Source organism: Centrocercus urophasianus, unplaced genomic scaffold (assembly GCF_019232065.1).
Source record: "Centrocercus urophasianus isolate 14NV4802_14NV808 unplaced genomic scaffold, USGS_Curo_1.0 seq_11, whole genome shotgun sequence".
Lineage (NCBI taxonomy): Eukaryota > Metazoa > Chordata > Aves > Galliformes > Phasianidae > Centrocercus > Centrocercus urophasianus.
In genome coordinates, this window is record NW_024884253.1 from 37,634,066 (window position 1) to 37,778,244 (window position 144,179).

General features: G+C 37.1%; 1 protein-coding gene across 4 annotated transcripts; it reads left to right on the top strand.

Moving 5' to 3' along the window:
- Positions 1 to 47,919: 47,919 nt before the first annotated feature.
- RB1CC1 (RB1 inducible coiled-coil 1) lies at positions 47,920 to 118,644 on the top strand. Of its 4 annotated transcripts, none has more exons than XM_042837148.1 (24): positions 47,920 to 47,995; positions 60,869 to 60,981; positions 62,848 to 62,975; positions 64,440 to 64,566; positions 64,821 to 64,991; positions 74,420 to 74,622; positions 75,658 to 76,093; positions 79,322 to 79,492; positions 83,631 to 83,815; positions 86,525 to 86,711; positions 86,792 to 86,873; positions 87,559 to 87,620; positions 88,473 to 88,576; positions 90,607 to 90,733; positions 96,901 to 98,816; positions 102,000 to 102,159; positions 104,312 to 104,420; positions 104,539 to 104,779; positions 107,461 to 107,512; positions 108,529 to 108,576; positions 111,512 to 111,570; positions 113,324 to 113,460; positions 116,999 to 117,069; positions 117,642 to 118,644. In XM_042837148.1, exons 3-24 carry the CDS (start codon positions 62,905 to 62,907, stop codon positions 117,717 to 117,719), a joined length of 4,797 nt encoding a protein of 1,598 aa, XP_042693082.1. In that variant the 5' UTR covers positions 47,920 to 47,995; positions 60,869 to 60,981; positions 62,848 to 62,904; the 3' UTR covers positions 117,720 to 118,644. The 4 variants fall into 4 exon arrangements, with proteins under 4 accessions (XP_042693082.1, XP_042693074.1, XP_042693089.1 ...); XM_042837140.1 differs by lacking the exon at positions 47,920 to 47,995 and adding an exon at positions 48,363 to 48,429; XM_042837155.1 differs by lacking the exon at positions 47,920 to 47,995 and adding an exon at positions 48,363 to 48,429 and having other exon boundaries at positions 113,324 to 113,451.
- The last annotated feature ends 25,535 nt before the right edge of the window (positions 118,645 to 144,179 follow it).

A 144,179-nucleotide genomic window follows, 5' to 3' on the forward strand; every position in this document is an offset into this window, starting at 1 on the left:
ATATGTCATGGTGAAATTGCAACAGATTTGGAAAATTCTCCGTGTCCTGAACTTTAAGGAGCAAGTGCTCCTAATAAGATATACTGAGGGGGATTGTACAAGTTGTTCATTTGCCCTCTTTTTGTACATACCAAAGAGGCTACTCCCCCTGTTTTCTAGCTATAGCGAGTGTCTGGCTAACTATCTCCCAGAGGCTAATGGCCATAGATGAAGGCTGTTTTCCATGCTGAAAGGGCCTCTAGTCTGACCCCATACAGGAGGCTAAGCTGGTTCTTTTATTCTTTAATGCTTAAATATTCAGCTATATAAGCAAAACAGCTTCAGCAAATCAGTGGATCTCAAATATTCTGCAGAATCATGTAACCATGTTCATAATTTATTAATCATAGGTCACTGTTTAATCACTGATTCATAACTTTATGATTTAAATGCATAGACGACATTCATGTACTGTCAAGGAAAAGGGAGCTTCCATATTTTAAGTTTTCTCACTCGTTATGTGTAAAGCACTTATGCTGTGCTTTTGTACTAAGTATAGGTAAGATTTGAGGAAGATTTGTTCTTGGCTTACTCTGGACTGGACAAAAAGCCACAAGGAGGTGTTGCTTTAACAGCTTGAGGAAACATTTGGATTTAATATATATAATTGTCTGTCTTGATATTTAAAACACTTCGCTTGCTTCCTGTCATCTGCAAGATATTATATTTTTACTCTGTATCCATAGTATTGTTTTGAATTTCTGTGTTTGTTTTACCCTTGCTCAAAAGAAAAATGTTAACATAGCTCTCTGCATAAACTATTGCATAGTCCTAAACCCTGATGAAAATTGAAACTGATGTACCACAACTTTGAAGATTTTTAAAAGAGAACTTAGGTTATATAATTATTATTCTTCCCACAAAAACAAACAGTGTTGATAACACTTGATGAAAATTTATCACTTTCATATCAGTGGATGCAGAGAAAATAAAGTCATGGAGAGCTTCAGATTGAACATTAGCAAATACTACTTATCAGAAAAAGTAGTCAGGCACTGGAATGGGCTGCCCAGGGAGGTGGTGGAGTCACCGACCCTGGAGGTGTTCAAGGACAGTTTAGATTTTGTACTGAGAGACATGGTTTGGTGGGAAACATTGGAGATAGGTGAATGTTTGGACTGGATGATCTTGAAGGTCTTTTCCCTCCTTGGTAAATTTATTACTCTGATTTTTAGTATTTCAGCACTGAAGAAGACATTACAGTGAAATAAAACAGCTGCCAATAGCAATTATGATTTTTTTTTTTTTAATTTGCATTATTCATCCTCAAGAATTTAAAGAAACTTTTCTGTAAACTGAAAATGAAAAAGTGAGGAGCAAATACTGCTGTCCTTGGCAGAGTTTAGAGATAGGCCTGTGTGTTGAAGTGCTATTAGTCTTGCAGTCTGACCACATCAATCAATTTAAACTGCAGAAGGTAGATCGCTGGCAAACAAACATTGCTAAGACTGCACTGACTGGCTACCTGTCTAATGACTTTGAAGTCAATGCCTACCTTTACATAAATAGGGATATTAGAACTATTTGTCACCTCACAGACATAGCTTTCTAGCAAGGCATATTGCTAAATAAAACCCTCTCAAATTGCTTTTCAAGTAAAACAAGTGCTTTTAAAATCTACAAAAGCTAGACAAAAAAACTTGGAATACAGGTCTGTTAAAATCCGTACACCAATCTTTTAACATAGGATTTCCCTCTCTGCACTTCCCTTATTATTTTCAGAAGCCTCTTATTATGGGACATTTCAATCTCATTTTGATTGTAAGTAATTTAATCCCCTGCATATTCCAGTTGCACAGAAAATGGGTGGTCGTCTTAAGTTTTTCATTAGCTCTACAGCAAAGTATTTGCAGATATTTTCTCCTACTTCTCAAGTAACTTTTCATGGAGAATTGTGAGGCTGGTAACAATGGTACATCAGACTTTCAGAGCTCTCCTATCAGATACTCTAGTATCATATTATTTTACAGGAAACCATTTGTCATAACTGTGTTCTCTGTGCATTATTTATAGTTGGATTTTACTCAAAGTAGGTGAAAAGCAAGGAAAGAGATTATTTGCTAAGCATTGTTTTATGGGCTGAAAGTTATCAATATCATTATGGAGCTGCATGGAAAAAAAAATTCTTCTTTATGTCTTCAGAGAACAACTGCTTGGCAACAATGAACAGTAAATACTGAAAATGAAATACTGGAAAACAGAAAGGAGTTTAAAAGTCCAATGCACAAACTGGTCCGTGGAAAAATAAAAATGAAGACACGTTTCTTCTCCCAGTCTACTGTGATGTGATGTGGATTTAAAGACAGGAGACTTTTTCATGAGACGTCAATACTTCAGCTTTTTTTTTTTTTCCCACACATATGATATGTCCAGAATCTGAGTATCAGCACCTAGCAGTCATTGATGCAGTCTCCTGTTCCATACACCTACCTCCACTCTGATGGACTGGTTTGGTGTTTGAGAGATGTTGGAGATGGCTCCAGGTTGATCCAGTGTAATAGTATTCTTGCCCTTTCTTGTCCTTGTCATGCCCCAGAGATAAAACAAAAGCCTGCAACATGTATGTCATAGTTTATATATGTATAAACAACAAATTTGCACGATGATGTTTCCTCGGAACATGTTAACAATGAAAAAACCCACAAAACTTGTTACTTATAATGAAAGGGAGAATGTTGAGATACCTGAAGTGAATGAATAGCATACTTTTGTCATCAGGCCTAGGAGTCAGAATCCTAGGACAGTGATTTATTCTTAGAACATCAGTTTGTCAGATCTAATCTTCCAATTGATGAAATAAAATACTGTTTTTTAAAATCCAATTAAGTCCAAAAAATGAAAAACACTTGACAGGAAGGATCATTAGTTTATTGTACTAAATGCCAGAGCTTTAAGAACGAAGAAATACGTCTCTTTGTATAATGGAGGAGCTGAACTCTATTCTGGAATTGCTCTGAGCCCTGTGGGAAGGTTGGTAGCAGGTGTATGCTGGCAGAGCAATGCTGAGTTTTTCCTTTAGCTTCAACACATTAGTAACCTAAATGTTTTATCCAGGGAGCATCATACTGATAGTTAGGCTATAGCACTCTGTGTTTGGAGTGAGAGTAGAAAAGACTGATGATCTGGATTGTCCATTAATAATGTGACTTAAAACAGACCAGTAAATCTGATTGGTTTCAGAAGAGCAGTGGGAATTAAGACTTGCAGCCAACTTGGCACTGGGTGGCCTCTTTCATTAGAATGAATGCTGCTCCTCAGGGAACACCTGGTTTACTGCAATTAAGCTGTACAGGGTTTATTAGCAGCATTATTTAGTTGTGGCTTGAATTATTATGCTCTACAATGATCCTCATTAATCTATTTACGTGTCTTTCCATTCCATTTATCCTTTGGTTGTCAACCTTTATAATCACACTTTTCCTTTGTGTCAAAGATGATGTTTGAAGGGACTTGCATTAAGATAAACGCTCCAGTCAGTGTACCTGGAGCTTTCACATATTTTTTTAGGCATTGGCTTTTGTGTGGAAAAGTTAGGATAAACAGATTTTTCATCCTGACTTGCAGAAGGAGGTGGTACTGCATAGGTTGAGGAAAAAAATCTCTAAATTAGAAGCAGAAGTAATTCACAAGCTGGAATTAAAGCTTCTGGTGAAAAATATCACCAATTGTAGCGCTGAAATCTATTGCATTCTTCACAGATGACGTGGAAGAGATCAAAGAACTCTCATCTTAGCACTCAAAATGCAAACACAAAAGAGTATTTTCATTAATTCCACAAGAGAGCCTATCTGCCATGGCTTTAGCCTTAAAGTTATCCCTGTTTTGAGCTGGGAATTTGTCAAGATTATCTCTGGTATTTTGGACAGAGCAGCATGCAGCTCTTGTTCATCACTTGTGAAAGTGCACAGCTGTTAGCAGTGACTATGTTGAAAAATAATTTTTTGTAGCTCAGAATTTGCTCCATCAAATGGCATTATTGAGCTCTTTGTATCTGTTGTAGTTTCTGTGGAAATAAATAGGATGTATTACTTTTGAAGCTACACACACACATATAAGTAATTTTTTTCTGCAATAAACCTTTTTTGATATTGTTTCTTAGACCTGTAATTCACGGTTAATGATTTCTGATTCACTTATAATCTTTCTGTAATGACTGCTTTGACATTTCCTTCATCAGATTTTTTTTTTTTCTCTTTTTCTGGGATAATGTCATCAAAACAAACAGCTTAGGCATATGGTGGCACAAAAACTGAAGAACTGAAGAATTTAGAAAATAAAAACATATCTTAATGCTGATGTTCTCAGAGTACAGGTTGTCATTCTTTTTATATGATGGAAAGTATTACAAGAATTGAAGAAAAGATGTATGGGTGACAGTCATGTATGAGTTAAAGGAAGTGTTAAATTCCAAATGGAGTTTTTTCCAAAAACATTTTGTTGCCTACTGTTTTTATTGATCAGTTATTGAATCTCTTGAGGCCTAAATCCTAACTGAAAAATAAAAGTCCAAACAACTTATTAAGCTCTTTGGTGTTGCTTGCGATTTTAACATCACACAACTTTTGGTAAACAAGTTTTTTGTAGGAACTTTTGGTAAACAAGTTTTTGTAGGAACAAAACCTGACGGTTTTGGAGCATTTCCTGCATCTGCAACAATCTGCTTCTTACAGACTACTTTTCATCTGTGCATCAAAGGTTTTTTTTTCCTCCCAGTCCTTTCTCCAAAGTCTGGAGGTATCAAGCCCAGACTGGTCAGTCAAAACATCAAAAGTATTTGGATTTATACTGCTGTATTAGTGTTAGTTTGTCTGACAGATGGTAGCTTTGTACTGAGTGGTGAGGAGGGACAGTGGACGTTCCAACAAGTCACGTGTGATCTGGGCCCTGCTTTCCTGGAAGTGAACATCTACTTTGCAATAGGAAGTAGTGAATTAATTCCTTATTTTGCTTAGCTTGTATGCACAGCTTCTGCTTTAGTAGAAGATTGTCTTTATCTTAATCCATGAGTTCTGGAACTTTTACAGTTCTGATTCTTTCTCCAATCCCATTTGGGGAGAGTAAGCGAGTAGCTGAGAAATGCTGAACTGCTGCCAGTTGCACCACTTTATCTTAATTCTTGCATAAGCTCAAGGCTATCTGCTACGCTAAACAAATGTAGTCTTAAGCACATGTGACTTTTTTTTTTTTTGTGGTCTGATTTTGCTGGAGGGGAAACAGTGTAAAAGTCATGAACTACAGTATTTATGACAAATCTTGAATAGCTCCAGAAGTTAAAGAGAAGTTTTGCATGAAGTCCAAGATGTTTTATCATTTTTGTTTGTTTGTTTTTTGGATGAAACATTTTCCCCATAGAATCACAATTTTCACATTTCTGGTAGAAAATCTTTGTTTCCAAGAAAGCACACTGGTTAACGACCTCTCTGCTAGATGGTATCATTATATGTACATATAAAAGTATTCCCTTGCTTGCTGCTGCTGCTTTGGAGACTCCTAATCTTTTCGGTGATTAAATGATGTAAAAAATTTCACTTTCCATCATTCCTAAACTGGTATTTTAAAACTGAGGGCAATTGTTAAGAAATGACAGTTTTGATTTTGCAGTCCCATTTTTTTTCCAATTACTTCTGTAGTGGTTTTTGCCATCATTTTAGATGTTCTTTTATGCAGTTCTCCAGCTGCACTGACAAGGCTTCTAACAAGGTTAAAAGAAAGTGATTTTTCATCATTCAAAAGATCTCCAGAATTTCTCTGCCTGTCTCAGCAATCAGAAAGCTGGTCAGAAGTGATGCTGCTATTGTATACAAAGAAAAGCTTACACTTGTAAAAGCGATTCCAGAATACATACTGCTCAGATTTCCAAAGGAGGAATAAGGATTGAGAATTCCATTTTAATTATGTCTTTGTGGTCTTTTTAGTCTCCATAACACTTTTTATCCTATTGAAATAACACTTCAATTATTTACTATTTCGTTTCTCACGATGGAAAAAATACCCAGTTGTAATACATTTACAATTACATGTAATTACATTTTCTATATGCCCTGAATGCCTCAGAAAGTAGCTACTGAGTAAAGTCTTCACTCATATAAAGACCATATTCTTGAGAAGGGAGAAGCCAAAAAGAACTCCAAGAGTTTGCAGTCTTCTTCATTATCACCACGAACACTTCCCTCTGCCATAGTTGCTTTCAGGTCAGAGTGAAAAACCTGAAAAAAGCTTTGCAGTATGGACCTCTAGGCTGAGCAGAACTTTGAAGCACAGGAGGAAAAAAAAAAAAACACAAAAAAATCCAACTTATTTCAAGGAAGATTCAAAACTCATTTCTTAGAGAACCTAATTCCTCATGAATTATGAAGCTGGCGCATCATTGTGCAGCCAGCTTAAACACAAACCAGCACTATCAGTGAGGTTCTTCTTAGGGTCACAAAGCAGCCGCAAATAAAACAAGGACAAAATTCATCTTGCAGGAAGAAGCTGGCATAAAGGGAATTATAGGTTTATAATTCATCTTATCTGCCACTTTGATGGGCCTAGTGTATTTTGCCCTTTCTTATAAGTGAGCTTCGCTCTCATCCTGGAAAAATCGGATTTCTGTGATGCCTGATCCTTTGCAAAACTTCTATAAGCACTAATCTGGATTATAAAGTCTCCAGTTTCTGTTAGATATCTCCTACAACACTGAGTGTAGACATTCTAGCTGAAGGAGTCAGAGGGCTGGTACCAGATCTGCTTGGTATAGTTTATTGGTAATGTCCCCTGTATGGAATCTACCTAATCTTCTCTCTTGAATGGCTATCCAGCTTTCAAGAATACTCTGGACAATATTCTGCTCTGCCCTTCAGTAAAAGGATATGGGCAGAGGTGGGAAAATGAGGTATTGGGAGTTTTTTTTCTATTCATTCCTGTAGAGGAGTGAATAATATGGAGTTAATTAATGTCTTGACAGCAGAATTAATTAGTGTTGACATTTAGTTACAAAAAATTAGATTCAAAATCTTAAAAACGCATCCTGAGGTAAGATCAGCCTGCAATGGAAGTGTGCAATGAACCTGCAATTTAAAGGGTATCCTGCTAGGAGAAGTAAGCTGTTACATACTTAAGTCTTACTAAAGCACTTTGCTGATGCTAGGTGGAGAAAGAGACAGTTGCTAAAGCTTGTTGAGTTGTTCCTATGCTCAAAGCAAGAATTTTCAGTTCTGCAAAATTTAATTTAAAAAAAATTATTTCAGCTGTGTTTTGTCAACCATAAATACTCAGGATGTGCAATGAGTCCTCCTGTTTCCAGAGCTGTTGTGTCTTCTCTCCAAATCTCTCTTCAGTGGGAGCATCTGAACCTCAGAACTATCAGAACACAGCTGAAATTTCATGTGCATTTGTATGGGAACTATTGATCCTGGCCTGCATCTGTGATTGACCACCTGAGGCAAGCAGCAAGTCAGCCACAACCAGAAGGGATGAAGCCTGGCTGTACCTCTCTAAGACCCTGTTTAAGGGCTGACTGCCACTGAGGAAGGATCTCTCTGGAGATCCTTGTGGAGTTTACCACAAACCTACAACATTGGTGAGCATTTCCATTTATTTTTATTATCTTTCCACAGTTATAATCTTACTAAGCCTAACATCTGTGTACTTATTGATCTTACATCTTACCAAGCCTAGCCTCTGTGTACTTATTGATTGCACATTTGGTGAGCCAGGCAGGCTTAATGGACTAAAATAGATATAATGCCTTTTCTTTGGAAAATCTATAAATGGGTTGGGGGGAGAACATCACCCCCCTAGATAAAACAATCCCTGGACAGATCCCAAGGTTTCTGGGTTCTCCTTATTATCAATTGGCAAACGTAATTGAAAAATGGAGTCCCCTGTGTTTTATGGGGAATGTTTCTCCATTCTGCATAACAGAATATCAAGGATTAGGTAAAGACATCCTAATTACAAAAGAACAGCAGTTAGCTGTTTCTACAGTGGCATGGCCACTGTTGAATGCCTTAAACCAAGCTGAAATAAGAGCTGACACTTTGGAAAGTGAAAACAAGTTATTGAAAGATTGCATTGAGAAATTGGAACAGGGACTTAGTGTATTAATGGGGAAAAGACCAACTTTGCATCTTCTGATAAGCTAGGTCCATAATATTTCAATAGATAATAACCGCGTTTCCGAAACAACGGACCTGGTTGAGCAGGAAAATATAAATTCTAAATCAGATCTGGAGGTTCCACTTACAACGGATTCCCTGGAGTAACTAAATCCAAGAAGCCACTTGTACAGAATCCTCAATTGGAGCCCATAAGGGTCTTGTGAAAGCAAATGTTCAACGATCTTATCCGGGCTGGGGTTCAATTCACAAAAATCACCAGCCCAATCACATCCTCCTTCAGCTTTGGAGACAGCTGAAGGATAATTAAGAAATAAGAAATTTCAAAATTACCCTAAAAAAAACAAGGGTAAGAGTTATAGAAAGAGTACCAACAACATGGAACCTAGAGGATTTCATTATTCATATAGAAAAAAGAAGCCCCCCCAGGTGTCTCAGGTGACAGTGCCCAAGAAACAAAAGACTCCAGCACAGTTCATGGCATGACAAGGGATGTTAGTTCATCTAGGGCCTCCAGAAGAGACCAGAGGCCCTAGGTGGAATTGACATTTTTCTGGTTCTGAAAAAACATTCAGAGAGTTATGGTTCTAGTTGATACAGGGGTGGAAACATTGATAATCTATGGAGATCCGACTAGATACTGGTGATAGAGTGATAATTGGAGATTTTGGGGGACAGACCATACCATTCCCCCAGACCTGTTTGAAACTGGGGGTTGGGCATCTCCCACTCCAGAAGTATCAGGCATCTATTACCTTGGTCCAAGAATATATTCTGGGCATAGATATTCTATGGGGTCTGCTCTCCAGACGACCGGGGGAAGTTCAGACTCTGACAAAGGTGTATTAGTGCCTGAGTGGTGCAAGCAATATTGAGAGGCCAGGCAAAGCATGAGCCTATTTGTCTGCCAAAACAGTGCCAGATTACTAATGTAAGGCAGTATAGACTTCCAGGTAGGCAAGATGAAATATCAGGAACAATGCAGGAATTAGAAAATGTAGGCATAAGACCTGCGTATAGCCCGTATAAGTCCCCCATATGGCCAGTGTGGAAGTCAGATGGAACATGGAGAATGACAGTGAACTACAGAGAGTTAAACAAGGTCACGCCGCCTATTCGTGTAGACATACCCAATATTGCCTCCCTAGTGGACATATTGAGTAGAGAAATAAAAACATACCACTGTGTCCTAGATTTGGCGAATGCGTTCTTCAGTATTTTAATTACTGAAGAATTGCAAGATCAGGTTGTGTTTATGTGGGGAAGCAGGCAGTGGACCTTTCCAGTCCTGCCACAAGGGTACGTGCATTCACTGACATACAGTCATAATCTAGTGGACCGTGACCTGGCTAATTGGAAGAAACCTGATAATGTCAACTAGTACCATTATATTGTTGATCACCTATTGCATCCAACTCAATGGAGGCAGTAGGACAAACTTTTCTTGTGTAAAACTAGAGCTAGTTTTTGCCTTATCTGTTTTTCATCACATGGACAATAACAAACTTTGTTTGCTCTGAGGCCAAATAGCAGTCAATATGTAGTGTTTAGTCAACATCCAATTCATTCAAAGATGATAGCTGTTGCCTATAAAAACCAGACACATTATCAGATAGAAATGATTTAAATATGTAGACAAAAAATACAGGATTCGTTGAATCTAGAAGAAAATTGTTGTTGTTATAGGTGGATAATTCGAAAAGAAATGAAGGTCAAGGGAAAATCTTTTACATAATGAACATTGAAATAGATCTGAGAAACATTTTATTACAAAGGCCATGTGAAATATAGTTTGATGGTTTCACAGTATAGCTCTGTGTAATAGCTCAGACTGGTTCCTGCCTCTGTAGTTCTGTAAACCATCCTGATACTAATGGATATTAGAAAACCTTTCTGACACAAACTTCAGGTTTCTCAAAGGCATCAAGCTCCTATAAAATACCACTCTTCATAAGATGTGCACTACTTTTTTTTTTCTTTTCTTATACAACTCACTATCAGTTAATATATCCCAGGGAATCAAATTTCCTAATGCTATAGGCAATAATAAAATCTCAAGATGTAATTCTGAATAAAGACCGATTTGAGTGACTGTTTCTTAGCTATCTACTATAAACTTTGAATACTTTTCTTCTAGAGATCTCAGCATAAAGAAAATAAACAACCGCAATAAAAGCAAACCAAACAACAAAAATAGTGTTTTCAAACTCTTCTGGGGGAGATACAGAAAGGAGAGGGCTGATTATCTGTTTAGTCAATTTGTAATCGTTTTCAGAGGGAATGCCAACACATTGAAAATCTTGATTATTTTTTTTTCTTTTTTTTCCTCAGTTGTAGGAAAAACTGAGGAATAGTATTTTCATGCAAGTTAGATCCTCACTCCAAAAGTCCACCTTTTCTGTAGTGTAATAAAATGAAATGAACAATGGTGTCTAACAATTTGGTCTGCATTTTACAGAGATCCGTTGGAAAACCTGATATTTATTTGACAGAAATGATGAGCAGTTGTAGTTAAAATGGAAGTCAACAAGAACTGTGCAACAGATCACCAACTATCAACATGAGGAGTGGTACTACGTAAAGGTTAGTTCTTAGTTGTTATAAACAGGCCAAGCTAGTCAGAAGTTTCTGAAGCTTTGGCTACATAGCACTGTAATTCTTAATCTCTCTTAATATCGATTAACACTTTTGCATTGCATTTGGTCATTCAAATGCATGTTATATTTTGCTCTTGGTATTAACCCTCTGGTATTAACCCTCTTTGGTATTAACTCTTTGATTCTGAAGTAGCAACTTGGGGTAATGTCTGCCTTTCTTTATAAATTGATTATGGTCAAGTCTTGGGTTACAGATTACCTGACACACCTAAGTCCTTGTCTTTTTCAGTTTTTCAAACTGATTGGCATTTAGTGCATCAACAAATATGTAATTATATATCAACTGTCATCCATATTCCTACGGAATGTTTCTGTTTTAGTCTCTGTTGACAGCGCTCCTTGCCTAATGTTATTAGCAGATATCACTAACATTTAATCACTTAGTACACTTTCCATGCGAGGATTCTGATGAAAGTACTGAGATCCCATCTAACTCCTATCCCTCAAAAATTTTGCTAGAGAATTCTCTTCGAGCAAATACCTTTTCTTTCATCTGTCTTTTCCACCCTACAAAATAATTCCCTTTTCTTCACTAGTCAATCCACAGCTTTCCGTTTCCCTCCTTATTTTGCATCTCTTTCACATATCATCATCTTCCTTTCTTTCTGTGAAAGCTTTTCTTCATGTGAAGTATGAATTTTAAACACAAATAAAAGAAACACTTCACATTGAAAAGAAAAATAGTTTTCCAATTGGCTCCTGTTCTTTCTACTGAGTTGCCATATCTTGCTGGAAACTGAAAATGCAAATGATCCTTTGCAAAAGCTTAAATCAGAGTAGGTGTTCAATGAGAAATATTTGTTTATTTTTTTCTACGTATTTATTTTCATTGATAACCTATCCTGAAGATTCTGAGTTGGTATATGTCGTATTTGTTGCCTGTAAAGCTAAGATCTTAAATAAGTACTGGGAAATTTGAATGATGATACTGGTAACTTCTAAAGAGCAAAAAATAGACTTAAAAAACAGTGTATTCAATAGAATACTAATGAGTTTAAAACTAGACTTGGTTGAGCAACTTACTTGATGAGAGACAAAATTTTCAGCAGCTACGATGGGAAAATTTGCCTGTTCACTGAAGAGCTGCCCTCTCAATATTTGAGAGAGACAGAATCTATACTTGACCAAATCACTGTTAAAATGTTGAAGTTAAAGGATAGGTAAATTAGAGTAAATGCGAAGAAAATGGTTTTCAAGCACAGCTGTGTGGAAAATATGGGTGTACATGAGACAGAGTAGAGAGATACTGCAGTTTTTCATTCTTGGATGACATAATGCATCCAAATATTTTATCCGATTTTCATTTTTATGCTTCCTACTGTAGGAGACTTTAAAAGCACTATCTGTAATATGAAAATTTGTAACATCTTTTGCTTTTACTGACCAAAGTTGAAAAGCCATGAAAAAATTTGTGATGCTATTTAATATTTGTTGAAAAATGTACCAGAAGGAAGATTTTCTCATATGTCTGCTTTGAAATGCGAATTCATTTCCAGAGGAATTAAGTTTCAATAAAGACTACATAGTAATGTCGGCTACAGAAATTTGTAGGAGATATGAAAATAAACAAGTGTTAAGTGGAAAATCTATGTCAGGTTCTCTCTAATTATACGATAACAAAACTCTCTAGATACTTTCCTAATAGGCAGCTTTCTTTTTTTTTTTTTTTTTTATTTCCACGATAAATAAACTTTTGTAAAGTTTTGAGTTGCTGAAGATTCAAATGAAGTAATGTCTTAGTTCAGCTGTAATTATTAAACTATTAAAGCTACACTCTTATGCTGAAACCACCTATTTTCTGATAATCTGAATCTCTCAGTTGCATACATAATGTTTCTTGTCATCTAGGTCTGTTCCAAAGCTATAAAGATAGTACTTTATGTATGACATACTAATGCGGGTCCATATCAGTCTTGAACTTAAAAATCAAGCCTTTCTTGCAGAGTGCAGTGCAGATAAATGAATGCCTCTGCTGAGGAGTTGTGTTGTTAAAGATTTTTGAATAAAGGTTAAATAACAGTATCTGAGAAGTGTGAAGTGGGAAGAAGTGCCTTTTTCCCTCCTATCTAACAGCCTTTATAATACAGAAATAATGGATGGGGACACTGTTTTCCTGGGCAACCACTGAGACCTCAAGCTAGAAATCTATTACTTGAAGAAGTGTTCTGCAAGACAGAAAGTTCAATTGGAAAGTGTGACATCAGTATGTTCATATTAGATCATATCTAATTGTTTGCTTCTTTGAGTAATAGAAGTAGAGTTATTGGAATATCTGCTTGTGAAGACTACCCCTGTTGTGTTCTGCTGCCTTGGGAGTGTGATTGCTCCTTAGATACTAAATAGAAATGATTTGTCCGGAAATTCAGTTTGACTTTGGCCTACAGCACAGAAAGAGAACAGCAACAACGAAACAGCAATATTTAAGGTTAATAGCGATCAAGTTCTGGTTTTGAGAATTTCTCAATTGCTATTTTATTAGATGGAAGTGTAATTTCTGTGCTGTAGAAAGGACACCACTTGTATGTAATTTCAGCCTATGGGTTTACTGCTCTCCTGATTCAAATACCATCATTCCAGATAGATGAAATGTATTACTATGTGAAGCTTTTCCCAGGAAACAGGGACAAAAATAATATATGGTGCCCTTATACCTTTTAGATGCATTCTAAATTCCAGCTTCCTCTTTGTATACATGATGATTCAGACCTTACAGCACTTTACAAGTGAAGAATGACAACAGGCTTAGCACCATGACGACTTCCAGGGGATCCTATTTCAGTGCCTGACCAGCCTCTCAGTGAGGAACCTTTTCCTCGTGTACTATTTGAACTTCTGCTGATGCAGCTTTAAGCTACTTCCTTGCATTCTGTCACAAATACTCAGCACCTCTGTCTTCCCTTCCTTGAGCAAGAAAGTTGTGGACAGCAATGCGTCACCCTTTATGTCCTCTTTTCAAATCAAAACAAGCCTTGTATCCTCACCTCATCTTAAGTCACACCCTCTAGTTGTTTCACTACCTTTGTAGGACACATTCTCATGTCTATATATCATTCTAATATTTTTGCTACTGAAAACTGTACACCATACTTGGAATGGGGCTACACCAATGCTGAGTACCTCAGAGTTAACTTCTTTTGTGTTTAAAATTCTTAATCTGGTGTCCACTCTTACTATAGATAATATTGCTACAACACTTTCCAATATTTGTTGAAAAAGATTCCTGTATCTCAGCTAAACCACAGACCTTGGAATGTTTTGTTAACGTCCATTCACTGCTTGCCTGAATAACCATTGAGCCAAGGTCACATCAGTGTGACAGTGTGCTGATGGTGCTGCAAGAAAACTTCTGACAGCTTCCAAAGAACATCTATTCACTGCATCTACAAGGAAGGTAGTACTGAGCTAAACTGAGACAAGTTTGGAAATCTCCATCTAAAGAATGCGGAAACAGTCCTTAATAAAAATTACAGCAAGACAGTGCATGTTACAGCAGATCAGATGTACCCATGTCCAGCTGGGTCCTACTTGTATGCAGTGGCTCTTTATCAAGGACTTCTGAATGTCAAGCTGTTTACTTAGGATTTGCTAGATGAACACTGCAGGTCTTTCTTACTCAGTTCTTACTCTCTTCTCTTCTTCTCTGTTTGGTAAAGCTGCATTCAACTGCAATAAGGTAAAAGATACACAGACTTGCTCTCAAAATGTGACATTCTAAGTTAATTTTCATTATTTAAATGCGTTTCCTTAACTTTTCTCCATGAAAAGTGAATTCCACAAAGGGAGATTTGGCTCAGTAATTACAGTCTGTTGAAGTTGGTGGAAATTCTGGTGAAGGAAAGCGTTACTGAGCAGAATGTAAGTGATTGAGAATCGGTATACAGTTATTAAATGACTACATGTACCATTAAAGGGAAAAACTGTTGGTGATTATAAAGGCTTATAATTATCACTGCTGAGAGAAAAAAAATGGAGTAAAGTGCATTTTAAGCTAAATGTTAGAAAACTGCATAATGGTAAGATCAATCAAACTCTACAATAGTTCACTAAATAACGGAAGCAACTTTCAGTAGATACACTGGACCGATAAAGCACTGAAATATGCTTTAGAAGATTATTCTGGAAAAGTGATCTGAATCGGTGATAGAGCTTTTCAGAATCTCTGATCTTTATCTTGTTAATCAGACTCTGGATTTGGATAAATTTTTATGGATGGATTTTTGGCTAAATATTTCGTATTATGTCTTTTATGTCTTGAGGTGAAGGGAAACGTGTAACTAAAAAAAATATTATCCTAGATATGTGAAAGGTTCCGATTTTCTTTCAAAAGTAAAAAGAAACAAAGGAGCTCAAAAGTTACAGAGGAAATCTAAACTAAAACTGCTGCAGCACTGGACAACTGCTTAGGTCAAATGCAACTTGACCAGAGATGGACAAGGTCAGACCTGGCAGCCTCCCGGCATGTGCACAGTAGAATTCAGGACAGGAACCATGACACCACATAGCAGGTCAGTGAAGAATGGCTCATGGATGAGCAGAGAAGGAAACAGCTGCTTTGCAAAAGGTGTACAAGTCTTGCAAAACTTGGAGATTATATTTGAAAGCTTGACTCTGAAAATGATTTTGACTGTACAGCCATAGTACAGCAGCATGCTTATTATGGCTTATTATCTGGAGAGTTCAAAATCTTTAAAAGAATTTTTAAGAATGATAGTATCAACTAAAGATTGGTGTGGTGAATAAAATAAAAGTAAAACAGATGCCTGTATAAATAATCACAAATTGCAACTAATATATATTACATTTATTAGGGAAAATCAGGGGCTGGAGCACCTCTCCTATGAAGGCAGGCTGAAGGAGCTAGGTTTGTTCAGTCTGGATAAGAGAAGACTGAGGGGGGTCCTCATTATGGCCATCCAATATTTAAAGAGAGATTATAAACAGGAGGGAAATCAGCTATTTACGCAGGTAGATAGTGATAGAACAAAGGAGAATGGCTTGAACTCTAAAGGAAGGGAGGTTTAGTTTACATGTTAGGGGGAAGTTTTTAACTGAGATGGTGGTGAGATGTTGGCACACGCTGCCTAAAGAAGTTGTGAATGCCCCATCCCTGAAGGTGTTTAAGGCCAGGTTGGATGGGGCCTGGAAAATCTGATCAAGCACATGATCTAGTGATTAGCAACCCTGCTTGTGGTAGGAGGTTGGAACCTGATGGATCCTTGAGGTCCATTCCAACCCAAGCAATTCTATGAAAGTAAGTAGCCAAACATATATTCTCATAAACATATCATGTCTTAACTCCATTGTTTAAAACAATATCAATTCATGTCCAATTCTCTTTTATGGTAAGCAAAGTTTTGTATATGAGATTAATCTTTCCATGTGAACTAAAGCCTTTGATGTTATTAAAAGTGTACACAGTGCGATTGAGATCCACTCCTCACACAGCTGAGGTGCTACAAATGGTCTGAGCCTCTTTTCTGAACCTATTCTGTGGTAAAGAAATAAAAAGTTCTCTGCAGGGTAGGAAGAAAACATGAAAAAGACAGAGAGCATTTTTGTTGGCTGGGAGCTGAATGAGGTAGACTCATTTCTCTTTCTTAAGGCTTTGTAATTCAGGATGTGTTCTTTTGTTTTGATACAAATCTCTCAACAATGCTTGAACAGTGAAGGAGAATCAAACAGACGCACCTATTGAGAAGGATGTGGTGGTGTGCTGTTGCCATGCAACCTGCAGCAGGAGCGTTTTGATAATCTGCCTGTCTCTTTGGGCATGCTGATCTGGGCTTGGAATGAGAAGGTTAGAAATAGGCTTTAAAAGAAGGTCCGTGATTACAATATGCAGTGATTTGCAAGTAACTTTATTGGAGTTGGCTGAAATGCTTTGGAGAAATTCTGTGCATGTCCTAGCTGTACTTTGGAAAGTTATAAAAATTCTTTGCTGCTAAGAGCACCAGCTTCATTTTCTCTACTCAAAGAAAAATTAGATAAGGATGACTGGAAGTCTGAAAACTGAAACATTTGCACTATCTCACAGAAAAAAAAAAAAAAAAAAAAAAGCTCTATTTTGTTGTCTGTCTGAGAGCCAGTGAAATTCAGTGTATTTGTTTCCCTTTGCTGATGAGAATCTACCAGAGAAATATCTTGAAGAGTTCAATAATCAATACTTAAATTATAATAGTTTTATATATAATACATTGATCTGTGTTTCTTCTTAAATGTGTTTGAAAAAATATGCATAAACAGCTTCATACATTTACGACTTATTATCTGCAATAAATGGTAACACTTGAAAATAAGCCAAATACAGACTTACAGATTTTTCTAAATCTGTAGCAGGTAATTTTTAGCTTGTGGTGATATAAAATATTACAACATAACTTTGATCCCTTGTAGCCAACATGTTGTTAGGTAGCTTCTTGGATGCCTTTCCAATGATTTGCAAAGCCTGAAGTATTTCACAGTGATTACCTTGTACCTGGATCATGGCATCCCCCACTACCAACACAAGCTGGTGGATGAGAGAATAGAGTACAGCCCTGCTGAAAAGGACATGGAGTTACCGATGGATGGCAAGCAGGACATGAGACAGCAATGTACCCTCACAACCTAGATAGTTAACTGTGTTCTGAACTGCATCAGAAGGAGGATTGCTTGTGTTGCTGAGGCCTCACCTGGAGTACTGCATCCAGATGCGGAGTCCCCAGTATAGGAAAGACAAGGACCTGTTGGATCATGTCTAGAGGAGGGCCACAAAAATGATGCAAGGGATGGCACACCTCCCCTACAAGGATAGCCTTAGAGAGCTGGGGCTGTTCAGTCTGGAGGAGTCTGGGGAGACCTAAGGGTGGCCTTTCTGTATCTGAAGGGGAGCTGTAAGAAAGAAGGAGACAGATTCTTTAGCAGGGGAAATGGTTTCACATGGAAAGAGGAGTGATTTAGGCTAAATAGAAGAATAAATTTTTTTACAGCAAGGGTGGTGAGGCACTGGAACTGATTGACCGAAGATGTGGTGGATGCCCTGTTCTTGAGACATTTCAGGTTGGGCTGAGGTGGCTCTGAGAAACCTGATATAGCTTTAGTTATTCCTGTTCATTGCAGTGAAGTTGGACTAGATGACCTGTAAGGGTCCGCTTATGATTGAAATGATACTACGATTCTAACTCTAGCCTGTGTCTTTTTTGAAAGGCCAATTTTGCCATGCCATCAGTTCATATACAGATTAAACTGGCAAGTATGCGGAAACTTTTGGAATGATTTAAAGAGAAAAAAAGAATAATGCAGATTTCTAACCTCACAGAGATTTGGGGGCCTGGAAATGGTCAGAAAGAGGCAGGAATTAATAGACTTGTCAACACTGAGCTAGTAAGGATGATAGAGAAAGGTTCCTTATGCAGCAGCTGACTGTCTGGCAATACTGAAAAGATGTCTTGATGCTCTGACCACAGCCAGTGTAGTCAAACAGAACGCATAACCACAGGAAAATGTGAGGTGTCTGTCATAGTGGACTTCAAGGATAAGAAGTCCTCGTGTATCAAAAGAAAGGCTTATGTAAGAGCAGACACACAGCTGAGTGCACCCTCTGCAAGTTTGCTGATGACACCAAGCTGAGTAGTGCTGTTGACACGGTAGAAGGGATGCCATTCAGAGGGACCTTGAGAGGCTGGAAAGGTGGGCCCAGGTGAACCTGATGAGTTTCAACATGGCAAAGTACAGAGTTTTGGACTTGGGCCGGAGGAATCCCAGGCATCCATACAGCCTGGAAGGAGCGGTCCTTGAGAGCAGCCCTGTGGAGAAGGACCTGGGGGTCTTGATAGATGAAAAACTTAACATGAGCCAGAAGTGTGCTCTTGCAGCTCGGAAGGCAAATGCTATCCTAGGCTCCATCAAAAAGGGGTGGCCAGCAGGGACAGGGAGGTGATTGTCCTCCTCTGCAATGCTCTTGTGAGGCCTCATCTGGAGTGCTGTGTCCAGGTCTGGAGCCCCCAGTGCAAGAAAGACAGAGAGCTGTTGGAGAGGGTCCAGAGGAGAGCCACGAAGACGATCAGGAGCACCTCCCCTACAAAGACAGGCTGAGGGAGCTGGGCTTGTTCAGCCTGGAGAAAAGAAGGCTGTGGGGGTGGCCTCATTGCAGCCTTTCAATACCTAAAGGGAGCCTACAAACAGGAGGGGAATCAACTCTTTGAAAAGGTTGATAAGACAAGGGAAAATGGTTATAAGTTGAGGGAGGGGAGATTTAGGTTGGATGTCTGGGGGAAGTTCTTTACAGAGAGAGTGGTGAGATGCTGGAACAGGTTGCCCAAAGAGGTTGTGGATGCCCCATCCCGGAGGTGTTCAAGGCCAGGTTGGATGGAGCCCTGAGCACCCTGAGCACCTAATATTAAATGGGGAGGTTGTTGGCCCTGCGTGTGGCAGGGGGATGGAGATTGATGATCTTTGAGGTCCCTTCCAACCCTGGCCATTCTGTGATTTTGTGAATTTGTTAGACAGGTGAACAGTGAGGTGGACTGAGAATTGACTAACTGACAGAACTCAGAGGGTTGAGATCAGTGGTGTGGAGTCTTGTTGAAGGCCTGTTCCTAGCTGAAGCTTGCGGATGATACAAAGCTGGGAGGAATGGCTGACATACCAGAAGATTGAGAGGGATTCTTATCAATGCTGATAAATATCTGAAAGGCAGAAGTCAAGTGGATGAAGCCAATGGGTACAAACTGGAAGACAGGAATTTTTGTCTGAACACAAGAAATAGCTTCTTTGTGTAGGTGACAAAGCACTGGAACAGGCTGCTTAGAAAGTTGTGCAGTCTTTTATCTGGATATTCAAAGTCCTCCTGGACACTTTCCTGTGTAACATACTTCAGCAAACCTGCTTCAGCAGGGAGATTGGACTAGATGTATCCAAAGGTCCCTTCCAGCCCCAAAGTGATTCTGTGGCAGAGATGAAGAGACAGTACATTATGACTGAAGAAAGTTTGCAGCTTTCTTAAAATATCTGTGAACATATCCATAAAACCTTTTGACTGCATTGCCCACATGCAGAGTATGAAATGAATTAATAATATTTACTTATCCTGAATTAAGAAAGAAGACAATGCTGACAGGCTGAATAAACAGGAGGTGTTATATCTCATTAAAAAGCAAGAGTAGGAGTACTTGGAAAGACTGTGAACATGCTGACATACACCTTTTGAGGTAATATACCCTTCCTGTGATACTGGAAAATGAAATTCAATAGCACTGAAAAATCATTAAACATAGGAAAAGTATAAGATGAACAAGACGTTTTCTGACTATGGATAGATGCTTGCAGTATTTCATTTGCATATATTCATTATCTGAAAAGACAAAATATTGCTGTGGTAGCATTTCTTTTTATTATTATTAGTTATTTGCATTTCTGTTATATTTTCCTCGTGACGTGAGTGAGAGGATTTGTAAGAAGGCAAGTGAAGGTCACGTAGTAAAATCAAATTTTGTTCTGCACCATTGCTGATTGTCATCTTTTAAAAAGAATGTTTTATTTTATAGATACTGTAGGTATATCTTTTTATAACTTTTTGAATATTGGCATATAGTTTTTCTATTACATGCAATGGATTTTTCCCATAGATAAAGTTTCTTCAGAATTCTGTGTGATTCTGTGTGTGATACTTAGTGCTTACGGGTGTGGAAAGAACAAATAAAATGCACAAAAAGGCTTTTCAAATATAAAATCAAGGTGAATGCTAAAATGAGAATAAGGCAGGTATCAGCCCATGGTTAGAGCTGCTTATCATGTTGTTATAGTAATGTATAGAATTTGTATTCCGTTAGCAAAATACATTTCCAAATTTGAGGAGTTTGACCAGTTAAAATATACAATATGATACATAAAATTACATAAAGTACATACCAGATAAAATGCTTCTAAAATACTTCTAACTAAATATTGGTACCCATAAAAGTAGGCATCTCAATTAAATCTAGTTTGAATCCTCTGTTTTCATTGGTAGAGAGGAATAAGCCCTGGGAGAAGCTGATTTGCTGACCTCTAGGATTTCTGTGCTACCTGCGCTATCAAGGAAAACTGCAGATTTCTAAATCCCTTGGATAATTATTTCTTTTCTCAACTATACATGCACATGTATGCAGAGACAGAAGATATGACATTTGAAAATAGAGTAGCAAGGATTAAAGGAAAAAAGAGAATGAAAATGGCAATAGAGAAAAAAAAGAACAAAAAATAGGATGTCTTGGCTATCAGACCTATAAAGAAATAACTAGCTGGTATATTTCAGTCATTGCATAATGATAGCTGCTGGAATAGAAGTGTAGCTGTTATGGATGTAACGGACTTAAAGGCTTGTTTCCTTCTAATCTTCTGAAAAAGGATTAGCAAATGGTCTTTGTTTTTTTTTCATGATTTCCTACCACCATTTAAAGTCTGTTTCTCTAAAAGGCTAGTCAGCATTCCACTTTTATTTACAAAGACACTCATTACAGTTTCTTAAAATTCTGTCCATTCTATCCAAATTATTGCTTACAATTTTCTTTGCAGAGGAATATTTTTAGTTATGAATATTAAGTGTTGTATCTAATTTCTTTTTTGTTCTCGGATATGTTATATTTGGACTGAAAAATAATTGGAATTCTTGTTGTTGCATTTTTAACTTTGATATTTTAATTTACGATTTTTTTTTTTCAACTGTCTCCCTTTCTCTTTTTATTTCCATTCCTGTTTCAGTTCTGAATCCATAAAAGTGAAACTCTTTTAATGCTGAAGATAAAGAACCTCAGATAAAGGATCTGGAGTTGTTCATCCTGGAGAAGAGAAGGCTCCAGAGAGACCCCATGTGGCCCATCAGTACCTGAAGAGGCCTACAGAATAGATGGGTGGTGACTTCGTACCAGGGTGTGCAATGACACAACAAGGTTTTAAACTAAAAGAAGGCAGATTGAGATTAGATATAAGGAACAAATTCTTTGCTGTGAGAGAGAGCCTACAGGACAGGGAGGTGATTGTCCCTCTCTACTCGGCTCTTGTGAGGCCCCATCTGGAGTACTGTGTCCAGGTGTGGAGCCCTCAGTACAAGAAAGACATTGAGATTTTGGAAAGGGTCCAGAGGAGGGCAACTAAGATGATCAGGGGGCTGGAGCACCTCCCCTATGAGGACAGGCTGAGGGAGTTGGGCTTGTTCAGCCTGGAGAAGAGAAGGCTGCGGGGTGACCTCATTGCAGCCTATCAATACCTGAAGGGAACCTACACCCAGGAGGGGAGTAAACTCTTCAAAAGGGCTGACAACAGCAGGACTAGGGGAAATGGATCCAAGTTGAAGGAGGGAAGATTTAGGTTGGATGTTAGGGGGAAGTTCTATACAAGGAGAGTGGTTAGGCCCTGGAACGGGCTGCCCAGGGAGGTTGTGGATGCCCCGTCCTTGGATGTGTTTAAGGCCAGGTTGGACGGGGTCCTGGGCAACCTGATCTGAATGTGTGTGTTTGGTGGCCCTGCTAGGCAGGGGGGTTGGAACTACATGATCCTTGAGGTCCCTTCCAACCCGGGTGATTCTGTGATTCTGTGATTCTGTGAAGGCTGATCCCTTCTAGGAATACAGTCCTTGGATCTCCAGTGTGCTTGAATGTTAGATATTTGTCCAGCAATGCTATGGCTGGGTAATTCTGCACATATTTCAGATAAGAATCTGAGGAACTTCAGAGTCAGAAAACTGTTAAAGCTAATATCTATGGAAGCAGAGATCCCTGGGGTGACATAGCAGCTGGAAAGAGGTTTCTGAGTTGACTTTGTACTGAGGGGGAAAGTTAAGTCATTCAATCTCACTTTAAGCACAGTTTTTATTTGAGCTGTCTGCTTGAATGAGGTTATGTAGATGGCAATATAATCAGCTGTAATCGTTCCTTTTGCCCTTTTAAATTAAACTGAAAATAGCAAACCAATTTAGTTTGTAAGTAATTACAGTGGATTCTTAATTGCCTCGGTGCAGGTTGCTATTCCAGCGGATGTGCTGACAGTATCAGCAGTAATCCACTGACAGTTCTAAGGGCCCCAGGAGATGTCTGACATGACTGGTGGCAGCAGCTGAGCACCCAGCTGGCCTCCCCACTGCACTGTGCCACCTGCATGATGTCTGAATGCCCTGCGAGCCCATGTCTCATGGCACCATTTAGCCACCCACTGGGTTCGTTGCTGGTAGAGTGCCACAAAAATGCTGCAAAGGATGGAACACCTCCCCTACAAGGATAGGCTGGGAGAGCTGGGGATGTTCAGTCTGGAGAGGAGAAGTCTGTGGGGAGACCTGAGAGCAACTTTTCAGTATCTAAAGGAGGGGCTATAAGAAAGAAGGGGACAGACACTTTAGCAAGGTCTGCTGTGACAGAACAAGGGGAAATGGTTTCAAATAGAAAGAGGAGAGATCTTGACTGGATAGAAGAAAACAGTTTTTTATAAGCATAGCGAGACAGTGGAACAGGTTGCCCAAAGATGTGGTGGATGCCCAGTTCTTGAGACATTTCAGGTTGGGCTGAGGAGCTCTGAGCAACCTGATATAGCTTTAGTTGTCCCTGTTCTTTGCAGTGAAGTTGGACTAGATGACCTGTAAGGTCCATTCTGACTTAAATGATTCTTTGATTCTATGAAAGCTCAATGAGAATGAGCAGTGCATTATTTCATGCATTATTGAATCAGATAATCACAGAATTGCTCAGGTTGGAAAAGACCTCGAAGATCATTGATTTCACTCATGACCTAATGATACTACCCTAACGACCTTCTGCTAAATCATGTCCCTGAGCACCACATCCAAACGGTTTTTAAACACATCCAGGGATGGTGACTCAACCACCTCCCTGGGGAGCCTATTCCAGTGCTTAACAACTCTTTCTGGAAAGAAGTTTTTCCTGACATCCAACCTAAACTTACCCTGGTGCAACTTGAGGCCATTTCCCCTTGTCCTGTCACCTGCCTCCACTGAGATGAGACCAACCCCATCTTGCTGTAAGCACCTCTCAGATATTGTAAGAGAGCAATGAGGTCTCCCCTCGGCCTCCTTTTTCCCAGACTGAACATCCCCAGTTCCTTCAGTTTCTCCTCATTGGGCATATACTCCAAGCCCTTCATAATGGCCTGCAAGGGAGGTAAGATTAAGAGTTGACTGATATGATTGTCTGGAAATCTTAGTCTTCATATAAAGAAATGCACAAGAAATTTCTTTTATCATATATCTTTGAATATGTAATTGAAATTGAACATTTCTTTTTTTTTTGTTCTCCATTTTGCCGTTGTTATAGGGTGATGGAAATAGAAATTAATGAACACTAATCAAATTAAAAAGAATACAATATTTGGTTTCAGGCTGAACATGAAGTAAAATAAATTTAAATGAGATAGGAAGAGGAAGGAGGGAAAAGGAAAACATCAATATTGGATATATTTTAGTATCAAGTTTTTTGTTTTGGTTGAGGTAATTGAACCTTCTATGTATTTAACTTTCCAATTTGAACAAGAATTTCCCCAAATATTTTTGAGTAACCAATACAGAAAACAGGAATTATGATTGAATTAAAAATATATATATATATGTATTCTGACTCATAGTTTTCTTCCAGTTATATTAAAACGAAAATGAGTTTTCAAAATGGAAAAAGAAAAAACTAGAATAAACTTTATTCAAAAATAGACAAATGCCTGTTGTTTGGATGCAAGCTGAAAGACTTACTTCCACAGTAAGTCTTTTTAGAAATTTCATTTTTTTAAGTCTTCCTGTAGTTGTTTGTCAAATAAGTGTCATTAAAAAGAAGCATATGCTTTATTTGAAATCCTAAGTATGCTGGACACATATGGGAAGTCCATTGTCTGTTTTATTGAGCTTATCCTTTCATATGTTCATGCCATATTTCTGAACGCAGCAGGACTACATAAAATACAAGGGCTGAGTACGGGCTAATATTGAAGGCTATCATTAGTGAAAATGAAATTAATTGGGTTATGCATTATGTGCTGTTGTCTCTTACAGAAACACCGGAATGAAACAGCAGGCTTTCTTGAGAAAGGACAAAATCATGTAAACAAAGCATCAAAAACCTCACCGGGAAGCATTAAACTTCTGAAAACTAGAAAGAAATTAGCTGTAATTGCCAGCCTACTGGGGAGGTTATCAGAGCCTCTTAAATACTGCCTGTACTTTTGCAAGAAAACACACTTCTTTCCCTTTGGAGATGAAGTCTACAGTACTGGCCACCTATGCCTATGCTTATCTATTGCTGGAGAATTCCTGTAGTCAGGTATTATACAGAGAGAGAAACTATAGTACTGACTGCATTTAACCCAATGTAAGATGAATGTGTGATCACCAACTCGTGGCAGGAAAAGCACGGACATAGTACTGTGCTAAGCCAGGGGCTCACTGCCTTGAGACATGTGACTTCTTGTGTAATGGCTGCTCTGCTGTGGCTTAGGACTGCCTCCACATCACAGTGATAGCAAAGTCCAACATGCTGGGCATTCGCACGCACTTTGAGATCTACTGCTTCAGCTGTGCCGTGTAAACTTGATGCTTTCACTTCTATGCATTGGCTACAGACTCTCTTTTTGTTTTTTAAGCTTTAAGATTTTTAAATCCATCTTTCCTTGGGCATATTCTAATGCTTTTTGCATTGCAGCTATAATTATCCCAAGTACAGACCAATATTTTCAGTTGCTTATGTATGTGTACGATTTTTAACAAACAACTTGAGGCACATCCTTAATCTTCTCCCTCCAGAAGGGTTTTGTTTTATGCAGTCTTTGCAAGAAAGAGCCAAGTACTGAAACACAGCAAGTGATAATCTGCGCTGGGTCTATGTCTAAACAAAATGAGCTATGCTGGCTTGGACAATGCTAATGGGAGGTAGAGATCATTAAACATACCAAGAGTCCAATCATAGCTGTACAAAGGTAATTGTCACAATTTTTCTGTTGCGTTTCTATGTCTGCATAAAGGTAATTCTGTAACAATTTCAATTACACGGAAATGTAATTTCATTTTGAAATTATGTTTTCTTTTCATTTCAATTCATTAAAATTCAAATGAAGCTCCATTCATTTTCCTTTTTCTCTTCTGTAGATTTGAAAACTCATTTTGCCGTTCCCAGTTCCTTAATGTTAGCTTTCTCCCCGTACTCGCAGTGCTGCTATTACATTTGTTCGCAGGTGCTTTATCAGATGGATTAAAGCAGATAGATGAGCTTTCTTTCTTTCTCCCCCCTCTTAGTCTCTAAATAAGGATAAATTTCTTGCATGTAGTGAATTTCTTGTACTTCTGTATGGGGAAAACAAATAAAAATCTTTCATAAAGTAATTATTTAGTAATACTTAGTAATTTGCACCTGAAAAATTAAGGTTCTAGACTTTTGAAATAGAAGGTAACTTGGAAAATTCATAAATCAATACAGGATGGAGTTTTCTTCCACTGAACAATAGAAAACAATTGAAATGCAAAACTAATTTTTTTTTAAGAAACACTTTATGTCAACTTTTAGTATTGCCAGCACATTTCAAAACTTGACACTAATATTTATTCCATTTAACAATACTGTTAATGAAGTTGGTTGTATAAAGCTGTGTAAAACCTGATACTTTTGTTGCCTGTAAATTCAGGCACATACCTCTGAAAAGATCCCAGTGGTGTTCATTCTACTACATAGAGAGAAGCAATAAAGCCAACAACTTCTTTGTCCAAGGCACTTCAGACACTACTGAGAGACAGCCATGCATGTGAGGTACATTTTCAAATATCTCAGCTGCTTTTTTTCACTGAAAGCATATTATTCCAAGCTGAAACAGATGTGACTGATTTTCTGCTCCAGCCAGTTGAAGAGTTTTGTATGGGGAAGCCTGGGATGAAGCTGCAGGAGGCTGGGCTTTGCCACATTGCCAGAGGCTGCCTTTTCAATGGGCTCTGGCAGGAAAAGCAGCTCGGTTGAGCTACTTCCAAATCTGCTAAAGGAAACAGCAGTGTAAGCAAAAACTTTTAGTAGAGGCTGAAGATTGATGCAAATGAGTTGGTCTTGTTGTTGTCATTTGTTTGTTTGTTTTAGCAAAGTTCTGCAAAAGAAAATGAAGAAAGTGTTTGCAGCCAGAAAGATGCCTTGACAGGTGATAACAAAGGTCTTTGGGAAGGGCCCCACCTAGAGGGGCTTGAAATGAAACAGGTCTTTCTCAGTTCTTGCTCTGTGTGAAGAAAAAAGGTGTTCATTTTTTTTTTTTTTTTTGACAATAATAATAAAAAAGGTAACTTAATTTCTTGTTTTTTTTTTTTTTTATTTGTTTGTTTTGGGGGGAGGGGGTATTTATTTATTTATTTATTTTCTCATTTTGAGAAATTCAGAAGACCTCCAATCTGGCTTAATGAAAGGATTTGAAAGGTGGATACTACAGATGAATTTCACGTATAAATGAACACTCCTTAGAATAGAGCACTTAGCCAATAAAAACTGCCTTTTTAATGAAAACTTGAATGCATCTCCTCTACTACACTGAAAGACTTCAGTTCTGTGACTTCACTGCGACCTTTCCTTAAAAATGTGTTTAAATTAATGACTGTTAGGTTTTTGTTGTTTTTCTTTATGTTCCTTTGCTTGTTTTTACTGCAGATTTGGTACTTGAGTATCAGAGACTGATCTCCTATGTACTATTTGGCTGTTAGGAAATCTTTTTAATCTTGCTGGGAATAAATTAATAATTCAATCTTTTATGAGCCAACTTTAAGGGGTATTTTTCTGACATCGCAACTTCCTTCTGAATTCTCTCCAACTGGTAAATCTCCTTCTTGTACTGTAGTTACAAAGATGGGCACTATCGTGTTACAGTTAGACTGTAGTGCTTCTAATACTTTAAAATGTCTTTTTTCTAATCTTCCTGGGCATAATTTTCATATATTTCATATATTCTTTATCCCTTTCACCTTCATTTGCATTTCACTTGCTGTCGATTTATTGTATTTCCCATTTGTTATGATTTGGGAAGAAGGATTTGTTTTCTTACAGTACTCACTTACACTCATTGTAAACTTAAATAGTACTCTTTCTCTTGCATATTTAAAATGTTTTCAGATAATTCCCCTTTATCATTCACATTTATATATCTGTATTTCTGGGGCTAGAAGATCTTTAAGGTGTCTTTCAATCTGAACCATGCTATGCTTTTCCTCCTCTAGCCTTTTACTATACTCTTTCATGGTAAAGGTTTTCCTCCTGTTTTCCACTTTGAACACCTTGAGTTGTTTCTCATCCTTCTAAACTTAAGACCAACCATCATCTTTATTTTCTACTGACTATATTACAAGCTAATTTTTAGTCCCTAGATTACATTTGTAAACATATGAGGACTGAAGTAATTATTTAACAGCAAGTGATTACTAAACATGTGCAGGAAAATGCAATAGCAATAATTTGTTAAAAATGCAAAACAGAGGGGACAATTAAAGGTTCAGTCTGCTTGTCTACAAATGTTAATAAAATTGCCAACGTGATGCCTGTTCAGAAAACAAAATCTAGGGTTGGTTGTAAGTCATTTTCATCCCCATCATTTTCAGTGACAGAAAAAAGCCTACAACAGTCCAAATTTGGTTTAGCACATACAATTTATCTCTCTACTCACACTTAATTAAACAGCATACTTTGAGGCTTGTCTAATTTTCCTGTTCCAAAACAGAGACACCCACCATTGAAGTTAATGGTTTTTATTTTATTTTGCAAAGCTATTCCAGCTATGCTAAATTATCGGGAACACTATAATCAAAGCTTGCAATGGATCATCCCCTGCCAGTCTGGGGGGGCATTACAGCTTGGTGCATGCAGAGGGTGTGTTTGCTTGAACACATCTATGCACAGACCAACTGGTCAGCTCATCGCATGAACATAGACTGGTTGAACCATATTTTCTGATCATAACTGTAACAAGCTTAAATTAGTATCTCAGCGTTAACTTTATTGCTTTTGTGCAGCTCACAGAATGGAATTACAACCCGAATATTTGCAAAACCATGCAGATGGCTGGCATTTGGAGAACTATAGAGTGAGCATGGGTAAAACAAAGCTTGAAATCATGGCAGCTTCTTGCCTCACAGTAGTTCCTGAACCAGAGAAACATAATTTAGATCTCAATGCATTGGACTGCTTGTATATCATGAAACTTTACTTTATGATAATGCATTGGAATAAATTCCCTCAGTAAAATATCTAATTTTAATACTTAATATGTTGGTTGGTTTTTTTGTGAGGCTTATTATGTATTTTCCAATATTGCTTTTCAGTGATGAGTAGAAAAGATACAATAGCATTCCTTACTATAAATAAAATTGGCTTTGGTTAAGGTTTTAGTAAATTAACCAAACAGCACTAAAAATCTAGCACTCTGATATTTTGGCTCTCTGGAGATGCCAGACTTACTCTTTGATATTTTTGTCATCTTTGTAAACATTGCAGCCAATTGGAAAACTGATTACATCAACACTATGAAAAAATGCATGTTTTTACACGATCCCCAGGCTTTGATGCACATGCATAATGCCTCAGATACCACTATGAAGAAGACAGAGCCAGGAATGCATAGGAGCACAGCGCAGTATGAGAGGCCATAGGCATGATTCAAAAAAGGAGAGTTGCCAATTGGATGTAAGGAAAATCTTTTCTCTCAGGATGACTTTAGCAATCACTTATGCAGGTTTGATAATGCATGCTCTCTTCAACACCACTTAGTGGAATAGGAATCTATACAATTGGCCTTTAATATAAAATCAGGATAGATAAAAGTTGCTGAAGTCCTTTGGATCGTCTCAGATCTTCCTCAAGAACTCTTTAAGAATGTTTCCTATTGCAACTCTTTCCTGAGAGCTAGTCTGATTTTTTTTATTATTATTTATCCTTAAAATCCTACTTTTTACACTTAATTATGCTTTTCCTGCTTTTAACAGAAGCTTTTAACAGTGGAAATTTTCAGTAATTATAACATGCTAGAAAAAAATTCCAGGTAAAATGAGATTCTATATTCTGTACTGCATGCTTTCATTGAAAAAATTTGCATTGGATGAAAATAAAACACTAGCTTAAAATTATTTTATTTTTATCTGCTTTTTACCACATTTTATTTTCACTACTGTCTTTATTCAGTGTTAAAAGCATTGTTTGTTATATTTTCAGTAATGTTTTCTGTACAAAAGTATTTCTCTGGGGTGAGATTATGTTCTCTGAGCAAAAACTAACAAGATTTATTCTGCCCAGGGACTTCTGATAGTGTCTTTCCTTGACCTGTCTTTTGATTTCTACATAATCAGCAGCAACAAAGGCCAGGAGCCCTCTCTTGTTCCTTGTGTGGTTCTGAGTGCTCAGCCCTCATCTTATTCATGGCAGTGACTGCTCATTGTTACAGGTCAATCATCCCTAAGAACAACAACAAAATCTCATTCAAAGGTGATGGATCAGACACTGTAAGAGCAGAAATCTATCCTGACCTTGTAGCAGACTTGTATGCTGCACAGCTAATGACAGCAAACTTCACAACGTAGGTGAACAGGGTATGCAGTCCTTAGCTCAGAACTGTAGGATTCCTCATTGTGGTGCTGTTTGGAACAGCTGCTTCTTGTCTTCATTTATGCTGTCAAAATGGGGTTATCAAAGACTGTTTTTACACACACACTGAAGTGTCTGTGCTGGGTCTGACTGGGCTAGAGCAGTAGACACAGCCAGATAAACAAAACAGACCAAGGGGTCAGTTTTGATGCCAAACAGCATGATGTTCAGCAATAAAAACTGCATTAGAAGAAAAAGGGGGTGTCGACTTGGGGTATCTAAGGTGACTTGCTTGCTGGCTGGGCACTGATCTGCCTGTTGGAGCTGCTGTGTTGGCCTTTGCATCATTTATTTTTTTGCCCTCTGTCACTTATTAAATGGTCTTTGTCTTGACACATGAGTTTTGGTACTTGTTCTTCCCATTCTCTCTCTTCTGACCTTTTGTGGGGAGAGAGGAAGTAGCTGCAAGCTTAGGTTACATTTTGATTAATTTTTAAGAAATATTCTGAAAGAAAACTAATCAGAAGTGGTTACTATCACAGATCTAATCACTTTTCCACTACAAGGTGAATTTATTTGATCTCAATTTCCCTAATATAATGAATACTATACCACATGCTTCCTTTCTTTCTATAATGCAAAGGAGAGCATAATACTTTTTCTTACAAAACAAGAAATGCTTTGTGCCTGTTACAGACATAATGCCAGAAGACAAGATGATCCTGTAAACAATAAAGGATTTGTACTCACCACAGTATGATTTTGAGGCATCTACCTTAAGTATTGTGAGGTATTCTCTATGAGACACATGCTCACCTCTGCCTTTGTACTCGGGCACGGTTACAGGACTTGTATTCAGGTCTGTAGAAATATCAGACATTAAATATTCTACTACCTAATGTATGGGAGTTGGGGAGAAAAATATGCTTAATAGTTTTAGTCCTTTCATTTATCACTACTCTTCTGTGATAAGAGCTGAGAATTAACTCAGTGTTTACTAGACACGTTATGTAAGAGAACAGTGCAAAACATTGTATGCAAAACAAGATTTGTAGTGTAGGCGTTTGTGATACAATATCACACAATTTCCAGTAACAGAGCTACACAGAAAATTAATGAATGCTGATTAATTTTTTTTTCTAACATCATTCTCCAAACACCAGTTTTGGCTTCCCAAGTAAATAATAACAGCTGTGAGTCTGTCTGGGAGCCCAGTTGGCTTGGATGAGATTGTTAGATGCCAAAATGAAGGGTATGTTTTGTTCCCAGTGATCTTGGGTCTTTTCTTTGCTCTTTGCCAGTTGCTAATAGGGAAAAAGCTGAAAATGTGGGATGATTTTGGATCTAATACAATGCTATGTTTCAATCATGTTTTTCTGGTAAGAAGAGAGACAATTTCTCCTCTCTGCCCTAAGATCTCTGATAAGTTATTCTCTTAAAATGCAGGGGAGAGTTTAATTGTAAACAGTTTCACGGGAAAAGAAGCATTTCAGTGGAATTCCTCTGAAAAAATGATGTTGCAATATATTTACTCAAAATGTGCTTCAAATTAAGGTTGTATCAATATTAATCAATATGACTAAGTCAACTTCGGTAGTTCACTCACACTGTCTCCCAAAAGGTCGATTAGATTCATCTAGCCAACTATCCAACACAGCTGGCTTCTTAGTGCCGTAGTCTTACCTTCTGGTTGAGCTACAGAAGGATATGATGTGGAATGAAAATAAAGGTAGTTAGTATTGGAAATTTCTGTGAAATTGAACTTCCATTTCTTCAGTCACTCATGGATTTCCCTCTGATCACGTTCTGAGAGAGTGAATAAGTTGATCAAATTACATAGCTGAATCTCAAGCAGTGAAAAAAACGAAGTGAAAATCAGCAGATTGAAAATAAGGTACCAGAACTGAGTCTGTTCTTACATGCAGGATTTCCAATTCCTTGAAACTTCAGATGCCGAATTGTGCTCTGACTTCTAAGTACAGCTATTTGCTTGTTTCTTTCAATGACAAGACTAGAGTGAGCTGCTTCCCAGTGTGATCCTTGCTCCTGTCCTGCAGTCTTATTTATATACGGTGAACTGGAAGGGGAAATTAATGGCTGATAAGTAAACCACTCATGAAAAAAAGGCTATTTTTAACATGTCTCTTTTCCCTGTTTAACACACCATTCCACAATCCATTGTAGTTGTGAAGCTGAAGCAGTAATACTGGAGCAGTAACTGATAGGGCTTTTCAAAGCAATGTAAGTCTAAACATATGACTTTTTTTTTTTTCCTGTCATGATGATCTGGGTACCAGTGCTTGTGAGGCTGCTTAACCTTTCTGAAACAGTCCTTGAGGGCTGTGAGCTATTTAATAAGATGTTAGTGTGAAAGTTACAAGTGCAAATTACTTCATCATTTCTTATCCCAGTAGAAGCAGCCAGCATAAACTATCCCCTGATCTGAGCATTTGGAAATCACATTAAATGTTCCACATAATTATCAAAAATTTCCTAGGTATCTGTTCCCTTACTCTACTTCTACCCACATTTCTCATACACAACTTTCTTTTTTAGAAAAAAAAAAAAAAAAAAAAAAAGGAAAAAGAGAAAAGATATCTCAGTAGTTTGCTTTCCATATCTTTAGTAAAAAAGATGTTAATATTGTTGACATTGGTTTCTCTACTAAGCATGTTTTTGGACAAATATTATGGTTGAATAGATACTGTTCCACCCTTTTACAGAAATAAATAATAACCCCATGAGATGTTTTTAACGCCTTAATTTTCTGTTGCTTGATACAATATTTTGCCTTTGTTTAGTTTTGGCAGCTTCTCTGTAGGTTTTGTTTTTCCTACTGTTTGATACAATTATTGAAATGTCTCTAAGACTGCATATTTCAAGCTACCAGCAACATCCTGGTATTGTAGCAACACCAAGTAAAAGATGGAGAAAGAAGCTAAGCTAGTTCCTTTCTGCCTCTACTAACTTGAAGCTATACAATCCCCACAAGCTCACCAGACATATGAGTGGACACCCAGAAAACATATGAATATGTCACTAGTTAGCTCATTGTTATGACGACATATTTCTTATTAAAAATGTAGAAGCTCTTTTTAATCAACTACTCTTAATCAACTGCTCCCTCTTTTGACATCTCTAAACAATTTGAGCATGGCTTTCAGCACTAAGAAGTTGTTCTCCACTGATCTGAGCCTTGTCTACATTTAGCAATAGCAGAATGAATATCTGGAGTGAAGACAAAGCATGCTTGTAAAAGGATTTTGCATGGAATATAAAAAATGAAGTTCCCCATCATTCTAGGCATTCCACTAGCTCAAGCAATTTTTTCAACTTTTATTCATAAATCCCATTAGCTTTCTATATCAAGACTTTGGCTCTAATTCGAGAACCTGCCTTTACTTCATATACCCACATGATATTTTTTTGTTTTTCCATTACTGTGGTCTCATCCCCCACAGGACTGCTACTTTCAGAAGCCTGAGCTGTTCTTAGCTGCTACTGTTTTGTTATAGGGTTGTTTGGGTTAACAACCACTTATTGCTAATATAAATCTAGCTTGTGGTGTAGCTTCATTGCTGAGCACCTGGCTTGGAACAAGGGTTTTATATGCTAGACCACAAGCAGCTGTCTTGGTTTAAATAGATGTTTTACATGCTAATTCACAGATCCTGAAATTTGCTTTACCACGTTTGCTAAACTATAATGCAAGTGGTTAGAACTGTGGATGTAGTTTGTCTCTAAATCTAGAAATAGTCTTTCATTTTAATGGTGTAATCTTCAATAATCTCTATTTATGAAAACCAACTAAACAAACACTGGTGTTCTATGATCAGACATCCCACTTCCATTGATCTTCATGATCTGGTCAGATTCTGTTTTTTATACACAAGTTGGAGAGAAGCCTGATTTCTTTTTGCACAGTTTACTTTTCTTCCACCACCCAGAATATGATTTGAGAATGAGACAGCATTTCCTATTTTCAGAGCAAATTTATTTAAACAAATGCAGACATTTTCTGCTGCTTAATTCCTTAATAAATGATTTGGCTTTATTACTGCTATCTAGTAAAGGATGTGCAATGACCAACACAAATGCTACTCTTTAATGTGATTTATTTTGTATATGCTTAGATTTTTTTATCACCTAGATTTTCTTTTTAGCTAATTCAAATGAGTAGTTTTATAAATTCTGCCATCACCAACACAATCATAACAATTAAAACCTTTATTTGAGAATACTGGAGGGCTGCGAAAGACTTTCATATTTTTTTCTAGGTTACACAGTACTGAAAGAATATTTAATTGCAAACAGCAAATCCTACAGAAGGAGCAAAGTAGTCATATGGTTTTAAAAGTAATCTGTAAATTGAATTTTGAGGAAGCAGGAAGATCGCTATTTTTCTAGCTTTCAATGTGGACAGCTGGAGAGGGTACACTGGTGTAATGGAAGTGTTAGGTCACAGCTTGAACTGGTGATTGAGCAACTGGTGAAGGGGTGTGGATGGCCCAGGAGCACAGGTAAACTGTTTGCACCTGTGCTCCTCAGATGACCAGAAGGGATGGACACAGGGTGGAACCACACTGGGCTCACATAAGGGCCAGCCACTAAGGAGAGAGTATTTCCTGAGCCTAGGCAGCTCCCTGAGAGGGGATGCTGCAGGGCTTGTGAGCACTTCTAACCAGGTGGGTGAGTTTTTCTGTATATGATTGGTCTATCTGTGAATACTTTACCTGGTATCACTAAGAAACTACCAGAAATAGTTCAGCTTCTTCATAAGCAGAACAGCTGATAAGACTCAAATTCTGAGAGCATTTTTGAGCAACAGAACCAGCCAGCATAACTTTATAACTTGACAGAGCATAGCATTGCTGGTCAAACTTCTCTTCCATGGAGAAATGACTGGCTCTGTGAATAAAGAAAAAACAGTGAATTTATCTTATGCTGACTTTGGCAGGGCTTTCAAAAATCCTCTGGTATGGTAACCTTATAGACAAGCTGCAGGGAGAGTGTGTAGACGGATGTATGTTAAGACTGATGAAAAATTAACTGGGTTAGAAGGCTCAAAATATAGTTTTTGGCTTGCAGCCCAGTTGTGGCTTGTGACAAATTCCTTCCCCCAGAATTCTGGAGTAGGCAAAGCGGATCTCCACTTATGACCTGAATGATGAGATGTATACAGTGAGCTTGCAGGTTATACCAAATTGAAGGGAGCAGGCAATATGCTGGCAGAAGCATCTGCCTGTCAGAGGAACTTTGTCAGTCTTAAGGAACAGGCTAGGAGAAATCATGGGAAGGTCAGCAATGATAAAAGGGAGTTCAAACTTGTGGGATAAAATAATTGCATGTGGCAGTAAAGGCTGGGCCCTGACTGATGCAGCAGCCCTAGAGAAACTACCCTGTGATTCTGGTTGAGAACAAGTTAGGTGAGGTTGCAGTACCCCTGTGTTACTGATATAAATTCATCAGCAAGAGTCTATTGAAAGGTCAAGAGAATGATGATTCCCTTCCAGTAAGCATCTCAGAGTGAGTTTGACCTATCATGTCTTTGTCTGGACTCTCTCACTTTCCAGTGTGAAAGAAAGATCAAGAAACTGGAGGACATCCAGCAGAAAGGCTCTGAGATGGTTAGGGGGCTTTAGTATAAAATATGAGGAGGTACTAGAGAAAGTAGCTTAGTTCAGCATGGAAAAGAAGAGATTAACAATGAAGGAAAAAAGCTCTGTAGACTCCTTTTGTGTGTAAAAGTAGGCTATAAAAGACTTACTCAAGCTTCTCTGCAAGGTCTATACAATGAGAAACAAAAGGAATAAGCTGCAGCAAGGGAAATGTTGACTGTTTAAAATAAATATCAAAACTAGAGTGGTTAAGCTCTGAGACATACTGACCAAAGGTGTTTTGAAATCCATCCTTGAAGGCTTCAAACATTGACAAGACAAGGCATTGAGCAACCTTGTACAACACTAAAATGGATCCTGTAAGAGGTAGGCTAGGGAAGTGGGAACTGTTTGGTCTCCTGAAATCCCTTCTAAGCTAAGTTATCCTGTAAATCTATGATCAGTTTAAGCAGAGACGACTTCTGTTTTATCCCAGGAGAATAATAAATGGCTACACACGGTCAAACTGATAAGGTCAATGAAAGCAATAAGTGCCTTCTCAGAACTACTGAAAATGGATTCAACACTGCCTTCAGCTAAGGTATGACTTAACTACTTGATGCCAATCATTGACAAGTGACGTGTTTTGGCAGTGTTGATTTATCAGCTAAATATATCAGTCACAGAAGTGATGCTTGTTCGGTTTGAGTGATGCTTGCCTGAGCACCTGTACCATCCCTTTAGGCATGCCTTACTGCTAACCCACATACTATGCTTATAGTTAGTCTATCTCAGACTTAAGCAGTTTTGTGCATGGGTTATGTGCACAGAATGTTCAAAATAGGCTGTTTGTGTATTTCCATATCTTGTGAACCTTCCATCTTCTGTAAATTTTAACAAGACAGAGAAAAGAGAGGAGAGCTGGAATGGTATCTCAGAATTGATCCTCAGTTCATTTAACTGAAAGAGGACTGGTAGGCTATTCCAACCATCAAAAATACAGCATCCTGGAATCCATTTCTATGCACTTATATAACTTCACAATTTATTTTTTTTTTTTTGAACAGTTTCTTTTATATCTACTCTATTTCTTTTTCTTCCCTTTGACACATGAATGTTTTGCCACTTTGTTGGTTGCTTTTTTTTTTTTTTTTTTTTTTTAAACTATTGACTGTTTTTATTTTGCTCCTCTGCAGAAATCTACTTTTACTCACCTATTATTATTGCTTGCTTTATTGCTGGTAACAGGAATTTGCCAATCAAAATATCTTGAGAGAGACTACAGAGATTTGCTATATGTTAATTCATAAGTGAAGTACCTATTTTAATCTAGCTTTCTAAGTCTTTTATGGTGAGACTGCCATTAAGGCAAATATTAGGTTTTCTTTCCTTACATACACAATGAAACATGGATGAAAAACTACACGACAAGAACTTAAAAGCAGATATCTTACTAGCATAGGCTCACTCTACTCAAAAGTAGTGTCTTTCATAAATACCCAGAGTTTAAGCAAAAACTCTACTGTCAGTGTAGAATTCAGACTCAGGATAATATTTCACCATATGTGACAGGTGAAGGCTAAGCTTCTGTAGATTCTGTAATAGAAACTTCTGTACTGCAAAGTATCTAACTCCATAAATATTATCAGTGGCTTATCAACAGTGATAACACAATCTTACTGAATAAATTTCCAGTTATGCTTTACTTTAAAAAGAGATCTGCTGCAATCTTTCGCTGTCATCTAGTGTCCAAAGAAACTTTCTGCACTGTTGGGTGTTTACACAGAAGAATGAAATGCTATTTTTTCCTAATCTAATTTTTCCCAAACACAAGCAACAAAAAAAAAAAAAAAAAAAAAAAAAAAATCAAACTACCAATAATCCCTGGACTAATTCCTGAAGTTATATCTAAAATCTGAATATTTTCTTCTCTCTCCATAGTTAATCAGATATGAAATTATCAGCTAAACATTGGCGAGTGAGGAAACAAGAAATGGAGAAGAAACCCACAGCTTTGAAAAATGCAGTATTGCAAATGATGGTTGAAGGAAAGGATACTTACTGCAAAGGTCCCATTTGTATCTGAGCTTGAAGGGAAATGGAAAAATGTGGGCTAGAAAAAGGCACCATCAAAGTATCTCAATACAATCAAGCAGGAGAGATAAGTAAATCTAGTGGGGAAAAATACTAAGGCATTATTAAAAATCAAACAAAATTTAACAACAAAGAACTGAAAGCTCATATAAAACTCTTATTTTTACTTAAATGCGTACTTGCCACAACCATGTGATCAAACTCAGGTTTCATTTCACAACACTCACATAGCACACAAGATATTCTGAGAAAAGTGTAGGGTTGTGCTTACTTGTCCATAAGGAAACAGGATTAAAATAAGCTTTGATACCCTGAGATGTCGTTAATGTATTTATCTCCTTTGGAATTAGCCTCTAGTTATGGCACCAGACTGTGAAATGACAGACTTAACTCAGGGCATTCAAAGCCAAGATATCTATTCTTGAATGTAAGGTTGCTGCCAAATGCATATTGCCTATTTACTTTGTAAATATAGCAAAATATATTGTAGTTAAATAACCTCTAGTGACATAAGGGTAATTAATTAACAAAAATATATATTAATAGAAGGCAGATGAAAAAAAAAAAAGTAAGGATTTTCCTTTTTTAAAAAAATACCTTTTATGTATGCAAATATATAACTCAGATATGTAATCAATCTTAATTGTGCCATTTTATAATCTTGTAAGGATATAAAGTTGTTAAACTAAACTTTTGATGTTTACAAATCAGATTCAAGTCGCTTCAGAATGCAAAATAAATAAATCAGCATCTTACATTTGATCTACACTAGAGTGGATACATGTTGCAATGACTTAAATGTTTATGATGAGCAGATCCATATTCATCTGCTCATCCTCATAACATCGCTGCAGTATTCTCAGTTGAAGAGATTTCAGTGTTCATAAAATTTAAAAGTTAAAAAAAATAAGCCTCTTAAGAACATACTTTTAAGTATTTATTTGGAAGTTAGTGCAAGCAAAAATAAACTTGCTGTTCTCAGATAAGGCAGATGCAGATTTTCAGCAGGTAAGGGAAATAAAAGCTTTAACCTGCTCAACAGCACTTTTCTCAACCTTTAACCACTCTTCCTGAATTTATCAAGATGTAAATAACCAGCAGTGTTTATAGATTTCTGGCTAATGAATAAGATGAATATAAAAGACTAAAAGTCTCACCATGCCCTTCAGAGAGGTCCATATGGCAAATGCAAACAACATTTGGAACCCGACAAAATCACACATCCGTGTGCCTTATTTATTATCCTGTCTATTGCCTTATCAAGTAACTAGTGAAATTCAAATAGCTTGGAGTTCTGAAAGTGTTTTAATGCATTTTCTATAAAGAAAACAAGTAATTCTATAAATCTGAATAGCAGTTTATTTGCTCTAAAATACCATGCCAGAGATGTTTATCCCATATAAAATACTGCTTTTAAAAAAAGAAATTGTTCAAAGATTTTTTTTCATTATAAAAGTTATTTTTGATCTTTCAATATAGTAATTTTGAAGTAGAACATAACCCTGGACCTGTGCAATACAACCTTAGTATTTTGTGAAATTATGTCTCTGTTTATCTAGATACATCTATCTATGTACTGATAGTAAAACATTTTGAGGTAATGCCATATTAGACCTCTGAACTTTTTGGTTTTTTGTTAGAATGTTAGAAATACTCAAGGATATGCCCTCTTGCATATAGTAAATGACTTTCAGCCAACTTTATACTCACTGGACTGTAAAAGAAACAAAAGATAAAAGTCTTTCCTGAAACACTGCCTGAGCAGCATTCTACATGCTAGACACAACTCAGTAGTAATTCCTAATATCTAACTTCAGTGAAAAATACTAAAACAGAAAATTAATTCTTGCTAGATTAGATAGTGGAAAAAAACAACTAAGAAATACAAAATACACATAGGGCTAACATGCAGGTTGTTAGACCACTTTGTTGGTTTTAACATATTCATTCCCTTGTCTGTTCTGGGATTGCTGTCCTACTCTGTTTCCTGAGAATATACATATAATTTAAAAAATTCAAAAAAGGAGGTGCAAAAACTTACAAAACCATGCATAGAGAGAGGACTGGTTCCCAAATATACTTCACAATTTGTACGTTTCAAGCTCTCCAGCTTTCAGAGCAAAACCTTTCTTTCAGCTAGAAAAAAAAATGTGAAGACTAATGATGTCCCCTAGTGTTGCTTTTTCAGAACTACAGTATAGTGCTGCCACAAGTAAACCACAGCATCCATGAAATAGGTAATTCTAGAATGTATTATTCAAGTGAGAGGCTAATGTACTTCATACTGTTGCTGGCTATGCATCCTATAGACCGTCTGTAGGGAAAGGACTGAGCAGCAGTGCTTTCTAAGACAAACTTCATGCAAGGATAATGCTGTTACTGTGCCTACACAAATACTCCTGTTGCATATTGGCTTCAACAAACATAAGCCTGGACAGAATAAACTTAAAAACACAGACATGGTTAGAACAAGATGTAAATCAATTGCTCATTTGGGTTTGAGAAAGAACACAACACTTCTCTTTGGTAACACCACAGGTGTACCAAGAATCACTGGCCTAAGCCCTATAGCTCAGACCTTGCAGCTAGAGCTATGCATGTATTTGATAAGTGGGATCGATTTATTTCTACTAAATATTGAAAATACATATTGCTTCAGAGAAATAAGACAAAATGTCTGTATGGACAAATTGCCACAGCAGGATGGCTTAAAAACACGAACATCCCTGGTGCATCTCATGAGAGGACTCCAGAGGACTTCATAAATACAGCTAGAGAGTAATGACTAAATAATCTCACCAGGTTCTTCCAGCATTTTGTGTGGTCATCTGACACTGAGGAGTGCAAAGTCTTTCACACTAATTCCATTTATGGATCTGGCTTCCTCTCACTTGTGTCTCACTTTTCTTCTTCTCTCTTTCTAATTATGTTAAGCACACTGCTGAGCTTACTCCTTACATCTGCAAGAGTGCACTGTGATTTCCTTTAATTGCCTCCATTTAATTGCTACTTCCTGTGTCAACACAGATTACTTGTTTTTTTTGAGTATGCCTGAGCAATACTCTAGCCACTCTATACTGCAATTGGAGATTATTTTTATTGTAATGCTATCATTAGGAAAAAAGTAACCGTAAAGCTTACGGTTAAAGGTTCTCCCTCTCTGTCTTTCAAAAATACTAAGCAAGCTGGAAAAAAAAAAACAAAACAAAACAAAACAACAACCCTTCTTCTGCAGACAAATCTAGTTTAACTAATTCACTAATTTAAATTTATGGCTGTTTAGTGACCACCAGCAATGTTTGTCTCACATTCAGAGTGGGTGTACTTTGGTCAGATAAGAGGATGTATGTAAACCTATTGCATCCTTTCACCTAAATTTCCAAAGGTAAAATTAATGAGCAGAACTGATCTGAAAAGGTAAGTTCAAAGATAAACGTGGATGAAACGGGGTGTTCTTCCAGAGGGTTTATAAAGCAGAACAGGATCCCCAACTGTGTAATCTAGTGAAAGCTAGCACTAAGAGCCTATACAGATTCAATACTTATATGAAAGAAGGAACTAAAAAATTAAACAGCTGCAACAACAAAGATAACCAGTATCATGCGTCAGCTCAAAAGGAAAGGGAAATAGATAACAGCAAAGTGACCTGGAAGTAACAAAACATCAGAAAGTGGAAAGCTGAAGTGCATAGCCATTCGAGGCAGATGTCAACTACACTTTTGTTCCCCAAATCCTACAGCTAACACTCAGCTTACAACAAGTTGCTGAACATCTAATGACATAAAAGTTCTCTACTAGACCCTTGCTATGGATTAATAATTTGAGTGAGTAAATCCAGGTATCTTTACCTGGAAAAAGCAGGAAAACTTCAGAAGACTAAAATGTAGAGTTCTAAGGCTAAGGCAATGTTTGAAATGACAAATGGATAAAACTAGTTAATCTATAGTTTGATGTGCCACCTACACCACAGTTTTCATCAAAATGCTAACAGCTCAATTCAGTGAAGACATCAGAATGAAACACCACCACTGATCCTTCTCTGAATGGTTCCACGAAAATGGAGCCATACCAGTAAGACTTCATTGACTCAGGTTATGTATTAGATGAAACAACAGACAGGCTACTTGCAGAAACTTGTACCTTCACAGTTAAATCATGAACATGCAAAACACTATGCACAAATCTCATTTTGCATGTATGCATAAAAAGAGCAAAAACCTAAACCAGTCTTCAAGACCAGAATCCTATTCACAATTTTGATGATGCTTAGATTACACTTTTAACATATTTTTCTTATTCTCCTACAGTGCAAATTCCGAAGCTGCAAAGCTCTGAAAGAGGATTCTGCCAGAACCCACGCCTGATCTCATCAATGAATATAAAAAACCTCCTCAGAATGAGTAATGAATGCAAGAGCACACGGAACAGTCAGATTTTTTTAAAGTGATTTAAAACTTAGCTTAAATTAGTGTACTCCTACAGAATAATTTAAATGTGTAATTAAGAATGTTTGATAGGTACAGCCTCTTTTGGAGATGCAGAGAATAATCTTTCTACTTTATTCCATTAACTGAGGTCAATGACTAATTCAGTGAATTGAGACTCTGAAAGCTAGAAGAAAATGATTGTTTTGTTTCCACTTCATTCTGGAATAAAAATGAAAGAAAAAAAAAAAAAAAAAGCACTGAATGCTATAGCTTGCCAGGGCAAGGGAGAAAAGTAAATTCAATATGTCAATAAATAGTATTTTCTTTTCACAATCCATCTTCATATAGGCACAAAGTGAGTAGTATATATTTAGTTTAAGGATTCTATTAATTTAAATATAATTAATAAAATGTATTAAAGGAAGAGTTTCTGCATCTTAAATTTCAAGTTTATGTTAATAGAAAGCTTGTGGGTGGAGGGAGTTTGTAGGCTAATATAAAAGGGGATATGATTTTTTTTTTTTTTTAACAAAAAAGAAAGGAAAAAACACAAGTTCCTAAATTGCTGACTTAGATCATATGTAATTATACTTTTTCTAGTTTTTGAAAAGATAGGCTACACATTAAAATCTAAATATGGAAGGAGTGGACATAGTCCAGAAGTGTACAAGTCTGTCTCAGGGCAGTCTCTGATGAGGGATCTTGCTGCAGGTAGTATGCTGGGAGCTGGGGTGACTTATGGCCTGGGTTTCCAGATGGGTACACCCCAAAATTCTGTCTCAGGTCAATTCTGCCTCTTGAATCTCCTTTTCTGTGCTGTTCCAGGGGATACAGTGAGTAGTGTAGCAGGGGCTGTGATGAGCTGCAACCTCATAGGTAAGCCTACACCCCTTAGCTTACAAATTATTTCTTTGTTGTTACTGATCCAGGACAGTAACTGACACAAATCATGTACGGATGTGAACAGGAAGACCATTAAGTTTTTTGAACACTGTTCTGCAAATGTGGACAACATATCTTGTGCCATAGCTGTAAAATGAAAACAACAAACAAACTAACAGAAAAAAAACAGTTTTCTAGAAACATGGGCCAAATGAACTCCTGCATAATTTCTTCAATCCAAATATCTGCTTATATAAACTTCCTTGTTTATAGGAATTAGACAACATTTAAAACTGTAAATGTATAATGTAAATGTGACTTAAGTGCTTATATACATGTGTGCATAAAGCTGCTACAAATTAAAAAAAAAAAAAAAAAAAAGTCCTATTCACAATAGCATGAAATACTTAGTAATGCGAATACAACAGTGTCTTTTGTATAATTGCATATAGCATTACTGTTGTTCTTCTAGTGCATTACTTCCTCAGCCTTGCTGTGTTCAGCATCCCCTGCATGTTGTGAAGAGGTGGTGGGAAAGTTCAGCCTGTGTCCCTTTCAGAGCTCCTCTTTTTGACCACTTCTGAAAGTATGTCTATTCTGACTATTTCATCTGAGTTTTAAATATCATTTGTGCGTTAGTTCTTGGGACCAAAACCTAATATCATGACCTAGATGCTAAATTGAAGCCAACTGTTCCCTCATGCACAAACCTTGGGCAATAAACTCAAAAAATCGTGTTACTCACTTATGAATTCAAAATGTGTGTAGAAAGAATTACAGAAACATACTGGGAAGAGTCACATGATGTTCAAATTACTGGTTAGGAATGATCCATAAAAGGGCCCAGAGGGAGTGGCATGCTTTCAAAAATGGCATCAGCTGCTCCTGAGTCACTGACCATTCAAAAACAAATTACTGAGAGCTTACAGACCAGTCAGTGCTCTGGTAAAAAAAAAAAACTAGTGACCAATCTGGATGTGCCACTGTGCCCTTAGTCCACAGTGACAGAGCTCCCAACTCACTTGCCCTTATAGAGCAGCTCATTCATTTTGCTATCCAACTACAGCCACACAAACACAAGGTTGAGGAAATGGATCCCTTGATACACCTAATGTAGCACCCCAAATTAAAAGCACATAGTGATAACCTCCTTCAACTTCCAACTTCTGATCAATCCAACTTCTAATCTATTTTACAGAATGTGAAAAAAAATGCATGGGTGACAGTATATGTTGAAAGAACAATAACCTAAACATGGCACAGTGCTTTGAAATGTGAAGAATTATCTCCTTTCCTTTGATATATCCTGGAACAAAATAACATCCATAAAATATTTCTTTTCAGGGCAGATGTACTAGATAAAATGTTTAACTTTTGTTTGTTATTGTTCAGACAGTCTCAGAAAAAAAGCCCTGTAATTAGTTGCTTGACACAAAGTCTCTTGGATTGCTTTGAGAGGAAGCAACATAATGAAATGTTACAAGAACAAGCCAGATCAACCTGCTCTGCTGGCAGCTCTTTACTGACTCCTGTTTCTCCTTCAGTCCTTCCTGAACTGTGCTGAAATCAAGCTGTCCTGCACGTGCTGCCCAAAACCAAACAGTGCCTCAGTGCCCAGAGCCTTCCTTAATGCAATTGCTGAAAGCCTGAATTGCAGAGGTTGTCAGAAAACTACCAGGCCTAGTGGCACTGCAGCCTGTGTTGGAATACCTGCTATCAGCTTCTCCTATTGATGTGCAACAGGTCACCTCAGTATTTATCTCCTTGGCCAGACAACTTTAATGAGCCTCCCTGGTACTTTAACTAACTGCCTGAAAGGAGGTTGTGGCAAGATGGGGGTCAGACTCTTCTCCCAGGTAACAATGACAGAATGAGAGGGAACAGTCTTAAATAGCACAAGGAGAGGTTCAGGTGGGATATTAGGAAAAATTTCCTCTCGGAAAGAGTGGTGAGACACACATGGGCTGCCCAGGGCATGGTGGGGTCACTGTCCTTGGAGGTGTGCAGGAAACATGGAGATATAGCACTGAAGGACATGTTAGTGGGCATGGTGGTAGTAGGTTGATGGTTGTACTAGAAAATCTTAGTGATCTTTTACAACTTTAATGTTTCTACACATTTCAAAGTTGTTTTTTAACTTTGGTTTGTCCCCACTTAGGGTATGGACAGTGCTTGTTTTGTGAAGCTTTTCATGTTACAGATCACCTCATTGCACTCAAAGACTTTATGCAGGGGAAGAACATTTTTGGTGATACAGTAAGCAGAAGTTAACATCTGTAGAACTGGAGCTTGATCACTGGGATTAAATTAAATCTGCCTTGAATTGCTGTTAGAAACTTGTATAGTATTTCCCATTAAAATCAGTCTGCTCCTCTCAGTACCATTCTCAACTCCATTTACTGCTGTACTCTGAGATGAAAACACCATCTTTCAGGATGTCGGTAACTACACCATGCTTCCCAACAGGATGCAGAAGCCAGAGAGTGCTCATCTATCTGGTGCCATAAGGCACCTGGTGACACTGAGGCCTTGTTGTTTTCAACATCCCACAGCAGCAATGTCTTCCAAGTACAAACACCTGGCTGCACAGGCTGTGGGTGCTTAGAGCTGTCTGTAACAGGACAGGCAGACAGGCAGCTCTTCAACCCAGCAGCAGGAACTTCTGAGGGCTCCCATGAGAGCCAGAAACCTGTCCCAGCTTTTGAGAATGGGTATCTTTGAGAATGAGTATCTTACAAGCTGATGAACTAAAAGCAAAAGAAGTTAGGTGTAGGGCTGTGTGTGTGAGCCTAAGAGAAAATCTCAGGACTGAATTTTGTATATAGCCGATCTAGTTATTGTACTAAATGCACTTGTCCTGCATGCTGAAAATGAGGTGCCATGTGCTCCCCTCTGCATTCCTCTTATTTATGTGTTTGCCTCGTAGGCTGGCTGCAGGATTGCACTTTGAATTCTGCTGTGCCATGACCTGCTGCTTATACTGTATGGAAGAGGTGCCCAATCTTTTGGCTTGCCTGGGCCACACTGAGTGAACAGAAATTGTCTTGGGACACAAACACAACGGTTGCTCCAAAAGTAATGCCTCTTGTGTTTCCATGGAACTGCAACTGATTCAAAGAGCACAATAGCACTATTTGATAGAGCAAATTCTCAGCTACAAAACACTTTTTCAACATAGTCACCACTATTAGCTGTGCATTTTCACCAGCAATGAGCAAGCGCATGAATGCCGCACTCATAAAAATCTGCACCAGTGGACACGATCCACCCTTGCTGTCACTCCTGCTGAAATACACCACCCACCATCTTTCTGTGCTCACATCCACTGTTTCATCTCCATAAATGTTCACAAGTGTTGAATGGCAGAGGTTGCCATTTTTTCCACCTGGAGGAATTCAGTTCCACAGCTTTGCTTCATCTGCCAGTGCTTCCACGTCAGATGCCATTTTGTCAGTGCTCCTCCACTGCCATCTGTCAGACAGCAACAACATGTAATGGACTGTTGGTGAGAATGTTCAACCTGTACTACCATACCACCAGCATCTGCCTCTGACATTGTGAAAATAAATGTGAAGAAAATAAAACAGCAGGCATTACTTTCACAGCAGCCCTCATAAAATATATACTGTAGTTCATGTACATAGGTAACAAAAATTATTTTAATCTTTAGCATTTTTAATTAAAACAAAACAAAGCAAAAAAGACAAATAAAAACACAGAACTAGTGGGATATGTGACCCTGTTGTTGTGAAACTACCACATCAGTCTAGTTCAACGGCAGCGGCTGCAATTCTTAGTGAGCTCTCAAGGTGCTTGTCAGAGATTTTAGATGAAATTTTACTCCTCCTGCACTTCATCCTTGAAAACAATTGTTCACTAATGTGTGATGACATGAATAACATATGACTGTGAAGCGAGGATACTTATTCTCTGGTAAGAGAGGGCTTATAAAATTAAAGAGACATGGTCAGATTTTTAAGTAGACCATCTGATTGGAACTCTATATGGTGCATTAGAAAATTCCCATGTAACGTATTTATGTCAACTGAAGTTGCAAATATACCCCCAAAAAAGATTTTTTGCAGTCTTGAAACCTGTTCTCAAATTCTTTTATCAAAATGGAAAGCAAGACTGCAGAGCGTTTGCTGCTCACAGGGCTGTGTTTAGCCAATGAATGCATAAAATTATTAGCTATAACTTGAGTGGTACTGCACTGTGCCCTCCCTGTGCCCCGGTTCCAGCTCAGACAGCGTTAATAGTGTGCTGACTTTTGGCTGCTGCAGGACGGTGGGTGCTTTCCCAGGGTCGGGCCCGCATTGCCTGCTGTATGGTAAAGCAGTGTTGCAGAATGCGTGACCCGGCCATGTGTTGCACTTTAAGGGAATATTGTGCAGAACATCCCTAAAACCCACATGCAGTTCAGAGCGAACCTTCCTCACGCCTCTCTAATCTGCTCTCACGTGGCTAAAACTCCATGAGGAAGCCTGAAGTAAGAGAAACCACAAAGCAACGTGTGCAAAGTTCATTTTCGATTTCTCAGGACAGGCACGAGAGGCCGAATCACGGAGCAGTCTCACGGCAGGCTGTATCAAAGTCCTTCCGAGCCCCCAGGGGCCTCAGCGCTTCCCTACGACCCCCGCGGGGAGGAAGCGCCAGGTCAGCAAGGTGAGCGCAACCTTCAGCTAGGGAAGAATCGGTCCGAACGGAATACAACCTCCCGCGTCGCAACCCGCGATGGAGAGAGCTAAATCCGGACGGACCACGGGCACCCTTCACCCTCCCACAGCCCGGGAAGCAGCTATCGCCACCACCGCCGCTTCCGCCCCACGGTTCCTCCTCCGGGCCGCCCTCTCCCGGCATGCGCCGGCGCCGGAAGCCGCTGACGACAATAACAAACATCGGCGGCGGCTGCGCCTGGGCTCCCCGGATCCGCTCTCCCCGGCCGGCCTCGCGCCGCTCGCCCCTCCCTGCCATCGCCGTCCACTGGAGCGCAGCGGCCGCCGAGGCGGCCCTCGCTCCCGCCGCGCCGCGGGGCCTGGCCGTGCCGGTAGGGGGGCTCCGCCGCCGCAGGATGCGCGGGGCCGCCGCCGGACCCTCGGGTGAGTGGCGCCGGGGGAGGCGAGGGCCCCTCCGCGGCCCCGCTCCGCCTCCTCCCTGCCCGCCGCGGGCGCGGGGAGCCTGGCTGGGGGCTGCCGGCGGGCCTCCTTTACTGGGGCTATCGCGAGGGGCGGTGGTTCAGAGGTTGGCCGCGGTGTGAGCGGCGGAGCGTTGGGGGCCGGGGGTGGAGCGCGGCTCGGTGCCGGTTGCAGCCCCGGGGCGGCGGGGGAGCCTGCGGGGCGGCGGCGCCCGGCGGGCTGCGGGCGGGCTGCGGGAGGGCCGGGGCGCTCCTTGCCCGCGGTCCGCTGCCGGGGGAGGGCTGCGCGACGAAGTTACTCCGGAGAATGACTCAGCCCGTGCTTTCGGCCGGGCTCAGCGTGCGGCAGCGCCGTGTTGGCCGGTGCGCTGCCGCCGTTTCCAGTGTTTACTTATCGTTGTTCTCGAGGAAGCGTGTGCCGAGCTCTCCCGTTGTTTTCTCGTTACTGCTTGTGAGCGTGCTGTCAGGCGGCTCTGTGGGGCTGAGCTGCTGCTCGTCCTCAGTGCCCCCGGAGTTGTGAGTGACTGCTGGCTGAGGGTAAAGGCGTGTGTGGGACAGCTGCAGGGGCAGATCCTTGTGACACCTCATCTTTATCTAGAGATTAAAATGATAAATTGTGCCTAAAAGCAAAACACTCAGAAACAACCACCAAATGTTAGTTTTTTTCCTCCTTAAGCAGTAATTATCTTTTTTTTTTTTTTTTTTTTTTTTTTTTTTTTTTTTTTGAGGAAAGACTCTTTTTGTCTGAAGAAGGCTGTTCTGTCAGTGAGCCATTTGATGAGTTCACTTTAAAAGTTTCACCTTTGCCTCATGATGGGAGGGAATGAGGAGGTCATGTGTTGTCTCTCCCTCGATGTAAATGTGTGAAGTAGTTGGCATGGCAGCCTTTAGGGAAGATGCTCTTGAAATTGGTTAGTTCACTGCGCAGTAGAAGATATCTTATCTCTGTTGGACAGATAATGCAGAGGCAGCTCCCAGTTGAGGTTCATATTGTTGGGCAGTATTTTTAGGATGCTAGGTACGAAACGTATTTCAATGAAGGAAACACTGATTATATGTTTAAGTTGTAAACTTTTCTAAAAAAGAACAAATGCTTAAAACAGTCTAGTACCTTGGATGTTTTTAAAAGATAAAGTAAATGAACAAAGAACTGTTATCTATTTTCACAAAAGCTGTAGTGCCAAGGAGAACACACAAGAAAGAAATGAGACATTACTCACTTAGTTTAAATGAAACTGAAGAGAATCTAATGGTACTTACTTTAAAAGCCATCTAAAGCTCAAAATGGTTTTATTTTATTATACTGGGAGTTGTGAAGAAAAAATTAACTTACGAATGTGGATTAAGGACCTTCAGCTGTGCCAGTTATAGATCCAGAAATGCAAGCAGGAACTTTTGGGATAATGCATTAGTGTAAGGTAGACTTAACTGCAATTTGGAAGTCTATTACCATTGTGCAGTTTGTATGGTTTTTGTTTTTTGTTTTTGTTTTTTTCTCTGTAAGCAAAACCAAGTTGTGCTGTAGTCTGTTGACCCAGCCTTCTGCTTGACACAGATTTGGGTTAGTAGTCTCTGGGATCCTACTCAAGGGGCTGGCTCTGTCCCCATGTCATGTTACCATATTTATAATTAGAAGCATACGAGGCAGATTTGCATTTACTGGAGAAGAGGACATTGGTTATTTTGAGGTCTTTTGTGGTGTCTGGTTAAGACATTGCTTGTCCCTGTGAGATCTGAATGCAGTTAAGATTATGTATGGTTCCAGGAGAGCTAAGGTGAAAAGTATAATTCTTAAACCATGCTTAAACTTACACTTTCAGTTATTGTGGTTAAATAGGGTAGGTGTATATGGAAGGAGAGGAATAGCATGAGTCCTGCTCCTTTTGATAAGATGGTGATGGAGTGGGATTGTTTGACAGAAATTTTCACTATCTTAAACTGTAGTGTTGGTGGTTGTCAGTGTGATCCTTAGACCCTTGTTTTTAATCTAGCAGCTAGTTTGAGTAGAAGGCTGACTTAGAACGGTGTGAAAATCTAGAGATTTTTTTATTGTACAAAGTGGATTTGCTTTTATATTACAGTCATGTGAAACAAGTCAAAATGAAAAACTGTTGTCTAAGGTGGGTGCTGTGAGCCATAGCATGCATACCCGGCTGTCATCTGAGCTACTCCAGAGCCATTTGGACACTGTCCCAGCTGTCATGCCTCTCCTACATGTGTATTGCACAAGAGCAGTTGTGCTCCTGATGTTGGGTTCAGAGCTACATGACATTACTTGAGGAATTTCTGAAGAGGAAAATGAAATGGTGAAAAGGTGAAATTCTTTGAAAAATTACCAACTTTGCACTAGACCATAAACTGTTGATATTCTCAGCAGTAGTGGTCAGTGAATAGCAAACACTTGTCTACAAGAAGGATGATTATAATAGTATTGTGTTATACCATCTGAGTGAATGCACTGATCCCAAACAGGCAAAAAAAGTATCGCTAATATGGAAATTACTAACCTACCTGCTAGAGTTAGTGTGCATTTTGTAGCTGATTTGTCAGAGTAGTGATTTGGGAAAACATTTTGAAAGATTCTCATGTGGTCTCTTAGTCATAAAAATGATTGATGATTGAGAAATCACTGACAGTAACTTATTTTATGAACTAGTGAAGGATTCTGTGGCTGTTGTTAAAGTCACTTGTCTATGAATTAAACTTTCGGATACACTTTTAATTTAGTTTTGAGTTCAGTTGAAAAGAAAGTTGGAAGACATTGGGTGTTTTCCTCTGTGGGAAGAACTGGTAGTGGATGTACTTCAGCAATGCTTTCTAAAGCCAGTGGTATTTTAATGTATCTAAGTTGTTAATGATAAATAATATCGAAGTCTGAATTCTTGGCGGTTGTTGATAGAAATATCAAAACAGATTTGTTGATTTAAAATTTTCACTCGGATTCAAATGGGGCGGATTGCAGTTGACTGATCAGGAGAACTACTGGCTGTCAGGAAAATTCTTGCTTATCTTCTGTCTGTCCACAGGTGTGTATTTTCCAGTAGGGTTTTGAGCTCAAACTGTGTACTCAGGCAGTGGCAGTTACTATTGTTGTTACTGTTGACATTTTCTTCTGGGAACTGATTTTGCAGCCAGGCCTGCTGCCTTTATCACATCAAGGTGAAGTGACTATATATAATCTATAGTAGTTGGTGTGTCTAGAAGATCAGCTATTGAAGAAAGGAGTAGCCTGCTTTCTGTATGAAATTACTTGCTGCTCTGTGATGGGCGTTGTTCTCCAGTCTTCATTGGTTACCTGTTGATTGAAAAAATAAAACACCAAACCATTTAGTTGACTTGAGTTTCAGATGTTCCTGATCTGTTTTGCTGTGTTATACTATGTTCTGACTGCAGAGCTCTTTTTTTTATTTCCTTATTTCCTTGCTATGAAATAACTCGTATTTTCTTACCTCTCAAGGGTGGTGTTTTTTTTTTTTTTTTTTTTTTTTTTTTTTTTTTTTTTTTTGTGGTATTTTTACACTTATAGGATATTAAGAAAGTTTTGTTAGTGTTTGGGAAATAGTATGTTCAGCATTAAAATTGCCAGTTTTTTATTTGGACAGAGTGTCTGTATGATAGTCACAGTACAGCAGTCTTCGTTATTATGCTTGGTGATGTGCTTGAAAGGCTAGCGTTGTGCTTTCAGTTTGAACAGGTTGAAGGCAATCACAGAATCATAGAGTCATAGATGTGTATGTAATGTGTATTTCTGAGGTAGAAAGTGGCACTGGAGAAGTAATGAAAGACAAGCTTTACTTCCATTGCAAATTCAAAAATCATACCTTTCAGTGAAACAGTCAGTTCTAAATGGAACTTTTGAGATCTGATATGTGTGAACATTTGAGTTAGCTGCTCAAATTTGGATTGTGCTCATGTTCTCTTTTGTATTTGATGGAACTTATCTGCCATGTTTTTTGTATGAACGAGTATGTTTGTGCTACGTTCTGTCAAATAAGCTCTTTTGTCTGATATGGATGTTGCAGATAAGGCTGCAGCAACTTCCAGTCTTCTAACATATTCTGATACTTCAGGGATTACAAATGTCAGTATTCTGTCTCACATTCTGTTTTGGGTTCATTTATGCCTGCTATTAGTGCTGATATGTCAAAAGTGTAGGTATTTGATCCTTATTTGGTGTAGTTGTGTCTGGAATGGCAGTTTATACTGATAAATGGTGCTTTTAGTGATAGTTTTAGTTCCATCCTCCAGAGTGTATATTTCTATTAAATTCAGATGAAATGGAGGTTCTTATGTAAGAATATATTGTGTAACTGGACTAGCAGCTCTTTTCAAATATATTATGCTTATTTTAGATTGCAGGCATTCTGCTTGTAAATTGGAGATGACTTATTTGCCTATTTTAATTTAAAATACTTTGTATGGATACTTGTATTGCCTACTGATTGGATTTGCATTAAGTTCCTTTCAGTTAACATTTCTTTAAACAAAAAGTGAGAATATCATTTAAAAATTCTCGCATCCCAGTCAGAGCAAAAGAGGGGGTGGAGTGTATAAATTTGCCTTTTCTTATGTCATGTGAAAGACTCGAAGGCAAAATACCAATAAGCTGAACAAAGCATGTGTAATACAACAAAGCAATTTCACATGAATGTTCTGACTGCAAACACCACAACTGGGGTTGAATAAGGTAGAGGTGTAATTGTAGTGTATAAACCTTTGTGGGTGTGGGGTTGGGTTTTTTTTTAATCTCTGAGATTGTCTATTTCTTAAGTTGGTAATATTCCACAGAGGCATTTATTAATGTGCTTTGTTAGCTGCTTTAAACTGCCAAAGATTTATCCAGGAAAAGCAAAGAAGGCCTATTGAAAGCTACTAAATACTTTCTAGATATATTATGTTCTTCATACCCATCATGCAGTTTTTGTCATTTCTCAATATGCTGCTCTTATCCTTTAGATTTGACAGTAGAGGCCTGAAGGTTATTTTTAATTGTGTAAAATGCAAATAGCTGATGTGCCAAAAATCTAGTTGTGATTTTCTTGAATGGCTTTGTAGGAAAGATGGGGTTTATGTCAGTTCTGCAAGTAACTGGTTCTTTGCTTGTCTGTTTCATGTAGTTGTATTTTAAAAAGAATTTGATAAATAGGAGGTGGTTCATAGGTGAAACACTAACTATGAGGAAAAAAGTTTGGAAGCTGCTAATCATTTGAACACTTCAGCAAGACGGCAGTTGATTCCTTTACTGCTGGAAACTTTAATGTTATTCTAAACATTTACCATTTATAAGAAATTAATTCGTACCTGATGGCATGTGTAGTTAGGAATTGGAGTGATGCCTTTTGAAAATTTTCACTTCTCTTCTTGAGTGATAGTGCTGACTTGGTTACCTCTTGTATCCATCGTCTTTTTTCCTGCCCTTAGCTCTGGGGTAATAGTTTGAAGGGCTGTGTGGCAGACAGCAGTCCTTGAAAGAGTTCAAAGTTGTTGCAGCAAAGTAATTCAGTTTACAGCGTGTAACTGGAAAGTTGTGCTGCTGAAAGCTGGTGCAGGGAGAGGATCAGGACAACTGGCTGAGGAAAGAGATTCATAAGGCTGGTGCTCGGACTGTAGTCAGTGTTTTTGATCGTGGTCTTGGTTAGCCAGAGAGAGAGTTAGTGAAGGAGAAGCATTGGTGCTGACTTGTCTGATCTTGATCTAAGACGGAAAGGAATGCTCGTTGGCTGTTTCTTGCGGAATTGTTTGCAAACACAGTAAGATTTTACATGCTAATTATTTTTCAAAAGTTCATTTCTATAGGGGACGCCTTCCCACTTGTATGGAGTTAGTCAGTAACTTGAATAAAACCACCTGAAGCTCTACACACTGAAGAGCACCATTTTTTGTGAAGTATTAATCACCGTAATGTGAGAGAGATAGGTAGTCTGCATTTGTTTTTGAAATAGCAAAGTTATACATTCAAAAAAAGAGGAAAACTGACTCAGCCTTCAGTTAATTTTTGTCAAAGACACAGTTGCAAACAGCTGTGGAAAGACTGTTTCCATCAGTTAACAAACTACTACAAAAAGAGAATGCTTCTACAAAATGTAAGCTGTTTCCTAGCAATAAGAATGTCAGAAAACCTTGGCTTGTTTTCTCATTTGTGTTTGTTAACCAAGATGCAGAAACTTCACTTTCTGACAGATGAGATGTGAGGTTTGGGGTTTTGCGAAAGCTAGTAAACTCCCCCCCCCACACACACACCCTTTTTTTTTTTTTTTTTTTTAAAGCTATTGGAGGGGAAGAAATTGTCTGATTCATATGTGGATTGTATTTTGGCAGTTCCTCAAATACTATGAAAAGAATAATATAAATAGATTCTAACCCTCAGAACTGAAGTTTTATAATTATATACGTATGGAGTCATGACATAATGTCTAATAATATGCTTGTTGCTTCATAAACTTGTTTGAAACTATTTATTTCCTAAATTCGTAAGTTCTTTCTGAACTTGCAAGAAGCTACACTGTTTTGGACCACATCAGTTTTAAAGCTATTCCTTAATACAGTGTTTTCTTATTGTTGTTTCTGCCCAAATGTTGCTTTTGATCTCTTGCTCTTCCACCATTGATGCTGAGGATCTGTGGAGGAGGTGTCACTCCACCTGTACTGCTGAACAGGGAGAACAGAGGTAGCTTCCATGTTATTCAGAGTTGCTCCCTCATTCACGTGGTGTAAATTATATTTCCTGAAACTGAAAAGCTAAAGATGGAGTTGATGTTTTGCAAAATGCCTAATAAAACAGAACAAAACAAACAAAAAAACCAACCCTCAAAAACCAAAAAGAGAAAGAAGTAAAACTGTGCCATACTTCTGAGTTTTGAAATTCCTCTTTAATGAATTGGGAAGTAGGGACATTTGGCACATTTCCTGATTGCTGTGCAGAATTGCAGCATCTTTCCTGTTTTAAGAGCATAAGAGACTTGCTTGACTGACCAGTTGGTGAGTTTGAGAACAATGCAGTGACTGCTGGAGATGCTTTATTTAACTGGTTCTGTGCCTGTGCACATCTCAGTGCTGTATAAATAAAGCTACATGTGGCACCTTGCAGATACTGGGGTTTGGCAGCCTTACATGAAGATGGCATTGAGCAAGGTTTTAATGCTTGTAAGGTGGTGATGGGAGATAGGATTGCCTCTTACAGTAAAGTGTGTTTTGTCCATTAGATATGGCTTGCTTAAAAGTTTTTGGGGGGATAAGCAATTAATTTTTTTCCTGAATCCTGTTCAGAACAGGCTCTGCTGGGTGTTTACCATGTAGCTCAACCAACCTTATCCTGGGATATATCAAAATAATGTGACTAGCAGGTTGAGGGAGGCAGTTGTCCTCTTCTACTCAGCTCTTGTAAGGCTCCACCCTGCAGCGCTGTGCTCAACTCTGGGTACTCTAGCACAGGAGGGACGAGAAGCTGTTGTCTCCTCTGCACCCGAACCAACAAGAATGATCAGAGCACATCCTTAAAGAGAGGCTGAAGTAGCTAGGCTTCTTTAGCCTGGAGAAGGACTGGGCTCCAGGGAGACCTCAGTGTGGCCTTTCAGGACCCAAAAGGGGCCTAGAAGAAACCTGAAGAAGGGGCTCTGTGTGAGTGAATGTAGTGACGGGACAAGGAATAATGGCTTTAAATGGAAATAGAGTAGATTTATTTTAGATCTTAGAAGTAAATTCTTCTCTGTGAGAGTGGTGAGGCATTGGCACAGGCTGTCAGGAAGCTGTGGATGCCCTATACCTAAAAGTGTTCAGGGGCAGGTTGAATGGGCCCTGATGGACCCTAACCCTGGGCCCTGATTTAGTGGGTAGAAACCTTGCTTATAATAGGGGAGTTGAAACTGAGAGGTTTTTAAGGTCCCTTCCAACCCAAACCACTCTGTGATACGTTAATTTAAGTTTATTTTAAGGAGTGTTTTCTTTGACCAGTCAGTTGTCCAGATAATGGTATGCATTTTCATTGTGTTTTTTGTTATTTATTTATTTGTTTGTTTATTTAAACTAAGCTGTTTGCACTACTAAAAGCAGTGGTAGAGAATGTATACTATCCTTGTGAGGACATCATGTCTGTTCTAGGTGATCATAGTGGCCTTCTGCAAAATGAAGATGCCTCTGATTAGAAGCATTAGTAGCAGTACTGAATAAAGCTCCTTTTAAACATCACTTTACATGAAGAAAGTTGTTTATTTCCTTAAGTTCAGCCTTAGTCTCTATGTTCCTTTTCCTTTGATATTAGGAAGAGTGCTGTAAAATCCTTTACTTGTGAAGTGTGAAAGTTAGACAAAGAGATCATTTTTAGAAGGGCACCTGAAAAAGCAAAGGAAGTAGAGGCAGAATACAGATTTGCAGAAGAAAGATTCAACTGAAAGGAACATTACATTCTCCTTGAGGGGAGGTGTATTCCAAATGAGATAACTCAGTGAGTAAGAAATAGCACGTGAGGTTTTTTTGTTGTTGTTTTTTTAGCATGTGATGGACTTGCCAGACTTTGCCTTGAATGAATTACCCTTTTGACAGGTAGAAATTCTATCTACATTGATCTACTGTGAGAAATTGGACTCATGTAATCGCAGGTAGTATTTCTGATTCATATGGAAGCAATATCAGTTATTACCGGCAATGTAACCTTAGTGGGTCCTCAATAAGAAAACGTTCCTTTATCAGCATTATGCAGGTGATGTTCCTAAACAGCTATGTGAATGCCTGATAATTAATGATGTGGCATTGCAAGCTTCTGAATGAATAGTGGGGGTACTGCCTTGCTTGACTACTTAGAACTAGTTCTGTCTGTATTTAGAATTGTATTTCTTTCAATCTGAAGATATGTGGGGGTGGTGTGGGAAGGAAAGAGTTTGGACTTCTTGGTCTTCTCTGATCTCAGAGATGAAGCACTGATGAGTACAGCACTTTGCAGATATGAAGTAATGCTTCTCCAGGCACTAAAAGCAAGGTACCTTTTACTGCTGATGTGTTTCTGTAAAAGGAATGCAAAACACTTGGGATTAAAGAAAAGCAATGACTTTGGCATCATTTAGTTTAAATTCTAGCTAGTTAAATTAAAATGTTTTGGTAACTCAGATTGTTAAAATTTGGTTCATAATGCCCCTTTCAGCACAGTCAGTGTAGATAAACATTCATTTTTGTCTTTGTCCTGCCTTGAATGCAGATTTTATTGTTTTGAGTTTGTAAAGTTAGAAAGAATTGTACTGTGAAGCAGTGGAACAGTCACAATTGGGTAATGGAATAGGGATTCTGCGATTAATGGCAGAAATGGATGGCTAATGTAGCCATAGGATTATTTATGGAGTGCTGTGAAACCCATGACGTCTGTGGTGTTTTTACAAAAGGGAAAGGTCTGTAAACAGACATTCATTTCCTTTTACAGATGCAGGATCAGTGAATGTGTTCTGAACTAAATAAGCTACATTTGAAAATTTCTGAACAACATGCATTGAAAGTATTGATCAGCACAGACTTAAAAAGTTGCCAGTTGTTTCAGAGTTTATAGTGGGTAGGACAGTCTTGTAAGGTGAAGCAGATGTAGCTCTATGTACCTGTTCTATGTATGCAATGTAAACACAATGTAGAGCAATGAAATAAATGTTACATTGTCAGCATAACATATTCATGGCTGTTTTTGGCGTTAGGTAATGCAGCAACATACATATTTGAATTAGTTTTTGGAGGTTTTTCTACCACATTCTATTCTGACCTTTGTTTTTGTCACCTCATTCTTTTTCTTATATTCATTTCTACCATATTCTGTCTGTTCTGGGAATTGCTACAGCAATTTCTGTTTCTAAATTTTCAACACTTAATGATGTTGCTGATCATTCCTGGCTGGTTATCATATAAATTTCTATAATCTGAAAGATAATGTATACTACAGACGTAATGCTGCAGGACAGTTTCCAATTACACAGTTAGCCTCTTTGTCTTTGGTAGTTCTTTACTATGAAAGTGGTGAAATGCTGGAACAGGCTGCCCAGAGAAGTTGTGAATGTCCCGTCCTTAGATGTGTTCAAGGCCAGGTTGGATGGGGCCCTGGGCAGCCCGGTCTAGTGTTAAATATGGAGGTTGGTGGCCCTGCATGTGGCAGGGTGGCTGGAGATTCATGATCCTTGAGGTCCCTTCCAGTCCAAACCATTCTGTGATTCTGTAGTTGTCAAATGTTGTAATTTTTCGACTTCTATTAAAAAAGAGGTGAATAATTTCAGCACTGAAGCACTAAGAAGCTTGAAACTTAGTGTACTGTGTCACAGAAAAGATTGTGAAATTCTCTTAACAGCCTACTGAAATAATGCTAAGAGTAGTAACATGTGTTTGTGGATATATATTCTGTTGAAACTTGATTGTTGTTGACTTTCACTCTAGGCTTAAGTGGAAAACTTTTTTGTTATTGTTGAATTGTATTCTTGAATTCTAGGAGTAAACTCAAAAAGCAGTGGGATATGTAGCTGACTTGGCTTGAATTGGCCTACTTTAACCTGACTTCTCGAAGAAAGGAGACTTGGACAACTGTGAATAAACTTAATGCATCTCCTCCCTTAACTAATCTTGGGCTTTGTTGGACATGGTCAGCCAAGCGTTGTCCAGAGAAAAGAAGGGTAGCAAGAGCTCTCAACATTAGTTTTCTTAAAGAGATCTGAAAGCAGGCAGCTGAGCTTAGTAGTGTCCTCAGCAGGATGGTTCCTGCTGGAGGGAGAGCTGCAGCCTGCCCTCAGTAGGGCAGAGGTGCTGGCACAGCTTCCTGGAGAAGCTGTGGATGCCTTATCTCTGGGAGTACTCAAGGCCAGGTTGGATAGGAACCTGGGCAGCTGAGCTGGTGGGGGGCAGCCCTGTCCATAGCAGGGGACTTTAACTGGGTGATTTTTAAGGTCCCTTCCAAACCCAAGCCGTTCTGTTATTCTTTGAGTGCACAAATTTGTCCTGCCAGTCAGTGTAGCCCAGTTCCCCAGGACTGATTGCTAGCTTGTTTGTTGAGTGATAGAAGCAATGCTTGATTTCTAACTTTTTAGTGGTCTCAAAGGAATTAGAATGATAGCAGTTATAGTACTGGGGGCCACCTTTGTGTTAGTAGTTTCTTACAATTTGTGGTAATGTCCATTACTGCAATCTAAAGCAAATGTTGCAAATGTTGCTGGATATACTTTGTCCAGGTACAATTACTGCCAATGGCCAAAACAGGGACGCTTCTATTGATAATTTTGCAATAGTAATTCTTAAACACATTACTTTTTCCATTTTATTGCATCTTTGCTTCTGAGTAGGTGATGTATGTGCCTTTTGAATAGGTGGAAGGAAGGAGGCTCAGGAGAGAGGAAGACAACTTCAAAGCTCAGATAACTAGCTGCTGACAAAGTGACATCTGTTTCATGCATGTAAAATACAGTTGTGTATTTTTCTCCTTGTTCATAATGTTTGCAAGTTTGGGACGAAGAGTTTGTTTTTGATTTACCCTTAGTCACGGGTTGTGTAAAATGAGTTACATGTTCTAATGTTTTTTTGGGGGCTTCAGCAATCCTATTTTTAGTAATGGATTATCACCCTTTATAGCACCCGATCATCTTCTCAGAAAGCTTGCTAGGGCATTAACGGGGTAGAAATAGTATTTGTTGCAATTCAGAATTTGAGCGTGCAGTTTGCTGACTGCTGTTGTGGCAGTTGCACTCAGTGGGTTACTGAGCCCAATTGTCTGCCGCTGCTTTTCCTGCCAAGGGTTCCTTCTCCTTCAGCACTGTTATCTGAGCGGTAACAGTTAAAATGAGCTATCTTAGCTTTAAAAGACTGCTGATCTGGCTCACTTTGGTTGTAGTTGTAACACCAGTTCTGGGAGAGGAAGCCTCTGGCGAGGATGCCACTGACAAGCACCTATTTTGCAAATAGGTGACTGGCTTAACAAGGTTACCTAAAGGAAAGGAGTGTTTATTCCTGAAGGTGCCTGTTGGATACATCTGCAAGATAGAACTGTTGATTACACAGCATAGCATACATGCCGTTTTACTCTGATTTCCCTTAGATCAATTGTGTTGTGACTTTCTGTTTCACTGTTAGCATCATGTAAGAATTCTGCGCTGGTTCTGAAAAAGTAATTTCAGCTGATGGAAGCTCAGGCAGTTCTCTTTAGTGAACTAACTCTCTTGTATGCACTGGAAAATGTTACAGCTATTTAAATGCAGTTTTTGTGGAAAAAGACTCAGGTGTGTAGCAGTTTTGAGTAGACTTGTGACTAGATGGCATTGTTAATAAATTAAAAGAATATCACTTTTTTTTTTTTTTAATAGCATCGTCATACATTATTTCGGTGTTTGTTGCAGCGGTAGCCATAAAATCCTGATATTTTAATGATACCTGTAGTTATGTTCTGTATATTTTCTTTACAGATCTTCTCTGGTTTTGAACAGCCATGCTACTCTGTTGCCAAAATCGAGTACAGCAAATGCTCATTTATTCTCTTGTATTTGAAGAAGGTGATAGCTGTGTGTAGCGCCTGAAGGTAACTCTTGCTTTACTTAAAGTTGGAAAGTCTGAGACTGCTGATGCATGCATGACAGATGCTGCCATAAAATATTTGATCTTCTTTCAGTGCTTTAAATGGTTAACTGTGGTGTTAAGAATGGGATGGATTGATTAAAATTTCTCTTTCTGTACATGAACAGAATGAGGTTTCTGGACAGATTATCACCAGATTTTGCAAAGTAATTTTTATATGGAAAGTAAATATGATGCAATTATTTGACTAAGTGGGAAAGAGGTGTTCCCTGCTGCTTGTGTTAATGTTATATTTAATGTGTCTGTTTCTAATTTTACATGGAGCGTAGTCACAAATAATGCCTGTTGTGGAAATAAGTTTCTCTGTACTTTTAAGTCCCATTTGTTATATAGCTTAGGGCAGAAAAATTAATAATGAATTACTGCTGGTTTGTTCTTGAGGTTTGATAGTTTTTGTCTGTTTAGTAAGTTTCTTTATGGAATATGTTTTCTACAGAGATGATTTTTTTTATTTGACATGGTTCTCCTTCCCATATGATGTTCTTTCTTGATAATATGCATATCTCTGCTAGTTTATGTGCTACAATTAATACTTGAAATATGTGAGTATTCATGGAAGAGAACTAAGGACTGTCTGGAATTGTTTATCTGGTAGAACTACCTTCCTAGCCCTGCACACTTCAATAGTGGTTTTGTTATTTTCTTTTATGGATTATGAGGCTTTTTATTCTGTAGACAAAAATAAATGCAAATTCAAGCTCATTTTAGAATAATACAGTTAGCTGTGTAGATCTTGTACGTGTTCTTATTTCAGGGAAAGGAGCATCTTGTACTTCCTGTGAAGTAATTTAATGCAAAAAGTCTTTTCTATAATGGTCCAGAAATATAGCTGAGGCTAAAACTTCTACATCTTACTGTTTCATAACCCTTTTACATTAAAAAAAAAAAAAAAAAAAAAATTACAGTGCTTTAGTGATTGCAGTGATAGTGTACTTTTGCAGCCACTCCATTAGCGCATAAGAAATTATTCACAAATTTAAGAGTTTCTGTGGAGGAGAAGAGGAATAGGTGCAGAAGTATGAAGCCTTTCAAAGACAAAATAACATATCTAAGAATGTCTTACAAAGCAATTAAATGTTTTCTTCTGATGTGTATACGGGAAGAAAAAGCGCGTATAGTCGTTTATCTAGAAATTTGTGGGGCACAGGAGTGAAAGTATTCTGAGATGCACTGTCTTTTTTTGATCACTGCATAATGGCTAGTAGTAACTAAGGCTATAGAGTTAGCTAGTGCTGAAAACAGAAAAATCTGTAGATTTGTTGATTGTGTCTGTCTGTAGTTAACTAATCGTTTTTAAAAACTACTTTTCTGGGGGTTTGATGTTCTCTTTCATGTGAGTGGAAAAACAACGCCTGTGGTAATAACCAGTAGCAAGGCTTTGTTGCTGTACATTGGGAGATGAGTACTTAGACCATTTTGTTATTTGTAAAGAGCAGAAAAGGTAACTAGAAATAACTTTTGCAGGGGAATTAAAAATGTATTTTATAACTTTAAAAAAAAAAAAAAAAAAAAAGCCAGGTAATGATCTGGGATGTTGCCCCTCTTCAACTGAAAGTTGTCTTCCCCTCCCTTCCTTGTCCATCCCCACTGTAACTTTCCGTGTGTTTCTCTAGCCCGTTCACAAGTCAGAAAGCTTCCTGTGCCCATGGTTCTTGTAGGATAAGCATCTGTATGTTCAGTAACAAAGAACTGGAATATGAAAAGCAGTGTGTTCACCCTCTATATAGCTAAAAGCTATAAAGTACATACTTCTTATAACTCCTATGTGAAACTGACACTTTTTTTTTTTTTTTTTTTTTTTTTTTTACAGTTTCTAAATGATTTTAGCAGTGGAAGTGATAAGCTTCAGAAACCTAAAGAAATCATCATGAAGCTATATGTATTTCTGGTCAACACTGGAACTACTCTTACCTTTGACACAGAGCTTGCTGTACAAAAGTAAGAAAGTAAAGCGATTACTTTTTTTGAAAAATCTGTCAGAATTACATCTGGTCTTCTGTGATCTTTTGCTGAATAGCATTTTTATGTTTTATTTATTGACATCATAAGATTACACATTGTTTTTCTTCTCACAGTATTTTACATTTTCTGAATAAAATATGTGTTCCATGTAGACTGCATAAACTGAATGCTGAAGAACAAGCATGTAGGTATCTGTCTGATGCCCATGGTGGAAAAACTCGGTTCTGTTATATAAGACTCTAATTTGTGTTACAACATTCTGTATGTAAAACATGGACTTCCGCACTGCCAACTGCGTGATACAGCAGTAGTTTAGATTCCCAGTGAAGTCCCAACAACTTGACTATTACTGTTTTTTTTTTCCATTGCACAATAAAAGCATCTTGTAATCTTAATAATGTTTTATAAAGACCTATATGTACTGGGTATACTGAAACATGTTCTGCTGTTTGAGAGTACTGGTCTAATACAGTAAATCTTGTATATCATCGTCATAGCTCATATGTTTGGTGCCAACCTTCCAGGCTGTTTTCCTGTTCTGTCAGTGGTGAATGACTAACAGGTAACGGATGTGTATGCTGAAACATGGGCTGGGTAATGCTGCTTAAAAGACTTCCATGGAAGTGCTAAGGTCCACTGTTTCCTTCCTCCTGAATTTCTGTTTGTGATTTTCATGACTCAGCAAGTGAATTTGGATTTTAAAACATTGGAGTAGAAGGGCCCTAACAGTGTACATAGAGTGATTTTTTTTATTTTTATTTTTATTTTTATTTTTATTTTTATTTTTTTTTGTTCTATAAAAATAGAACTGCTGGGGATATTACTGAGGATGAGATAAAATATTTCATCTCAACCATTTTGGATCTACTGGGTCATGAAGCTTGTGAAGGGACTAGACTATAATACATGTGATGAGTGTCTGAGGGAACTGGGGTTGCTTAGCCTGCAGGAAAAGAAACCAAGGGGAGACATCATTGCTCTCTACAACTACTTTTAAGGAGATTGCAGTGGGGAGGGTATCAGTCCATTTTCTCATGATAGGACACAAGGAAATGACCTCAAGTTGCACCAGGGGAAGTTTAAATTGGAAAGCAGGAGAGCATAGATAGGCTTTGGAATGGGCTGCTTGGAATGATGGTAGTAGATTTGCCGTCCTTGGAGATATTAAAGAGATGTGTGATTTTTCCAATTGATTTACAGATATGTCAATACCTCTGTGTGTTCTCTGGTACACTGAGACGTTCTGTCCTAAATTACAGTGAGGTACAACATCTGAACTGCCAGACAGGGTACCTAATGGCCTGACATGAGCCAACTTTTCACTGAGTCTGATATTTTTTTTGAAGAAAAATGGATGGACAAGACAAAATAAAGACTGTTCAGTTGATCAGTTTAACTTGACACGTGTTGATGTTATCTTCTTGCCCCTGTTTTTTCTAGCGTGGCTGATCTGAAACATGCAATACAAGCAAAGTATAAGATTGCCATTCAGCACCAGGTATTGGTAGTCAATGGAGGAGAGTGTATGGCTCCAGACAGAAGAGTGTGTAGTTACAGTGCTGGAACAGTAAGTGCACATTGCATTCATAATCTAAACTGTCCTTTAAAGAAGAAGGAAAAAAAGTATTCTACTGAGGGATTTTCAAGTATTTTTTTTTTTCAGTTTGCTGCATTCCTTTACTTTGAGAAACTTTTTTTAAATGTGTACAGCTTATAAATGTAGAATGTTCTGAAAATGTTACTCGTATGATGGAATAATTGGTGATTGAACAGTGTATTGTCTTTACTTAATACTTGGTTTCATTTTCTTTCTGAATGTAGGACACCAACCCAATTTTCTTATTCAACAAAGAAATGATTTTGTGTGAGCGCCCACCAGCCATTCCCAAAACCACATTTTCAGCAGAGAATGAGATGGAATTGAAAGTGGAAGAATCTCTCATGATGCCTGCAGTTTTCCATACAGTGGCATCACGAACACAGCTTGCTGTGGTAAGTAAATTCTTAGTGTACTTGAACAACAAAGAGCAATAACCTTTCTGTATATCAGATTGGTAGCTTGATACAAACTTTGAAATAGTTTGAAAATAGCATATTGGTGATGGTGTATTCATCAAAGCCTTTGTCTTTAAGATTCAAGGTAGGTACTAAAGCATGCTTGCTCTTCAGCATCTTCAAAGCTTCTTTCAAAAGCAAATGTAATACAGCTTAATGGATGCATGTGTTTTCAACATTTGCAAAATAAAAGCAATCTGGTTTTTGTTTTGGGCTCCTGCCCTCACGCTTTGCCTTGTTTTCAGTGTCTTTAGTCTGCCTCAACCTGAAAGAAGAAAAGTTAGTTTGGAAATGCTGTTGACCCGGGTAGAAAATTTGTGGTATATGTTTTCAAACTGCCTTTCTGATCTTCTGTTTCATTTTATGCATCTAATCCACTGGTGAGGAATTCATAAAACTGAACTTCCTTTTCCCAAAATGCGTTCAGATCTTTTCTTACTGAGTAGTCACTTCTAGTTGCATAGAAAGTAAACTCAGAATTCCAGGTTGATTATTGCCATATTACTCTGATAAGGAGGGACTGGTGCCCTGCTACAAGAGCATTAAGGTACTGCATATGTGCTACGAACAGCTGCATGTTCAAGAATGTGGCACAGCATATTCAGTAGCTGAATTGATTGATTTTTGCTGATAGTATCCTCACTTTTCAAATTTGGCATTCCAAATTTAACTGTTTCTGCTAACTCTAAGGATTATTTAAACTTCCAGCTGCTGGCACTGGGGAATGGTTATGTTAACGCAGACTGAATAGCTGTATATGGTTTTAGCATGTTGGCTTGGTAATAGTTTCTGAGTTTCAGTAGCAACTTCTAGTCTAAAAGAATATCTAACACTTGAAGTGACTGTTCTTTTTTTTTCTGATTTCATACAGCTGAATTCAGAGGAAAGTGTCAAATCATGCATGTAGTATGAAAGTTTTGTTTTGTTTCTCTGCTTTTTTTTTTTTTTCCCTTGGCCTCTCAGGAATGGATGAAGGGGAAAGTCAACCTAAATAATCTAATACTAACTTTTTGTCTGATTTAAGGTGAGGATTGAGTCCCATAAACACTCTCCTCTCTATTACCTGTTGACAGTTCTTGCTGACTTAGTAAATAGGACCTTGAGTAATTAGGATTCTGTGAATCATATGACTCATACTGGGAAGAGTAGTGATGTGAATTCATCTAAGAGTAGGAGGGTTTTCATCTGTACTACTTGAGGAGTGTGAGAATTGTGTGGATTTTTTTCCAGCAGCTGAGACTGAAATGTTCTAAAACTGTTTTTTTGTGAGGTGTTAAGAAGATTTTATAAAAGTAATTAAGACAAGTATCTGTTAAATGTTTAACATATTGATGGATTTGATAGAAAAAAGTGTTATATTCTTCACATATGTGCTTTACTTGGTGTAATGGAAGTGAAAGGTGATGTTACCATCTCTCATTTCCCACTGTTGATATTTTCTTCTTTTACTCCATCTCTGAAGGGGAAAAATTAAAGTGGCAGTTACGTGATATCGAAAATTTTTAACTTCAGTTTTGGCCCACTGAAGTTAGTGTACACTGGTAAATAAATTGATTTAATTATTCTGGATTAAGCTTTTTGTATTCCAGGAGTGTTGATTTTTAGTTGTTTTTTTTGTTTTGTTTTTGTTTTTTTTTCGTAAGTGCACTAATACTTGAAGTTGAAGTGAGTCTTCTTTCTCTTCTCCTTCAATTACGAAGGTTATATTAATACGCACAACAAGCAAGTTCATTGCAGTATTTCTGTGTTAAAGTAGTTCTTCATATCTTCACTTGTTCTAGTGGCATGCCTTCTGTAAGGGAAGCACATATTTCAGAAATAATCTCCGAGCCTATGTGTGAAGTATAGATTTTATTGGCCAACTGAAGCTGCAGCATTTAGCTTAAGACTATGAAGTTTACTTCGTGATTGATCTTCAGCTGATTTCCACAGAGTAAAGAAATCTTTCCATGCTTGGTGACATCTATTATTTTTTTTTGATGAGGGGGATAATGGTAATATCTGGAAGGTCCTTCGTTCTATTGTAGTAGAATTGAGTTATTCTAGTATGCACATTAATTTTCTGAAAAACTGTCTTCTGTCCTATTCTTTTGAAGAAAAAAAATAATAAAGACTGAATAGATAGTTTTATTCTTAAATCCGTTGTCTCTTTATACTTTGTTAATTTTATCCAGTATTTTAAATATTTCAAAATCATAGGCTTTGTATTTGGCTGTGGAAGTGCACTGGGTACTTTTCTGGGAGTTCAGCGGAATAAGAAAACCATCCTGCCTAATAGAAGATGAGAAAATAGGCTCTTCTAACTTAAGATGTACAGGAGTGTGAAAATGCCATAAAGAAGTATTGCAGTGTTATACTCCACTGATCTGTCTTGTTGCCTGCTTGAAACATATTGAGCAGTGATTCAGAAGAAACTGAGGGGAAGGCTGCAAACGTGATGAGGAAATTGATCTTCTTTAAAGTTCTTTGTAAGTGTATGATTTGGGAGGAAGAGGAAACATGGGAATTCTTCTCACAATTGATTGAGATACAGGGAGAGAAGAGAGGCTCTGAACCGTCACAGTTGTGGGAATGATGTGTACAGTATACTTACTGTGGTTTTGGATACTAGACTTAAAATGAAAAATATGCAGTATAAAGATCCAAGGTTTGCCTTGTTGTAGAGAGAGAGATTTTCTGTGTTACCAGAAAAGCAGAATTGCAGTTGTAAATAGTGTTTTTGCCTGTTGTAATTATTCAGGGAATCTAACTAATGATAATTTACTTATAGAAGGTATTAATTACAATGATATTTTATCTAAATTGTTCCTTGTAATACAAAACCTTATTTTGTCAAGAATGAGACAGTGATGTGCAGCTATTTAAAAGTAGTGGAGATATTTTATAGCTGCCAATTTATTTTTTATTTGGAATATGGTCTGCTTATTAGACAAGCAGTAACATTTAAAAATCAGACTTGATAAGTAAATGCAGTAGTAAAAACTGCTTAGAAGTTGGCTTTCGACTTTGCAGAACCTCCTGTAGCTTGTGGCCAACTTCTAATTTATTAATAGGCAAACTTGTTTTCTTCTATGGAAGGTTATGTGTGTTTTGGAGTGATGGCTTTTGTTTTCATTTTGGTTCTCCCTCATATTAAATCTATTTGAAAACTATTGAAATCATTTTTTTGGCACCTGTGAGTTGTACTGTGCTGCAAAACTGTGTCACGGGGTTTTTTCATCCTTAGTTTGAACTTTATTTATACTGTAGAGAATGTACACAGGTATTTCTGATTTACGTTCTGATCTGTACTTTGTATATACTGGTAAACAGTCTTTTACAGTTTCTATTTGCAAAACCAAGTGGTTCCACATTCTCCTTTAACAAAGTACTTTTTTATAATTTTTTTTTGTTCACATCATTTATTGCCTGAAATCTTATTTTATATCTTTCCTTTGTTAAATGGGCAACTATAACTGGCCAGCATGGATTTTAGATTTTGCTGTTGCTATCTGTGCATTTTTTTGTCATAAGTTTCCAATATCCTTAGTTAATGTTCCAGCTTAAACAAAAGTTGTCTTCTAGCTAACAGAGGAGGCACAGTTCTTCTCCTGTCTTACAGGTAGTTAAATCTTTTGAGTTGTGTGATTAGTCATGCTTTGGATTAATTCTGGAACATAGGTACAACAAAATAGTTATAATTAGAATTATATCTGGAATGTATCTGTTAAGATACATATGTAAATTTTGCTACTTCATGGTTTGTTTTTTCTTCCATTTCATCATGCCCTGGAGGCATTCCAGGTCTGGCTGGGTGTGGCTCTGGGCAGCCTGGTCTTGGTGACACTGCACATAGCAGGGGGGTTGAAACTAGGTGATCTTTGAGGTCCATTTCAACCCAGGCTATTCTGTGATCTTGGTTTCTCTTTGGCTAAAAAATTGTTGGACAGCATGTCTTTCTTGCAGCTTGTCTAGTTTCTCACTTTCAGTTCAGCAGTTCTGGCCTTGAGCTCTGTAGTACGTGGGCAATGAGATGCACAGAGTGCTTTCAAAAGTTACAAACTCAGAAGTGCAGGAGATGACAAGCTGTTCTCTACACAGTGCATTGTGCAATAAACTGTGTTCTATGAATGTTTTCTAACTTTTCGATCTTTTAACACCAGTGCTAAAAATTTTGTATTCGTTTTGTATTTTGTATTCAGCTTTTAGAACATCTTCTTAAGTAATTTAACTGAAAGTTCCACATTATTTGTTTCCAGTAACTAAGGTTATTGGAAACTTGGATTTTCTGTTAGGAGCTATGTTTCACATCTGAACTGAAACTGTTGCTGTCATCGTCAAACTGTCAACTCCAGTCAGTTTTTTTATTTTCCAGATGAGAGTGAGAAGCTGTGTGGTTGTTTCATTTTGTTACCTAAAACTGCAACTGTAGTCATAGCACCTACATCGTTCTTGGTTCAGTTCCAAATGCTTTGTAACTCTTACTGAAGAAATACAAGCATGCTTGAAAGATATGTAGCTCTATTTAAATAAACACTCTCTTGTCTTGACTAGGAAGCTACTGTGACATCCACTGGAAAAGAATTACTTTAAAATTTTGTTCTGGAAGGTGTTGTGAAGATTGTAACATCTGTGTGACTTAATTGTTCTTATTCCTTTGTTTTGGCTAAAAGGTCTAATAGCTACAAATACTTCTAGCTCCTCACAGAGGTCCAAACTTATTGTAACTTAGATTATTGATCAGTCTGACCATCTTTTAATATAATTGAGCTGGCTATGGTTAAAATATAAGAGCATTTAAGATTAGATGTGTTTTGGTTGGCCTTTGTGACCAAGCTGTTTGATAAATCACCAGTCAGGAGAGAAAAAAAAGAAGCTTGAATAACTTGGAATCAAGTTAGTAGAAGCTACTGCTTGCCTTGTACCCCGCTTTGTTTCCCTGGCTGTTACATCAGCTTCTCATATCCTTTTCAGTGCTAAATGGTCACTTGACTTCTTGCAGCCTGCTTTTAGGATTACTGCCAAGAGCTAGTGGAAAAAGAACTAAGAAAATGTCACTAAGCTATGAATAGCTTGGTTCTGTATTGTGCTGATGGAAAAAATACCTTATGAATGTGTAATTAGCCATGAACTGTATGGACAAATGTCCAAAGGACACTGTTGCTGAAATTGACAGATTTTAAAAGGGGATGGAATATCAGCTGCCTAATGAAAGAAGAGAAATCGCCATGAGATCTCAAGTCTCCCTCACAAATCAGCTGTTGCAATTACAAGTTATAAAATTGAGAAGTGATTAGTCTAGTAGGATTATTGTTGTTTTTGGATGAGGTGTATGAAAAGAGATACTGGCAATCAAGATATTGGTTACCTTTTCTGGAAGCACTTATCCTCTACTGTATTGTGTGAATATGTGTAATTATACTTTGAGGGATCCTTTGTTGTGACCTGAGGTTGATTTTTGTTCCTGTTGTCCACTTTTTTTCTTGATGCTGATGACTTAAACCTCTAAGGAGTCCTTTTTACAGAATTCCAGACAGATGGCAATAGAGGACTTTGATGACTTGTTTCCTTTTATCACAGGGTTGTAGAGAATGGAAAGAACCCTTCATTTCCTGAGAACTTTTGTTCTGTAGAGGTAAGTCCAAAGAGCACTTAAGACAACTGGACCTTCCCAAGATTTACTTTTTTCCATTCAGTTGAGCAAAATTAGGATGGCAAGATGCAAAGACAAAGTCTTGAAATTAATGAGAAATTAACTTCACAATGTTTTAGCTTAGGTCATAGGAGGAAATAATAAAGTAAAAATTCTGTTAAAACATCCAGACAAAGTTTAAGAAATCTTTCTAGTGGGCTTGTGAGTTTCTTGACAAACACAAAAGTGAAGATGCTTTTATTTACTCTTTGACATAAATGGCCAGGTTGGGTTTCTCTAGTCTTGTCTCAGTAGTGGTGCATTTTTAAGGTCCACATTCCAGCAGCATGGTGAAGCTGTCAGTATTGTAGGTGTGCCTGTGTATCTGAGTAAAATGGACATAGCTGTGCAAGGCAACTAGTTTTTATTTTTATTTTTATTTTTATTATTTTTTAATTCACTGTGAATCCCTGGGTGTCTCTAAATTACTTCTGAGTTGATCTGTGAAAAATCAATGACAAAGCATGCCAGTTGTTAGGCAGGCTTCACTTTTCTGTGCTGGAGCTGGCAATTTTGCTGAGAAGCGTTAATTAAAAAAAACCAAAAACCAAAAAAAACCAACAAAACTTGTAGGGCTATGTTTATATGTCTGACATAGTTTGAGTTTTTAGACATTAGTTTGTATGCCTGACATAATTCAGTTTTAAAACGTTATTAATTTAGGAAGGAACTATTTCTGTGTGCAGATATACTGATTGTGAAGTAGATTGTTCTTCTAATGTAGCTTGAGGATGTCTTCCCTTAAAATCAGCGTGTGGAAAAGTCAGGGAAAATAGGCCCAATCACTTGTTGCTGCATTCCGTGGTGATGACATGATAACAAAGATACGTCTATGAAGGTTTCATTTTTTTTTTTCTTAACTACTTCTGAGCTACTGTGGAAACATTAATTATCTCAGAATCATTCTTATGATTGCACTCATAATGGAATTTTTTGTTTTAATATTTGTCTTCAACGTAGAGCAAAGAGCTGTAGCTCACCTCACACTGAAAAAGAATTTGGTTAAATAGTTAGATGATATTGGATGATATTTTTATATAGCAGTTCCTAGGCATATCTCTGTTATATGACAGATCTTGACAGTTAAGCTCATGTGTTATGTGGTTTCAAAAAATTATTAATTTGCTTCTGGGGGAAATACTGTTGTTTAGTCTTTCACTTTTCTGGGAGTCCAACTTCTGGGACTTAGCTCTTTGACTTGGGTGAACTCAGATAAATCATTACAGGTCAGACTGGTGGGTAAAAATTATCAGTACTTATTGTCTCTGGTTGTCTGTAAAGTATTGTAAAAAATGTAACATACCAGACAGTCTCAGTTGTAATTTTTTTTTCCTACAAAAATGTTGTAACTTGCAGCATCTCTTTTCACTTTTAAGTATTGTGCTGTGAAAACAACTTCGCTAAAACTAATCTTAAATTGACAACACTTAGGTTCTCCAGGGAGCATTGAGTATGACATAGAAAACTTAATAGGACAAAGCTAACTTAACAACTTCTTACTCCTATTTTGAATCATATAAATATATCTAGCTTAAAAACTCATAAATAAAGCCTGAGTTGAAAGTACATCTCGGGGCAGTATCTCATCTTACTAAGCCTAGTGTAAGCATTTCCTCATTACACAGTTGATTTGTGCAATGCCGAGTCAATTTGTCCAAGGGAAAATAGAACCAACAAAGGCTTCTACCCAGGGCTTTTAAAGAAATATTTTTGTTTCGTGATGAGATAAATCCAGTCTTTATTTTCTAAATCATGCTGTGGTAGTCATTTGAGGGTACTGCTGCATATAAGACTTTATGGTCAGCGTAGGCTTTATAGATTGTTTTTGTCTTCAAACTAACATGTGGTTCTGCATGTGCTCTTGCCTTTGGGATTCTTGCCAATAGCTTGATTGAATTTAGGAAGGGAGTAGTTTGTGGATTGAAAGTAGAATGCTCATTTACGTTCACAAGGCACACATTAGAACACAATGGATAAATATAATAAATATAGTTGTCTTTTCAGCTTCTTGTTTTTGGTATATCTTCAAGTATACCTTTTGGCAAAATAATCTATTTTCTGGTTCCCAATATGATAATTAAGACAATATATTCTTTTTTTCGTCTGCTGCAGAAATTGCGTTTGAGAAATTTGTTCAGGGTTTATTTTAATTCTTCAGGTTTTCAGTATCACACTAGTTTACATGTATGTGTTTAAATTGTATAGAGGGACTAGATACAGCATTGACATCCACAAGTCATTATCTAGAGACTATCTGGGTGCTGTTCAAGTTGTGTTACTACTTTTTTGACTTAGGAAGTGAGAGCTATGCTGCAAATAAAATAAATGTTCTCAAGCTTCCTGTCACACGTGCTGAAGGTGAACAGAGTTCAGAAAACAAGGCATAGCATCTTGCTGAAGTAAAAAAGATTTGCAGTAGATTTTGGTTTCCTTGGAGTTGCATGTATAGATGGTTGTATATGTGTTGTTCACCCACTGATTATTGATACCAGTAATTTGAAGGACAATGGAATCTTGTGATGCTGCTGGAGAAAAGGCTTGGATTTTCAAATTTGTTTTTAGAGGCTTCATATTTAGGTATTGTTCATATTCTGAAATATTCAGATAAAGAACTCTGCTGTTTTGTTATTTGTTTGGGGAAGACAAGTGTTATTGTTGGATTTGAAAATACTGTATGTTAAGCATATGTGCTGCTAACTGTGTTCATAAGCAAACATTGTGTAATAGAGTCATAGGTTTGGGTTTTAGTACTGCTTTTTCACTGAACTTACTTAAGTAACTTGTTTCTCCATGCATGGTTTCTCACATGTACTAAAGCAAAAGAAAAATGTGCATTCAGTTTAGTTCAGCAACATGAACAAGCTGCGTAAAGTTGTAGGTTTTCCTTTCTTGGAAGGTAGAATGAGAAGAATGGAAGGTAGGATGAGAAGAATATTTCCAATATATGTTGTTGATAAAGTGTTGAGCTGAAGGATTTATTGTGATATCTGTTTTGTTTTCTCATTTGGTGTTTGGAAAGTAGCACTAGTGGATGAGGGTGGCAATCTGTTTTCTTAGTAAACTTTATATAGATTTTCTACTAATAGTTAGAAATCTAGAACACAACGAAGCATTGCTATTAGTGCACTTTTAAGAGGATGTAATATATGCTGTATCAAGGACTGTGTTGAATTACTACCTAACTTATCAGCATCTCTCTCTGCATCTGATGCACTGTGCTTCTGCTGGCTGATGCTGCAATTCTTTGTCTTGTTCTGAGTTTCTGTTTGGCTCATTAGTAGATTTCTCCTTAATCGACCTTGTTTACTGACTCTGGATTACTACAGATGTAATTATGAATTATGTGTGCACTGAGTAACATATATTGGCAGCATTTGATTTCATGAGGTTTGATGTTATGGTGTTTTTTTTTCTTTTTGCAACTGCAACTTTAATCTGCTTCTTCATAAGAAAAATAATTCTCAGTAAATGTTTATTAATAACTCTATCTTCCGATTTTTTTTAATCTTTTTTTCTTGAAGAGTAAGGAAAGTTTTGTTGTTCTTGGTTGAAACTTACATGTCACATTTTATCACTTTTTATCTTAATATTTTTTTGGCCTCTTACTTTTCAATGATAGCAATATAAAACATCACAAATCTATCTAGAGTGACTTGCATTTTTTTTTTTTCTTGGAATTTTTTTTTTTTGGCAGGAAATGTACGAAGTTGCCAAGAAGCTTTGCTCGTTTTGTGAAGGTCTGGTACACGATGAACATCTTCAACATCAAGGCTGGGCTGCCATAATGGCCAACTTGGAAGACTGTACATACTCTTATCAAAAGCTGCTTTTCAAGTTTGAAAATGTATATTCAAGCTATTTGCAGTCCATAGAAGATATTAAGTTGAAACTTACACAGTAGGTTTGCTGTTAAACTTCAGTCTGTCTCCAAAGCTACTTTTTTGTGTGTGTTGTATATCTCTTGCTGGTTCTAATTAATCAGGCACATAGTTGATTATGTTTCTGAAAATATTCTTTCTGTTGTGTACTAGTCATTTTTAATGGACATTTTTCATTGCTTTCATCAGTACTTAAAATCACTACTGAGTTATTGGGAAAATGATGTTCATTAATGAACAGCTGTTTAAGAGCTGGAGTCCTTCCACATGTGCACTAGAAACGTCTAAATAATTTAACACATAATTTAGACATTAAACAATATTTTGACTACATAGTTGTACTTCTGAATTAATTCTGAATGGACTTAAACATACATTAAGAATGATGATTTATGTTGCGAATTTGCAGCTATTTTTAATGCAAAATTTTGTTATATACACTTTGAATGTGTGTGTATATATGTATACTTAAATTCTGCAAATTCTGTATGTTACTTGAAGGAAAATATTTGACATCTTTCTTGACATTATAGTATTATGATTATAGTATTATGATATTTCTCTGAGTTATACACCTAATAGAATGTCAGGTACTTAAAGAAATAAAATATAAATCCAGTTTACTTTAAGTGGGGGGGGAAAAAAAAAAGATGAACTCCATAGCTTTTAACAAATATATAGAAACTATTCAAACTCTGCAGATGTATTCAGCCAGAGGGCACTCGTCTTTGCTTGTAAGCATTGGTGCATACCCATGCAGAATGCAAACATGAGTCCCAAGTGCATGTTTAAAATGTGAGCACGCGTCTGTCAAATATTGTGGGTTTTGTTTTGTTTTTTTTTTTGTCATTGCATTGTACTCTGAAGATTATATTCTGCAGTGGAAGAGAGCAGAAATTGCAACTTCTTATGAAGTTGATATTAAACGTGGTACTGTGAAAGGATAGTCAGCAAATTCATTTTGAATATAAGTAACACATTAATTATGAGTGGTTTGTGTCAGTTTTTGTAATTGGATACTGACGGCTTTTTGTTTTCACCCTTTTTTAAAAAGCTTGGGTTCTGCTGTCTCTGTCATGGCCAAGATACCACTGCTGGAGTGCCTAACAAGACATAGTTACAGGGAGTGTTTAGGAAGATTGGATTCATCAGCAGAGCATGGAGTGGCGGAAAGTGAAGAAACTGAGCATGGGAAGTCTTCTGAACTGGTGCTTTATTCTGATGTATCTAAAGTGAACAATAAATCAATGTTAGCATCATTTTGCAAGTCAGTTGAACATTCAGCTTTAGAAGGCACAAATCCCGAAAATGTAAAAGACGATAAGGAGTCTGGTCAAAATACTACTGTCCAGGACAATGAAACATCAGTAGAACTGAAAGATGATGATCAGCCTTCCTTCAATGTGTCTTTATTAGACTGGATAAATGTTCAAGACAGACCTAATGATGTTGAATCACTGGTCAGAAAATGTTTTGATTCTATGAGCAGGGTAAGTTAATAATTTTGTTTACACTCAAATTATATTGGGAATTTGCTGTGGAATTTTTTTTGCTTATTTTCCAAATGCCGGTTCTTTTGAAGTGATTCAGCTGTCTGTAGTTTATTGTTTCTCAAATAACTTTCTGATGGAGACCAAAAAAAGAGTGAGGGTGGGGGAAGTACTTTGAATGGGTTCTTAAATGTTAGGAATTTGATCTTTAAGAAAATTTGTAATTTTGCAATGAATGCTCATTATCTTAGTATGTTTTTTGTTTGCTTTTGGCCAAAAGTAGCCATTCTTTATGATAAGCCAGTGGCTTCTTTTAAACAAAGCAACTTCAGATCTTAGTTGATTGTGTTCTTATGCTTACAGTGAAATATTCATGGACCAAACTCAATATTATTCTAATAAATACTTAAGTATTTATTAAAATATAGGTCAAATTCACGTGCTTTATTGTGATTTTGTTTGAATACCATATATATGTGTATGTATATATATATATATATATGCATATGTATTATTCATCAGTCAATAGAGATGTGCTTACAAGAGCATAGTATTGTATTTCTGTGGGGAAAAGAAGAAAAAATTACTCATATTCTTTCCAAATGTCTTCTAATCATTGTAACCTTTTACTTTGAAATTCCCTCCTATTTTTCCGTGCTTGTTCCTTTCACTATGGCTTATATGTCTTAAATAGTTTAACTTTGTTTGCGTGTGTATAATATTATTGCAACTCAGTATAGCTATAAAAAAGAAAATAAATTTTATTGTCTTGGACACTTTATTTGCTTTTTAAGGTAAGTCTGGAAGACTCTCTCAGTTATGTCTAAGCCCCTGTTATAAGGAACATTATCATGTAATTGGTTTTGCACATTGATTTTGATGAGTTCTTCTTTAAAAGTAATGGTCTATCTCTTAAAAATCAGTGTCTTGAGAGAGGCATTAAACAGTCCTTCAAATAAATTATATTAGTGATACTAAAGTAACAAAAATGAACAACAAAAAAAATCATTATTGTACGTTATTTGGATCAGCTTCTAGTCTTATCTGTCACGTGCTAGATATAAAGAAGAGATTATCTTGCTTTTCTGTCCTTGCTTTTCTTATCCAAGACTTGTTAGAAACCCTTTGTTTCAATTATTACAATTGTTATATAATATAAGTTGCTATTTTTGGGGGGAAGGGGATGGGAAGGGGATTGCTCCTGCTCCTTTGTTTTCTTGTATAATTAGAATTGGAAGAAATGATGTTCAGGATATTCAGACTATGTGTGAAACAAGTAATGGTGATTCAGTCTTGAACTGTTTTGGTTCACAAGAACCCGAAAGCTTCCAAGTCATGTGACAGTTCCTAGTTTTCCTTAGGAAAGCATTAATATGGTTTTTTGATGGTAGCACAAAGGATTCAGTCTTTATTTGCCATTGATTTAGAATTAGTTAAAAAACAGAATTGGCCTATTTAGATGAGAAGGAAAAGAAAAAATTACAAAATATCTGAAATACAATTGTTCTCTTAGCATCTACTTGAAATGACTCTTTGAAGTAGGAAATAAGGCTATAAAACCAGTAATTCTATTCTTTTTCTTATTCTCTACCTGCCCTTCTTTGAAAAATGAACTGTACTAATGGCATGTGATTACAATTGATGACCTGAATTCAGTTTCAAGTAATATTTTTATTAAAATGTAAGGCATCAGAGTGTGAAGCTTATATCTTTGACAGTAGCAGTCTTGATAGAATTGGTGTGTTGCAGAGCACTGTTAGGTATGTGATTCTTCTAGCCTCTAGGCATTTGAACAGTGATGCTTCTGATTGCAGAAACAGAGGCTGCAATAAAAGCAGAGGGTAAGTAGGAGCTAACCAGATGTTATGACAGCACTTAACAGAAACTATTTAAGTAGAAAGAGGGAAGACCTAAAGATGAGGAGAACAGTATTATCTATTTAGTAGAGAAAGTAGAGCAGAATGCTATCTATGCAATTAGGTAAAAGGTGGGAAAAAAAAAGAATGGATGGGAGAAATAAATTACAGGGTGAAATAAAAGGAACAGGTTTTCTTTATAAAGGAAATATATCCTTTATATGGGATAAATCATGCTTTTTATGGTGATTTAAAGGGAAGGAAAAAAGAAAATATGGTCTTCAGTTTTTTTTTTTCTCTAGTAAGAAGCTGTTCAGGTAGCTGCAGTTCGTACTTGGAAGAGAACAAAATTCATAATATGATGAAAAGAAACTTCAGAATTTTTGAGAAAACTTTGGGGATTTTGTCAATTAAATTTATTTCTTATGAAAAATTCTGGAATTACCAGGCTTTTGTATTTTCTCTGGTAGTATTTTTGTGTAGTCATGTTAATATTGATACCATGTAAGTGACCTCTTTTCTGAGAGTTACTGGGCTCTTGTGGTGTGGGTTGATGTTAAAAACTTCATGCTGATGCAAGAAGCTAGTATTAAGACTGTGTGGATGACCTCAGAAGATTGTATCCTTTCCATTAGATTCTCATGTAATAAGGTCTTTATTTCACTACTTCTGTAGTGAAACTTGAAGAATTACCCCTACTGTAGCTTCTGTGTAGCTTCTCATGCCAGTTTTTTTCCATGGATAATAGATCACAAAGGAATATGATGAAATAATTTTCCAAAATTTGTTTTTATTAACCAAAATATCAGTAAAAATGTTACAAATGTGCTTTTTCTGTAGTGTGTGTTCCAGCTACTAGTACTGGTCTGCTTATCTATGAAGCTATCAAAAATATTTGCTCAGTAGGGAAATAACAGTGGGTCTTGCAACTCTTTGTTCTGCCCTTCCTATTAGACTTCCCACTGAGTCATGTTTATCTTTCTTTCTAACTGTGGCTGTATGGATTCTTTTCCACTGTAAACTGTTCAATGGTTTTAATTGCCCCTGTCCACTCCTCATCCCTTCTCCTTGCCAGAACTGGATTTGTATGCTAGTCTATGTTTGTATGCTATTTGTATGCTAAGTATAGTCGGAATACTTCAAATAAATTGATGTGGTGATTTGGGATATTCTATACCACCCAGTCTTACTGCTTCTGAAACAAATGAAAGATGTGGGCATAGGGTGTCTGATTCAAACAAAAATCCTGGTGAAAATAGTATTGGTAACTAGATAATAGTGAAGGTAAAAATCATAAAGTTATAAAAATTCATGTAGTTATTTAGCATTATCTTTCAGAACAACAAGTGCACTTATTTATTTGTTTTTCCAGCTTGATCCAAGGATCATCCAGCCCTTTTTGGCAGAATGTCGACAAACTATTGCCAAACTAGATAATCAGAACATGAAGGCTATTAAAGGCCTTGAGGATAGGCTCTATGCATTGGATCAAATGATAGCAAGTTGCAGCAGACTGGTAAATGAACAAAAAGAACTTGCTCAGGTAATGTATACATATGTGTGTGTGAGACACTGGAAGATGTTAACTTTTGATATATGCATGGTGATAAAAATTATAATGAAACAATTACAGATTGTTGAGCTGGATTTTCATTATTCATAATAATTAGAGATTTAGATATTGGTAATTTTTGATCTGATATTTTCTGTATCATTTTTGTATTTTTTTAAAATACTTTAAAGTATTTTTCTGTTTTGTTTTTTTTTTTTTAACTGAAAAGTTGAGACACTACTATTATATGCCAGTAGTTAGAGAAGGAGTTGTGACCTTCAGTTTTCATTTGTGGAGGGATTTATTGTTATCCTTGTGGCTTAGAAATAGCGAAACAATTAGAAAATCAGAACTTGAGAGATGAACAGACTCCCTCAGACTCCCTTTCCCTTTTGAATGAAACACTGCACTGTTTAACAGTGGAGCCTGTGTTCTAGTAATTTCAGTGACTGAGTCTAGGAGTAAGTTTGTGTTAAATCTCAGTCTTGTGTAAGTGCTTATGTTGTAGACAGCTTCTAAATACAATGGACATTTCACATAATGGAAAAGATAGTATTCCATCTCTCTACTTGGTTGTCCAGTGTTACTGATTGTGGTCTTCGCTGGATTTCAGTTTTCACTTGAATGAGAAGTCTGTCTCAAGCTTACCAATTTGTCTTGAGTGAGATGCCTAGGAGTCCCTTGAAAAGATTTATAAATACTTCTGTGTATTTTGATTTTGTAACTTTTGAAATTTTACCAGAGTTGTGACTTTAAATTTGCCTAATCTTTTCTAAACTATGTATTCATTTTTTTAAATGACATGGTGGTGTTTTTTTTTCTCAGAATGGTGAGATAGAATGGGAGGTCATTTGTTTTTCTGAAGCTTCAATGAGTTGAATACTTGTGATTAAACCACTGATGAAGTATGCTACATGGTAGCATTTTCATATATGCTCTTCATGTATGTTGGAAAAGGAAGCATTTTCAGACCAGTTCTAACAGGTCATTGATTTTAATTTCTTAGGGTCTTATTGTTTGGTCTACAATATTTACTGCAGTTGTTTAGATACTGTTCGAAAAAAGCAAGCACATTTAAGATACCAGAGCTAGTATCATGTTACTGATTCTAGTGATGGTCAGCATAGAAATCTAGAAAGAAGGGCTAAGTGCAAGGGTTTAATTCAAAAAATATAGATGAAGACGTGAGTGTTCTTTAAAGCTGTTAATATTAGTGGTACTGGAAAAAAAAAATTGTTATGCCTCTAAACAGTGAACCATTTCTGTTCATAAAGGGAACAGCAAGTTGATATACTTTATGGAACAAAGATCAGAAGCATCTAAATGGTAATCCTAGTGGCAGTATGTGTATTGGAAGCTGCAGGCTTGTTTTTCCAGGCTGGAAGAAGCTGGTGTTTCATTTGAGTTGACTTTCTACTCCAAATTCAATTTTATTACTGAAATTCAAAACAAACTTAGCTCACAGAACAGTCCATGTGCTGCTAGAACGCTTCACTGCTTAGATAACTCGCTCATCCATGGACGTGCCTTAACGGTTGTTTTTTCTTTTTTTTTTTTTCTTTTTTTTTTATATGATTTTCAATGAACTGACCATTAAGCACCCTTTCATATGAAAAATGACTTGGTGATTAAGTGTTAGGAACCACTAACATTTACTGGAGAAATCTATTTTGTTCAATTCAAAACTTATCTTCTACGAAATCTGGAATTTGTATCATAAACATATTTAATTATGATCAGTAGGTGGCATTACTTACAAAAGTACTTTTCTAGAAAATTTGGAATTCCTTCAGTCTTTCAATCTGATTCTACTCAGTAGCTTATCCTTTACATTTTCTTGCATGTATTTTTGTGTTGTGTTTTTTCCGAATTTTCGCTATTGGTAGCGCAGCTTTTAAAAACGTGATTACATCAAAATTCACCTCCATGAACTAGGTTCATAGAAGTGTTATCCTATGAGAACTGTTAATCATAGTCAACACATTGATTTTTTTCATATCACTTTCTTGATTCTGGGGTAGTTCTATTTCACTTCAAGTAAGTCTAAAATGTTGTAGTAGTAAGTCTTCAAGTAAGTCTAAATTTTGAAGTAGTAACTGAGTAAACAAAAGCATTATCATACCTGTTTCTCAGCACCTTTCTTAGTTTACCTGTGACAGTCACATCATGAACCCTTTCATCTTCTCAGGGCTAGAAAAGCAAGAACTTGGGAGAACAATTGATTACTTGCATATTAGTTTTCTCCCACATTTGTTTTCCATATTTTTTTTTGTCATTTTGTGTTTTTGACTACTAGCATGTAATAGGAATTTGAATTTAAAATGTACTTTAAAACATACTCCATCGGGACAGAATATCTTCTGCAGTTTCAAATTTACAAATAGTCTTTTGGCACTAAGAGTAAAGTCGTACCTGACTTTACTGCCTCTTCTGTGTATGTCTATATATGTTATGTTCTGTAATCAGCATTCTAAAACATATCTAAATATGTTAGGTGGTCCATCTTCCCTATTCTGCCCCCCTTCCCCTTTTATGGATTGCCTGTACAACATATATGTACAACGAACAACAGATAATTCCTTACCCTGCTCAGCACCTAGTTACAAATAAACATCTGGCTGTACTTACTGTCTACTGTAAAGTTTATTCCTCACCCTCCTATGTTTTCATGTTTTCCGCTGGATCACGAAACAAGGAAAGTTCAGAGCAAATGTTGAAAATTTGAGTCTTATTAGCCCTTCTCACTGCGAATAGGACTTCCTAGAAGACCATTTTGCCTTATTATAGGTTTTTCCCAGCCTTGGCTGTCTGATCTTTCTCCAGCTTTTTAGCTCACATCCTCTGCTTGGTCTGCATAAATGTTCAGCAAGTGTCAGTGAGTGTAAATGGGTACCATTTTTTTTCTACATGAAGAAATTGAGTTCCACACCTTTGCTTCATGTGCACTTCTGTGTCAGATGTCGTTCTGTCAGACTGCCCCCCTGCTGCCATCTGTTGCACAGCAACAAAGTGTAATCAGATATTAATTGCATGGTTCAACCCCTGCTGCTATACTAGCAACATTGGCCTCTGATATTGTAGGCCAACATAATAAAATAGGAGGCATTACTTTTGGAGTAGTCCTCATATTACCAATACAGTTTGCAACATCATAATTCTTTTGTAGTCAGCTGGACAACTGGAACTGGATGACTGTTTCAGAGAATCTGTGTTGCTGTCTAAGTTCCAAAGAAAATGACGGTTATAATGGTCTTTTGTCTTTGCTTGCATCATGGGTACCCAAGGTGAATTTCTCATTCACATAATGAGTACTTCTGAGTTAAAAAAAAGTTTCAGTAATTATTACACTCAAACTTTCTCTGAAACGTATGTTCTATAGAGTATGGGAGAGCTAATGCCAGATATTTACTTTTTGAAAAGATTAAGGGCAAGTTTAAGTCGGTTTTTCTAATGTTTCAATATTGGGCATCCTTAATTGTCATTGTGTGTATTTGTTTTGCTGTTCTTCTGGTTATACATTCAATGATGCATAAAGAAATTCAGTAATTTGTGTTAAGTGGGATTTATGTGGCTGAAAATGTAGTAACAATTATGATGTACTGCTAATCAATCTAGGAGATAATAACTGAAGATAATGTTTGAGTTTGTACGTGTGTTCATAGGGAAAAGAAAGGAAAACAGGTTTTGTAGAAGAATTTTGATATTCAGAAGGTAGATAATTTAGCCCACAGTAATACTGAACGTGTTACAATGCTAAGTCTTCAGTGTGCTTGAATTTACCAAGCTGGCTGTTGAAGTCAGACTGATGGTTCATTGCCTCAGTATTGATATCTATTTCTTTCTGCTGCATTAAATTTATAATCTTTCACTGAATTCAGTTTGTTGTGTTAAGGTCTCATAAGGTTGTGATAGTAATATTTGGAGAAGAAAATGTAAGATCAGATGTATTTGAATTGGATTATAGAATGAAAAGAATGCATGTTGGACAGTGACTTCATAATGTATGATTATGTTAGCTCCCAAATATTTACAGGAAGTTTTAATAAACTCATTCATACAGAGAAGTTGATTGCTTCAGTGCCTTTTTGTTGTCACAAAGCTTTTTTAACATGTGTCTTTTCTTTTCCAGGGATTTTTGGCTAATCAGAAGAGAGCTGAGAACTTGAAAGATCCTTCTGTGCTACCTGATTTGTGTTTGAGTCATGCAAATCAGTTGATGATTATGTTAACTAACCACAGAAAGCTGTTAGATATTAAACAGAAATGTACCACTGCCAAGCAGGAGCTTGCGAATAATCTACAAGTCAGACTAAAGTAAGTTACAACTGTTCAACTTGATATTGTGAATTCCATTTGTACTGAGGATTTTAAAAGTATTTTGTTAGATTTTCATTAATGCATAGAGCTTTTTCTAAATGAAAGAGAAAATAGAAGTTGGATAAACTTTGAAACTTGCATTTGCTTATCAAATCATTTCTAAGTGTGAAATAAAATATTAGGAGAAAAATTTCTTAGGAGTTTGTATGACCTTCATATCAGTAAAACAGTATCCTCAAACCTGCCTCCTCCATCAACCTCAGAAACTATCAATGTCTTATTTAAAATTTAACTGATAATTATATGAATGTTTTCATAGGGCAGTAGCAAGCATATGAAAAATACTTGTCAGTAGTTCATGATCATATCAAAGCAAGAAAGGCATGCTGTTAGTTTTTGATTTACTAGCAGTTAATGAAAAATAATTATATTAACTTTATAAAAAAAAAAAAAGTAGTATTTTTCATGTGAGCATCGTTGCTGTGTGACACAGCCAGTAAGTATTATGTATTGCTCAGAGATAAAGTTTTTCACACTACTAAACTATTTCAAGCTATTAAACAACTCAAATTTTAATGTTATGTCAAATGTGTAGGGAACATACACAGTATAATAATTTTGTTTAAATAGTTCTATTTGTGTCAGCAATTAATAATTAAGCAATATTAATGGAAGGTCTGGAAGGCGAAGCACATGAGAAGAGGGTGAGATGCCTTGTTCAGAGCAGGAGAGATAAGGGGAGCCCTCATGGCTGCTGCAGCTCCTTACAGGGAGCGGAGGGCAGCCCTGAGCTCTGCTCTCTGTGACAGCGACTGGGCCCGAGGGAATGGCATGGAGCTGTGTCAGGGGAGGGGCAGCAGGGGGTTAGGAACAGGGTTTCCTATGGAGGGCTGTGGACACAGAACAGGTTCCTCAGGGATGTCGATCACAGCCCCAGGCTGCCAGAATTCAAGGAGAGTTTGGACAGTGCTCTCACATGTATGGTTTGGGTGTTCCTGCATGGAGAGACAGGATTTGGACTCTATAGCCGTATTCACAGAACCGTAGACTTGCACACTGGATTAGATATCTATCAAGGAGAATTTTTTCTTCATGGCAAAATTACAGTTTGTATAGAAGAGGTAGTTTCAAGATACAGGAAAAAATAAATTAGCAGTGCACTAGTGACGAAGATCTTTACTATGAGAGTGGTGAGGTGCTGGAACAGGCTGCCCAGAGAGGTTGTGGATGCCTCATCCCTAGATGTGTTTAAGGCCAGATTGAATGGGGCCTTGGGCATCCTGGTCTAGTATTAAATGGGAGGTTGGTGGCCCTGCATGTGGCAGGGGGTTTGGAGATTCATGATCCTTGAGGTCTCTTCCAACCCTGGCCATTCTGTGATCCTATTATGTCTTTATTACTAAGAATTACTTATTGGTGGATCAGAATAGGAGTTTGTCTATACAGCAGCCTTTAACTTACTGAAAAGATGGCTTTTTTCTTTTGGCACCATTTTTCACAAGTAATGGGAGTTAGTACCTAGAAAATAGCTTGCTGTAAATATCATTGTAATTTCCTGTATGTTAAAGTATTTATGTAGCTATGCACCAAACTAGTGAATTATTAGAGGAAAAGGCTGGCATCCTCTTGGGAGGAAAAAGCTAATGTAGCAAGGAGAGTGAATGCAAGAAAAATAGATTTCATGGAATATTGAAGATTTTCAAAAGGAAAAGCAAAGTATTGTATTCTGGGTCAAACCAAATATTCTTCTAGCTTGTCTGTCTTCAGTAGCAGTATGTAGCAGATGACCATAATGGGAATCTAGTGAGAAGGAATCTTTTTGTCTAAGAGTATTTACTTACAGAAATAGTTCACTTGTATTTAATTGCTGGTGGAGATTTCTTCCATTAATTCTTTTTTGAATTCACAAGCTCCTGGCTTTTTCAAGGAGCATTATAACAGTGGTATAGAGAAAATACTTCATTTTTGTGCTTCCACTGGATGCTTGTTGGATTCGTGTAATGCCTTCTCCTTCTTTCTTGCTACTCATTGCTGTGAGAAAGTTAACAGTTAAAAATGACTTCTTTGGTGTAAAAAAAATCACTATAATGTTTCTCTTCGGTCTCTCAATTTTAGCACTGTTTCAGTAGTTAAACTGTGATTTAATTATTTTGCTGACTGATTGAAAATTGTGTTGGCCATGGAATAAATGTTCAGATTTTCAATATAGGAATTTGTATGTTAAGAGTGGCTTTAGATGTTAGAGATATTTGTAATGAATGAGTAGATGGCAGTCTATCTTATCTGTTAGACAGTATCCACACATTCAATATTTCTTACTAATGCTTTTCTGTAAATATTTTTAAGACTTATAAACAGACTAGTCTCTTCTAGGCATAGCAGCTTCTTTTTAAGTTCTTCTGGATAAAACTTCGTTATCATTTACTATGAAGTTACGTATGCTCAGACTTGCTTATTAAAAACAGTACCTTAACTCTACTAAGTGTTAATTATGGAGCACTTTCGAGACTTCCTTATTTGAGAAATTAATGGAGAAGACAATTAGTGAATTCTAAATTATTTGGTACTTCCAGATAGAATGCTGTTGTCCCACGTAAAATGATGTAGTTGTTCACTTGATCCAAAGATGCTGCTAGTTTCAATGAAATTAAAATGCATAAGAGATGACTAAGTTGTTATCTTCTAATGTATAACCTACTTTTGTAGGTGGTGTTGTTTTGTAATGCTTCATGCTGACCAAGATGGAGAGAAACTGCAAGCATTGCTTCGTCTTGTGACAGAACTCTTAGAGAGGGTCAAGGTTGTAGAGGCTCTCAGTACTGTTCCTCAGATGTACTGTTTAGCTGTCGTTGAGGTTGTGAGGAGAAAAATGTTCATAAAACACTACAGGGAGGTAAGTAAACAAGATGTCAGGTTCAAACCTTTGTGTCACTGCATGAATTAACAACTAACTATGTATTTCCCATTTCACAGTGGGCAGGTGCTTTAATAAATGATGGGAAACACCTATATGAAGCTGAAAGGGCAAAAAGAGAATCTTTTGGTAAACTGTTCAGTAAGTACTTCCTGTTCTGTGATCCGTGGCTTAGTATGACATTTCTCTTCAGAAGTTGATAAAATACTTCCGTTATGTTTTAGTTAAAATATGCGTATGATTATGCTTTTCCATATAGTTTTATCAAAAATACTGTGAATGTTCTCATTAGTTTAATGCTCCTGAAAGAAAAAATGTTATTACACTTGAATGCAGTTTCTGCTTGAACGTTCTGCAAGCTTTACAATTCCTTTAAAGGAATCCTTTTGAAATCATTACTGAGTATTTGAGCATTGGTGCAGCATCCTCTGTAATTCGTTTAAAAAATGAATAAAAAGCTGAAGTTGCACATCTAGAACACTTGACCAGAGGTTTTTTTCTTTAAATAAGAGAATTGAGTAAAAGGTTATCAAATGTTTGGAAAGGAAGTTAGCAAGATTTCAAAGAAGCAACTTGGAAGAATTAGCTGAGGCTTTTGAAAAGGTGAACAGTAAGCAAATAGAATTCATCACACCATTCAAGCCTCTGCTTTTATGGCGGATTTTACATGAGGTTCTGTCACCACTTTGTGTTAAGAAAAAGTATGTTTGGAATAACTTCAAATTTAGTTCAACTGTTGAACTACTATAGCTCAATTGTTTTTTGTTGAGGCACTGTTTGTATGTTGCATTTATTCCTTTTAAATAACCATTTTTTCTTTGCCCAGGGAAGTCTTTTCTAAGGAATCGCTTGTTCAGAGGACTTGATTCCTGGCCTCCATCCTTTTGTGTATGTACTTAGTATCTTTTTGTTGTTTCTTTCATTTTTCTGAACAGCACTTAGTAATTTAAATGAGGCGTAATTCATGTTGTATACCTGTCACATTGCCCTGACAGATGAGATAGCTAGACAGTGTACTTTTTGCTATTAAAAGGGACCTATATTAACACTGTTTACCAACTTGTATTGTGGTGGGAAAGTATGTATCAGTTTGTTATTTCTTTTTAAGGAGTCATCTGTAGAACTGATTTTAAAAGTTGTTTTTTATTGATGCTCGGAAAACAAAGGCCAGGAGGAATAATTGTTTATTTAATCCAATATTCTGAATAATATAGACCTAAAATTAATCATTTGGTAAAAACAAGTGTTTTCCTTTTTTCCTGTGATTACTGGAGGAGTGGAACAGAATTTTTTTTTGTAATTGAGCGTTGCCTATTTAATTTCTCACAGATTACTTAATTAAAGTAAAATATTCTGATTCTAATATTGCTGACTTTTTTTTTTTTTTTTTTTAGTATTTTAAACACTGGACTGTATTTGTGTATTAAGTTAGTCTTAAGTTTCAGAGTCATCTCTTATCCCTTAACATTAGTGGTCTGTTTAATAACTTTAGTAAGCTTAATAATAGGGAGAAAGTGCTGCTGCCAGAGGCGCTGTGGGTAACGATAAATTTGAGTTTATATATTTATTCTTTAGGGTTGTGAGGGTATGGCCAGATGTGCTTGTTTAAAAGGAGAATTAAGTCTTTGATGAGAGAAATCATAGTTTAACTTATCTGTTATGAATTAGACTCCTTTTGAATCCTTTAGTTATCTTGTTATCATCATCAACAATGTATGAATTAATTTCTTCTTGATACAGACAAGAAAACCTCGCAGATTTGACAGTGAGCTTCCAGATATCTCATTAAGTGACTTGCAATTTTTGCAGTCTTTTTGTCCTTCAGAAGTTCAGCCGTTACTCAGGTAAATCACCTTTTTAACCTCTCTGTGATATGGAAGTGGCTTCCCTTTCTGTCCTGCTCACTCCTCATTCAGACCCCCTCTCCCTCTCTGATATCTTTTATGTAAGGAACAGACAGTGATATTCTGTAAACTGGTGTCGTTCTTAAGTGATGCTTTTAGCTGACATACGACAGGTATGTTCTTTGTATGCTTCATGTACTCAAGTTAAAATGACCTGAGCACCTATGTCCTATGTATTCTCTACTAAGGTGTAATTAATGTTGGGCATTGCTGTGATGGATAATAAGCTTTCAAATTCATGTATTTTAAACCTGTAGAAATAAGATAATGTTAAGCAAGTTAGCAAGCAAGAAATAGGCAAGAACAAGTATGGTGTGTAAGATCCTATGTCAGAAGAGATCTTTCTCTGTATCACCACAATGAGATGCTATACATGTGGACTATTGTTCTGTTAGAGCTGTAGTTCCATTTTCCAGCTTTAAGGCCAAAATCCCACAGAAAATAAGATAAGTCCGCGTGGAGATGCTCTGTGTCATTTGTTAGGTTTGCCAACAGTATCAGCCTGAAACCTGTTACTGGCATGCAGCGTTGAAATTCTGCATTTTTCATCTTTATGTTGTATTGGTATTATTTTTGATTCTAAAGTCCTGCTGATCCTCCTGGTGCTATATCTGCTGGTATTAACAACAGGTGTAGTGAGCTTAGCCTACTTGACAGTGAATTTGCTATCAATCATGATTTTGCTGATAAACCCTTCTAATTTCTCTTGTTACAGTGTTAGACTTGCTTCTCAGGGATTCTAAAGATAAAATGTAAACTATAGTTTTATATATTGCCGATATTGACATCATGATTTTGGGATTTGTGAGAATTTTATGACTGTCTAGGAAGCTCTCTGAGTCTAGTAAGAATTTTGTTGTGCTGTTAGAGAATATTCAGTAACAGAGCTGTTCGTGACTGATGTAGTGACACAGCTTTCCACTTGATGGCAATAGAGGTGGGATTATGTTGTGTTCACCTTGGCTTCTGGGTTCAGACTTGCATTTGGTGGTAATGTTGATGAAGGCAGAGGACTTGTAACTTGAACAGGCCTAGCTTTTGCACATCTTTATACACATTGAGCTTCAGAACAAACTTTATAGCAGTGGTCTCTTCAGTGCTTTAATTGAACATCCCAAAGAAAACAATTGGCAAGCAAGCAAGCTGAGGATGAGCAGTGGGATTCTTCTCTATCGCTGCTAATTCCTGGAGCTTCAGGATTAAAATTATGCCTCCATTTTCATACAGTGCTTCAGTGAAAAGTTTCTGAGGTTCTAAGTTTACCTAGTTGCTGAAATATTAATTCCATAAAAATAATACTACATACCACATGCCATATATTTTGACTAAAGAATGCAAAATACACTGAAACATTATCTGCTTTTGTCGTATTGTTAGTCTAAATGAACTGCTGTTTCATTAATTCAGTGGAGCAATTCCAGACAAATTAAATATTCTAGAAGTACAGGCTCTCAAGAAAAATGAAATGTTACTTTTTCAAAGGTTTAGGAAACCTGTAACTTTTCAACACTTGCAATGTGATCACAATGTGTTGTTCAGTCTTTTCAGTGATAGGTAACCTAAATTAAATAGAATAATATAGAATTAATTGCTGCTTCAAAGTAGGAGCTGGATTGGAGAGGATCCAACTGAGGAGAATAATTGAGCCATTTGCAATTATAGGTGCTTCAGTTACAGATTTGATCACCATCAGTTCTCTTCTGGTATGTCTTGAAAGGAAAGACCTTGATGCAGTACTTCCCCATTATTTTTATCATTATGTGGTCCTTAAGAGCTCTGAAGTTCTTAATTTAAAGCACAAATAAAAGGTACTTGTGTGGATTTTCTATGCTAAATACTTGAAATGAAAAAAATATAAACTTCATTTAGAGGGAAGCTTTGTTTCGCTGGAATGTCTACATTAAAAAAATCAATCATTTGAATATTAGATGTAACAATGTGCCAAAAACATATCCTGTGTTGTTTTTAAGGGTTCCAATACTTTGTGACTTTGAACCTCTTCACCAGCATGTACGTGCTTTACATAACCTGGTAAAAGCAGCACAGAGTTTGGATGAAATGTCACAAACCATTACTGACCTGCTGAATGAACAAAAGGTATGCTTTTTATTTTTCTTAACCAAAAAAATAGAATATTCTATTCAAAAAGAGCTGTGTATTTTCATAATGTTGTTTTATCTGCTTCAGGAAGGTACTTTGTTTTTCCAGATGTGAAGATTAGTTGATCACACAACTTTACAGTAGTAATTTACTTCATAATAAGTAAAGTAAGTCTATTTAGAAAATAGTCTAAAGGTATGAAATGCCTTCAACACATCAGATGCTTGTATTCCACAGAATTTGTAAAATTAATAGAATAAATTATAGTCCAGTGGAATTATTCTGATCATATTTTTCTGCTATTTTTATGATCCTCTTTGAATGTATGTATTTTGTCTCGCTTGTATTTTTCAAACATAGATATAAAAATACTCAGTTTTAGGCACTTCAGTACAGAAGGGACACTGAGGTGCTGGACAGGTAAAAAGAAGGGCAACAATGCTTGTGAAGGGCTTGGAGAGTATGCCCTATGAGGAGAGACTGAAGGAACTGGGGATGTTCAGTCTGGGGAGAAGGAAGCTGTGGGGAGACCTTGTTGCTATCTTCCAATATCTGAAAAGTGCTTACAGTGAGACCGGGGTTGGTCGCTTCTCACTGGTGGCAGGTGACAGGACAAGGGGAAATGGCCTCAAGTTGCACCAGGGTAAGTTTGGGTTGGATATCAGGAAAAACTTGTTTCCAGAAAGGGTTGTTAAGCACTGGAATAGGCTCCCCAGGGAGGTGGTTGAGTCACCATCCCTGGATGGGTTTGGATGTGGTGCTCAGGGACATGATTCAGAGGAGGGCTGTTAAGGTAGTATGGTTAGGTTGTGGTTGGACTTGATGGTCTTTGAGGTCTTTTCCAACCTGAGTGATTCTGTGATTCTATAAGCTTGTTACTTCTTTGGATGTTTTCAGTGTTTAAGTCTTTCTGCCCCAGAAAGATAAGGGAGAATTCAGGGACCCCATAACTGGTTGTAGCCATTAATCTGAAAACTGCTGGTTGCAGTCCTGCTTTCTGGGGAAGTGTTACATGCAGTCCTTTGAGTTTACAGGGAACAGATAGCTTAAAAACAAAACAAAAACAAAACAAACAGACAAAAAAAACCCCTACCTTTTCCTCCTCTTCCTCCACCTATCAAGCAGATTCTTCCCCTAGAAAGAGTAGCCTATCAGTCACTTTAGGTTGCTTCTACACATTCTGCCTCTAACAGTCATTGTACACCAAATAGGATCCTTTTAGCTTCTAATTGTAACCTATTCTGGGGACTTAAGCAGTGTTTAACATTTTATGTAAAGTTTAGTGCTTCAGATTGGCCTTCTCCTGCAGTTGAATATTTTGCAGGATTCCGTGTTATAACCTTCAATGTGAGTGTTCAGATGGATTTTCATGCTGTCTAGTACTAACCTTGTGCAACTCGCTTCACAACGCCATGGTCCTAGTTAAGTTTATTGTATATACATTGAAGGGGCTGTTACTGTTATTATTTTTATTTTGTACTCAAAGTCATGTGCATGTGAAATTTTGAATGAGATAATTCCTGCTTAAAGCAGATGTGTGAAGTCCTCTGTCTTTTTACCCCTCTGAAACTTGAACATGAGATTTACTGTAAGTCTTTGATTCATTCTTTGGGTAAGGGACTGGCTAGAGGGCCATGCCCGATGAGTATTGGTTAATGGAGTTAAGTGCAGCTAGTGACCTTATTCAAGTGGTGTCCCCCAGGGGTTGGTATTGGGGCCCATCTTGTTTAATATCTTTACTGATGACCCAGATGAGGGGATTGAGTGAGTAACGCTCAATAAGTTTGCAGATAACACCAAGTTGGGAGGTGGTGCTGATCTGCCTGAGGGTAGGGAGACCCTTCTGAGGGATCTAAATAAGCTGGATCACTGGGCTGAGATGAATGGGGTGAGGTTCAACAAGGCCAAGTGCTGGGTCTTGCACTTTGACCACAACAACCCCATGCAGTGCTATAGGCTTGGGGATGAGTGGTTGGATGACTGTGAAGAGGAAAGGGATCTGGGGGTGTTGGTTGATGCTCGGCTGAACATGAGCTGACAGTGTGCCCAGGTGGCCAAGAGGGCCAACAGCATTCTGGCCTGCATTAGAAATTTTTTCTAATTAGAAACAATTAGAAATCAGGAATTAGTGTGGCCATCAGGAGCAGGGAAGTGATCATCCCTCTTACTCAGTGCTGGTGAGGCCGCACCTTGAGTATTGTGTTCAGTTTTGTGCCCCTTGCTACAGGAAAGACATTGAGGCCCTGGAACGTGTCCAGAGAAGGGCAATGAAACTGGTGAGGGGTCTGGAGCACAAGTCCTATGAGGAGCAGCTGAGGGAACTGGGATTGTTTAGTCTGGAGAAGAGGAGGCTCAGGGGAGACCTCATTGCACTGTACAACTTCCTGAAGGGAGGCTGTGATAAGGAGTGGTTTGGCCTCTTTGCCATGGAACAAACAGGACCCGAGGAAATGGCCACAAGTTGTACCAGAGGAGGTTTAGGTTAGATAGGTTACATAAGGAAGAACTTTTTCTCTCAGAGGGTGGTCAGGCACTGGAATGGCTGCCCAGGGAGCTGTTGGAGTCGCCGTTCCTGGCAGTGTTCAAGAGGTGTCTGGATGAGGAGCTATGAGAGATGGTTTAGTGCTTGTGGTAGCGATGGTAATGGGAGCACAGTTGGACTAGATGATCTTGCAGGTCCTTTCCAACCTTATAATTCTATGTAGAATATGAGATCTGGGCTTCTTTTTGATCTGAAGTGTAAGAAAGTGTGTCACTTCTTTCTTAATGAGAATTGATTTCTTTATGAGCAACTGTTATGAATAAGTATTTTAGGGCCTTTTCGCTGTATTAGACAATGAAATGGCTAAGAATGGTGGCAGCTGTGAGTTTTCTGAACATATTCATTCATCAGATCACACTATGATATGTAAATGTCCACTTCCAGCTGAAAGCATCCTGAAATTTCTTAGTGACACATTTTCTAGGGAATTTATTATTCACAAAAGCTTACAGTGTAAGGAAAACGTGAAATCAGTCAAAACAGTAACTTTAATTCAAAATACATAACATTGGAACAAGAAAAAGAAAAGTTGCCTTACTTATTCCACCTTAATCATTTTTAGTATTCCGAAAATCCATCTAGAAATTGATTCAGACTTGTTTATCTGAGACATTTTTATTAGCTTATGGCTTCACAAAAAAGATGCTTGCTAAGTCAGGAGAATCTGTTCTTTCCACACTTTTCTTTTGCTGTGCTTTGACCATTTTGGATTCTTGGCTGACTCAGAAATGTCAAATGCCCAGACAGATTTGGGTAATTGTCTCTATCCATAGAGTAAATTACATTGCACAATCAGAGCTGGAACACTCATGATGTCATCTTGAAAGCGCCTATTTCTGTCTGTGATTTTGATGATTCATTTGAACACTTTTTTTGTACTGAAGCAAATAGGCCTATTGAAATGATTTTCTTTGTGTTGTTGTTATCAACTAATGAAAGACATTAGGTCTATTCTCTGTGTTGCTTTGGTTTGCAAACAGTCTAGAAGTGTCTTTTTTTTTTTTTTTTTTTAGTTTTATATATGTATATATATACACTATTTTTGCATATCTTTGTGCTTTTGCTTAGAATTACTGAAAGAATATGAAGTATCATTTTCTTATCCTTAATGTTGCTGGGAATTTACACTACATAACTAGCAAGATGAATCAATATTTAATAATAGTCCTGAAAATGACTTCATCTTCACGCTCCTGCAAGTTGTTTGTGAACTGTAAGATCTTCCCAGCTTGCTGATGACTCAGTGGGCACTGAATTTTGCCTGTGTAGCCCACAGTATTTGCCCAGGGAGGCCCATCAGACACTGGGGATAGGAACTAGTTGATTTTTAAGGTGACTTCCAACCTAAGTCATTTTGTGGTTCTATAACCTCAGCTTTCTATTAAAAACAAGTGGCAGTAGAAGCCTGGTTCATCAAGTTTTTCTCATGCATGTTGTTAATGCAGCAGTTGAGTTGTCTGATTCGGAGTTTAGCTCTTCTTGCTGATGCAGGAGGATGGTCTTCATGCATTTGCTTTGGGCAGGAGAGGAAAGCTGTGAGTGCAGCCAGGTGAGCAAAGAACAAGTCAGAGAGGGATTCCAATACTGTTTTGGAGATGTTAGTGTGTTTTGTGTCTCCTTAAATCTTATTATGACAGCTTTTAAGTTCATGGAATGCTAACGATGAAATGTGTCGTTGTCTGGTGAGTTTCTTCTAATATTACATCATAGTAAACAGAAATGAACAACATTGGTCTTTAAATAATTTGTTAACTTTGAAATGTGCTTTTAGTGCTTTCTGCTTATTCTGTTTAATGGCCTCACACCAAAGAGATTGCTGTGCCCTTTCATTTTTCTGATAGAGTTTAATCGGATCAGCGATTAGTCTTAAGATATCTAAGAGAAAGTTAAGGTGCCTATAGGACTGAGATAAGATGATTAAGGTGTCATCTTCATAGGTACCAGGTAATTAACACTTTCAATCCTGTGGTATTAAAAATTGCTCTTGTAAGAGAAGCTGGTTTTTCAAATGAGATTATGAATCTACAGCTTGTTCTAGTTGAGTTCAAAATTCAGCACTGTTTGTAATCCTTAAAAGAATTGCCCAATTCCTTGTCCATGAGTTTACCTAGTAACATAACCAGGGCAATATGTGTAACCCAGCAACACTGCAGAACTTAAATTAGCTCTACTATTCTCTATGCTTCCTATTTTTCTTTTCTTCCTCTGAACTCCTTCATTATCATGGGAATAACAGCATATGAGATATACGTTGATTGGTGCCTATAGGCTGTAAATGGCAGACATTAGGTTTTCAGGGGAATAGGCAACAGTCAACTGTCTTCCATCTAGTTTCAATTCCTCGAAATGTGAGGCTTTATTCTTCATGATGCTGTAATCTAGTAATGCAACTACAGACCCAGCTCACAACAGCCATTGCAGAGCGTGGAATTTTTTCAACCACAATTTTTAAACAAACTCCCTACAGACTATTGCTCCACACAGTGCAGAGTTGTGTTTTTTACTCTTTGTGCTATTATAGTTATTCTCTACCTTCTTGGTACTCCTGCAGGACCACACTGGAATTGATACCATCTTTGCTTTGCATGTAGAACCTTATAATATTCACTCCCTGAAGTGTTTTTTGTTTATGACATCTCTGATGCTAGCCTTTATTACAATTGAAGCTCTGGTTTATCAATGTTAAATGCTTGTTGCTTAAAGCATATGATTTGAGTCCATTTATCACCATATACCGTATCTTTCAACATGTTCCTCTCTAAATTTCTGTAGTTAAAAAGCAATTTGATCCCAAGGCAGGTGTTGAAATATGGACTATTAATACCTTTACCAAAAGGAACGTTGCTCTTTAAGTTGTCTCTTATGACGTGTATTCATTTGTGATGACTAAAGACAGCATGAGAGTCAGCACATGTTCTTTGGAAAAGAGACACAAGCAAGATTACAGATAGTTATTCCGTATAAACCATAGTCATTCATTTGAAGACTGAATGATCTGGAGCTCCAGAATCAGGTCTGGGTTTTGTTCCAGTGTCCCTAGGCAAAATGACAGAAATTAGTAGTGTTGGAAGCAACATGGAAAAATAAATCTACTCAAAGTGTGATATCCTTAGATCTGAACAAGGCAACAATTTTGTTATACTAAAATTTGTGGTAAACCTTCTTAATTTAATATTCGTTATCAGTGACTGAATTACCCTGGTTTATAAAGCTGTATAAGCAAAAAAAAGTAATTTAACTAACAAAATTATTAGGAAAAACAATTTTGTTTGTCAGTAAACAAAGAATGTCTGTTTATGATTGCTTCAGTTTTTTTGTTATCATCCAAACTTACATTTGACTCCTTTCAAATACAATTGTATGGGATTATTGTAGAATTTCTATATAAATGGGCTCTTGGTAATTAGGTATGTGTGCAGTTTTCCAGTAATTTTCAGAAAAGTACCATTTGCAATTTCTGCTATTTTTAGTTGAATTTTTAAGTTATTTATTTTTCATCCTTACAGATAAGACTGACTTGTTCATTTTACTTTTGCCTGATAATTTTTAATCAGTTTCAAACATTTGCCAGGACTTTTACCTATCGCCTTAAATATTTGTTCTGCATTTTTTTAACTTGCAGGCTTCCAATAGTCAAACATCACCACAGTCTGCTACTACACCAAGGATGGAAAGTACAACAGGAACCACAATTGCTACCTCTTCCAGAACTCCTCCATCGCTCAGTCTTCAGGGTCCCCTGTGTCCTCCTGTGTGTCCCCCTGCTCCACTAGAAGAATTGTCACCAGACAGCATTGATGCTCATACATTTGATTTTGAAACTATTGCCCACCCGAACCTGGAGCAAGCTCTTAAGCAAGGATCATTGGACTTGGATTCATTAGCAGAAAGTCCAGAATCTGACTTTATGTCAGCAGTAAATGAATTTGTTATAGAAGAAAATCCAGTCTCTCCTAACGCTATAAGTGATCCACAGAGTCCTGAAATGATGGTGGAATCTCTTTATTCTTCAGTTATCAATGCAATAGATAGTAGACGTATGCAAGACACTGGTTCTTGCGTAAGGGACATTTCAGTAGAAAATGCTTCTCGTAGTGTTTGCGTGGAGAAGTGTAAGGTAATTGCTCAAGATTCAAAAGTACGTCTAAGAGGTATAAAAGAAGATCTTTGCCACTTTAGAACACTTGTACAAAAAGAACAGTGTGACTTTTCTAATTCTTTAAAATGCACTTCATTAGAAATAGTAAATACTATTGAAAAGGTAAAACTTTCACTTGAAAAAACACTAAAAGATAAACATCAAAAAGAACTGCAGTCTCTGAAAAGTGAATATGAAACCAAAATTAATAAATTACTGGAGGATGATGAGGAAAGCAAAAAAAAGATTGTAAAGTTAAAAGGTGACTTGTTAGGCCTTGAAGAAGTACTTCAGAATAAGAACAATGAATTTGCGATGGTGAAAAATGAAAAGGAAGCTGTAGTTTCCCTTCAGAATGAAAAAGATCAGAAGCTACATGAATTGGAATGCCAAATGGAGACACAGAATTCTGAAATTAAGAAACTGAGACAGTCACGTGAGATAGTACTCGAAGACTTGAAAAAACTTCATGTTGAAAATGATGAAAAACTACAACTCCTGAGGGCAGAACTCCAGAGTTTAGAACAAAGCCATTTAAAAGAACTGGAAAACAACCTTCAGGCCAGGCATTTACAGGAATTTGAGAAGGTGCTTGCTGAGCACAAGGACAGTTTAGATCAATTAAAAAAAGAAAACCAGCATAGACTTGAACAAATGCAGGAATCTCATGCAGCAATTGTGCAAGAGAAACAACAGCAGGTAGAAGAGTTAAAACTCAAAGTTTCAGATCTGTCTGATTTGAGGTGTAAATTAGAAGTTGAACTTGCCCTGAAAGAAGCAGAAACTGATGAAATGAAGCTTCTCTTGGAAGAAAGCAGAAACCAGCAGCAAGAGACCTTAAAATCTCAGATTGATAAGGAAACTGAAAGCTTAAAAAAAGAGATAGAGAAATTAAACAGTAAGATACAAGTTAGCAGTGATGAATATCAAGTGGGCTTATCAGAACTAAGAACTTTAATGACAATTGAGAAAGATCAATGCATTTCCGAGCTGGTAGACAGATATGAAGAAGAATCAAATTTGCTTAGAACTGAACTAAACAAAGTAACAGTTTTGCATCAGAAAACTTCTGAAGCAGAAAAAAGACTTTCAGATCAAATAACAGAACTGCAGTGTAAGTTAGAGTTGGAAAAGAATGCCCTAGAAAAGGAAAAAACAGAAAAAATGGCACTTTGTGAGCAGCAGGAAAAATATGAAGCTATCATCCATAGGCTTAAGGAAGAGAAAGATCTGTTAGTATCTAACCAAGAGCAAGACAAGCAGTTGCTGATTCAGAAACTCAATTCTGAAAAAGAAGATGCCGTACAAACTGCTTGTAAAGAATTTGAATTGCAAAAGGAAGCTGTTGAAAAAGGGCTTTTGGAAAAAATACAACAACTTGAGATGCAAGTAAATCAGAGGTACTGTAAGGATTAAGTTGCTGTGCTATCTTTGTATTCTAAAGTAATTACTGCATATTGCAGCATGAATACACCGAATTAAGTAAAACTTCTATATATTTGTAATAGTATTTATGTTTTTTTATTCAAGTTACTTTCATTTTGTAGGTAGTGACATTCCTCTGTGCAGTTAGTCACAAAGTTTGCCAGATGTCTTTTACGTATTATTTTCAGACAAGAAGTAAGGTTTTCAGTTTTGTGATGCTATGCTAAGGAATATTATTACAATTGCCTGAAATTCAATTTTTGATGATCTTAGCCTACTTCTCCTGTTGCATCCTTTGCTCTGGCTCTAGTACTGTGACACCATGTGGTTCCTAACTTTTGGGTTGATAACGTTCTTATACTGATTGACGATATGCTTATGGAGGTGCTGATGTTGCCATGAAAAACTGCATGAGAATATATGAACAGCTGAGGGCAGTCCCACAGCCACCTGAACTTCAGCTGGTTTTAACTGCTATAGTTACATATATAAAGGTCTTCAGTTTGAGCTTTATAACAAAACACACTTGGGCAACATCATTTTAAAGAGCGTCGTAGGATGACTGTTCTTCATTGTTAATTTCTGCAATATTTTTCCAATTTGGGAAAAAAATTCCTTCCCATAAATGCCAAGTTATGCTTCCAGACTTCCTGTTTCTAAGCTGTCTGCTAGTTCATAATGCTGTCAGCAGAGCAGACTGTGATATTGTGTAATGGAAATATTAGAATTTTTCTCCGTGGCTGTGGCCTAGAAACAGTATTCTAATTTGAAGTGCTCAAATTTGTCATTAATGTTTTTGGATTGTCTCAGAACTCCAAGGTTAAATCTTGTTAGTACAATATCTTAAGTTTTTTTTTGTTCTGGGTATTACAGTATATTGAGTATTTGAAATAGAAAAAGTGATAGAATGGATATTAAAAGAACAGTGCAGAACATGAACACAAATTTGAGTTAGCATTTAATTTTTAAATGTCAGCGTAATGGTGTATTTTCTTTCTAAATTGAATGGAGGGAGGGGCTATAAAAAGAATCCTGTGATCTAGTGTACACGCAATTCACTTCTGTGGTGCAAAGAGGAATGTAAGCATCCACTTCTCTTGAAATATCCAGATCATCCCCATTGCCTCAGGATTTTGCTATGCTAAATATCTGTCATTGATGTTGTATCAGTGTTGACATTTTATGTATCTCTGTGCAGAAAAGGTTGAAATAGTGATATACTTCTTGAATTCAGATTCAGTGATTGAGTTACAGTTAAGACCTCTTTCTTAAAATATTCTCTAAATTTAATAAGATGTGGTAGAATGAGGAGAGGGAAGCATCAAATGCTGTATTTAAACCTTTTCTTTGTATTAGTGCTTGTAGAAGATCAAAAATGTGACTCGGTAGGGAAGAGATGTAGCTATGTCATCAGACTTAAAAACAAACAAAAAACAGCAACAACAAAACCACCACCTGCATTTAAATTTTAACAACTGAGCAAAGCTCTGTGTATTTCTATACAAACTGGATAAGACTGATACCAATGTATTTCAAAGAAATGTTGTCTGCTTCCGTCTGATGAAGCATTAGTAGTTATGAGTTCTGTCAGGTAGTTTTTATTTTTGAAGTACAACGTTATAATATGTATTGCCTTCTAAGGCTTCGCTTTATGCCTTTCATCTGCTGTTATGTTTTTTCCTTTCTAGCATGTGTTTCATCTCCAGAGGGCATATGTTATGTAGATCTGTCTTAATATTTCAAAGTCACTGTCTAGCTGCTTGGTTGGGTTTTTTTGACTTCCTAAAGCCTTAAGTTGTGTAACTCCAGTTGACTTGTTATCCTCGCTGAATTGTTGCTTAGAAGTTAATTTGTAATGTTAGAAAGAAACTTTTGCTTGTCACATAAATGTTCTTTTCTGCAAGATCACTGTTACATTAATGTTCCAGAAGGCACTGGTGATAACTTAAGTTGTTAAATTTCTGAATATTTTGCTGCTATCAGGAGTTTCATTTTTGAACTTGAGTGTTACCTGTGCATTACCAATATATGATAATGTGTGTTTTGGTTATAAAGTGCCTGGAAGTTATCAGGATTAGGAGAGGTAATAGAACTATAACCCATTTGTAATTCTTCTATGTGATCTTACGTACATAGTGTGTACTGTGCTCAACTAAGATTGATGGAGATTAGTTGAATGATACAATGTTTGTAATGATTGTCATTAAGCAGCTTGATTAACTTGATTTATAATACTTGGGGAGAAAAAAAAAAAAAAAAAAAAAATTATGATAGGACTGCTTTGTAAATTAAGTTAGAAGTTGGTATCTTCCAGCCTTGGTATTTTCCAGCCAGTTCCATAAGACCACAATTAGTGGTGAAGCTTCTCCATATAGAGAAACTGTATCATATTGGTCATAATACTTGTCACACACACACTTTCATGGCTAGACTTTATTTATAAATAACTTGAAGTTCAATCAGCACAAAAGAGAAGAATGAGAATTTTAAATAGTGCAGATTTTAACAAAAGTTGCTCAGTGAAGGGATTTGTCTGTCCCAGTACTTTATAAAGTGATGCTTCATGATAACTCATACCAGACCACAGAAGTGGATAGGTAGTGCTTTGAAATCAATTATTAGAAAATATTTTATCCATTTAAGATTACCTGCTTCAAGAGCCACTTAAGGTTCTTATTCTTCATGCTTGAGTGACAATTAATGCTTTTCCTTCTGATCACTATTGCTGATCTCTAGATTCTGCAACCCACAGAGTTCTTTTACATCTGGATTCCTTATTGTTGAATTGCTTATTTTTGTAAGAGTTTTGGAGGTATTACATTTTGACACAGTAGAAATCTACAGGGAGTTGATCTGTCATTGTTTCTTGATCTTCTGCTTTGCATTCCGTCTATTCAAATAGTGAAAACATGTCTTCCCCCTCAAGCAGATTTTAACAGTATTGGCACACTGATGGTCACTAGAAAACAGAATGATCAAGAATAAGAATTTGGTGAGGTGCATGTGTTTTAAAAATAAAATTGAAGAGTAGTAATGACTTAATCTGAATACAGTAGAGCCTCACAACTAACTTCTGACTTGTGTGCTTACTTTCATATTTCATATAGTCTGGGACTTATATATATGATGAATTTAAAACCTAAACGTTTTCTTTTAAGTCCTCCCACTGAATCATCTGCTGAATCAAGCTTGGTTGCTGAACTTCAAGAAAAGCTTCAGGAAGAAAAAATGAAATTCTTGGAGCAGCTTGAAGAACAAGAAAGAAGAAAGAATGAAGAAGTGCAGAACATTAGAACATCTCTAACTGCAGAACAGCAGGTAAAACTGACTCTTCATTACTCTTCCTCTCCTGAGAAGGATGTGTTCTTTTCCTGTTTGTAAGTTATAGACTTTTTTTCTTTTTTTTTTTTTTCCTTTTTTTTTCTTTTTTTTCTTTTTTTGCTATTGTAACACTCACTTGTGCATTCTGAATTTGCATTATGGTATTGTCTAGAGTCAGGATGTAGTACACCAATGGAATTCAACATGCTTATGACTTTTTTTGCTTAACTGTTTGTGAAGTGAGTGATCCAGATTCATTTTTTATTTGATAGTTTTGCTTGCATTGTTATGTTAGTACTCTAAGTTTTACCTGTTAATTTTCTGAACTTCAGAAGGATGTCACTTAAGTATAGTTTAAGTTAATGGTATTATTTTTGGGCAACACAAATTTAATGCTTAAAAATACTAATTGATTTGGAATGCTTCTTAGTGCCTTTTAGACTTTATTAGCCTGGGTGGATGGTGTTTTAGGTTCAATACAGATGTTTTTCTTCTTTCTAACTCAGATTAAACATTTCTCTGTACTCCTCACCTCAATACAAACTCACACTATACTGGATTAATTATTGCTGCACTGAATTACTTATTGCAGTATCTTTACTGGCTCATTTTTTCTTTAAACATTGAATCTCAAATTTTGTAGGTGAACATTCACTTCTAAAGTTGAATCTCCAAGTAACAGCTATTATCTACAGCTTTGTTGCATTTAAATACTAAGAAAGGATTTTCTGTTTTAAGTACTTACACTTTAACTATAGCAGGATCAAATAAGGACAAAGAGACAGTGAGTAATCAACCGGCTTGGTGAAATGAATGCTGCAAATTACTTGGTGCAGAGAGCCGAATATCACAGGCAATTATAAAGACAGAAGAAGTTCTGAAAGTTTTGAAGTGCAGACATGAATACTGGAGAGAGCCTTCTGTAGTTAATCTAGTAGGAATATTTTATAGATTACATAGACAACTGTAATATTTATTTTTCTATCAGAGTTGGTCTTGATATGCCATTTTCCTCATGCAGTAATCTTCATGTGTGGTGAAGAGTGCGCTAGGAAAGGCTCAGAAGTGTTGACAGCAGATTCTGATGAAGTACACAATCTATTAAAAAGCAAACACGCCTGAATCAGTCAGTGCTAAAGATTCACAAAACTGTTGCTGCTGAATGCTGAATATTCTGGATATTTAACTTCACACTCTTGTAATTTTTGTCCCTTTGAGATGTTACTTAACACTTTTGGCGTATTGTGTTGGTTTTCTTACGCACACGTTTACCAGAATCTGCTATGCACTATGTAAAGCTTATACTTGTCCAAGTAGCTTATGGTTTAAGACGGATGAATAGGCATGTTTATGGGCATAGAGAATCTAAAGCTAGTCAAGATCATGCCTGGCTCTTAAATTCCCTGAAGAAGTGAAATTGTAGCTTAAAGTGTCCTCTTCAGAGACAGTTGTAAATAGGTTTTTGCCTGTTTCGTCGCAGTAACCACAAAAGGTTGTAATGGTGAGTGCATAATGTTTAGTAGAAAGATTCAAGAAGTAAAAAGACTTGTCAGACTGATACAGAAGCATGTAGTGCTCTTCTTTATATTAAATAATTCAAGAGAATTCACAGTGATTCCTGTGTAACTTCTGCATTAATGAATTCTTCAGTGAGGAATTACTGCATAACTTGAAAGCTATTTTAATGCAGATTTTAGTATATTGTTCTATTAATAATTACATTTGTCTTTTGTATTATATATCTTGATGCGGTGTAGCTTTGTCGTAGTGGCCCATTTAATCCCCAAAACAGCTTTTTAATTTAAAAAAACATGCAACTAATACATAAATTGGAATATAAAATGTGTTTGAAAGTCCATATTCTTTTAATGATTGTTTAAAATTGTATGACGTGTTATGGACATGAAACTGATGGGATATGAGAGAAAATTTGAGAGGAAAAAGAAAGAGGCTGTTTCAGAGAATCCTCAAAATAAAATATCCAACAGTTTGTTCAAAGGAGTATGCAAACAAGCTTATTTCCTTGTTTAATTATAATCTAGAAAAACACATGTAATATCTCTTGTACTTCCTTTGTTTTAGTTACGTTGTTTGCATTCCATTTATAATGTACATTTTGTATTTCAGTAGTACTTCTTTCTGTTTTCAGACCAACTTTAACACTGTTCTAGCAAGAGAAAAAATGAAGAAAGAAAATATAATTAATGATCTTAGTGACAAATTAAAAATGCTAACAGAGCAGCAAGAAAAAGATAAGGGTAAGCTAACTTCTGCAGAAATTTGTGTCTTTTCCAAAAGGATAATTCCGTTTGCTTCTTCGGCTTTACTCCGTAGTACTTCTATTATTACAGGAATTTTTATTTACTTGTGTCACAGATTTGATTGAAACACTTTCTGAAGATCGAGCTCGTTTACTTGAGGAAAAGAAAAAGCTTGAAGAAGAAGTCAATAAGCTGAGAAGTAGTAATCTTTCTCCGTCAACCTACTTAGCAGCAACTTCAGAAGCTTGTGGAGCCTGTGCAGCTGATGTTCCCACTGATACAGAGAGATTGGCTTCTGACATTGCACTTGAAGGAAGGATGGACTCTACCATGGAAACCAGTATGATGGCTGTGCAGTAAGTATGGGGCATTGTAGTAGAAATAGAGCATACTCTTTTAGATGTGTGCTGTTGGACGTTCTGGAGTACAGATGAGATCATGTAACACTCCTTCTGCCTTTGACATTCTTGCTAAAATTATTCTTTCTATAGTACGCACACAATTGGGACATCACAATTATCAGAAATGGTCGGTTTTCATAACTTAGAAGTAGGCAGCTTCAAGGTGAAACTTGATTAAAAGGTGAAGAAATATGTTTACGTATGTGAAAAATAAGGAAAGTGGGAGAAGAGCAATTATAATAGGGTCCTAGGGTGAGATAGATGGTTGTATGTTATTAGCATATCTTTTGAACAGTGGCTGATTTTCATATAAAACAGAAATTTGTGGTTGCTATCTACAGCAGTCACATAAACAAGCGTAATTATGCTTCATAGTGAGTGGGAAGTGCTTAATAAAATTAAGCCAAATACTCCAAATTAAGAAAAAGAAAAGCATGAGACTGAGTGGCCTTCGTGGGTTGATGTTTTGTTTTATTGGAGAAGAAGACAGATATTCAGCATCTCTTAATTTGTATAACCTCTGAATCATCAGTGTTAAGACACTTATTAGAAGGTAGTAATAGGACTAGGAAAGAATAACTCTGTGATATTTTAAATTCATACTTAAGGAGAAATACTGAGGGCAAGCAAATTGCATGAAAGGTTTACTTTTAAGTACATAAAATTGATTCTTTGAGTGGTTCTGTTGTACACTGGTATTACAACGGATTGAAATAGCTTTTAGTAAATATTGCTCACGTTTCACTGTTTATCACAGTTTGCAGAGGCTAGTCAACAGATAGCTAACCATGGCTATGTTTGAAATATTGAACTGATTTAAGACATCAGAGGGAACTCCATGAAGTTCTATTGCAGTGATCAGCTTCACTATATTCTGTACTTATTTGTCCTTTATGTTCCTTACTTGCTGGTACTGTACTAATGGTCTGGAGAGCTTTATTCTTGCCCTCTAAATGATTCCCCATCTTGTAGTCCTCCTCTGGATGCTCTGTAGTAGTTTTATGTCCTTATACTATGGCAAGCAAACTGCTCACGGCAACTGAGGTGAGGCTATGCAAAACCTCTCCCCTCACCTGGCTGGCAGTGCTGGGCCTAGTGTACCCCAGCGTACATTGGCCCTCTTGGTTGCCAGGGAGCTCTGCTGACAACTTGCAGTCAACTTGCTGCCAACCAGTACCCCCAGATCCCTTTTCTGGGGCTGCTCTTCAGAACCTTGTCCATAGTCTGCCCCATCCCAGGTGCAGAATCCAGCACTTAGTCATCTTCATGCTAATGGTGACCACCTTCAAATTTATCAAGATCTTGGTCCAAGGCCTCTCCTCATTCAAGGCAGTCAACGCTCTTTCCAGTTTATCATTGTCCAAATGTACTTGATATAACTTCCAGATCTTTGTTGGAATCGTTCATGGAAAACATTACAGGCAGCTAGTTCAAAAATGGGACCCTGCAGAATCCTGCTAGTGACAACCAGGGCAATTCTCAGGCCTTCCCTTGCCCAGTTCAGACATGTTTTTGTTGTCATGGAACATTCTTCGAGGAAGGAAGATGGCAGGTTTGGGACTGTGTCTCTGAGCTGCTCTGTGGACAGCCCTGAGCTCCATATGGCCTCCAAACTGTGTTAGAGAAGCTACAGAGGTAGCAGTTCCTTTGGAGGGTCAGGGTCAGAACACTTTGGTATGAATGGGAAGAAGGGCTGAAATTCAGCATGAAGGTCTGTTCCAATTGATCCATTAGGACTTTTTTTCAAGTGAGGACAATAAACAGTTTAAAAGCATAATACAAAATAATAACAAAAATGTCTTATCTTTTAATTCTACCTAATATTTTGCTTGGTTTTATAGCATGTCTTGTCAGACTAGATGAATGCACTGTCAGTTCAAAAACATGTCTGTTTTCCTTTCTCAACCAAATCAAGTTGGGCTTCACAAGGTAATGGCTCTTCCCTAGTAACCTGCCTTTCAAAATACAATTTAAATGTAAAAGGAATTACTCTGGGTTCCTAGGGAACTTCTAATTAAGTTGTTAGCGTTATCTTGTGTCCACCTGCTTTTTATCTTGCAGATGGACAGAGATATGCACAGTTAGCAACACAGTATTCATATTGGTCTTCCTCTACCTGGAATTCCCAAAGCACAGAGCATTTAAGCTGACAAGATTAGGGAAATACAGCATTGTGAAGCCAAACTGCAGTATCAGAGGTTAGCTGCCAAAGGCCTTAGATCTGTAGTTCATACTAACATTTTGAAAATAATGTGAAATACGCAGAAATGACTCTATGCAACTTTGTAAGTTATCTATCAATGGCTGAAAAGTCACTGGGTTGAAAATGAAAGCTACTTAATAAGATTCTGTCAGTCCTGATTCTTAAGGTACCTTTCTGCACTGTGTTTTTGTTTTTCTCCTCCCTCTTATTTGCTACTTTCCTGATCCTTTCTTTTCCTGAATATATGCCTTGTCTACATAAGATAGAATGCTAGGATCCAAAGTATTCTGTGAATTCCATTCTGCTAGCAGAATGATGGCATTCACCTGTGAGTGAGAGAAGAGGAAAGAAGAAGAAACATTTTGTGTGTGTGTGTGTGGAGGAGGGGGGGGAAATTACTTCTAACATACCTATTGTCTTCTTTCTATTTTAGTGAAAATATCCACATGTCTGAAGAAAAACAGAGGATCATGTTGTTAGAAAGAGTGAGTAGATTGTGAGATTAAATGTTGCAGCTAATTATTGTAAATATATTGGTTATGTACTCTGATGCAATATAGCATACTTGGTTTTTTGGTTGTACTAATTTCAGTGTAACTGAAGCCATTCAAAATGGGTATTAGTGCACTCTATTTATACTAGGACTACTCAATTCACCTTATTCATGTGAACTTCCATACAAATGCATCAGGTGTAATACTTTTGTAAGTGACAGGTCCTTAATCTAGGGAATTCTTCACCGGGTGGGGAAGAAAGACCCACAACTTTTTCAAATCAAAGCATCTGAACCAATTGGTCAGGAAAGAAGTTTGGTTTACTTGTATCTTTGAGAAACAGATATTTTAGTTCTGACTGGAATGCATTATAGCCTTGACAATTTTGCTTTCTTAAGAAGCAAGATAACACCTGTTTTGAATGTTTTATGTTATCATTATTCTGAATTTATGGTTGTGCCCTTACATTAAGTATTTAATTAATGTGCAGGCTGAGATTTTAAGTTTATACCTAGATGCCCCTGCTTCCACTTCACCTTCCGTTCACCAAATTTCAGTTCTTAGCTTTCAGGTTGTAGGTTCCCTTGAAGTCTGAGATTAGCAGGAGAAATTGAATATTGAACCATATAATGCAAGTTACTGTGTGTTTCTAACTATTAGCACTTGCATGTTTGATTCTGTCATCTGTTTTCAGATGATTTATCATGGTTTGTATCTGGCAGCTACAAATAGTAATAAGTTAATTTTCTGTTGCTGTTCTATCTGTAAAATGTTTTTCAAGTTAAGGAGAAAAACTGCAGATTAACATAGTTTAGCACTTGGTGTAGCAGGGGTGATTACTGTCCTTCAAATTTTGTATAGGTCTTTGAATTATATTTTGATTCTATTTTAAAACTATAGTATGTGCACTGCGCAAGAGTTCTGTCTCTGGTCATATTAACACTATTTAAGATGTTTATACTGTGAAAGTTGTATTAATTAACTAATCTGGTAAGTTTTTCTCTCAGACTTTGCAGTTGAAAGAAGAGGAGAATAAGAGATTAAATCAAAGATTGGTAAGTGTGTAACACATGTTTTAACTACCTTAAAAATTAAAAAAAATCACGAATGTTAAACTTGTTAAAATCTGTGAATATGTTTTTAATGCAATGGAAAATTGATGATCTGATAATCTTTCAGAGTTAAATCAATTTAAGTTTTCTTATGTAAACAATGAATAAGGTTAGAGAGACCTCTTCCCAAAGAGAACAGACTATTCGTACTTGATGTGATAGGAGTAAATTCCAGTGGCACCGTGGCTCAGGTTTTTCAAGTAGAGTAGATTGAAAGTCAGTTTACAGGATTGTATATATGGTTGTATATAAGGAGTGCTAGCTAACTTAGAGGTTAATTTTGGGAATTGTTTCTTGAAGTTAGCATTTTGGAGGTTTCTTCAATTTTCAGAATATGGATACAGCATATAAAAGTCAATGCTATTGTCTGTCACTTTTCTGATAAGAAGTATTTCTAAGTTACAAGCCAAAAATGTAATTATCCTAATAAAGCATCCAGAATATTCTGAGACCCTTTAACTTGCACTTGTATTTTTGTCAAGTGTGAAACTTCAATTCTGCTTAGCTACTGAAAATACTCAAGTCATCATTTTTAACACTGAAGTCAGTGCCTAAAGAAGAATAGGGAGTATGCTGATAGTTATTTTAATTCATGAACTATGAATCCTTCTCTATTTATTTACCCACAACTTAGCCTTGCTAACCTTAAGCTTAAAAAAAAAAATTACTTTGCATATGGGGAAACAGATGTATTTCTTAGCAGTATACTGTTTGGACTGGCCATGGATATCTCCCATTTCCTTAAAGTGACAAATGGTATCTAGTAATTTACTAGAAACTGGTACCTACGTTCTTAAGTGAAGTTGTATTTCATAGTATGAATATTTTTTTCCAGTTGAGTTGGAGACCCTGACAGTCTTCTGTTTGGGATAAGATTGAAATTTGCTTTAGAGCTTATTTCTGTTACATATTCAGATATGAAATAGTTTTCTTTTTTTTTTTTTTCCAAAAATCTTTCCATTCCATGTTAAAACAAGTCCTTAATCACACTGCTAGCAAAGGTCATAAAGAAAAGATTGCAGCACCTTTTCCACCATACTTCATATTCTGAAACACGGTGAACACTCTGCCAAGCCTCTGTGTAGATTTTCTGAATTAAATTCTGGAGCTCTCCCAGAACATTTTCTACAGAAAAAGACCGTTTCCAGCCCATTTGATTTTGTAGAAAAGATGTGAGAGTTATCTTTGTAAGTAATAAAGAAGAAAATGGAGCTTTTAATGACAGGGATGTGGTTAAAGGATTTCTTTTGAGTTACTTTTCGTTTATTAGGCTATATTAGCACATTAGGCGTAGAATATTCTCAAGTTGTAACAAGTTCAAATGGAGATAATGTTTTGTGCTTTTTCTTTGTTAGAAATGAATACAAAACAGAAATCAAGCTGGCTTGCATTTTAAATGAATTTAATGCTTAGTCCAATTTTTTTACAATAAAAACTTCAGATGTTAAGACTAAAAAGAGCTCTGCAGTAATGTATATAGCAGGGAAGTAAGCAGGATGAGATGGAAACTGTGATGCATTTAAAAAAATAAATAAATTATGACTTAATTGCTCTTACAGAAACAGTAAGATAAATTGCACAGATGGAATAACATGATTTACTGTGTCTGATCCTGAGGCCCACAGTACAGGAGAAAGTGGAGCTGTTGAAGCAGTCTTAGAGGAAGGCCGAAAAGACTATCAGAGGGCTGGAGCACCTCTGTGAAGAAAAGCTGAGGGAGAAGAGGAGGTTCCTGGGAGACCTCACTGTGGCCTTCCAGTACCTACAAGCAGGAGCAAGAAACAACTTTCTACATTAATAGCAATAGAACAGGAAGGAATGACTGTAATAAAAGATGGTAAATATAGGTTAGATGTTAGGAACAAAATCTTAGAGGGATGGTAAGACACAGGCTGCCCATAAAAGCTCTGGGTGCCCAGGTTCAGGGCCAAGCTGGATGGGGCCAGCCCTGGGCAGCCTGAGTCTGTTGGGGGCAGCCCTGCCTGCGAGTGGGGGTTGGAACTGGATGGAATTTAAGGACCCTTCCAGCCCAAGCTATTCCATGAAATAAAGCAAGTCTATAAACAAGTTACATGCAGTTGAAAACTTCCATGTGAGCAGCAGTGTTTCTTAATAATGAAAAGAAAGTATGATGTGAATGAGTAAAATGTTGTCTAAAAAAGAAAATCTGGAGTTGGAATGCATGAAGGAAGCTTCTGAAAGAGTCATTAAAAGTCAAGAGCTTTTTGTGTGGGGCTGTGTTCAGTCTGAACTAACTTTCTTAATGTTAAAAAGGGTATTATGAAGTGAAGAAAATAATCTGTGAATAGGCTTCAAAATGATATCCAGACTTATATATAGGAGAAGAGAATTACATGCAAAAACTTGCAGAATTAGGTTTTTGTTTTATCTTAGTACATTTGACCACAGTTTTTTTACAGGGAGTCTCACTTTAATTTAGCAGTAAACTTCAGACTGTGTGACAGCCCTCAGTAAAACTAAGACCATATATTGAGTTCATTGTTTGGAGTTTATTTGCAGTAAAGTAGTTTAACTTCCAGTGTATCACCGTCTGATTTCTTAGAATGCCAAAGGCATCTGTGTTAGAGTGCATACTCAGAAAATATCTTCAGTAACACTGAACTGGAAAGCACTTCTCACTGTTAAATAATAAAGGAGATATCAGCTGTTTTGTAATCAAAGCTAGTTATTAACAAAAAAAAAAAGGCTGCTACGGAATTAAATGGCAGAAATGTATGCCGTTTTCTTAGGTAAACTGATCTGCAAGAACAGACAGGGTTTGAAACCTATAATGAGTCTTAACCTTAAATTTATACTTCATCATAGCTTGCCAGTTCTTTATAGCTTTTCTTTTTTTTTTTTTTTTTTTTTTATACAGATGTCCCAGAGCATGTCATCAGTATCCTCAAGACATTCTGAAAAAATAGCAATTAGAGAGTAAGTACTTGATTAACAATTTCCCTATGAACAGATGACTGTGCTTTCAGTAATAGCTATGTAATTAAAGTTTGTCACAGTTCTTTAGTTCTTTCTTCGTGATGAAAAGATGTATAGATCTTCTCGATAGTTCACGTTAGTTATGGAACAATCCTAGTTCAGCATCAATAAAACATTAAACATTTATTTTTCCTTTTTTAAAAAAAAAAAAGCATTTTCAATTTGGTGAACTTGGCTTTCTTGATTTTTATTTTTATTTTTTTTTTAAAACTTTTTAATTGCTATATTTTTTCCCTTTGCCGTTCTTTACATTATTTGTAAGGCGAGTACTTCATGGGCCTCCTAGAATGCACCCAATGTATTCTTTTAGGTTCCTTTTTGTTTAGCTATTATTTTGCGAAGAAAAGTGGGTGTACATTCACCCTGAACGTGTAGTGCTACCTTGTGTTTCACTAGACATCCTGCTTTGCCAAAGTCTTAAAAAATTTTTGGTTATATAATGAAGTGAACCCAAATATTTCATTAGGTATGGTTGAATTAATAACACAGAGTTAATAGTTGTTACTGGGGAGCGAGGGGAGAACTGTTAATTATTGCAAAATACAAAAGCCGTAGATGGTTGCTTAAGTAATGTTTCAATCAAAATTGCTTTTACGAAAGAAAACAAATGATCGCTATTTCAATGTTTTCTGATTTGCACAAAATTGCATTTTTATTATAATAATGGTAATATGTGCAGAATTAGCCTTTCCTTTGAGCAGAGAATATTGTAGAAATCTGTTGGAAGTAGCCAGGGAGAAAAATAATATGAAAGAATACGCCTGTCCAAGCGGGATGTCTTTGTCCGAGTCTTTGAAGTCTGTCATCATTATCAGAATAGAGAGAAAAGCTTGTAGTATTGCTTATTTAATCTGAAAGCTCGCAATCTAGAATATGAGCTAGATTTCTCTGTATATTTACTTACTTATCCTTGAGTGGATATCTCCACTCTTTGTTTATGAAGAAGAGATTTCCCCTTTCTTTGCTAATTTCTCCCCACTTTAAGAATAGTATCAGTATTTCTTACTGGATTGCTCTCGTAGTTTAATGCTTAATTTTTAGCTATTTTAAACTTCATTTAATTCATGGATAGTTAAATTACTTCAAGCACATTTGCATGGTGAAACAGAAACTGGAGGCAGAAAAAGTCTGAATTCTGTTATTGAAACTTGTCATAAGAATTTTGTAGCTTCCTGTGTTATCCTGATGTTAGAAGAAAGATTTTAAAAAACTTTTTATGTGAAGTCAGTCACCAAAGTGTTTCTTTTTTTAACCTTTTGATCAAAGTCTGATAAATATTCTGTCCCTCCCTTATGCTTGAAATTTTAATACCAGATACCTAACTACTGTTGTAGATTTACAGTAATAATACTGTGGTACCATTATCATCATCGTTAGTCTTGGTGAATAAAAATCAGTATAAATAGACCTCAGTCTGTTTTAGATATTCCTGTTCGTGTTTTAAAGCAAAGCTGTCAGTTCTTTCAGGAAAAAAAGAAATGGGGATATTGGAAAACATTTCCAAAACATACTTAGTTATATTTTTTTTTCTGGTTATCCCACAAAATACAAAATATGAGTGAGTTGACAAGCAGAAAATTATGTGCTGCCGTACAGAAGTCTCGTCTTGGGCAATGTGTAGGAATATGTTTTGTGTAATTTATGTTATCTTTAACTTTCTTGCTGTTTTAGCTAAATTCCTTAATTTCTTTAGTTTTCAGGTTGGCGATTTGGTTCTCATAATCTTAGATGAAAGACACGACAATTACGTTTTATTTACTGTTAGTCCAACCTTGTATTTCTTGCACTCTGAATCTCTTGCTGCACTGGACCTCAAACCAGGTGAGTGTGGTAAGTGTCAGATTGCTTTCTGTTATTATGTCTTCTTCCAAGTTAACACTGTTAAATGATATTCTGATAGTAAATGATATTATAAAAACATCTGTGGTAAACATAAAAAGCATGTAATGTAGTTAGCTATTGGTTATCTTTGTAGCCTTTGCTATTTGCTATTAAATGATATCAGTACAGAACATTTTAGATCTAGCTGTGAAAAATGGGAGCATCTTTAAAGTAAGCTGTAATAAATGCCAATTTTGTCCACAGTGGGTATATGTGAACAAAATCTTAGAACAGCACAAGTTAGAGTGAACCTCAGAAAATCATCAGGTTTAACCTTTTGTAGGAAAACAGAGCCGGATAAGATTGTCTAGCTCCCTGTCCAATTGCATCTTGAAAACCTCCAGTGATAGGAAATTATTCAACATCCCTGAGTAATTGGCCCTTTTCACTTAAAGTTCCAAAAGCTTCAGAGCCTCTCTAAGTGTAGTTTGTACCTGTTGCACATTGTCTTCCCTACATAGCTGCTTGTGAAGAGATCTTCTGTCCTCTTCGCAGCTGCCTCTTTAGTACAAGAATGCTGTGATGAGATCTTCCAAGCCTTTTGTTTTCTAGGATGAAAAGACCTGCCTGCTTTAGCCTTTCCTCATAGAGCAGGTTCTCCAACTTTTTGATTATCTATGGAAAATATTCCTATTGTGAATACATGCTTAACTGTTCAGAATCAGCAATAATGATGCATAACTGTATATATCTCTGGCCTATTTTTATGTAGATTTAAACTTTTAATGACTTCTTTGACAAAGGCAAGCACAAAACTCATTTTAATATTTCTTTCCAAACTATGCATGCTCAGTTCTTATTTTTAATACCTGTCTTTATGATATTCTTTAAAGATTGTCTTTGGATAAATTTTGTTCTCTTTGTATTTAAATTTCTAAATTCCATATACATGTCTGAAATTAAATTCTATCTCTACTGTAGAGGGATTTGCAAGCAGTGCTTTTGCTGATAAAATTTTTCCATCGTATCCAGTTGTGTTTATCAGGACCCATTATTCTTCAGAGAATAGTTTCTGTATATTTTGCTTATGTTGCCACTGAAATTGGTGGTGCATTTGCTTCCCCTCTTTAATATTTATATTATTTGTCAGCTGTTTTTGGCAGCTCTGTAAACTTTACAAAATTGAAGCATTAATCTCTTTGAAATGAGGAAAAGAATGTTTAGTGTGTTGTACTAAAAGAAATAGATTCATATGAATGTTTTTAAACTGTCATATCTGATGTATGTCTTGCAAACCTTCCCAGCCCACTGTGCTCCATATTTTTGTTGCAAAAATGTGGTAAGAATACATGAAAAGGAACTTTGGTACTAATTCTGACTTCTCAGTGAAAACTTCTATATGGTGTTTCTTGTGAGAAGTTATCAACTTGCTCTCAATCAGCAGCCCTTGTTGTAGTTTTCAATCCCAGTAACAGAAAGCTACCAAGCTTTAACTCATTTCAAGACTGCTGATGAATCTATGCTTTGTTTTCTGGGACAGGTAAGAGAAGTGCTACAATACTTAAGACAGATATGATGTAACAATGGAATTGGTATTGCGTGTATCTGTGAAATATGATTGATTGTATTGTTTTTCATGCATAAGGTAACCCCTGTGTCAGTTTCTCTACTATTCTGCAGTTGTGATTCACTGAACTCTTCTAATTGATTTAGTTTGTTCCGTTCTTTACCACTTGTTAAGTGCAGTTAGTGTTCAAATTTGAGAAAGTTGCAAGTAGAACAACCATGAGGACTTACCATTTGCTTTCGGAATGTTTATTTATAGCTCAGTACTTTAGAAAACAGTGTCTTGGTTTTATCCTCACATCAGTACAGTAGAGAAAATGAGGAAAAAAAAAAAAAAAGAGGATTATTTGTTCACTTTAATTTGTGATAAGTTAGAATTGGGGTAGGGCTAGGCACTGCAGATTATTATTTTTAGGGCTGCCAGAAACAATCTGAATCTGACCAACATGTATTGTTTTAATCTATACAGATCTAACTGTAGTATTAAGAGTTAAATATTTAGGTTGTCATTGGTTGTTTCTGCCTTGCATGACACTGAAATTGGCTGAAGACTGCAAGGTTTCTGTGTTGTTACACATCATCTGAATATGGAAGTTTTCATTTGCAAATTTCAGGGGTAAATGGAATCTTCCTCATTTTTGTGAAATAAGTGAAGTCAAAGTGAAGTGAAGCTCAAGCAAATTCAGGAAAACTGTATTTTCTGATTTAAACGTTAGTTGTAGAGGTTTCAGGTCAGGTATGAATACTTCTCATACTTCACACAGATCTGTAGAAGTTTGAAGTGGAATGGAATCTGCTTCATTATTGTTGTGGTTTAACCTGGCAGGTGGCTAAGCACCACACAGTTGTTCGCTCACTTCCTTCATTTGCTTCCAATTGAGTGGGGAAAAAAATAAAGTAGAACTCATGGGTTGACACTGTTTACTAATGTAGAGGAAAGGATAATAGTTATGACAAATGCATGTGTGCATATAACAAGTGATGCACAAGCAGTTGCTCACCGCCTTATGACCAATGCCCAGCAAGCCCCCTGAGCAGCTGAAGAGCATGATGGACTCGCACCCCTTTCAAAACTCTCCTATCGTGTGATGTCATATGGTAGGGAATATCCCTTTGGCAAGTTTTAAGTGAGCTGTCCTGATTCTGTCTCCTCTCACCCCTTAGCATGAGCTGAGAAACTGAACAGCCTTGGCGCTGTACAACACTGCTTAGCAATAACTATAAACAACGATGTGTTATCAACATTGTTTTTCTCCTAGAACCAAAACATAGCATCATACCAGGCACTCTGAAGAAAAAAGTACTGTCCCTGCTGAAACTAAGACAATCATTAATAACCAAATTAATTTTCAAGAGTAAGAATAAAATTTCAGACAATGATTCAAGTGACTTATGTTCTTATCACTTGATACAGTTTTTCATAGTCATGCTTAGAGGAGCACTGATGATGCACTGCATATTTGAGCTGTTCCTTCAGTCTGTTTTTGATGCTGTATCCATGCCATTGATCATTGACAGTTTGAGAAGAGCGAAGCAATTAAGTAGACAATGTTTTGTAAAATAGAAGAGAAATAAACATTTCCTACAGAAATTTATACAAGCTGAAAGTTTTGTGCGGAGACTATCTCTTGAAATACATCGAGAAATAACTATCTTCAGTCAGACCCAAAGATCAGTCTGGGTTGACTACAATAATTTTCAGCCCTTAATTGAAGCTATAAAGTTTTGACTTGCTTTTATTTTCTCTAATTCTCAAACAAAATCTAAATAGAAAGCATTTTTTTTCATTTGAAAATTCCAGTGACCTTGTTTTTTACGTCTTTGAACTTTTTTAATTTTTGTGACTGTTTAAAAAAAATAAGAGAAAACTTGTTTCTGGTTCAACTTACGCTTTCAAGGATGTAGTCTTTAACCGTAATTAGTATAATATTCTGTTATCTATAGTTGAGTATCCATAATAATAAATATATTGTCTCTTTAGCTTCAGGTGCATCTAGGAGACCTTGGGTGCTGGGAAAAGTGATGGAAAAGGAATATTGCCAGGCAAAAAAGGTAAGGAAATAGAAGAGAAACATCATCTGATTAAATTAATAGAGGAGAAAATAAGATTCTGTTTCTAAAAACATTAGAGTAATGAATGAGAGCTCTTCAGGATGAAAATTGTGCAAAGTTCTGCAATTCTTGCTCTGTTCTTCAAGTCATTGAATAGCAAGAGAAGGGGAACGAGAAAAAAGAGAAAGTGAGCAAGTGTCTTGGGTAGGATTGCCCCCCTGGAAAAGCTGCCTGTGTGAGAAAACTTTGCTTTCTATGGATCCTCCTGAACATTTCTGATTACCCCGTGCAAGCATATTTCAGTGACTGCAATTGCTTAAGTTAGTTTTGATTCCTAGAAAAATGTTGGTACCTATAAGCATCAGGGGAAGTAATGAGGCATCATCGAAGGCCCAGATACAGAAATCATTTAGTATGAGAAAGTATGGAGGAACTTTGCAGACTCTCTTGAGTCTGCTAAACTTGGAAGGATGGGAGTCTATTTTTTGCTTAAAAATATATTTATCAGAGGAATGGGCTTCCAGTTACATTTCTGATGTGATTTGTTTTGTTTTTCTTTTTGATTTTTATAGGCTCAAAACAGATTTAAAGTTCCTCTGGGTACAAAATTCTACAGAGTGAAAGCAGTACCGTGGAACAAGAAAGTATAACACAGCAGAATTTCAGTCTGTTCTGTCTCCATTCTTTTTTGACTTGTCCTTCAGTGCTCATTCGTCGCTCCAAATACCAGGCCATGTTTTTATACTGAGTTCACGTGACAAGATACTTCACTGATGTACTGCTTTTACTTTTTAACAGGTCACATTTTAGAAACAAGAGAGTTGCATCAAAGTCTCTGGCCCTAACTGTTCCAATTTTTTACCCTGATAACTTTAGGAGTGTGGACCAAATGTGTTCATTTTCTCAAAGGGCAACCACATACAACATGGTTTGTCAGCCATGTTAATTGCCTGTTAAATATACATTAGCTTGTATTTAGGTGTTAAGTGTTAGTTACCATTATTACCAGCATATGTCCTTTTGTGAAATCATTATCAAAGTACTTGCACTCTTTAACAGATTCTTTATATGTGTAAAATTCATCAACTATTTAAAGAGGAGTGTTCATTGCATGCAGATAATCATATAATTTTTCTTCAACATGAGTTTGCCTCAGTAGATGAATAAAAATAACTACTGCAACTTGTTTCATTACACGAAAATGCTCTTTAATGTTATTAAAAAAAAAAAAAAAAAAAACCAACAAAAAAATCCCTTGTAATTTGATGGACTGATTTTGGAAATCAGTCACAGTTAGATTTGCAATCTTCAAAAGCACTTTCAATGGATTGATCACAGATTCTGAGGGGAAGACACCTGTGCTGTTGTTCAAATTGAAGCACTTGTTCTTCCTGACAAACCAGAAATCTTGTATTAATCTATTTAGAAAAATCATATTGATGAAATTGTATTTCATGGTTGAGTTTCAGGAAAAAACTCATTGTACATTAACCATACGAGAGTCATTTAAGTAACAAATTATTGTAATTGTAAAAGACATGTAGAATTTTAAAACAATAAAGATTTGAAACTGTATGTGTTTGAAGCATTTGTGTGCCTTTTAAATATTAACTTTCTATAATGTTTATTTTATATTAACCTGTTGTAGCTTTTCTCTGCTTACTTAAGCAGTTTCATTATATAGAAATGTTTTCTCCAGTTCATGTTCGATAACATTCAGTAATTACAAGAATTACCTTGTAATAATAAAAAGAATTTCAGTAGAAATAATTTTTTTCAGCAATTCAAATTGATAGGTGACATTTTTTGAGATGTAGTTATTTATTTATTTCATTTTATTTTTAATAACACCATGAAAAGATATACCATGAGTAACTAGTTGAAAGCTAAATTCTTGGTTCAGTAATAAGCTTATGTCTAGGACTTAGTGGATAAAATCATTTATCTGGTTTATCTTCAGGAGATGTAGAAAGGAGGAAGAGAAAGGTAAAGATACAATGAAAACGTTGATGCTTTTGCCCATATGTTGCAAATAGTATTCCCGTAGACTAACCTGTTGAGTACCCTGAAACTCCTGTATATGCTTTACTTAAAAGAAAAAGAGTTATTTCAAGTTACTTCAGATGTTTTAAGTTGTGAAATGCATAGACTTGGAATTGTATCTCATCTCTGATTAAAATAAAACTGAGACAGTTGATCTCTGGAGAATAGGATGTTATTTTGTCAAGTTGCATTCTTACCTGTTTCTTAAATTCGTTAGTTGATGTATTGAATCATAGAATCATAGAATCATAGAATCACCAAGGTTGGAAAAGACCTAAAAGATCACCCAGTCCAACCGTTCACCTATTCCCAATAGCTCCCACTAAACCATGTCCCTGAACACAACATCCAGTCTTTCCTTGAACACCCCCAGGCTCGGTGACTCCACCACCTCCCTGGGCAGTCCGTTCCAGTGCCTGACCACCCTTTCTGAAAAGTAATACTTCCTCATGTCCAGCCTGAATCTCCCCTGCCGTAGCTTGAAGCCATTCCCCCTGGTCCTATCACTAATGACACGAGAGAAGAGGCCGACCCCCAGCTCACTACAACTCCCTTCAGGAAGTTATAGAGAGCAATGAGGTCTCCCCTGAGCCTCCTCTTCTCCAGGCTGAACATTCCCAGCTCCTTCAGCCTCTCCTCATATGGCCTGTGTTCCAGACCCCTCACCAGCTTTGTTGCCCTCCTTTGAACACGTTCCAGGGCCTCAATGTCTTTCTTGCAGTGAGGGGCCCAAAACTGAACACAGTACTCGAGGTGCGGCCTCACCAGTGCTGAATACAGGGGAACTTTTTTAAAGTTAGCAGGAAGTGTCTTGTACTTCAGGAACAATATTGCCATTGTTGGAGTTTATCCAGTGTCAGCTAGGAAATAACATCTATCTATAAAACAAAGCAAAACAACAACAACAACAAAAAAAAAACAACCTATGATGCACTATTTTCACTGAATACTTTACTTTCAAATTCATAGGTATTCAGTTCTGTTTGGAATTTGTATGCAGCCTCATTCCTTTACTCAGTTGAGTTTAAGAAAGTCATGTGTAGCACTATTCATCCTTTTTTTCTTCATATGCTACATGTTCATTTGCACAAATACATTTTACATCCGTGACAAAATTTTTCCTACCTGAGGCAGTCTCCCTACTGCTTTGAGTGTAGTTGTCTTCCAGGTACCCAAAAGCCACGAGGACCACGAGGTCCTTCCATTCCTGGGAGGACACTTACTCCTGGAGCAGCAGCAATGGACCTGCACAGCTGTATGCAAACCTGCACTACAACCTAAAGCCCCATGCTGCCATCATTGAATATCATACTTCAAAGTTAACTCCCCAGGTTCATTCTTCATGGAGACGAGGATGTGTCTGTAAAGTTGTAGGTTGGAGAAAACTGCTGCTTTGATTATGGCCCTACAGAACTATGCATCCACAAGAAGTACTCCTTTTAGAGCATTCAAAAGTTAAATTGTGTTTCTGGTAATCTAATCTCAAAAATCCTCTGTGTCTTGCTACTCTGCATCATGAAGGAGGTCACTGTGGGTTTGGGATCATATTTGTGAGTGCAGAAGTGAGGTCAGTGCAGAACCCTGTGCTGAGAATTTAAAATATGAAATAAAACGTTTGCTGCCTGGATTAAAATATGTGTACATATTTAAATTTTTATGTGGACAGTAGCAGCAGTGATATATGATGCTTTGAAACTTCTTGATTCCCTTCTGATTTCTGTCTTAACGTAGACAAAAACATGACTGACATTTATATAACAAACACACAAGCAGTTTATGAACGTGAACTTGTGAGGCAGCTGAATACCTTGATTAAAATAAAGTGCTATAATGCAAACCACGAGGGAAGAAAAAGTCCTTTCCTGCTGATCTATGCCGCTTAAGAGAATACCAGGATATATCTGTTATTCTTTCATGACATCATACTTACGAATTATAAATAACCAAAAAACCAAGCCATGGCATTGGTTTTGAGGAATATTTGTCATGTGTTTCATCTTATAATCTGTATGTATATTCAAAATGGAAATTCTGTCAAACAAACTCCTAACATATTCAGTAATGATTCTGAACAGTCATTGAAAAAAATTTGGTTTACATATTTTTTGTATGTCACAGCCTTACTGGTTCTTGAAACTATGTTTGTTATGCACCACCTATGTGTCTCATCTTGCTCCATAATAAAACTTTGTATATAGCTATATAACTTGGAGGAACAGAATATTCACAAGGTTGGGGGAATTCTGAGAATAAGTTAGATCATCAGAGATTTTTCCAATTCTATTTTGTTGAAAATGTATTGGTTTAAAAAAAAAAAAAGTTTTTTTTTTTGTGCTTTGATGTGTTTATTCAGTAAGTCCTATTTCAGACAACAGCAGCAATATTTTGAAGTGCAAAATAACGTGGATGGTGGAGAAAGCTGATTGAAAGCAAAGCTTATGCTTTGGACCTAAACAAAAAGGATGAAAGGCTGTGATGATTTAAAAGGGCTCTTTTTACTGTTCTTGAAAGTGCTCTGAAAAGTATGTGGCCTTTTGTTCAGCTTTGCTGCAGCAGGTCTCAGTCTGGTGCTTGTGCTTTTAAGAATTCAGTTGTGGTTCTTTTGAATCTTGTTATGGTCTGTGAGTAAGACTGGTTTAGTATATGCTGAAGTATATGTGTTTGTGTTTCCCTAAATATAGCTGCCACTACATTTGTTGTGTAACAAGACTGGGAAGTCAGCCCTTTGCAAAACTATTTGGTGCTGTCCTGCAGTATGAGATCTTCTCTGTGACCCAGTATTCCACCCCTTCTTGTTTTGTGGAGTTTTAGCTGGAAAGCCCATTGGCTGTAACAGTAAAATTTGAAAAATGGTTTATAGTTCTTACTCATTCCTGTCAGTTTTTCATTGATTAGTTGTAGTTCAGAAAATTATTTTTCCTTGGAGTAAAATGATTAATGTTAGAAATGGAACATTCATAGCTCAGCGATTGTTGCCTTTTCAAGCTACATTTGACTATTAGACTTCAGTAAGCTGCTTCAGTGCTGTGTTTTAAGGTCACGGCGTCTTAAATATCACTTTACAAGCCATTCTGCAGTCCTAAAGCGATGATAAATTATAAATGTTAAACAGTTACTTCCTTTAGCACTCACTGTAATTAAATCACTTGTTTTAACAACATCCATATATAAAACTGAGGAGTACTGGAAAGTCTGGTCCTGTGTTCTAAGTAGCTACTGACGAGGAATTCAGTTCAATGTTGACATGCTCAAGTGGTCTCAGAATCACTGAACGTTTGAGGTTGGAAGTGATCTCTCAAGGTCAGCTTGTCTGGGTGCCTGCTCAGGCACAATTGCAAGGACGTTTTCACTAAAGGATTGGAGATCACAACTAAATTACTGTTATTTCTATGGCTGTCCCCAGCAAATACACTGTATTTTTGTTTTATATATTAATTTATATTCCTTTTCATGGTTGTAATAGAATGCTTCAAGCCTTGAATTTATGGCTTTTTGCTGTACTGCTGCATAGTTTCTCTGTATTTTTATCTTAATTCTGTGGAATTGATCATGGGCTGCAGCCTTGCTTTTCTTTCCTCAACTTTTTCTTTTTGGATTTAAATTTGTCTTCTACGTATTTATCTTGAGACTTTTCCCAGTGGACCGCCTTAATTGTCTCTTGTACTAAAAAGAACATTTAGACTAAATTCCTGACCTGAACTGAGCTGGTGAAGTCCACTAAGATGTTAGTGGAGAAGCCTTGTCAAGTCATTCATGGAGAGTAAGAAATTCTGTTCCTGCCCCCACGCTTCTACATGCAATCTATGTGATCTAAACACATCCTCTTTAAAGATACCTTGTAGCACAAGAGCTCTCCATACACCAATGCATGAAATCAGGCAGAGGTGGTAGGAAACTAGCATGGCTGAACAAGGACCTGCTGATCAAGCAGAGATAGGAAGGAAATGTACTGGTGATTTGTTTGACAGGTCTTCAGAGAAGGTTATTAATCTGATGCTGAAGTTGCCTGCTTCATTCTGAAATTATGGTATTGCTTCCAGTACTTTGTTGAATAGCTGGTTCTGTCAAAATGCTCCATTTCACATGATTCTTTAAACCTTTGAACAAGCTTACCAAATCCTGCTTCATTTCTTCTGGAATTCAGTTTGTTTTGGTACTGCCGACTCCAACCCTGTCATAGTAAGCTCTTTGAAATGACTGAGGCAATTGAAAGGAACATAGCAGGGAGCAGTATTTGAGTACCAGCTGTGAACAGCAGGCCATCCTGGCAGCTGAATTGTGTTGTTGGCCTTCATCATGCTCATGATGCAGGATCTATAGGTGGGACCTTTGGGACATTGCCTTTTGCCTCAGATTATTGTACAAAATAGTTTATTGGCCTATAGTGGGAGGGGCAAAAAGTAATAATTTATTATATTTTTCTTCAAATTTAATCCTTTAACTGAGTGTAGCAAGTGGTTCAGGATGGCAGTCTGTAGAATAGGTTGTGAAGTTGTTCTTGCACACATTCTCCAATAAAAGTTCAGGACAGCGCTTAAAGCTTATGCCTCTTCTTACAAAGTGTGGTGCTGCAGGAGATTCATGCACCTGAAGGAAAAAAAAAATGTTGTTATTCTTTTACTTCCAACTGCCAGAGTCCTGTAGTTGTGGCATTCATCTATCTTTAATACACCTCCAGAAATGAGTGCTCACACTTTTAGCTTCTTACAATGAATTAACAGTTCCCACAGGACAGTGTCTGTCTCTGTTGCATTACCTTCTTTGGGTTCTTTCTGAGAGAATATTTTTGTTAAGAACATGGTTGTTAGGTAAATGAAAGAGCAATAGTAGCACTTATTTCTGCGTGCATAGTTGATCCTTTTAAAACAAGCATATGATGATAATATGAAAGGCAGAATAGTTGGTTAGGTAGGTATGTTCACATCCAGAATGGAAAATAATAATAATGTGCTGGAATTCAAGTGCAAAGGAGGACTATTATTAAATTTTTGAAAGCATAAAATGACTCTCGGTAAGTTACTATTTCAAGTGTGTCCTGGCAATCCAGAAGTCTTTTTATAACATAAAATCCGTGGGTTATTTCAATGGAGACAAAGCAACGTATTAGTAGTCTCATACAATTTTTTTTTACATAAGTTATGTTTAAATCTATTTTTAAAAAAAGAGAATTAGACACTCTTTATTTTAAAAACCAGAGTTAAGAAAAAAAAAAAAAAGATTATCTCTTATTAAACTGAATGCAATTATGTATTCAGGATAGTTCCTTCTTTACTTCTTAGACACTTTTTGTGTATGCTTACTTGTTGAACAATAAAATCACACAATAAACAATATGTTAATAGCTACAGTGAAAATAATTGCTTGCTTTCTGCTGCGTTTCATCCTTTAGAAAGTGACTGGGCATAAGGCAGTAAGCCCAAGTTTTTTTCATGCCCTGCTTCTAATCTTTGATTCTATAGAGGTTACATAGCACGAAAACAGCAATATGGTGTTGCTGTGTGGGTAGCTTCATGTTTGTGATGTATCTGGATGGCTGTGATGTGAAGTTGGTAATTCCTGATGCCTGTTTCTGTCTGATAGAAGATTAGACTTTACAACTGACATCCTCCAGTCCTGCTTTTTAGAAGTTGCATGTTTTGAGGTAAGACATTAAAAAAAAAAAAAAAAAAAAAAAAAAAACTAATTTCATACAAGGTAGTACTTTAAATAGTCTGTATTTCCTGTCTTTCATTAAGTTCTACTTTTGACTTGTGAATGAACATATCTCCTGCTTTATGTATATACACATTTCACTGATGTTTAGCATTAGTGGTTACCCGTAACTCCACTCTCTTCTCTGTGTAACATCTTGATAGATGGGAAGAAGGATCTTGGCTGAGATGTTTCTCCAGGTCCATGTTTCACACAGGCTAGCCTTACAACCTGTGGCTGTTCTGCATCTTTTTTCTTTCCTCCCATTTGTGAGTTTTCCTTCTTCCTTTGTATGTTTAACCCTAATTCCTTTCCGTGTTGATAATGAAAATGGGAAATCATGAGATTACTGTGGGAGAATATATAGATTTTTTTGTCTTGTTTTGTTGTTGTTTTTTTTTTTTTTTTCCTTAAGAAGATTTTAGCATCTGCTTCCCAGAGTCCCAGAGTACTGAACTATGGAAGAACAGAAGGGAGTAGGTGGTGCCAGATAGCGTGTGATCTGAAACAGCCAGCACACCTTCACCAGAGGAAGGTCATGCTTAACTAACCTGGTGGCCTTCTACAATGGAGTGACGGCATCGGTAGACAAGGGAAAGGCAACCGATGTCATTTACCTTGAGCAAGGCCTTTGACATTCCCCACCACATCTTTATCTCCAAATTGGAGGGGTGTGGATTTGAGGGGTGGACCACTCGATAGATAAGAACTTGGTTGAAAGGCTGCAGATAGAGGGTGGTCATCAATGGCTCTATGTCCAGGTGGAGGCTGGTAATGAGCGGCGTCCCCCAGGGTCTGTGTTGGGACCGTTGCTCTTGTAACATCTTTATCATCTTTATCAGTGACATCGATGACAGAATTGAGTGCGCTCTCAGCAAGTTTGCTGACGACACCAAGCTGAGTGGTGTGGTTGACATGGTGGAAGGAAGGGATGCCGTTCAGAGGGACCTCAACAGGCTGGAAAGGTGGGCCTGAGTGAACCTAATGAAGTTCAGCACAGCAAAGTGCAGAGTTTTGGACTTAGGCCGGAGGAATCCCAGGCATCCATACAGACTGGAAGGAGCAGTCTTTGAGAGCAGCCCTGCAGAGAAGGACCTGGGAATCTTGATGGGTGAAAAGCTTAGCATGAACCAGCAGTGTGCTCTTGCAGCTCGGAAAGCAAATGGTATCCTGGGCTCCTTCAGAAGAGGGGTGGCCAGCAAGGACAGGGAGGTGATTGTCCACCTCTACTCTGCTCTTGTGAGGCCCCATCTAGAGACCTATGTCCAGGTCCAGAGCCCCCAGTACAAGAAAGACAGGGAACTGTTGGAGAGGGTCCAGAGGAGAGCCACAAAGATGACCAGGGCACTGGAGCATCTCCCCTGCAAAGACAGGATGAGGAAGCTGAGCTTGTTCAGCCTGGAGAACAGCAGGCTGTGGGGTGACCTCATTGCAGCCTTTCACTACCTAAAGGGAGCTTACAAAGAGGAGGGGAATCAACTCTTTGAAAGGGTTGATAACAGCAGGACAAGGGGAAATGGTTTTAAGTTGAAGGAGGGGAGATTTAGGTTTGATGTCGGGGAAATTCTTTACAGAGAGAGTGGTGAGGTGCTGGAACAGGTTGCCCAGAGAGGTTGTGGATGCCCCGTCCCTGGAGGTGTTCAAGGCCAGATTGGATGGGGCCCTGGGCAGCCTGGTCTAGTACTGAACGTGGAGGTTGTTGGACCTGCATGTGGCAGGCAGGATGTAGATTCATGATCCTTGAGGTCCCTTCCAACCCTGGCCGTTCTGTGATTCTGTGATAGCTAACTTAATCTGTCTATTCTCAATTGAGCTTTCAATAGTTTGCGTCTAACCTGAAAAGTTCACACCTCCTGAATGCCTCTTTTATGGCAATTTTAAGGAGGAAATGGCTGCTTCCATTTCAGGAAGATACTATGAAGAAGCAAGAAAAATTTTGCTGTCTTGAGAGTAAGAATGAAAATTGATTACTCAGTATTAGCTTCTACAAAAAGCTTCAGTGCGTGTAAGTAATATCTGAGTGGAAATGATGCAATTCAATTGTGAGGTGGAAAATAGCTATGTGACATAGTTTTGAGAATAATACTGAAAGTTCGCAGTCTCATAATAGGAATAGCTGTCAGCTTTGAAGGAGGAAAGGAAAATTCTAGCTATTGCCAAAAGGATGAGCAGCTGGAGGACTGCTGGCTGCATACCACTGGAGGAACAAGCTTGGCAGTGGAGTGCCTTTGACACAGGAAAGCCAGTGGGATTCTGGGGAGCAAGTCCTGCTGGGGTGACATCATCAGAGCGGTATCTGCTAATGTGCCTTTGAGGCTCGTGAGAGAATTATGTGTTAGTACTGTCAATTGCATACACAGACATAGTATGGCTCAGTGTAAGTTCATTGAATAACTATCAGATGTAGGAGTCCATCAGGTCCTACCCCTGCTCCAGCATGGGTATCAGAGCAGTGGCCCAGGCCCATGTCCAGGTGGCAGCTGCTGAGGACCCCACACACAACCTCTGGGCAGCCTGTGCCAGTGCTCCATCACCCTAACGTCTCAGAAGTGCTGTCTGAAATTCAGAGGCAGTCTTCTGTGTTTCATGTTCCATTGTGCTGCTTAATTTCTGCAGAAAAGAATGGATATTTTTGAATATGCTTCATCAAATATTCATATAGATTCTGTTTCTCCCACTATATCTAATTTTCTAGCATAGGTCTTTGACCACTTCAAACATTTGAGAAGGCCTTTTCAACGCTGTTTTGACTACATGTGGTCCAGTCAAGAACCATTCAGGGTTTTGCAGTATATACTAATAACTAAGATAAACAAAAGAGACCAAGGTGCTGGCTAAGGACAGACCAAAGTCGTTATGGCTGGTTTTTGTTGCACTGGGGAAAAATAAGAGCTTGCCTTACACCTTTACCTGTAAGTTCTTGTGATGTTTTCCTTGCTGAGGCTTTGCTGTAACACATACTACAGAGAAACAGCTCAGTGGCTTCAGCTGAAAATATCTGATAGTGTGATGTTTGTAACGAGCCACTGTTTCAGTGAGGAATGCAGTGCCTGTAGAGAACTTTGGGCTTAGGGACGCAATTCTGCTCGCTTCCCTCTCCCCAAAGCACTGGGGGCAAGATGATGCTCAAGGTCAATAAATGGTCACTAAAAGAAAATGGGATCTATACTCTCAAATAAATGCCATTTTCTGATGCGTTTAACAGAAAACCCTGAATAGCTACATTAGAAAGCAGCATTAGAGGAACTGCAGACAGAAGTATCAAAACATACAATGGTTAAAAAAAAATCTGTAATTATTTCAGATGCCTGTGGCTGGCACAATGTCAGAAGTGTGATACTGTATGTGCAGAGAGAAAGGTGGTACATTCTGAGAAGCTGTTTAGGAGTAAGATAACCTTTTAAGAAAATGAAGTTATCTTCAAAGATAGGCAAGTAGAGAAGTGTGTGACTTCAAGACACAAGGCAGTGAATTAAAAGCATCTTACATCTTGATGGAGGAAAGCAACTTTCCTTTCTGAAGCCTTTTGATTCCAGATGAAAGGAATGTGATGCCTCCTGATGCCAAAGCACCCCTATTTAAGGGAAGGCCCCTACAAATCCAGGCAATGACAAATAACCTATAAACATTATTCAGTGGACTGGTTTTAATGATTTTGAATTTGGAACTGGTTTTGTCAGTTTTTGGAAGGCAAGGTTTTGATTGTTTCATTTTTTCCTGTAGTAGAAGACCGTGGTGGAATTTTTAGCTGAGTTTCCTCATTGGTGAGAGAAGAAAGTAGAGGTTTTTGTTTTTTAGTTGTTTTTTTTTTTTTTTTTTTTTTTTTTTCTGCTTGTGGAAGTAACTGGGTGAATATCAGTGAAGAAAGCAGATCTTTTCTAGTGCTTTGAATCCTTGAATATCAGAGCCATAAGGGTGGTAAATTCCTATGAAGTTATTAAACTAATCAAAAACCTACTGTTGCTTTGAATATTTTTTTCCTTGATTAAGAAAAGTCATCTGTGACCAATATGAACCAAAAGACAACTCATGAGATGTCCTTTGATATTTTTTCACTATTTCATATTTTTCACTATTCATTAGAAGTCTTATATTTAGTAAGAATGTTTTTTATTAGTTTCTTGCTGAGATGAACCTTTGACTCCTCTAACAAACACAATGCCATGGACAGGGTATTCTGTTAACTGATATGGAGTCTTCTGCAAGAATTTAATCAGCTCTAGATATTAAGCACACTGTGGGAGATGTTGCATGACCATGCAGTGGCAGAAAAATATTGTTGTAGCCTCTCACCAGCATATTTCTTTAAAATAAGATGAGCCAACAACTTTATCTACAAGGAAAGACGTGCTAAAATAAAATTGCATTCCAGGTGAAAGGCTGCCTTCTGGTATTTTATTAGAGGTAAATCATTTTAAAGGTATATAATTTTTCACTATGTATGAACTGACGCTCTCAATATCTGTTCTGTAATGTTTGGAGTTTATTTCCAATAACTTTTTTCCAATTAAAAAAGTAAAAACAGCAACCTAATCTCCTTCCCAAGGAGGTTGTGGATGCTCCATCCCTGGGGGCATTCAAGGCCAGGCTGGATGTGGCTCTTGGCAGCCTGGTCTGATGGTTGGCAACCCTGCACATAGCAGGGGAATTGACACTAAATGATCTTTGAGGTCCTTTTCAACCCAGGCCCTTCTATGATTCTGTGATTCTATGATATGATTCTCATCTAAAACTGGTTTTCACAGGTTTATGTTAAATGTTTACACCTCTAATGATTAAGGAAAATGCAGGGTTTTTTTGAAGAAAGAAAAAATGTAAGCTGTTTCTAACTTATCTTTCTAATGCTAAAATGGCTGCATTAAAAAATGTCTTTGTATTGCATCATGAGACTAAACAAATGTATGTTAATAACAAGCTTAATATCTGGGTAAGTATTCTGGGAGTTACTGCTTTAGAGTAGTCTTCCATTCCAAACTAATTAGCTTGAAGTTCCCTTAAGAGTAATTTGCATGGAAACAAAGTATCTCATTTATGGATAAATATGAATTTATTTTACATAATTAATTAGATTTTTTTTTTTTTGAAAACCTGTTTTGTTTAGACTGTCTGATCTATTTTTTATGCTGAGTAATGTCTTTAAAATGACTGTACATTCAGCCAGTATCAATTCTTCCATCTGCGGGAATGCTGGTAATGGTATTTTGTGCTGTTGTCCTAGTGACTGTTTTCATATTTTTCTATTTATTAATTTTATTTTTTAAATATTTTTGTAATTGTGTAGACTTTAAGTCAGAAAGCTGATTAGGTTATTTAGTGTGACCTCAGTTTGGCATTCTAAGCACTTAATACTTTTCTCCATTACGACTGAATTGAACGCAACAACCTGCCTAAATCAAAATAACAGGCATGAGCCTGTTTTTCATGAGGATACTGGATCCTACTATCATGACGCTTAGCAGCACCTACTAATTTGTTACAGCAATTAACATTGCTTTCTAAAAATGCAAACAATAAAAATGAGCTTGACTTCTAAATCACATGGCCCTTGGTCTCATTCTGGTGGTCTGTTGCCCTGGGCGTGTTAGGGTAAAATGTAAGTTGTAGCTTGTACAAATGCTTTAGTGACCCTGTATCTACCGGACCATGGGGGAAGCAGGAAAGCATGTTCCCTTCCTGAAGATACTTGCATCTTATTCTTCTTTTTGATTGACTTCATAGATTGGTCTCTTGGTTGATAAAGAGAGATCCTTCTTCAATCTGGAGAGCAGCGGGAGAATCAGAGGTACCTTCATGAATGCCCGCCACCCACATCCATGCTGACCTAATCATGTTCACAACCAAGGGCAACGACTTCACAGTGCTAATGAGAGAGCATGTGCTCCTCTTCCTTCGCCTGCTGTGTGTATCTGTACGTATGCTAGTTGGTATTGGTCCAGCCTCCAGCTCTGTGACTAGAAATTGCAGAGCAGATTGCCAGCCTGAGATTGACAAGTTGTTAAATTGTCTGTAGGATGTCTTTGCACTGACTGAGTACAAGGGGAGACAGTATTGAAAACTGGCCCTTAATCCACATAAAATTACCAACCAGAACTGGTTTCTTGTGCACGTTAAATATGAATAAAAATTGACTGTTAACAGCAGCTAGGGATGTTTCTAAGATATTTTAAATGATGTTGGATAAGATATTTAGATACAAAATAATATTTAGATGTTCTCACCCTATGTGATAGCGTCTGTGTTGCTCCTCTGATTGGAAAGAAGAAAATAATTATTTGAGATTAATGCTTGGAGACACATTTCAGAAGACTGATGGACAGCTCTGATGAATATGATAATACCAGTCTTATGCAGATAATCTTTTCCCAGCTTTGATAATATAAGGTAATGTGGATTGTACAGGAAATTACTTAGTTTTTGGTATGAAACAACATTTGTAATCTGTTAAACAAGGAAAAAAATCCAGTCCTGATGTCTGTATCAGGCACTTCTGGTCTCTGATGAGTGTTCTTTGTTACTGTAAATGCTGCTATGAAAACAGCTGAAGAATGGCTAACTGCAAACTAACAAGATTTTAGCCTCTTTACTTCTCTGTGGAACAAATTTCCCCTTGAGGACTGCAAGTTTCAACATGAATAGATATTTAAACTCTTTCCTCTTCTGTGTAAAAACCTGTACTCTATAAAAGGCAATAAGGAGGCTTTGTATTTTTTAAACAAAAATTGTGCAGACCTGGTAACAGGGACAAGATTTCATTAAGATCTGCCACTTAATGTAGCAGCATGTTTGATGAGAAAGTTAATGTTTAACATCCAAGTGAAGTGCTGTAGGTGTCAGTACACGTAGAGATGCAACAAAGCTTCCAGGAAATCAAAATCATTCCCTTGGCATCCATTGTCATGCTGTTAGACATGACAGCAAAATGTGCTCTAAAAGATGGTGGTAGAGGTGGATTCAAGTGCCCTCAAGCAGGAGCAACAATTCAGCTTTTCCTTTTTGTTTTGGAGTTTAATGACTGAAGTATTATAAGACAGGACTTTTATGTACATTTTTTAATATGAATTTTTTATTTCCCTTCGCCAAAATTGGTCAAAAACTTGATTAATCTTCAGGCTTGTTCATGACCAAAGATTTGAGTGTCTGGTGTTCTGTCAGCTGCTGGCCAGTGATGACCTTCCTTATAAAAGAATGGTAGGTTATTTTCATGAAATAAATAGTTTATCAAAAGTATTGTTCAGGTTTCCTCAGGACCACAAAGTGGTTGACTTCATGCCTCCTGTTACCTAGGCCTGTGATTTAAACCTCAGCACACAAGGAAGGAAGGTTGTGTGCTAAAAATACTAAACTTCCTCTCAGAGTTGTTTAGTGAACAGTTGTTTGTTTTAGATATCCTGAGTCTCATAGAAATGGGACTACATGGTTGATGTGAGTCCTTAGGAGGGATCCCAGGTTTGCTCTACCAATTCGTAGTGCTGTCTGAAGCAAATCATCTTCCCCAAGACTCTTCATGCTTTTCCTCTGCTTCTCAATGTGTTTGGAACTCAACTCTATGAGTTGGCCTCTGTGAATTTATTTTAACTTATCCTTCTCTCCTTAGCATCTTTTAGGTTGCCAGATGTGCAATGAAATCACTTTGAGAATTTAGTTCTGACAAATCTTTCTTCTGTGTCCCTTGCTGAAGATCAGGTCTCTACTAAGTGGATAGACTGACTACAGCTATTCAAAAACTGCAAGGACCAAAGGTAGGCTTTCTTTAGGAGAATGAAGTTCTGTCTTGCTCCTGTTGAACAAGAGAGCAATCTAATTTCATAAATCATATAAAAAGCAATTCATGCAGGTTCTCTTGGCCTTAGAGAGGATAAACAAAGCACCAACAATTAATGAAAAGTATCGCTTAATTTTCACTGTTCAAGTAGACACAATAGGCCTTCAAAAGCACTTGTTGGTTGGGCAAACCAAAATCTGATTTGATTTCCAGGCTCCTTCAAATCAATATTTAATAGTCTCTTCAGGCTGGCCTTCTGAAATGAGATATACTCAGTAGAGGGTGGAATTTTGATTGCTGTTTTGTGGGTTTGATTTTTTTTTCTTTGTTTTGATAGTTTTTTCCCCAGCTTGGTCTGAAGCCACTTCTACAATCTCTATGCTGTACATTTACTAAAACAAAATGGTTACCTATGCAGTTTGATAGTTTGGCAGTATCAAAGTTCACACACAAATTGTATATTTCTGACAGCTACTGCAGAAGGCAGAGGCACCTTGATAGCAAGTAAAGAGCAGGGCTTCCCATGCCTTGGGATTTTTGTCTAAGCAAAACACAGTGTGCTCTGAGAATGAGCAGCTGAGTGGAGGTATTCTTCAGTGTGTATCTCTGCAGCTGTTCCAGCTGCCTGGCACGGAGAGATTTGCAGTCAGGTTACCTGTCCTGCTACACTCTCACTGTGGGAGATGGGAACTGTGCAGCACAGCCTCAAGGACTCATGAGAAATAATAAAAATATAGACTTTATTTTAAAATTGCTTTCTTAGATATTCACTCAGTGAGAATTTATCACTGAGGTAGCAACAGCCCTGTTTAGCAAGGTGTAAGCTTCCCTTTTTCCAAAACATCCAAGCCGTTGAGGAATTTGCAGCTTAAACAGCTGAGAGGAGCACAGCTGACGTATCTGAAGAATTGCATTACATAGACAAGTAGGGTCATAACTTATTAAAACGTTTGCAAAACACATTCCAGTGAGATGAAGTTAAACAGCTAGAGCATCTTTTCACATAGAAAGGCATCAGGGAGCATAGTCATGAAAATCAGCTGCTCAGGTGCATTCCTCAGATGGCTGAATTCACTTTTAATGACTCTGAACCCCTCAGAACTGGCTCATAGGGCAAATTCAATTTGTGTTGTGATGTAAGTGATTCTGGAGCTCATGTAAGAGTTTTTCCCTTCCTACACCCCACTCTATATCTATCTGTACACCATCGTAGGCTGCTTTTCAACATATGCTTGGATTAGAAATAGATTGGCGTGTTATATACTTTTTCCTAAAAAAAACCCTTTGAATATAAATTTACAGGTGGGAAAGACAAACCCAGCTGTCTTCCAGTTTAATGTTGGTCTGAAAACTGGGTTGTCTGCCCTTGTGGAATGATGTAATATTGGCAAGGGTAAGCAGGAACAGAGTCAGGGATTTCAGCTTCGCATACACAGGTCCTGGGCTGCTTCTCCGTGCCCCATCCTACATGCAATTAGTGCAGCTGCATGGTCATGACTCCTTCCCCTGACAGCCTGGTAGCCTCCTGCATTTTGAGGGAACATAGCACTAGCTGGGATATCCTGTAATGAAGAGATAAGCTAGATAGAATCTTCTTCTCCTCCACAGAAGGCTGTGCAGCTACATGCAGCAAAGGTGCTTGTTTTAAAGCATGAGTGTCCAAACTTTCGGTTTGCCTGGGCCTCAGTGAGTGCAGAGGAATTGTCTTGGGCTGCACATAAAATATATCATATAACTTATAGCTTTTTTTTTTTAATATATATATATTTATATTAAAACATTAAAAATAGTGGGCAACAAAACTATAAAGCTAGTGGGATGTCTGGCCTTTTGTTTGTGAAAGTAATACATCAGTCTGGTTTGATGGCAATGGTTGCAATGGAAGTTGCATCTCTGGAGCTCCTTTGACTAATTCTTGCAAGTAAGAACCTGTAGAGAAATCAATTAATACTATAACTGAAAATGAGGAGATTCTGTCATTGGTCATCTACTTATTAAGTCATTTAAATGTAGGATTAGTAATTCTTAAATCTGCAAGGCTGAGGGCTGACTACCATCACGCACCATTGTACTAACTGAAAAAAATGTATTCTTTTTCAGGCTTCTAGACTAAATAGCAACTAGCCCAAAGGAGATATCAAGGTGATATGATAAAGGCCTGTTGAGTATTTAACTTAATTCTGTATAAATAATAATGTACCACTTGTTCTACAAAGAACATGAAGGAAAATATGACTAATGCATAACAGTAAAGATTAGTTTACTTGCTGGTTCATGATCATGATATAGATGGAATTTCCCTTCATAAAAATAGCATGACAAAGAATTCAAGAATATTTTCATCAGTAGCTAATGTTTCCATTCCCAGAGGAGAGCTCTTAGCCCACAAACAAGAAAGACTGATGCATTTAAGATTCTAGAGGATGTTACAAAATATAAACTGTAAGAAACTTTCAGCTTTGATAATTTTATCACATTAGAGGCAAGTGCATCACAACTGTGAAGTGCATCATAGCGCAGACGTGACCTATATTCACAAAAATATGTGAGTAATGTAACACTTTTTTTGCATTAGAAATCTGTGCTGCACTGTAACTGAGTGCAAACCTGGGCTCTGCTGAGAGCAGTGAGAGTTTGGAGATGGAGGGCAGTATCGCGTTTCTGTTGTGTCACCATTTTAAGGAGAAAGATGCAGCTTTTTCACTGCTACAGCATGTGAATGCATTTTCAGAGGATGGCATAATGAATTTTTATGCATTTACCATGTGACATTCAGAACTGTTAAAAAATGAAATGGATTAGATTAAAAATTAGTAAGATGTGGATGCAGCATTTTTTTAATATATATTTTGAGTGAATATGTTATGAAAATGATTGGCCTTGCTTAAACCAAATTCTTTCCTAGGATAATGATAGTTATCATAAGTGAGTACAAAATAGATATAATCTGACTTTGAGGGATTGTGTAAATAGTTTAGGAACTAAATAGATTTAAAAGATCAGTATTGATTGTTTGGACCTAACTTACTTTCTGCAGAGAATAATTGTGTATCAATTTAGTCCTTCTCTTGTATCTTTCCCAAACTTTTTATCCCTTTTTGAAGTTGGAGGGGACAAGTGAATGACATTGGAAAGAATGTTACCCAAATGTGGGTAGTAATAATAATAATAATAATAATAAAATATGGGGAAAAAAATCCAATAACATTCAAACAAAACAAGGAACTGATGATGTGGCAGAACTGTAGGAATTAACATGCAGGAAAAAGTAAGCTTAATGGTAAACAAAAAACAAGGGTGAAGTTAGAATAGTAGTCTTAAAAATGTGTAGTTGGTCTAATGAATTAGAGAAGACATGGGTGGGAGGAGTATCTTGCAAAATATGTTGTGGGAAGTGACTTGCAGCCTGCAAAATGTGGTACATTAGAAAATCAGTAAGTCTCTATAAAGGGAAGAAGTTCACAAATATCTGAAAATACGTAAATTTTTTAGTTGAGTGATGTGACACCTTTTCCACATAAGGAGAACAGATATTCAGGAAGTTATTCTTACAGCTGTGGCACACACCCAAAAGGTCAAACAGACTTTTCCAAGTGCACATGAGTTCTAGTGGCAAACTAGTTTAAGAAAATAAGATAATTAATCTAAAGGATTACACATATTTACTTCTTAAACATCTCTACTGAAGAGACAGTTAGCCTTTGTCTGTGGGCCATGTAATAAAATCTTCAGTTCAGTGTGCAGAGCCATCCAAGAAGCAGCCAGGGCATATTTGGAGCAGGGGGGTGAATGATGTCTTCTATCAGCTGAAAGCAACCTGAGAAGAGAAAGAATTTGGTGCCGTCTTGATGCTCTCTGCATGGCGCCCGCATGAAGGCAGACACTTTGCTGCATTTCAGAGTGAATCCTTGACACCAGGTTTGGTACCACTGCTCTATGGAGTGCTGCTGCATGGGCAGCCCCAATCCACAGAGCCTGAATATCAGGAAATGCTATTTGGTAGTCGCTATGAGGAATATTATCTCTCTCTCCAAGCAATGAATTTCCCATTATTTTGCCATCAATTTTTATAAAAGGTGCCAGTAAGGAACTATTCGGACAAAGAGAAGTTTATTCTGCTTTTCCATGGAATTTGAGGACATTTCCACATAATGTTGTGAGAATAATCAAGGCTATGGGAGGAAAAGATGTTAGGATTTTCAAGGGAGAACAACAAAAAGAAAATAAGAAAGATCAGCACTGCTCAAAAGGAACAGACATTACAGCAGAAACCAAACCAAATATGAGTCAGCACTGATCACTCATTCACTGGTAGAGTAAGCCCTATTCTGTGTTACTTTACTTGGTGCTGTTGAGGCTGTAGCAACATACCCTCTTTTGAGTCAGACATGTCTGCAGATGTGTTATGTATCAGATATTGTTTTCAAATGTCAGAAGGAGACTACTCATTGGCCAAACCAAAATGCCTATGCCTATTCCAGCTTCCAACATGACCGTGTCACTTTAGAAGGACTTTGGAATACCAGCAGGACACACTTGTAGTTTCGCTGGCGAAAAAGATGTGGATTATGTTACTATGATATTAGAATCTCAGGAAAGGAAACATCAATCTAATACATGAGAAGTTGATAGTTATGAAGGGAAATAGTGATAAGCAGAATAGTGCTTCTGGTAGGGTTGCTATAAGTCTGTCGCAACCTTTCTCTGATCTGAAATATATTGTTGCTAATAATGCAATGGACTAGTGAGCAGCAAGACCTCAAATCACAGCATAAAAGAACAAAGTAGAATTGTATTAATGCAATTAGTATGCACTGATGCATCATATGCTAGTATTTTGTTTAAAATCAAATAATTATAGTCAAATTAATTGATGACTTGAGGACTATCACCTTCATTTATTAATTTAATATGAGAAAAATTCTGCCTTTTGCCATGTTGAGTAGGATAATCAACCTAGGTTCACTGCAGCTCCATGTCCTTTGTAAACCCCCAGTACATGCATTGAAAATATGTTATTTAGGGAATCAGTGTTGTTGAGGCATCTCCTGAGAAAAACAGGAACTCCAGCTGCTGTTTCTGTACTTATTAGCCTAAGCAGACAGACTGTTGTCTTCATGGAGGAACAATATATCTTATTGCAGAAAATCAAGCGTGAAGCATACTAGCAGTCAAGAAATATCAAAGGCACCAAGATGTGTCTTCAATAGCTCCAGAGGCAGCAAGGAAATTGGAAGAGATGACAGTTGCCATTTGTGCTCGCACACTGAGTGCAAAACAGAAAGAAAAAAAAAAAAAGGTATCACATGAATTGTTTAATTTGGAACAATAAAGAAAACCTTCAGGAAGAAAAATACAATATTGTATTCATGCTTTTGTTCTCTTTAATCACATTCTTTATTTATAACAGAGCTGGTGAGTTAGGGGTTCCCTAGGAATCCTTTCATAGCTCTTTATGCTGATTTATAGTGAATCTCACAGGTTTGCTATCAAGGGGATGTTGAATTAGTTGAACTATAGCTGGGTATAATTCTTGGCTGTGTTATAGCAATTCATAAGATGAAAGTCTGGTTCCAGGAGATCAAATAGGAGTTTTTGATTTGGTATCAAGGCTTTCCCCTGTATTTTCATTTTTTTTCACAGCTTGATCAGAGCCAAGGGAAAGAAAGAAAATACAACTGGTATGCTGGCTGTTTTGTAGTGGCATTAGAAAGAGAACTCTGAGCCTTTTTAATCTTATGTTGGTTTTGTTATTTTTTTAAGCTTTGAACTATGGAATTCAAAGCTTTATATGTGTGAACTTGGAAAACCAGCTCAACTAAATGTCCTAATTTCAGAAGAGAAACTGCTTGAAAGTTGATTATTTAAAAAAAAATAAATCATAAATCTTTCTAAGCCTGTCATGTGATGCTTTGGGATCTGACCCATAGTACTGTAGTGCTTGGAATACCCAGTTGTGGATCTCCCTAGGTTTCTTTAATCCTGATGTATTTCAGACTGAGCTTCTAAACTTTTCAAAAATTGAATAGAGGTCTTTACTCTTTCCCTCCAACTCCAGAAGAAGGTGAGGCTGAGAAATGATTAAAGAGGAAATACAGTTTAGCCAATGCAGCAAGCACATCAGTTCTGTGTTTTCCTAAGTTAGCTTCTCCGTTTGCATTTCTCAAAGTTATGGAAACTGGGAGGCCTTTTAATAGAATGCTCATTCTCAGAGAGAAGGATTTATTTCCTCATCTTTATACTATGTACTGAATCTACGGGGGGATCTTGTGAGAACTTCAGTCTAAGACTGCAAGTGCAGGCAGTGTGCAAAAGTTGCTTTTCTTCTGGGCACCTTAAGGGGGTTAATGGAAAAGCTAAAAGTAGCACTGAGCTGGTGTATAGGAAATACCATCCTGGATTAGGCTCCAAACGCACCTAATCCCATACCACATCTTCAGTAAAGATTACTTCAGAAGAAAATGGGATTATGTGGCCTTTGCTCCTCCACAGATATTTGCAGGCTTATTCTGAGTTGCAGTCGTTTGAAATTGGCTTAAATCCTGAGGACTGTGACTTCATGTCTCAGTCAGCTGTACCGAATCACCATCCTATGGATGCTCTTGTCATCCATGGAAATAACCACTTTTTCCACAGACTGCAGATTTTCTGAGCCTCAGTGCTTTTTGTGGCAGTACATTCATACCCCGTGCTTTAATTGCACATGGGTTCTGGGATATCTGATACGAGATTTTAGAACATGCCAGATTGTTTTAAATTACTTTTTTTTTTTTTTTAACAGTATGAGAAATCTGTTCTCGCAATCCATGTTCCGTGTCAAATAAGGGGAGCTGCTTTTCAGCCTGGTTGCCCTGTAATCCATTCATCCATCCCTAGCCAGGGAGTATGGGACTTCCCATTGCCCAGCTTTGCAATCTGCAGCATTCTCAACTCTGGGCACACTGTAAACAACCTATTTCAAAGTCTGTGATAGAGTAATATACAGGGATAAATTATTCAGTGTTTTTCTTGATAAAAAGAGCAACCAAGTGGTATTACTAAAGAGGCAAGTAATATTAAAAAAAAAGGTCATTCGGGGAAAAAAGAAAGGAAAACAAAGGAAAACAAAGAAATAATAATAAAAAAACAAACTATTTTAAGCTGCCACCACACTTTAACATGGAACAAAACTATTCTAAGCCCAACTTTTTAGAAAAAGCAGCATAAATGAAAATAATTGTGTAATTGTTTGAGCCCCAACACATGGCCTATATTGCTGTTTAATATCCTTTTTTAGCTGTTTGTCTGTTTTCTTGCTGTGAACACAGCCTTGTCTTTGGGACTATTCAAGATCTCCTGTACATGTGGTGCAGATCTGATGCTGAAGCCTTATGATTTACAAATGAACTAACCAAATAGCGAGGAGAAAAAATTATTACCTTCTGGGCACTGTATATGGTTTAGCAGAAGCTTGCAAGCTTGTTGCTCACCTTTGAATAGACAGATTATAAAATAGATTTAAGACTCCTTATTTCTATACAAAGGCCAGTATTAAATCCTGATTAATTCTAACTGAAATGTTTTTCAGCTCTAGCAGTAGCAGATAGATCAGGTTAAAATTCAGCAATGTACACTTAATTGAATTAAAATCTCTTTGCCAATTTTATTGGATTTTTGGTTGCTCTTGGAAACATACTCCTCCCCTCCTGACCACCTTAAGCTGTTCTTTCAGGGAAATTAGACTATTTAATGGTACTGCGATCCAGAATTTTTAAGGCTACACTGGGGGCTTGAGTGAATCTTCAGAAATGGTGGCTGGTTTTTATGTGCAAGTGATAAAAGGAAAAAAACAAACAAACAAACAAACACCATCACCACCAACAAAAAAAACCTGTATAATTTACAGAAAAAAAAAAAATTAAACAGTGAGCTCTGTGTAACTTTACTTGCTTGAAAAGAGAGCCTTTTCCTGGCAATCCTTTAGAATTTAAATTTCTTTAACTCTTTTATAAGTCATAGTAAACCACGTAATTTCCTGCCAAAGCTTTGGTTGGTAGAAGCTTCTGAGTTCTCTGGCTGTTAACTGAAGCAATTACACACTTCAGATTAATGGCTGAACTGCCTAAAATTGACATCTAAAAAATGTCTTCTAAATCTAAAAAATGACATCTCTTCCATACAGAGACTTTCTAATATTTATCATTAAGAAATCCTGAAAGCTGTGTTTTTTTGAAGACCCTCCTTATCCTAAATGCCAGAATAAGAAGAAAGAGAACAGAAATATGACAAAAAAACCTACATTTTTAAGTTAATTTCTTTCTCAAAGAAGTTTTAAAATCTAAACTCTTGTTGTTTTCCATCCTACTGAAGAATTTTTGATTGTTGGATGTCAACAATACATTCAGTGCAGGAAGTAGGACTGCAACTTTTCAGTATATTTTGTGCTTTGATAGGACTGAAACTTTTCAGTACATTTTGTGCTTTGAAATCCCAAGCATTTTATCGTCACTAATGCACATAAATGCATTTGATTTTCATTTGACTGGTGAAGTAGTAAAAGGTTAGAGTTTGTAATTTTTTTTTCCTTTCATTACATTACAATTGTGTTGATTTCTTTTCCCCAGAATAGATTCCTACTTCATAATGGCTGGTTGTAAATTTATGGAGCAGGTTTGAACTGCTTCTACTTTTTTTTTTTGTGTGTGTGTGTGTGTGTAGCAATTATCTCCCTTTCACAGTCAAACACATTTGGACTGGTCCCACTCAGACAAAACCTTCCTCTGGTCTACAGCACAGTCCCCAATAGCAAATATCAATGGGTAATGCCAGAGATGAAAAACATTCACCTGCATTCTCATTGCATGCTATTCAGCCTGCTGCAGTGGCAGACGAAAGTGCCAGCCTCCACAAATGGCATTAAAAAAGATAATCAATTATTTTATTTCAGAGGGTATCATACTTAAAATTGGTGAGAGACAATGTGGTTTATAATGCAGACAGCTTATTTATGGTAAGTTAAAGCTTTATTCTTGGAGTTTAGTTATTGTTAGTACTTTGTTACTCCATACAAACTCTGCTCTGATGTTGTGTTAGATGTATACAAAGCAAGCAAGAGGTTCTGAGAAAGACAAATCCTTCAAAAAAATTATCTTCCTGACCATGTTTGTCTATTCAAAAGACAGAAACCGATACAAATGTATTAGGAGTTCTTGTAGGAGCCATCATCATAATGTATCAGAAAGTCCTGGTATATTTTACCTTCTTGTTGCTGCAAAAACTGGATTAGAGCAGAATATTATCCCCTCTGCTCCCCCTTAGAGACTCCTCTGCCTATATGGAGCCCTGTACTGAAGATGTGAAAAGGGACTGATTATCAGTCCGGAAGAAACTCTTTGGACTTCTGGATATGATTAACTGAGCCTCGCTTTCAGGGCTCTCCTAAGAGTATGTCTTTGAACTGTCCCTCCCAGTGGAGTTAAGAGGACCCAGCAGAATGATTTTTTTAATGGAGACAGGCCAATTTATTTGTTTAGTAAGTTAAAATATTAATGTTATTAACCTAATATGGCAACAGAATATAAACCAAAACATAGTAAGACAGATTGACTTGCATATGAGAAATATTTGATTTTTTTAATCTATGACAAGTATATGAAAATTCTATGGTGTCTGACATCAAGAAATTTATATTTAAATACTTTTGATCATCTGCTGTATTTTAATGGGCAGACAAACAGAAAATGTATGGTTACATTTTGTAGAGGAAAATCAATCAAAAAAGCCAGAGCTGTGAGCGCATCACAGAATTGTTTGCCAAGGTTAGCTGGCAGTAATGAGGTTTGAGGTCAATCATTAAATGTTTTACACTGATTCACTTGGTACCTGAAAGATGTGGACTCATCCTAAACTATATGCAACCTTCCAGGTGCTCTCTGACTGCAATCACTTAAAGAAGGAAATCCGTCTAGACAGTGTTCCTAGTGAACTATATTAAATGTACAACAATAAAAGTAGGGAAAAGAAGTTCCAAAAAAGTGGATAACTGTTAATCTCTGGCATGGGTCATACTGAAAGATACATGGACTGGCTACACTTTAATGGCAAATTTGAAGCTTATCTTCATTGAGAATTTCAGTATTGAAAAAATGAATGAGGGCAGGTCTATAGATGAGTCTGGTGAAGTACTTTTGTAAGGGCATGTAGTGATGTGACAAGGGGAAATGGCTTTAAACTGGAAGAGGGTAGATTTAAAGTAGATATTAGGAAGAAATTCTTTACTGTGAGGCTGGTAAGACACTGGAACAGGTTGCCCATTGGGGTTGTGGATGCCCCCTCCCTGGAAACACTCAAGACCACTCTGGATGCGTCTCTGAGCAATCTGGTCTAGAGGGAGGTATCCCTCCTATATAGAGGGGTTGGAAATAGATGATCTTAAAGTCCCTTCCAACCCAACCCATTCTATGATTCTATTATTTTGGCCAATTTATTTTTATTAGTTGTTGTTGTTGTTGTTTTCGCCACTGAGATAAATGATTCATGATTTAATGTGGTTAATAATTTTCTTTGTAAATTTTTAGCTTATTGTTATCTGTGGGTAAAGCAACGTGTAGATTTCAAAGTTGCCTGGTCACTCATGTGATTTAGGAAATACTTTTCTATGTCTTAAATATAGAAACCATCTGTCTTCTGGCAGTTAGGGAATCTCTGTTGTGGGGGACCTTTGCATGCACCAGCAACTAAGGGAGCAAGGTTTGTATATTCCTGCTGAGCCACTTAATAACATGCAGTGAACTGGTATGTGACTGAATATTTCTTGTGTTTAAATTTTTGGCTCCACTGTGAAAAAATAAAGCTGGGTTTGCGGGTTTACTGATATCTCAGCGAGGCACAGTGCTGCAGTTCCAGACAGCTCATGAAAAATGAATATGTATCTGGCAGATTCCATGGAGTGCTTTGCAGGAGAGAGAAGATGAGTAGCAATTTCTTTTTCCACTTTGCCCCACTACCTACCTCCAAAGAGAGATGATAATTTGGATAATTCAGAGTATTCAGTTAGAGGACAAGTGTACTAGAACGAACAGATCAGCAGTAACAAATGCTTTGAAATTACATGCTGACAGTTGCAGGAGTTAAACAGCAGTAGCACAGAGCTTTCAGAACTTTGCCATGGTAAATCAAGGCAAACAGAAATGCAAAATAATAATCTGTGAAACATCATTCACTGTGTCAACAGCCACACTTTGGGGTATAATGCCACAAGAGAATGAGGAGTATTGTAAAGAAAAAAGGTTTTATGCATATGAAATCAATGCTTCACCCTGAAAAAAATAAGGATTTTATTTAATTTTAACTGTTTATGCTATTTGATTCTTCTGAAGTATTTAGCTGATATCTGTGTGCTGTTGACAAAACAAACTGAATTTATGCTGTTAGAATAATCACAATGAGTCATTAAAATAATTAAAATGAGTCAATGAAATGAAATGAGTCATCTGATGAGAGTTAAACCTTCAACAAATTCTTGTCCCTACATTATACAATGGATGATGGGCTTAAAACTTCTGGCTGTCACGTTTAAGTGTTTTTTTTTGTGGCTCATACTGTGATCTGATTGTAGCATTTTGTTCTTTTGAAT

What these genes read in the sequence shown, in the direction of transcription:
- RB1CC1 (XM_042837148.1), top strand. Translation starts at nt 62,905, where the DNA reads ATGAAGCTATATGTATTTCTGGTCAACACTGGAACTACTCTTACCTTT. An exon ending in GAGATGCAAGTAAATCAGAG is followed by an intron (nt 98,817 to 101,999) that starts GTACTGTAAGGA and finishes TTTTCTTTTAAG; the next exon opens with TCCTCCCACTGAATCATCTG. An exon ending in CCTCAAACCAGGTGAGTGTG is followed by an intron (nt 113,461 to 116,998) that starts GTAAGTGTCAGA and finishes TTGTCTCTTTAG; the next exon opens with CTTCAGGTGCATCTAGGAGA.